Below are 129,513 nucleotides of genomic sequence, written 5' to 3'. Positions count from 1 at the left end.
CTATAATTTATTACACCATCATGTACTCCTTTTCCTATAATTGATACATTAATGTCATATAATTTATATTTCTAATTTCTATAACATCCTCACATGATTTCAAGTACTTTGATATTATACTTCATATCATATAAAAACCTAACAGTTTTAGATCATAGTTTCATTTAACATATCGACATTCCTATATTACTTATCTAACATATTCATATACTCATATCACATAATCATTTCATTTGACTATATCTTATGTTCATTTCATGCTTAAATCATATAATATCTAATTTACCCATATATAGTTTACGCTACATATTCAAATAATCTTATAGGTAATTGCTACTTATCTTATCTCATTTCTCTTTTACAATTTACATGTAACACTAACCTTTACAATAACATATGACTTATATCACTTATCTCACAATTTTAAATACTAGATTATTCTATTTATTTAATTCAGTTCCATATAACTCCTATAATCATTCTCATAGGGATTATATAGTTCTTCATTTTGTAACTCATATATCATAGTGTCTATAGTGCTTATCCTATAGGTTCGTATCACCATTATATAGTCATGCACACATACAAATCATGTAATACATATAATCACAAATAACACATATACTTATCTTACACCCATGATCATGCTCAGGATTTCATGCATACTACCATAGGAAATAGACTCATCGCGAGTCTTGTTTCCATTCATCATACATCACTAAAATGCACTCACCTTAGCCTTGCTTGCTTTGACTCGATCCTAATCTTTCGATTGTTCTGGAACAATATTATATTCTGTATCTACATAGTAATACATTGATACATATAAGTATATTAATTAATATATTCTAAACTATCATTTCTTAGTATAAAAGAAAGGTTATTTTCATCTCTTAATGAAGGTATGTATGGATGCACTACACAATGTATCGATGCATCCCTTAACGTGTGTATCGATGCACTATCTATGCATCGGTACACAAACCCCATTTGATGTTTGTATTTTAGGGGGTGCATCGATGCACTAATTGCATTCAATGTTCATTTATTTGAGAGTGCATCGGTACACATTGAATGTGTATCGATACAAACAACCCAGAAATATTATATTGAGCACGAAAATCCCTTCATAATCCTCTCAATACTTCATATTTCACTTCTTTTTATATCCCTAACTTGCATACACCTTCTTAAACTAATTATTATCCATTGAATACCTCTAAAACTTAAAAATCCAATCTTCCATATAGAATTTAAGAATCTCACTCAAATTCCAACATGTTCTAAATCTAATTCTAACACTTCATATCCCTTAATCAAGTTGGTGACAATTCAAATTCAACTTCTAATTTCATTTAAACCCTTTTATTCAAATTTTCACTTGATCACCCCTTATATTAAATCTTCCATAACTTCCTTATCTTTAGTTTTCTTTCTCCTTTTAAGTTCTCTTAATCTTTCCTAATGCTCTATCAATTAAAACTATTCTTTTAATTACAAGAAAATCAATTGAAAATCAAACTCACCTTAGTCATGAAGAGCTCACGTTGAGAGGAATATGAAACTGAAGAAGACTCTGGAAAATTATCTCATTCCCACGTACTTATTACCCTTTATAAAGGGAAATAAAAATCTTCCCTGAAAAATAACCATAATATCCTTATTACTTTCAAACTTTGTTATTCAATCTATCATCAAAACTTTTCATTTAAGTCCCTAATCATTCCATCTTTTCTGAAATTGGTCACTAAATTTACCAAAATTCTATTTTGGTCATTGTTCCGGATTTCGGGATGTTACATGCCTTATGACACTCGGGAAATGGTCCAGACACCCGAGTTACTCTAGTGTTATGACGATCATTCTTTGTTTGTAAATATTCGAATATTGTTTGTTTGATACACATCCGATGCACGTAAATTTCGGGTTATACCGATACGAATTTTTGATGCACGTAAATTCTGGAATTGTATCCTATGTTTGATTAGGTACGACATGTGAGCTTCCGATGCACGTAAATTTCGGACCTCACCCCAATCTCTCGAGGATCTGAGGTAGACTAAGAGCTATAAGTTCTGGCGCACATAAATTTTGGTTTTTATCCCGATGCTATCCTGTTTTATAATTGTTATAAATATTTTCATATTTTTATTTTCTTATTTTAATATTTTTTTAAAGTCTTAATTTTTTTAAAAATTATATAATTTCTTAAAATTTTAATTAAAATCAATTAAGTGTTTGAATTTATTTTAAAAATCAATTATAACCTTGAGTTTGATTAAAAATTCAACTAATTTTATATGTTATTTCATCATTCGGACATAGATTATCAAATCGACATCATAAATTACCACACTAGCATAATATATATTGCAACGCTAATACTATTAATCGATATATTGATATTATATCGATCAACATCGATCAATGTTCAAAATTAATATAATTAAATAAATTTAAAGATAATATTAATAAAAAAAACTAAGAGTAAATTTATCAATTTGATTTTATTACATAAACAAAATCATCCAATAAATCTACATTGTTTTAATCTTTTTATCAGATAAAGTTAAAATTATTGAGAGGGTGGACAGTAATCCAATAATGGAAACTAAAACAGAAATGTAGTAAAAAAAAAAACAAGGGGGAGGCCAATAGTTGAGAACAAAATCAATAATGAATTTTGTTTCCTAATAAAGGAAGTGAAAATAATAGGATCATGTAGTTGATGGGTGATGGGACGTTATGGGGGAAGACTTGACTAATATGCGGCGGGGCCTCGTAGCATGGGGAGGACACCCTCAGTTGACTCACCCAAACCCTTGTCTCTACTCTATTTCTATACCCAACATCCCTCTACGTTTGTTTTCTACCCATCCATTGTAGGTTATTACTTTGTAGATTAGTTTGAATATTAAAATTTATAAAATAATTATTTGATTATTTATATATTTAAAATATATTTTTATTAAAAAATAATGACAATATAATATAGATGCTAATTTATTAAATGTGATATAATAAAATATAATCTTAAAATTTTATATGAAAACATTCATCAAGCTTTCAACAAAAAACGATGAATTTGAAACATATGAATAATAAATAGTCGAATAATTATTTTGTAACAATTAACAATCGAATAACTCAACAAACCAATGCCCTATAGCCGGGGACTATCTTGTAACGTTTAATAATCAGATGACTAAAAGAATTAGCATCATATAATTAGAGGATCATTTATGTACTTTACCCATATATAATTTATTAATGAATCAATTTAAATTAAATATTATAAATATTTATTACAGACACTAGGATTTTGTCGCATATTTAATTTGTAAAAAAATATATTTTGTTATTAGTGTTTGATCAGAAGTAAAAGAAATTAAGGCTAAAGTATTTATTTGGCCACTTATCTATTATTTAGTTTTTATTTTAGTCAATCAAATATTATTATTTTAAAAATTATATTGAACGCTATGTTTTGGTCTTGCTTTAATTATTTTTTAATATCAATATTGTACTAGCTTATAGAAACATATTTTATTAGTAAAAGAAAATATTAATTATCTTAAAGAATTTAAATTTGAGTAATTATATTTATAAGGAAAATATATTATCGATGGTTTATAAAAAATCTAAAGAAATAGTTTGATATAATTAAACTAAACTAGAAGAAGAAAAATGTTGGGCTTGACAACGGCGGATTCGAAGACGACTATTAAATTGGAATGGAAGTAGTAGGGTTGAGTCCGCCATGATTTTCCGTTAGGGAAGGCACCCATTACGGGAGGAGAAGTGTACTTTATAAAAGAAAATCGGTGGTGGTTGGAATGTGGGTGTGGGGTCTTAATCATTCTCTCTGTTACACTGGTGGAGCCCCTAGAAACTGGATTAGACCAAGTAGCCTCAAATTATTTAAATTTTGACTTCATTTTGTTTTATAAGGTTTTAATTCATGTTTGAAACAGATTAAGACAAATTTTGTTAAAAAAAACAGTTGAGATATGATCAGGTTTAGAATAAATTTTTTAAATCTCACCTGATTAAGAATAATTATTATATTTTTATATATTCAAGTATGTTATTAAATAAACGAAACAAAACATTAATAGAAACTAGAAGAACAAGAGATATAAGAATAAATGGGAGAATTGTATTATTATGTCAATATGGGTAGTCTTCAATGCTTTCTTTTAACTCCATATTTATAAGCATAAGGAGTATATATCATATATAACTCTAAGTGATATTAAAGTCCTAATAATAAAGTGTATAAAAATCCTATCTGATACATAGAGATAAAAGATAGATATAGACATCCATATAAATAAATATTCATAACACTACCCTTGGATGTCTATAAAGACAATGTGTACCGTTAAAACCTTATTAAGATAAAAACTCTGTGGGGGGAAATTCTTATTGAAGGAAAAAAGAGTACACATATCTTTAATACGTATAACATGTTGCCTCATTAAAAACCTTACCAGGAGAACCAGGGGGACAAAATTTTGGTTAAGGGAAAAATAGTGCAACGTGTATTTACTCCCCTCATAATAATATCACATAGGATCCTTGAGTATTACAACTCAATCTTAAAATACAATCTTCAATTGTTCAAGTAAACAATATATCAATGAATACATCTTTTCAAATTACCACTTGAACTGATTCGTCAAATATTTACATTATTCTTCTTTTGGAGATCATGAGGGAGGAAACTTTAGAAAAATGTGTTTCCTTTGATGTATCATCTTTTCAATTATTTAATTTAAGTACTCGATCTAAGGTCGAGACAAAACTTGATTTCAAGATTCTTTATATCAAATATTCTTTAAACAATCAAGATACTTTGAAACTCTTCAAGAATTATATTTGAAAGCCCTTTGGGAGTTTCAATTCGAAGTATACACTATCATACTTTGATCTTGATGTCTTTATAAAACATATGAGTCAGTAGGCTTTCATCTATTTAGATATACCATATAAACTAATAATGATCCATTATATCTAAATATTTAAACAAATATATATGTACAAATGTTCAATAAGTTTTCAAATGCTTCAGGCATTTTAATCCTTTAAGGTAAATATCACTATATAGATCCACGAATCATTAAACGCGTCATAGAGTTTTATCATAACTATCAGAGTAACAAAGTAATTACTTCTACCCGAAGTAGAATATTCATGATTTAAGTCGTATTGTATATGTTACAACTACTCATTTATACTTTACCTGCATTACACCTTTAGGTGTTTGGACTACTTGTCCATGTTTTGGAAGTTGATTTAACTTCACTTGAATAACGTCTTTCCATGTATCTCAAATTATTTTCACATCTATACTTCTGGATAGATATCAATTCAAGATCATCATTTTATTTCTTTACCTTTATGTATTTGTAAAATGTTGTCGACAACTTTTCTTTTCGGTTCCATCCTTTTTTTGTAATGACATAACTTTATCTATATTTCTTCATTATTTTCATTTTCATTTTTCTCGTACCTGAAACTCTTCTAGAGTTGTATTATTAGTTATGTCTTGGGTTTCTTCAGGATTACCCACATCAAGTATATGACCATTTATAATACTTTTCATTTACGAGAATTTTAATCGTCGGAACTATCATGCTTCGGCCATGGTTTATATATTCTTTTGCTCTAACATGTTATCCTTCTGGGATTTCAATTCAAATTAAGAGCATTTTTCGCTGGTATATGAGATTTGATTACTCTCATTAGGTTAGCAAATATTTTTGACAGTTAACTTGTAATGAATTATCTTATGAACTTCTAGTTCACATCACTATGTACAAGGATCTAAATAAAATGACAATTCATTTATATTTTCATCCAGGTGATTCTTCTCTCCCTCTGATGAAAAAATATTTGAATCTCAAAGCATTCAATAAATTGAGACTCATACTCAATATATAATTATTCCCAATCTACTTCAAATAACAATTTTTGTGCATTTGTGGTGGATCAATATAAACACATAATTCACAACTAAAAATTTATAATGGAAAATATTTAGCTTCTGAACATAAGCCAATCATAAGGATGAGTATAACTTACTGACTTGATGCATAGTAGTTTTATATGTGAATTACTATATAGATACTAGAACTTTTGTTCTCATAGTTTAGCTATTAAAAAGAGGCAATAAAACATTTTGCTAAATTGTTTGTTCATAAACTATGAGCTTTGTAACAATTATTTCAACTGAGTATACAATATAATATTTGAAAGTCTGAAATATAAATTCATTAAGTTTAACAAGACAAATAGTCTTAATTGCATAATCTGAAACTTTTCATTTTTTTCTCACAAACTATAGGTTGTGAGTTGGTAATACATGTGATTTGTCTCGTAGATGCATCTACTGAAATCATATCAAAGTTTTCTACTTTATTGAAAAATGGGCCCATATTTCAATTAGATATGCAAGACATTCAGTCTCGACTTTAACTAGTGATGTTCTGAATTCCTTTTGAGAACAAATAACACAAGAATTTCAGGTTCTATAAATCCCAATAATTTTTGCATCGTTATTGATTGGGATGGTCTAACCAATAATGCCAACTAATTAAAATTTAACCTTAAAAACTTCCGGTTTACCATAACATTTGATTCAATCTTATTCATACAAACTTGTAAACTTCTGATTTACTATGAGTTTAATCTTATTCAAAAATTATAAACTTCTATAATAAATTTAATTCAATACTAGGTACATACCTTTATGAAAATAAGAACTTGGAATATACCATTTAACCACATATTCCAACGTATTAGTTATCGACTCTCATTTCCATAAATTTTTCCTTTATCTGAAAAATTACATAATCATTAATAAAGAATTATATATACAAATTAACAATATGTAGTCAAGATACATGTCCGCAGGACAATAAATTTGAATAAAACACATTTAACTCTTCTAGAGCTTTCAATAACTTTTGCAGTATCGATTTACTATAACCTATATGTAGTATAGAGAAAAAGAAGTTAGACAATTTTAAAATACATGTGCTCTTCTGAAGCTTGAAATAAATTTAGACAAATTTTAATATCAATTCGTTACGAGAAATATGACAAATAAATATAAATCATAGTAAGTGTATTTGAAGGTTGTTAACTATGTCATCATCATGAATGTTCTTGCGTAAACTATCATAAACACTAAAACAACCTTTTTTTCATAATAAAATCATAACCACAAATAAGTATTTGTAAAAATATCAAAAGAAGATAAAAGTTTAGGCCACGTCTCTTATCAACCTGTAGTATTCAATGACGACATCAGTGGGCAAAATTTTCGAGATAATGTTCTCGAATTGTTTATTTAACGATATAACGTACTCCCAAGATTAATTGTTCAAATAGGGCGAATTGCACAGTGTTGGCCGTAGGTCGCCATGCCTTCTGGGCGACCTACGGCGTGGCAGCTTCCCAGCATAGGTCGCCATGCACTCCGGGCGACCTTGTAGGTCGCCATGCACTCCTGGCGACCTTGTAGGTCGCCATGCACTCCTCCTGCTCCTCGCGTGATTCCTCTTGCCCTCGGATGCCCTCGCATAGCTCGCTCGGATGCCCTCGGTCGGATGCCCTCGGTCGGATGGCTTCGGATGCCCAACGTGTTGGAACGTGCATGACACATGCAATCTCTCTCATAGCTCGCCGGGAAGACATGGCGACCTAGTAGGTCGCCCGGATGGCATGGCGACCTACGAGCAACACTGTAGATTTCACCCTATTTGAGCAATTAATCTGAGGAGTGCATTATCTCGTGAATTAATTTATTCGAGAACATTATCTCGAGAGTTTAGCCGTTTTAATGACTATATTCAAGGAAATAAAATTATAAAACCAATAAAATAAAAATTAGAATTTATCTTCAAATTGGAGAAATGATCCAATGCACGTTAACCTTGCAATAATTCGCATTAGTTATAATAATAAGCACATTTGGAATTCTATCATCAGAACAAAGTCCTTGTTTATACTACTATATTCCAACGTAATCGAGAGATAAGACTTGCCTTGCAAATTGCACATAAAACATCTATACAAAAGTAAAATTAAAGAATTAAACCATATGAGGTTAACTATCGTTTAAATTCTAAACACAATTTACCTTAACAATTTGCTTTATATGTATGTATTAAGATCAACAACAGATCACACCATGACATTTTAGACATGGCATATACAATTATAACTTCACCTATAAGAGGATCATTAATAAAGTAGAAGATCGACTTGTCTTCCCTTAATCGGTCTTGACAATTACGATTTTTTCCTATCAATTGTCATAAAAATAACAAAGATCGCCAATAAAATTATTTGCAACTCTCAATATTAAATAAGTGAAATAAAGGAAAGAGAATATATTGACGATAAGGGTTCAAAGCAAGCACAGATGATTCGTGTAAAATAACAAGGGCAAAATCATAATGGAAAAATCACAGCAGCATTTAAGGATAGTGAATCTGACAATCTTTATCTCCATGGCAAGCAATTCAATAGAAATCTTGAGAGCTTTCTAAAATTAATATGAAATCAACATATTCATGTCTCATTAAAAATTAGTAGAAAATAGAATACCTCAAAACAATAATCATTAACAAGGATAATGTATATTTTTCTAACATATCGTCATCCTAACATAAAAGCATGCATATGTCCTAAGTACTCATGATAAATTTCTATAATACTTAATTTGATTTAGTCGACTATTTAACTTGATACGATGATTATAAAAAAACACTATTTTTTTCTAATAGCTAATATAATTCGAGTAATCAAAATTAAAATTTATCATTACAACTTATAATAGATAATAATTTATATATGTTAATAATTTAACCAATATAAATAAAAATCTTTTATATATTTGATCTAAATCAATTAATAAGTGAATCAAATATTGATGACTGATAATATTAAAAAATATCGTTTACCCTCAGAAAATTAAGTTTAATATCATTTTAAATTGGTCTCTAAATTTCTTAATGTTTCAATTTCATCCTAAAATATGACTATCATTTTAAATTAGTCCTCAAGCTTTTGAATGTTTTGATTTCATCCTCAAACTATAACCCTCTTTCTAAATTGATCCCCAAACTTTTTGAGCATTCTAATTTCATCCCAAATTATACGTATATACAAATCACATTCCTTGTTAATAAAATCGTTAATCAAGTTATATTGTTTTATGTTTGAAGAAAAACAAAATTTACTTTAAGTTACATATTTGAATGCATTTGGGGATGAAATTAGAACATTCTAAAGTTTAGGGACCAATTTAGAAAGAAGGTCATAGTTTAGGGATGAAAATAGAATGTTCAACATTTTAAGGACTGATTTAGAATGGGAGTCATACTTTATGGATTAAATTGAAACATATATAAGTTTAGAGATTAATTTAAAATGAGAGCCATAGTTTGGGGGCAATGATGCAATCAGCTCATTACTTTTAAATAAAGTACTCAAGTTAAGCCGAGATTGGGCCAAACCCAAGAAGGATTCATATGGGCTTTGATTCAGCAAATGGCAGTCCTTGAACCGATTGCATGATTAGTCGGTTCGATAAACTTTTATAATGATTAAAATATATTTTCAATAAAAGGAACTAAATATTAATTTTATAAAATTTAATCATAAATTGGAAACTCTTAGAAAATAAGACAAACCCTAAAAAGGAAAACGAATCCTTTCACAATTATTACAACAATTTATATTCACAAGTTTTCCTTAAATGGGGACTAAATCTGCTTAAAATCCAAAACACACCTACTATAATACCATTCATATACCTAGAAGGATATAAAAATTAATATTTTTTTGCATAATTTCAAACCTGTCCTAATTTTAAAGAGTGTTTTAGTCATTTCAAATTCATTTCAAATTTTAAAATAAGAATTTCTCTTTATCTCAATTTAGTCGAGTACGGTTTTTTAATTTTTATTTGAAAAGATAAAAGGGTAATTTAAATTATATATATAGTCAAATGACTTAAACAACTTTCATTTTTAATATAAGATGCTGAGTTTAGAACATAATAAATATTTAGATGATCATTTTGTAACTTTTAATTATCGAATAATTTAACAAAATAATATTCTATAATCGAAAGATAATTTTATAACTTTAATAATAATAAAATTTAATAAAAAATATCCTTTTGTTTGTTGGTGTTTTCTAGGTCTGGGTGTCATCACATTCTCTGCAACTTCGCCTCTCTTTTTTTTTTGCTGTATATGGCTGTCTAAGGTAACAACAACTCAACTAACTTGATATTTGTTGATTATTTTCCACGGCTTTTGGTGCCTCAATAGTTCAGTGTATTAAATCTAGGTATGACTGGTGTGATGTGGAAATAAGTAGATAAGTTGTGTTTGAGTTCATCTTCCCAAGCATGTCACTAACGTTTGCATGTTCATTTGTTTTTTGGTGCTATACAGCTATAGTGATTTACATGGCCTTTTTTGTCTGCTTCCATATAGTTCAGATTCACATAATTTTTTGATAATAACGCCGACTGATTTTATAGTGTATTTGCGAAGTTGTCTTGTTACTGTATTTCGTGGCATATGCGATGATTATCTTCAGTCTGCATGCTTTGTTAACATCTTGAAAATATGTACCAACGGTGATTAACAATACGAGTCTTTTGTCTATAAATCTTTTTTCTTACCATTGTCATCTTCTAAGCTTCAACCTATTGGTATATGGTTTACCTAATCATATTATATGCATGTTAGGCTATTGAAAGGCACTGTGGCTTCTTCAGGTAGTAGGAAAGTTTCCAGATCCTCTACATATTACCTTTGAAGTGTTTGTAGTGTAGTGTAGTGTACTTATATTGATTGGTGTAACTTTAACTGCTTCAATTCCGATAAATCTGTTTTTTCTACCGAGTATCATCTGTATCACTCTTTTTTTAACCATCCACTCGTGGTTGATGATTATGGGGGTTCAGCAAACTATTGAATAATAATGCTTCATGGTGGATCTCCTAAGTGAGGCGGGATTTGTTCATCATCTGTTGGAAAGTTTAGTGGTCGCATGAACATTGTTCACTCTGTATGTCTTTGTCAGAACCGGTCCGATCTTGAACCATACCTGATGAAATACTTTGATGATAAGACCATGGTCTTCATCAAATTTTAGTTTCAGATAACATGCCAAGAGTTTTCTAGTTCTGGTTGGCTGATCTATTTCTGCTACTGGAGTTTAGTTGTTAAATCTGAGTTAGGATCCATGGCACTCCAGATGTTGATGCTTTTCACCAGTTACCTTCAGAGTGTCCCTTTCAATCATGAATTTTCCTCACAGGCTTTAGTTCCATGGTGTGCTTTATTACAAAATTTTCTGCTTTTGGTCCACAACTGCCATGAGTGTGTAGAGTCAAGTTCATCATCTGAATTATACCAATCCTACTATCAGCACCATCTTCTCCAAATGACAGTCCCCAGAATGCATCAGCAGAACCATCAAACTTTGCCGAACGCACTGGTCTTCTATGAATGTTGGGCGAAGGTATATTCAATTTTTCATACCTATGGGTCATTTGGACATAGATAAATCTGTTGAATATATCTGGAGGGTTGTCAGAGGATCATATTTCCATATCCATATCTTGATACGAGTCGCTCCGATATGGATAATTCAGCCGGAGCAACATGCCCTGTTCCTTCAAATGAATAGAGAAGTTGGTAAAACACATAATTTTGGATTTGCAGAGTGTTGCAGGCAGATGGTATCGGAAAGTTTAGATTTTGCCATTCAGAGATAATAGCAACATGGAGACCTTGGGTTGAAGAAACATTTCCTGTTTCAATGGAACATAAATTGGTTGCAGATTTTTTGTCATTCAACCAAATATCGTTGACAGTTCAACTGATGTTGCAGGTGAAGAGTTGTTTTAGAAGGCGAGAATATTCAAATATTTTGTATTTTCCTGCTGACTGCCTGAGGAGGAGATAGCGGTCACATACTGATATAAATGACGGTAAAATAACTATAACCAATTCAATTGTGTACAAGTTATAATTAATGCTCATTTGAAACTTTGTTTCCTGTCTTGTTTTGAACAGAAAACCAAATTATTTTGTGGGTAAACTGCATAGTTAGTCACCAAACTTTAATTTCTGTATCAATTTAGTTATTATATTTTAGAAAGTTTCACTGTTACGTTATACTTTTGACATTGGTTGTTGTTACTAGACTGTTAAATCTTCAGTGATGTGATGATGTGAATTTTTTTTTACAAAATTTGTCACTCTGGTCGTCGTTGTTTGTCAATTGCAATTTGTTGTCAGTAGTAATTTCTAGAAAGTTTGATACTAAGATGTGTACATTTCACTCTTCTTATCAAAATATTTTTTTTCTGAAATTCGAAATCAATGAAAACTAATGAAAAGTTTGGTGTTTTAATATTTGGGTTCCATTGAAGATCATACGATGAGTCTAATTTTGAGACATATTATTCTTCTTGAAAAATATTTTTCAATGTTAGAATTTTTGAAAAAAATCCTAAATCTTTAACATAGAAAAATTATTGGTTGCTAGTTGTTTAATTTTATAAATTTTAATGAGATTTTTTTTAGAAAAAATCTAAATTGATAAAGCTGTAGAAGACGATAAGGCATTTTAGAATAGAAATTTCAAGTCCCGACTAGAAAAGGTTAAGAAAACCTATTTTAAAAAAAGATATGAAAAAGAAACGCTTTTTAACTTTCATGTTAGCATTAAACTGTCACACCATTTGATCGTTAATGATTTAATGGTCCAATGATAACAAAAAAAAAATCAATGTTGAAAGTTTAATGGTAAAAATGAAGCTTTTTAAGATTCAACGACCAACTTGAAATATAGATTAAAGTCTAGCGACTAACCTTATAGTTTATAATTAGTTCATTTTCAAGTGGGATAATAGTCCTACACTCATCAATGCGTATGTTCCCAGACCACAATAAATCTTTCCGTCCTTACAAGTATGCAATTATTAGGAAGAAGATACGTGTGGTCGCAGTTACGTTTGCTTTACAATCAACATATGCAGTAATGAATCTTCAAGCATCTTAAAATGCACAAATACAGCATTCAAGGTTGTTTCATGTGCTGTCTCGATTTCACTTCTAATGTTTCTAAATGAGTAGTTGATATCAAACAACTAGACCCCAAATATTTCAGTTTAACAAATTTTGTCTCGTATTTATGGATCGAGTCGAATTCGGGTCTATAAATAAATAGGATACCATTGCAGCTGAAGCAAAAGTAGCCATCATTCCACTTGTACGGATACCAATGGTTATCAAAAGAAGTTGGCAATGGTGCTTCTCCCATTCAATAAAAAATGGAAACGGCGTTGGTGAAGGCCATAACCCACTGAGCAAACACCATTACCATAATATCAGAGCAATGATGTATGATGACATGTATCAGCAATAGGAATCTAACCAAATAGTTTCCACTAAATCTTAACATCACTTTGATCTCCAGAAAGTTTTGAAATATTAACATGGGACAAGAAAATTCTAGATTCCAAGCAAAATGCAGCTGGTTTTAAGTGCTAAATTGTTCATGAACTTGTAACAGTCTTTTTCAGTATTATTGGATCCTTATGATCTAATTACAACACTGGATTTACATATATAAGATCAATGTAATTTAAACAGTACCCTTCTATGAACTCTTTTTCTTCTTCAATATCTGAAATTTCAATGAAAGAATCTGTAAAATGTATTTGCCAACAAAATGGGAACTAGTACAGGTGATTACAGTACTGAAATGGACAGAGGGACGGATACATCGCCGGGTAGACTTGAATTATTCATGGCTGAGTTGTCTGCAAATGCATATCCGACACCCAATCGTCCAAAATGTAGAGATGCATACTCGCACCTCTGGAACACTCTGGCAAGTGATGCAGCCTTCCTTCTTGCTCGCTTTGTACCGGTGAACAACAATGTCTGAAGCAATCCGGCTAAAGCGGGGGCCTTAAGAACTCTTTTAGTTGCAGCAGCCCCACCTGTGCGGCAAAACTCGAGCAATGCCGCGATGGCATTCTCTTTTCCTCTTGGTGTTCCGCATCTCATCATCGATATTAGCCCTGCTACTGCAGTTTCTTCCTTGCCCACCACTTCGGCCCCGATTGGCTGCCTGACGATTAAGGCCAATGCACCTGCTGCTTCCTCTGCCACCCCTTCATCTTCCAAAGCTCTTACCAGCGCTGTAACGGCTCCAGCTTCTATCATTCTCACACAATTTTCAGAGTGAGTCGCCAGATTAAATAAAGCAGTCACGGCATCCTTCTTTCCCCTTGGTGCCCCCACTCTCAACAACTCCGCTAAGGCCTCAACTGCCCCTCCTTGATCAGCTATTCTCTTCTTATAATCATGAACAGCGGAGAGGCTGAACAATGTTGCTGCAGCATTTTGCCTGGCTTCCGTTGTGAGCCCGAGCCTCAATACTTCAATGATCGATCCTAGACAACCATCCTCATCGATAATTCGACTTTTGTTCTTCTCATAAATGGATAAGTTCAGCATTGCAGTAACAGAATTCTCTTGAGCAACGGGGTTTGAGGATGACAGCAACTTTTGTAAGTGCGGTATCGCACCAGCCTCTGCAATAATAGCGCGGTTTTCCTTTCCTGTTTTAGCCAGCAAGCGAACTTCACGAGCAGCTACAGTCTGAGCTCCCTGAGATCCATTTGCTAGTTGTTGAATAAAAAGTGTTGCTGTAGCTCTATTGGCTTCAGTTGCTGCTTTGATCGGCAAAGCCGCAGCAAAAGTCTCAGCAGATGCATCTGTGCTCTCCGTGGGGTTGTAAGGAACACCATGAGCAGTACACCACTGCATGATCAAATTCCTCAAAGCCCGATTAGGAACAAGGCGATTATGGATGAGCGTTTGCCCTGTCTTCGGACAAGTACAATGCCCTTCCTCCATCCACCGAGCAATCGAACTCCGATCATAAGTCTGCCCTGTCGAAATTATCACAGGGTCTCTCATCAATTCCAACGATATAGGACAACAAAAGTCTTTCGGAATAGTTAAAAACGTATCGGCAATCTCCCGAGCAATCAACCCTTTTCTCGGTTTCTTCTTATTCCCAAATGGCAACTGCAACTCATCTTCCTCGAAACCGAATAGCAAAAACCTACAATATCGGGTAATCGCAACAAATCCATTAAGCACAGAAGCCGTAGGTTCGATATCTCCTTCGTGATTAACAATCTGCAACTCCAAAAACTCGATTTCGGACCTGCAACACTTGGCATCCTTAATCCCTAATCTCTCCACAAAGAACAACCTCAACTCGGCATGATTCGGTATCCTCCCATGCTCAAATTCATTGAGAAATGAATAGAACCTAAGCCTTAAATTCTCATCACTTTCATCGACATACAATTTTGCTTTCCTTGCCTGTTTCTGCAACAGCTCAACTTGTTCCCTAACATCATCACTCAAATTGATTTCTTTTATTGGAAAAACATCCAAAATGGTAGAAATCTCTTGGTTCAAGTCATGGAAATGGCCCGAAATCGAATGGTTTTGAAGCAATAGCCATAACTTACTGGATTGAGAGCAATAATCAAGCAGTATCTTGGACCTATAAATCAACAAATAAAGCTCCTTGAAGCACAATACGGCTGCTGATGGCAGATCCGACATGGACCCCGAACCCGAACCCCTCAAATACTCCAAAAGAAGAAGGAAAACTTCAAGCTTTCGAATCAGATATCGAGAATTTCTCCGCTGAAAGAAGAAAACATTGTTGGAATAGCAAGAAACGAGGTCGGACAACAGCGTTGCCAGCGTTTGAATAAGGGCTACTTCGGGTAAGTCAACGGGGGCCAAAAACGCCTCCAGGGACGGCGACCTTCTCCTCCTTAGAGATGAGAAAATAGCTGCCGATGCCATTGCTGATAACCCCAAAGCTGAATTTAAAAACAAATTGGATCTTCAACAAGCAAATGAAATGAAAAACAAAAAATAGCACACAAGATTCTCAGCCTTATCCTAGTCTTTGGGTCGTTGGTAGAATCTTCAAAGGATGTTTGTATATAGATGAAATAGCAAAAGATTTGGTTTTCAACAAACAAAAAAGATAGCTTTTTTATATAAATGAAAAATGGGGATTCTTTTTAAAGAGCGGAATCCGCGTTTCGCTTCTTCTTGTGTTTTTTCCTTCCCTGTGTAAGAATTTCAATGGAGTTGCTGGAAAAAAAAAAGAACGGTGTGGCTTTGACTGATGACAATCAATCTTTATCCACACTTTTGTCCATAGTACAGTATGAGAAAGAAGATAGCAATGGTATTTAAATGTGTAGATCTTTGATTACTTTAACCTTTTCCTGTTTGTTTGTAAAACTGGATATTGTTACAACGTAGAGGACGGCACTTTTTTAGGGTATTTAAGGGAGATGATGTCACTTTGTCTTGTTGGAGTTGTTTTAGATCCTTTGCCTCTTACTAGACTTTGGTTTTTACTGTGGTGTTGTTCGGCGGTATTTAGTAATTTTTCATGGTTTTGTTGAATATTATTTATTTCATAATATTATTTTTATTATTCACAAAATACAAACTGAGATTTTTTTTAAATGATATATCAAACTTCTTGAACATACATGACCTAACGAATGATGATAATGGACGTAAGATTTAATTCAATGCAAGGGTTGACCCTTAGGAAAAGCAAAGATCCAAGCGACTTTTAAGTGCGTGAAGTAGTCTGTAAATGAATTGAATGTTTAACGAATTGTTCATGAATCGTGCGATGAGAAGTTCATTTATGTTCGTTTATTTATTAAATAAACGAACATGAACATGATTTTACGTTCGTTTAATTAAATGAACGAACATGAACAAAAGGCTCGTTCGTTCATTTACGTTTGTGAACGTTCGATTATATGTTCGTTTATGTTCGTTCATTTATGTTCGAACAGAGAGCAAGTTGAATATGTTACGAAGATTATTGAAGTTGTTTGAATTTCATGAAGATTGTTTTGTTGAACAAATTAACTTTAAGACTTTATTATGTTTATATAACTTATTTATGATTTATGTATGTTTTTGTCGTATTCGAACAAATTAACTCTAAAGTTGCAGGTTATATTAATGAATTTTAAGTTGTTATTCTTGTTGTTTACTTTTTTATACATTCGTTTGTTGAATTCAAATAATTTTTTTTGTGTTTGTGTTGTTCGTTTATTGTGTTCGTTCGTGTTTGTTTATATTTGTTTATTATGTAAATGAACGAACATGAACAAACTATATTCCTTAATAAACGAACATGAACAAAAAAAAATTTGTTCGTTTATATTCGTTTATTTATTAAATGAATGAACATGAACATACCTTCGTTTGTGTGCGTTCGGTTCGTTTACAGGCCTAGCGTGAAGTTTACAAGTTAAATATTAGGTATCATTTCTTCAAATATTATCGATCTAGCACCCTAACAGTTAAATATTACTTGTCAGATATCATTTCTTTAAATATTATCGATCTAACACCCTTTATGACAAAGCACATATCATGAGGCACGTCTTCGTAGGGTTTTGTCCTAGTTGACGCCACGGTGGAAAAGCGTGATCATAATCCACGCATTCACGGGATTTTATCCGAGCTGGCGCCACAGTGGTAAAACGCATATCATGAAGCGCACATTTGCTAGGAATTAGACATGTGGCAGAACGCGAGGATCATAATTCGCACCTTGCATTTAAATCCCAACCATCCTGCCTTAAATACCGCCCAACCCCCTATCTCTCTCCCCTATAAATACCCTTCGTCCAACATTCATACCACACAAAAAACACTCTATTTCTTCCTTCTATATATCGTTCTATCTAGTTTTAAGTAAGTATAGTTATCGTTTTTAGAAGCTAATTTTTTTATTATATTATAATAATTTAATAGTTTATTATTTTATTATATTTTATTGTACTAATTTTTATTATTTTTATAGTTATAAAATGACAGGCGGGTTGATGCGTTTAGATGAGAATAATATATCGAGTCATTTTATTGATGTAGTAATAATGTTAAATTATATTATTTTATTTATTATGAATGTTTTATTCATTTATTTTTTAGTATTAATTTATATTTTAATTTGTATATTATTTATTTAATTAGGTGAATGACTAGATATTAGATCCATTTATTCGTAACGTTAAATTAGAGATATCGAGTCGTGTTTGGCTGTATTTAGCTGAGGTTGAATTCGGTTACATAGCGAAATATAAAGGGAACTATAACCTTGAATCCAACTTTATTTTTACACTGATTAAGAGGTGGAGATCAAAGACACACACATTTCATATTTCGTGTGGAAGTGCATTATTATGTTAGAGGATGTTTCCTTATATTTAGGGCTTTCGGTGGATGGAGATGTTATTTCTAGTGTGGCAGATGGTGATTGACATTCCTTGTGTGAGGAGTATCTTGGAGGTATCCCACCTAATTTAAACGGTGGTTGAATATCATTATCATAGTTGGCTAGAAATTTTTTACGGTTGAGCGAAAACTGTTCCGATGAACAGGCTCAAATATTTGTCCGGATTTGCATATTGTAACTTCTAGGAGGGATCTTGATGCCCAATAAATCTCGTAACCAAGTTCATTGTATGTGGTTGCGTCAACTCGTATATTTTCGAGTTGCCGGCTCATTCAGTTGGGGCTCTGTGGTTTTGGCATCTCTGTATAAAGAAATGTATCGAGCAACTGATTATCGAAAAAAATGCTATCGGCGGATGTCTCATTCTTCTGCAATCATGGGCATGGTATCACATGCCTTTTTTATTCTGATTGTGAAAACCCGTTAGTCTTCCATTTATTGTTGAGGTAATTTCAATTATGAGTTTGTATATAAATATTTTTTTAGTATATAATGAAATTTCTTTATACTGAATACGTGGTCATCTATAAGGAAAGATCATTGTGATATATCGAACTAATTTGAAGAAATTCAACTGCTCATTGATCAAAAGACTAATACAAAGGTATGTATTTAAATTTCATTAGTTACCTTTAATTATCGTTATATAATTAGAATATTATTTTGATAAGAATTATATAGGTTTGTTTTAGTTTCAATGAACTCCTTATTCTACTGAAGAAATTAGCTCATTTTTATTATTTAATTATGGATTTTTTATTTATTTTGTTTATTAATATTTTTTTTATTGTTTTTATCATTTAAACTTTTGTATTTAATGTTCGTATTTAATTATTTTTATTATTTAGTTTGTAATGATTTTATTTAATTTTTACTTGAGTAGCACATTAATTAAAAGTAAACGAAAATGAAATAACACAAACTGAGGCTTCATAAACAACAATTACATCGTCACAACATCAATGGTTACGTGATAATAAAAGAGATAGACATTTTTTCCTATTATCGCCTAGGTTTTTACAATGCCCACATCTTTTGTTTTCTTTGGACGTCTCTTGAATATTCATATAGCAATGAATTCGAGTGGATTTTGGACGACATGCCTACCTTAATAAGGACGAATCTGGTACAATCGGAAGCCAATTCTAAACCTCATATGTGTCTTTCTCATTACCTATGAGGAGAACTCAAATTTATATACATTAAATACTTCTGAAAGTCGGTATACATGATCCAAAAAATGGTTATAATCTTTACGGGTATAAGAGCAAGTTGTTATGACATGGGAGCATGAATACTTCAGAGCTTGAAAAAGCACACAGTCACACCACTTGTCTTGTAGATTAACTCTGAACGAGTTAGTTTCAATCCCCTGAAGAGGTCGTGGTATTTCTGTGACACGAAATAATTCATGGGTTCGAGAGAAGCTTATTACAGATATTCCATTTGATGCAACAATTCTTTTTTGTAGATCTGCAACTAATCTTGGGTGATACATATGGTCGTTTTGTATCCAAGTTAGAATTTTTCCCCCGAGCTTTGCAAAAAGCTCCCAAACGAAAATAAGTCATGTGCCCATATCAATATCCACTATCGTATGCATTTGTCCACATTTCTTTGTTGACGAGGTTGATGTAATTATACCCTTTCTCGTTTTTTCCTCGTAAATCTTGAAGTATGGACTCAAACGTTTGGGGTAATAGTTTGTAACCTGAGCGTCAAATGTAATACTTACTGTTAAGTTCCCATAAAAAATGAAAATGATTGAGAAATGAAATTAGACATTGTGACATACCCATGCACACAAGTAATTGACGTTCATTATTCTTCTTGAACTTTCCATGATAATTTGCAACAATGTGTCAGATACAATATTGATGTTTGACATAGGGTGGCTGCCATATTGGACCAAAAGACTTCATTTCTTCTTTGATCCCAATTATGCAATCTGAAATGACAGTTTTTTCCTACATGACAACATATAAGCGTAAGTTTTTGAGGAAAAAAACCCAAGAAACTATATACTCTCATTCAAAAAGGGCAAAAATAACTAGAAGAATGTCGCGATTACCATGTTGGACAACTTCTATAACAAAACTTTCTTGTACTTTCTATACAATAATGTCCCATCAATTTAAACCATGAGTTTGCAGTATTTCACAACATTAATGCATTATGGGTAAGTAAAAAAAACTGATAGAATTGTCATCGATCGCGAAACACTCGATCATTGTGGTATGTATGACAAGTTTCGAAGTCCACTATTGTCCTAGGATTCAGTCTTCGCACTACCCTAAACCAACTTGATAGTTCGTTGTAAGATGAATCTCATTTTCCGTGAAGTTTTTTAATGGCATTCTGCTTTGTCTTCCATGATTTCCTGTAGGATATGGTGTACCTATATTGAGACTGTATAGCTAAAATCAATAACGCAATAGCTATATGTGAGATTGCTTTGACCATGGGCATGATGGCTTAGCAGATAATGTCAAAGTCCAAGTTGGGATGATCTTAATTAATCCCTCTAACAATGTATGTATGAGGACCTTTGTATATTGTTAGTTTATATATGTTGTTTTTCATCTTTCTCTTCGATACATAAATCATCCAGTTGCATTCGTTATCACATTTGACACAATAACATACATACTTTTAGGTGGTGGATCGGTCGACTAGTGAATAGAATTATGAGTGTTGTAATTCTTAATTGCAATCATCGCTTCTTCTTTGGATGAAAACTGTATTTTGATATATAACTCACCATCATTGACTGATGAGTTAAATTCGTAGTCACCACATTAGGCATATATACAAATTATGACTCGTATATTGCACCATAGTCAGTTTTATACGTGTGTGTTGGAGGTTTCGTGTATATCGTATTTGTGGTTACTTCATCTATATCATCATCATCAGAGTCCATGTTGAACTGCGATGATTCTGGCTCAACGAATTGTCCAGTCTCAGCACCATCTACAGTTGGCTCACGAAAAGGATTTTCTGGTAGAGATGAGGGTTCCTCTATGATGCCGATATTTAGGTCGAACAAACTTGTAGTTTAATATCTTCCCCTTGAACTTGAAGGCATCGTGTCGTACGGGTTTTGAACTGAGTGTTGTATCGCAAACATCTCCATATTGAGATCGAAAAAGCTCGTAGTTGAATGCCTCCCCCTGGAACTTGTAGGCATCGTGTCAAATGGGTATTGAATGACTTCCCCTTGAACTGGAAGCGATGTTGTCATACGGATTGTTCATAGAGCCAGCTTAGTGGAGATCGTAACAAGTTATTGATGAATGTCACCCCATTGAACTTGATGGGATGATACCAGGATATGGATTTCCCATTAACGAGTTAAAATCATTACATATTACTTGAGTTGGGATGTCAACTTGATTAGCTTGTTGAGCCAGCCCATAGTGGGAGCATAATGACATACCATGAACCGCATACACTTCAAAAAATATGCATACATTTGTGTTTCAGCGTCTGAATTTTAATTATGAGCATCGACCATCATAGGAACATCGTTATCGTTAGAGAGTTCGAACGTTGTATAAGTTAACGAAAATAGTGCAACTAGAAACCTGTACTGAAGTAAGGACAATCTTCTAGTACTTCCAACATAAACATTCATTGAAATTTTAGTGATCAACTCCTCAAAAGTGATGTTTATCTTGAAGAATATTCTGACTAAATGATTTGATGTGAAGATAATACCGATTTCATATTCCCGAATTTATGCATCATATTAAACAATAGCTGAAATAAACAATAGCTGAAATGCGCCTCATTTTGAAAGTTTGAGAGTTTGAAAGAATGAAAGTCGTATATATGCAAAAACAATAGTTGAAATACACCTAATTAAATAAATAATATATGAATTAAAATAAACTAATGCTAAAAAATACAATAATTTAAATAACATAATTTAATATTGTTACCGTATCGACAAAATATATCGAGATATAATCATGTCTTCCATTTTACAACCGTAAAAAATAATACAAAATAATTAGTACAATAAAATTTGGTCAAATAATTAAAAATAATATAATAAAAAAATAATTTTACCTTCTAAAAACTATAACAAAATCTACTTAGCTTAATAGAGGAAGAATGTGAAAGTATTTTTGGTGTGGTTTGATGTTTGCATTCGGGAGTATTTATAGGGGAAAGTGATGGGTGACCGACAGAGTTTGCTTAGGTAATAATGGAGTGCGCAATAGTTCGTGAATAATGGAAGGCGCGCCTCATGATCCGTGCCTTCCCTACACATGTCAGATTTCCCTACAAAGGCGCGCTTCATGATCTGCGCCTTTGCTACGTGACGCCAGCTCGGACAGAAACTCGCGAATGCGCGCTTCATGATCCGTGCTTTTCCACAGTGACGCCAGCTCGGAGAAAACCTTGCGAAGGCACGCCGTATAATCCGAGCTTTGTCAAAAATGGTGTTAGATCAATAATATTTTTAGAAAAGATCCTGACAGATAATATTTCGTTGTTAAGGGTGTTATTTGGGTAATATTACCAAGTTATTAATCTATTTTTCTTAGAACATGGTAAAAACCACCTTTGGTCCATAAACCCGACTATTTTTTAATTTGGTCCCTAAATCTCTTCAATCTACATTAATCTATTTATTTTGTCATTTTTAATAATGTTACATTTTTATACCGTCTCACATGACATGATCTCATAGTGAGCACCATGTTAACCAAATGTTAAAAAATGAAAAAAAATCATATAATATCGAATAAAAATTTTAAGAATTAAATAAAAAAATCACCAAATTTAGGGACTGAATATCATTTTATCTAATAGAAAACTACTTTAACTAAAAACGTTTCCCCACAAACTATAAGTTGAACTTGTAAACGTATACAGGCTAAATTATAATATATATATATATATATATATATATATTGTTGATGATTAAAAAATTATAACGTGATAAAAATTATTTAGGAAATAGGTTAGACGTTATTATATATAATAATATATTAATAATTGCAAACGAGTGTTGGCACAAGTGGTTCTGATTCATGAATTTGAACTTATAAATTCAAGTTCAAATTTTACGTAACTCTTGATGGGCAATTTGTAAATTTATATGTAAATTCCAATTGAATCTTAGGTATGATATAGTCGTGGACTAGGGGAATCACCTTTGACCTAAACTTTTATGTAAAAAAAATACAATATATTAATAATTGATGATAATTTTAATAAAATTGTTTATGGTTATATATTTTTTTGGACAAATTTATGGTGACTGCGTATAGCTTTGTTTCATATTTTCTTTTTATAATTTTATGATCAAACTGTAAGAAAATAAAAGTTTTGTATAAGTTAAACGTACATATTCATTTTAGTTTATTTAGTTTTCATTTTATTTTTATTTTTTTTCAAAAATTTTATAATACAATTATAGTTCAAACATCAAATTTTCGTTTATTAAAACTACCTTTTTATTTAATGGGATATTTTTAAAAATGTATATTTTAATCATTTCATTTTTATTTTTTATAATTTGATCTTCAAATTATAATAAAAAAATCATCGATAAATATCGCTACGATGGTTAAAATTATCTTTAACTATACATAACTGTATCATATAATATAATCTTTACTGTGTTTCTCTATTTTTTTTATTTATGATATATCCCTATTTTCCCGGTGTTGGTCAAACCAAACGGACAGCTATCCAGAAAAAAAAAAGTCTCGAAATCTGACAAAAAAGCATTGTTTGGAGGGTTCGAGAAAAATCGAGTGGTACGATGGACACAGCTGGCTCAACCCTCTCGTCGGTTTAATCGCACGCTTCCACGTGTATTCTAACACACCGTTCACCCTCAATTGCACGTCGGAGAGCCACGTGTTGCGTTTCCCTTCCGTCAAACCGCAAACTATTGTTATCGGCTACGATTAAGCCACGTACGTAAAGTGGTCAAGATTTATTAGGGAAAAAAGTCAAAGAAATGTTTGGACCGTAAGAAGCCAACGCACAGCGGCTTAGGGGTTGTTAAACTATTTATCAAGCTTTAATATTTTATTATACTTAATCCCCATCAATCATTTAATACACTGATATTTTTCTAAATATCCACATCATAAAATTTTTAATTATAATCCAACTAGAATTGACGTATATAGTCCAACTCTTTAATTTTCATAAACAAAAGGATGAAATTCATAATTAACAAAGAAATGCAATTAGGGCACAGAAATCGCCACATGGCCCAAATCCTTTCCCACGGCTACAAAATGATTTTGATGGGACATTTTGAATCTAATGTGAACAGAAACGGCTTTATGATAAATAAATTGATAGTTTGTGTACAGACGTTTTTATTAAAATAATGTCTAAATTACAATTAACGCAACGGTTTTTAATTATTAAAAATGTTTTTATTTGATTGCTGTGTGAGCTTGAATTATGGAAAATCCGTTCAATGTAACTGACTTTAGACTTGGGCTACGGAACAAGAAGAAAATTTTAATGTATATATCTCAAATAATTAAAATAATATTTAGGGTAAAAAGAGTGCAGAATTCTGGCCAATAACATTGATGATTGCATAAACTAGAAGAGCGACTTTGCTCTAACCTAGTTTCCTGCCTACATTTTTCTCATCGGAAAGGACTTGTAATGATTTATTCAAAGAAAATGAATTTGAAGCCTTGTGAACCGGCAAGAAAATAGCTAATTACAAACGTAGATATGAATTCAATCTAGTTTCCTACCTCGGAGATTTAGACGAGAGACATTTTCCGCATGCGATGAGCTTCAACAACGAGCGCGGTCTTCGTGTCCGGATTTTCAAGCGCGAGAGCTGTCGGACGTGAGGAAGCGTCTTAGAAAAGGGTGGAACAAATAATCATACATTTTCTTCGGGTTAGATGGTAGATAGATTACCTTCCGACGTGTTACTCTAGTTGTTTTCCAGCAAAGCAAGCTTTTCGACCTAGGTTCCAATCTCCTGAAAGTTACCCGATACGATGTTAATTCGTAGTTGAAGATAATAAAACAAGGTATTCAGCATTTAAAGATGTAAACATACAGGTTCTCCTGTTCGAGTCTTTCTGCAATGGAGACTGCTTTCCGTTTTGACCATCCATTTCGTTGTGTGCATCCTTCCGCCTGCTGAATTACATGTGCGAGGGACACCTTACTCCTAACGATGCTCCGGCTATGACTTAGCTCCCCAGGTTTCCGTCTTCCTGACATGGACGCCAATGTTGGTTTCCTATAAGCCGTAGCATCGGCCAGTGTTAAACCTCTTCTGCTTAAGTTATCAGCGCGTTCGTTACCCTTGGCTTCTCTTGGAGAAGCTGGTATTTCAACAATTTCACCCCCTGCATCAAGAGAATCGTGGTGCAACGGTTGAATTTGAGAGCCGACCCCAGCTCTATGCATCCTATTCCCAGAATTAGACTCTGGATCCATAACCATCTGAGATGGACCACCCTCGGAAGCTGGTAAACCGATAAGTCCATGAAATCCAGCTCCAGCATGTTTCTTCGCTTCACATCTAAATTCAATCGTCACGGACGAACCAAGAACAGACTCAAATGCTTGCGAAATATGCCCCATAAATTTCTCTGTCTTAGATTTGGCCATACGTGAACTGAACATCAACTGTACAGTTGGAGCTGGAAGAAAAGAACGCCCGTTTAAAAGAAGAAACAGTCCACCGGTAGAGAGTTGGACTCAGTTCAACGACAAAGATTCAAATCCCAAAAGAGCTCAAGTAACAAAAGAAAAAATATGTATGAAGCATCGAGCAACCATCATGACGAAGCTACAATCTAGATGAGAGAGAACAACTGAAATCTACTTTCGGGATATCTTGTTCTGCCATGATCTTCGATAAATTCCATAAACCATTAAAACATGTGTTATGGCTTCAAGTTTGATAAGGTTTCTTGAATATAGTAATTTAAGAAAGTAACAGGCAACAATTACCATCTAAAAGTATGTTAAAGGCTTAAAGCTGTATGATCAAGGCATGCAAAGATGAGTGCCAAGTAGGATGTACCTGCACCGAAACTGACCGAGATCAGCTTTCCTTCTTTATATAAGTACTCTTTCAGACTACTAACTAGAATCTTCTGGAGCACCTGAAACCAAATTTCTTCGAGTCCCTTAGAGTTTTTGATCAGATTCTGCCTCCCAGTAGGGGCCGTGGAGGTTTGTTGCGGAGCCATCCCAGGAACAGCATGCCTCTTCTTATCAAAATGTATACCATTAACTATGCTAGTTCCAAAATCCCCTGAATTTCCAGCATGTAGATTTTCCGACCTAGAATTTTTTGGCAGGCCTCTAGAACCATTACGGAGCTCATCTCTTCTGTCTGCATCGCTTAGAAGCAAGGGGCTACGATGAGAACTAGTGCCACCGGAAGATGTAGGCAATATATACTGTTGATCAGGAGCAAGCTGAAGCAAAGCGGCGGTTAACCATGTTAGTTTGTCATTTGACATCCTCAGTTGTTTTTCCACCTCGGTTAATGTTTTCAAAGCTTGGCGTAGTTTCTCCATATCTTCTTTGGACACTGCATAGCATACATCGGTTAATGATCGAGAAGCAACACTGGGTAAGATTCAAAGATATGGAACTTTATTGGGAGCATACATACTACAACGAAATGAATTATTTAGTATTATAAAACAGAAGATTAAATTTCCATTTTAAGACTCTCACATGGTTGTCGTCGAAAGAACTTCCTTCTATGCCGTTCTTTAGAGAAATCGTAACTGCCAGCAAGAATGTCTGTAATCACTGTAGCAAGCTGCGACATCAAAGCTAAAGGCTCCACACCAGTTTCCATTATCACTCTCAAACTCTTTACAGTGTTTACGGTGTCCGCAGATAATGCAAGATCAAGAAGGTCCACCAGCTTTTCATCAGAGATAAGCCCAACCTGTGAATCAGATCCATAATATTACAACAGGCTATAAAAAAATACCCACTGCATGGTGTTATCATTATACTGTAGGCTATAAACTAACCAGTTCCTGAACCAGAAGAACAGAGATTTTTTGCCCGAGCAAACCCAGCTGCTCAAGTGTCATTTCTGCATCCCTCAGTGATCCGTCGGATCGAGATGCAATCAATTTAAGTGCATCTTTCTCAATTTCGATGTCCTCTCTGGATGCAATCCACTGCAAGGTATAAATGATATCTGCATCCTTCAGTTTGGGGAAGAAAAATTTCTGACACCTGGACACGATTATATGAGGCAGAATATCAAGACTTGAACTGACAAGAATGAAAACAACACGCCTGGGCACTCGATCAATGACCTTTGATATGGCACTCCAACAGTCGGGAGACAAAGTATCACAGTCATCAAATATGAAAACCCTGTACGGTGAAGGCAGCTGAGAGATGACCATATTATCCAGGAGGTCCATGATACTTTCAAAGTCGAAATTACTTATAGGACCAACTTCCCGAATGTTTCGATTCTTACCCATATCATGTGAAATACAAGAATTGCAAAAGCCACAAGGTTTAGGCTGTTCAGGTGACTGACAATTCAAAGCTCTGGCAAATATCCGAGCACAGGAAGTTTTTCCAGTTCCATGAGGCCCATAAAAGACATAAAGGAATCCAACCTTCCTTTTCATAACGGCATTGGAAAGGGCTTGTGATACCAAGTTTTGTCCAACAAGGTCTCTAAAAGTTCTTGGCATATATTTTTGTGTTATATTTTGGTGCCTGCCACGGAGGTTCCCACCCGGTTTGCGTTGTTCACTGAATCTAGCCTCAGAGGCAAGGTTGGAATCAGCATTTCGGTTCAATAAGTTATCAGCAAATATACCTAACTCCCCAGAATATTCATTCACCCAAAGAGCATTCTCAGGGCTGTCCAGAGATCCAGATGCCTCGATTAGAAGAGGCAGCGCCTCCGCTTCGGATTTTGCAGATAAGCTTGATGGATCAGATTCCACAGGCATTTCAGGACCATTTCTTCCATGGGAACCTGCTCGACCTTTCCTTAATCTAGAATCCGATAAACCACAAGAAAAGCTCCTCCCTGCTATGTCAAGGAATGTTTTACCCCGGTGATGAATTCTTGACCAATTAAAAGGGATCCCACACGCATTTCTAGGCGCCCTAGTTACGTTTCGATCATCATATTCATTTTCTTCATCTTCCATACCATACTTTTGATTCAAAGAACCCTGCGAAAATGAATTAGAAGCCACTGACAACTCATTTTGGCCTCCAACCTCTCCAGAGGAAGGAGCAGCCCGAGCTCTTCTTGTCTCTCGAAACTTGCGCCTTCTCCCCCTGTTTAATCCACTTGACTGACCACGTATGGCAACTTCAGGTTCCCCAAGAGTTTTATCTGGTGTAACACGCCTTCCACAAAGGTTGGCATTTGAAGATGCTACATCAACATTATCCACGGGGACGTCATTCAATTGCTCAGACAGAGTCTTGATCTGAAAACCTGTTGCTTGTTTCCCCTTAGCCTTTTTACTCTTTCTAATTTTAAGTCCGGAATTACCCGATATTGCATCAGGAGGCAAATCATTACCATCTTGCTCCATTACAGGCTCCTTGGTTCCACCCATAAGATCAACCCTACTACTTCTACCAGATTCTTCTCTCCAAATTCTTCTATCTCTAGCTCCACTCTTATTACTACGATTACTAGTTGCCGGTACAGCACTAGCTTCACCCATTGCAACTTTTGAAGCTGCAAAATTATCTAAAGGTGGTGAGCTTGCCGAGAGCCTCCTTCCATCAGTCTGCTTCTTGACGCCCAAAGACCTTCTCGCCTCCCGGACAGCATCCTTATTGCCCTTCTTGTAAAGCAAATCAACAACCGACGGAGAATGCCAAGAGGGAGGACTGGCAGAAGGGTCCCTGAGGGAGCGCGAACGTTGAAGGACTATAAGGTCCCTCATAAGCGATCGGTCGGCCAACATGGGGCTGTGCTTATGCATATGATTCTTCAAGTGGATACAGTTAGTTAAATGAATGTGATTTCGAAGATGATCACTAACGTTACCATTCGCATCCTTGAGTACCCTATCTCCAACACCCCTGGTCATGATCAAAGCATTAACGCGTTCCTCCGTAGAGTCTCTTTTAACCTAAACAAACATAAAAACAAATCGCATTTCCATTACTCTACTTGATTATGCCTATTACAACTACACCAAAATTCTCAAATCCCATCAATTATCCAGCGAAACTGTCCGAAGCACCAAGCTTGAAGCTCTCACAGTCTTTTCGTCGAAAACAAAACATTCATTTTCAAGGGCCAGTGCCCCATTCCAGATAATCAAGCCACAAACATGAAAATTCCCAGTCAAGCACAACAACTCTTTAAGCTAGCCATCGTGTACTCAAAGACATAGACCTACAAGCATCAAACTAAAGTAAGTAAACAGCAATACCTCATAAATCCAAGCGATTCAAGCTTGAAAACTCAGAGAAGCAAGAGCTAACTCCACTGGGAAGCAAGAAGAGCTCTTTGGACCAAAAGTTTCGAACTTTTCAAACATGCAAACAAAAAAGGGCAAAAAGAAACCCACTAGTTCAAATTGTATAGCTTTAGATTCCTCAAAATTGTAGCCTTTTTGGAAAGAAATGGACACTGAGAAAAGAGAGAGAGAGATAGAGCTGGGGACTAAAAACCCATGATTTCAACGTCCATAAAAAAGTGAAAATAAGCAAAGATGATGGAGAAGAAGAAGAAGCAAAAGAGGGTATTTTCAACTGCATTCACCTGATAAATCCCAAAAAGCATAAACGAACCGTTGCCATCATTAAGAACCCATAGATCTCTCACTATTTTTACTATCTCTCTTACTGTTTCGTCACCTCACTTCACATGTTTCACAAAAATGGTCCCTGGGTATATCTTTCAAGAGAAAACGATAGTCAGCCACAAGAAGCAATGAAAATAAATTATTAAATACAAAGCCCAGAGACAGAAACCGGGTTCCTTTTCATTTTCTCCTTTAGACAAATAGAAAGAGATAAGAGACAGTAGTTGAATCGAAACGAAAGAATCTAAATAAATAAAGAAAGGGATGATCCTTTTTTTAAGTGTTTTAGTGTAAAAATTGTATCTTTAGGTTAGATCTGTTAAAGACAGTAAACACAGAAACATCTCTTGAAACAAGCAGAACATGGTACCAATTAGGCGGTTTTGTCCGGTTGGGTTTCCAGCATGCAAACTCACTTTGTGCAGGTTTAAGGATTAATTTCATCATAAGTGTGTTAATTAAATCCTTAAAGCATCATTATTTTGTCAGTCGAATCTTTCTGCCAAATTAGGAACTTTAATTGGTGGAGTATGATGAAACTAAAAAACTGGGGGCTAAAGTTATATTTTTTTGGGTAAAAATAGCTTAAATTTAATTATTAGATTTTAGGAGGGGCCAAAATTGAGGATTTTTTTATTTAATAAAGTGTTAAAATAGATAAAATTGAATTATTTAAATTTATTGGGGACTAAACATTCCATTAGACCAATCAACGAACAAAGTCGTTAAATGAAAACTCAAATAGAAGATGGAGTTAAAATGTAGATTAAATTTTAAATATGTGTATTAATGGCCGAAAGTAGATAGGAGTTGCATGGTAAATTCTTAGTTTAGTCCTTTTTAATTTTGAAGCTTTATAAACTAATGATGAAGTTACATTTTGACTCATCTAGATGGTAAAATTTTAATTTAATCCTTTTAACATTTATAAAGTTATCATCTAAAGAAATGTTAAAATTATTTTAATCCTTGATAATTTAGTAATTTTCTTCTATTCCCCTCAAAATGATTTAGGTCTTTGTCCTTGTGTGTATCTATTACATAGATAATTTATATCTTTTCCAAATAAAGATCCTAAATATTAACCATTCAATTTTTTTAACTAACATTTCTGCCATAAGTACACACATATTTATGATACGACATGGATTTTCATTTAACATTTAATTTGACGATCGATATGATAATGATACTTTCAGTATTTGATTATCATATTTTAAAGTTTAAAGATTGATTTAGAATTTTAATCATAATTTGGAAATGTCTAGTTTAATCAATCTTATATTTACTTTATTTATTTTTAAATTTAAATGGAAATATTAATAATTATGCATTTATTTATTTTTAATTTACCAAAAAAAACCCCATGATTTATATGTATACACATATTGTTGCTTTTTTGGAGGCATTAAATTTACCACATGTTTCCATGTGTTTATAGTTGGTAAAACTATAATTTATGTGCATACTTTTGGAATAAACATATTAATGATAAAAAGGAAATATATATATATATATATATATATATATATGTATGTAGAAAATCACATTGAATATTCTTTTTGTTGTCTTTTTTATTTATAGAAGTTTCCATCAAGCAAGCTTCATCATGATATGCACAAAAGAGTGATTTCTTCATTATTTGAAAGGTATATACCCTTTTAACTTCGAAGGATCAATGATCATAAGTATGACTTCTCAATCTGTTTTTAATATTTTTAATCTAGTTTTTTGAATTTGAAAATTTCAGTTTAAATTTGATTATGAGAAAATAATTTTTTCTTTAAATTTTAGTTTTAACTTGATTTAAAATATCAAATAAAATATATAATAGAAAACTTATATATATTTAATTAAAATATATTTTTAATAAAAAATATAACTAAAGTATGTAAAAAAAAATTAATATTTTCCAAACATGTGACTTTCATCCAATAATGGGTTTAGAAGAAAACCCCAACGGTCGTAGTTATAGTTTTATCATTGTTGCGGTTGAAGAAGTAATGATCAAAGGGGGGCCCTCACGGGGTCCGTATAAATATATCTATTATCTGCCTCCGATTTCATGCCCGCTAGGGGCATTAAAAAGAAGTGGGATTGTGTATTGAATTTATTCTCTTTAGGGTTGGGAGACGGTCCAAAGCTGAACATTGAGCTGGAACCACAAATACAAGACATGACTGTCATTGAAGCATTATGTGGGTTTCCTTTGCAGACCAATATTATTGCAGAGAGTAGTTTTGTCGTTTGGCTTGCCACACCAAAAATGTTGGGACGCTGTTGCATAACGTAACTCAGCATGTGTAATTGTAATCGGTATCTCACCACGTAACTCAACGCATCTAATTCAGTTCCATCCATCCAAATTAGAGTTTCAATTAGAACAAAGGTTTGGGAATGTTGTTGCTCTGCCTCTAATGGGATGGATCTTGTTTCTGATAAAAAGAGAGAAGGCAAGTGATCCCATACGAAAGCAAAGGTATTGGCAGGTCAATGTGTAGTTTTCTTTGGGTTCTCCGACTGGACCACGTGCTTGTTGCCTAGTGCACATCCTTGGGAAATGAATCTCTGCATGTTGTGCCCCATCACTCTCCTCTAGGATTCCACTTTTAATATTCAATTACCATTCGTGTTTTGGATCCATTTATATGAATATACAAGTTCATGTCTAGTTCCCAAGTAACAATGTTCCAAACCCTAAATCTGCCTACTTTTGCGGCGATCATTGAATCTGCTACCGTCTTCTAGGTTTGTTGGGTGTTTGAACGATTGATTGGGGAGGGGGGGGGAGTTGGGTAAATGTCTAATCTTGCACGTTTTCTGTTTAATAATAACCCCCTCTCGTCAATTAAAAATATCGCATACTTGTTTTGTATCCAACAAACTCACAGCTAGAAAGCAATCATAAAGTGGGTGTGAAGAACGGGATCGAGTTAGTTTTGAGTCGACCGAGTCTGAATCGGATCAATTTAAATTTCAGATTTCTCAAGCATTTCTACTTTGAATCAGTTTCGGATTTAGACTAGTCTAGTCATTTGGGGTTTGAGACTCACTTCATGGTCAGATAATTTCGAATTACTTGTTCTTATGATCTCGGGCTTTGGGTTTGAGATCCGGCCATATGTGAAATTTTGAGTTCCGATCAACATCGATAGTGGTTAGGAAAAAAATGTTTGAATCCAAAGTACATCACAAATTTACTGATCATCTTATAGCCTCCTTTAGCAGCATGAACTCTTGACTTCGATCCACAATGTTTTACGGCGCTGAAACTTTTGGTGACGCTAACTATATTGTACACAAATGGGGATTTTATATCAGGAAGGTTATGAGCTTTACATTCTAAAAATGAATGGTTGTGTACCCTTTGGTCCCTGTCGTCAGTTCTCGGGAATCAAGTTGATCGGCTCGCTCAAGACGTACTTCGGTAGTTCATACCTGGCACCTGCGATTTGAAATTTAACCATTGGCGTAAACTATGGAGAAACAAACTCCGTAGGGAGAAAAGGAATTAAGAGTCGGTTACCAATACACACCTCGCTCGTCATAGCAAATTGTTAGATCCACGTTCTGAACAATCACCCCAGCACTATCGATAATTGCTTGCGCGAGGCTTAATTCGGCTTCTGCTGCAGCTCGAAGAGCATCCCATATCTCTAGTGACAAAAACAGTCGTTCTTAAGATATAGCAGAAAATATTATAGAACAAAAACATATAAAAAGGCCTTCAACAGGGGGACAAAATTTCATTTGAAAGATATCAATACAATGAATTGCATCTTATAGAAGAGTAATGAGAAAGAATCTATGATATTGAAACACCACTCTCAGCAGACACTCCCGGAACTCGTTTTAGTTGATACCTATAGGCTTCGGGTAGTAGCTTGTTTCTAGCACCAGATGAGAGAACAGAATGAGCAGATGGAAAGAACTTAAATTTCCGATGAAAGGAAAAAAGTTCGCAAAAAGTAAATAATGGCGGTTAACGTTGGCGACTGACCTCTCCATCAGTTCAAGATCAAAGCCTATAACTGACATTTGTTGACATAAACCTCTAGAAGTTGCCATACCGTGCTCAAACGTGAATAGGAAGATAATTTCATGAAAATTCTCATCAAAGAAGGATGTATTCTACTGATCAGGTAATGGTAGTCCAGCTCCTAAAACCTTTTTACTTTAAAGAGCAAAAGTGGGAAATCTTCCACAAAAATGGTCAAGTTCTCACCTCCCTTTCTAACATTGTAATCAGGTGTTCGTTTAACAAATGGGGCCAACACCCTTGCGACCTTAGCCATTGTTGCCAGAGTGATAAGATCTAGTGGGGGTCTTAAATATCCATTTCATCTCACTTAAGCTCTCATTGAACAAGGCCTTGGGTATCCCCTAGCATGTGAATCGAATTGTCTTATCAACTGTTAAATTGAACAGATTCGTACTCGTATGGCATTTAAAAACTCAAGTCTGTTAGCAACTAAGTTGATAATCAGATGAAACCCATGAATTAGATAGATGAACCAAGCAGTCCGACTCCACCCTCATATTAATTGTTACTCAACTCTAGCGTTGAAAGGCATTTCCTAGTAAAAACTATAAATGTGCAACTAAACAGCATCCAAGAAAACATTGAGCAAAGAACATCACTAATCTAAACATTGCATTGAACAATTGATCTCGAGGATATTATCCAACTTCAACAAATGTCATATTGACAAAGAAAAATCATTTCAAGAAATTGGCTAACAAATCGGCCGTAAATAGGTACCTTTCTGGCCACCATAGTGAGGAGCTGTGTCCCAAAATTCATCGCGCATTTGCATAAGTTGTGTCCTTGTAATAGGTTCAGGATGTCTCCAAGGTTTCGGCTTTCTGATCTTCTTCGAATTACCTGCAAAATCACCAGAAAAATATCAGAACTGATAAAAAGATTTTAGCTTTCAATCTTACTATGCAAGCACAGAATACTCATTACAAGGTATTTATAAGATCAAATTATCAAAAAGATCTATTTTAAATAAAAAAGATTAAGGTTAAAATCTTATGAAGGTTAAATCCAAAATATAAACCCTACCAAATAGAATAACAAAATTAATAAAGACTATGTCAAAATTAGTCAAATTCCAGAAGCAAATCCAGGATTCCAGCATTAACATGAAAAAAAAAACACAGTGGAAATAAAACATCATTGAAACAAATGGGAGATTAAAATGAAGAAAGCAATAAGAATTATTTTACCGCGGCCCCTGCTTCTCTTGGATGCCGCACAACCCATCGCAGATAAAGAGCAGTGATCAAAGAAACAAAAGAATGTGTTTTCTTTTTTGAGGAATTTTGAGTTAAAAAAGATGGTGCAACAGCAGCTGCTTTAGTTTCTTGAGACCTCCTTTTCTCGCAAAGGATAACCGTCTTTCTCCTCTTCGTTATTTCTTTCTACTTTCCTTGATTTGATTTCCAAACAAACTTGCTGTATAGGAGTGGGCTATAACCATCTTTGGATCACCCGGGTAGTTTCTTCTTTTTTAAACTCCCTCTTTCCCCTTTTATTTTTATATAATCATAAATTTAGTCCTTAAAATATTAGATTTTATATCAATTTAGCCCTTTTTCTTTTCAGAATAAGTTTGACCCTTGACCTCTTAAAATTGGTTAAATTTAACTCCTCAAACATAATTAAATCAGAATTAAAATATTAGTTTTTTGATAATAATTATTGGCTTAACTATGTTTTAGACCCCTAACAATTTAAATATTATGCAAATTAAGTTTATTTCAAAATACTCCTTAGATCTTTTGACAATGGACATTTGATCCTAATATTATCTCATGATCTATTTCTCGATAATAACCTGCATAAGAATCCAGATTGTTCTATTAAATAATATTTCTTTTAATTATTTAACAAAATGGTATTCGAAGAATTTTTTTTAATGAAAATAACATAATTTTGTATATTTAATATACTATATAGCAATTGACATCATTTTAAAAAGGTATGTTTAAATGAACATACTTTTTGCTTACGTAACACATTTGACAAATTTGCCGATAAACAAAAGAAAAAACAATTTATGTTGACCTCTAATTCTACCAGAAAACATCAAGGGATTTTCCAGTCGTAGCATAAACCCGCTTTCGCATTCAACACTCAAGCATCCAGATAAATGTAAAAACAAATACAGACTCCTATAAAATTTACAAATTCCAATGGAAAAAACCCATACAAATATGGCATTCGGATATATGTTCATTTCAGCAGGATGACTTCTTTCAACCAGCTGAGACAGACCTGCTAGTGTGCTACCACCACCAGAAACAATGCCTTATATATATATATATATATACACTTACCTGGCTGTGCCGCACACATCATCTATGTTACCTTCATGTGCACACAAAGGAAGAAAATCTTGGTAACATTGCTCCATGCATGTGATGATGATGGTAAGGAGTTCTTCCATGCATTTTCCTTTCAATCCCATGTCTGTCTCCGTGAAAACCAAACCCTGCAAATCCCCCTCTTTAGCCCTTCCCTTCCCTTCTCCGACTCCATTCGAAAAATGTCCTCATCAATGTCTCAATGACCAGGCCACACAAACCACGAAACCATGCAGAAACCGAAACCTATCCGTGGCATTCTGAGGATGTTTCAAATGGAGCCTTATGATCCAGTATCTGATAAGGAATCAGGGTCTGAAGCATCCGCAAGAGCTTCGAGCATGTTTATGACCTCCGCTGGGTCGTCCAAGTAATACTTGGCTTTGCTAGGTTTCTGGCCAACCGTGCAGGCGAAAACAGATGTATTCGGGGAGAGAACACCGCTGGAAATTGCGCTACTGATGATCTCAAACATCTCCTCGTCGGATCTGTCGTCGCCAATGCAGAGAACGAAATCAGCCAGCTTTCCCCTCTCGGCCATGGTTGTGAAGATCTTTTTGGAGACCACACCTTTACTGACTCCCTAAAAGTATCAGGGAAAAAAAGATGATTCAAGATCATGCATAAATGTAAGCAACAAAGCTAAAGTAAGTCATTAGATCATCAATTATAGAAGTATTCCTCCAAGATAAATGAAAATGACCACAAAAGATAAGAAATCCAAGATATTGCAATCATAAAGCCAGAAAATCAAAACCAAGGTCAAATACCTGAGGTTTCACTTCAACAATATACTGGCCTCTTTTCACAGCCACGGGTTCATTTGCTAATACACTCTCGAGATGGTCTAACATCTCCTTCGCCTGGCTAGATCCAAAACCTGGGTCGGTGTCTCGATGGTGCCAGACCAAGGCACTCTCCTTGGTTTCAATATTGGAGCCATCAGTGGACTCTGTATACAATTTCATAACAGGCTCGGCTATTTGCTTCCATCCGAATTCACTATTCTGCCCACAAACTTCCCACACGTCATTAGCAGACCACCTGAAATATCAACTTCAATGTAAGTCCACCTACTTAAGAAGCACTAAACGAGAACAGTGGCAGAAGAAAAAGAACAGAAACGAAAAACAGCATACCTCATGAAATAACCATGCTCAGCTGCAATTCCCAATTTCGTACATGGAGAAAACCACTTGCCTAAACTTTCTCTTCCTCTTCCACTTACAACAAAGACCGTATTCTTGGTATCATTAGAAAGCGCGCTTACGATTGATATAACCTCTGCACTGGGTGTCTTGTTATGTGACGTTTCAGGCATAACCGTTCCATCATAGTCCAATAGTATAGCCCTGTTTTTGGACCTTAGATACACAGATACGATGTGATCAATAGACAACTTTCCGAAGTTGGGATCGAGGGCTACCACTCTGAATCCAAAGCTCAAACCAATTCCCCAACAACGCCTTTTGAAATGATCTTTACATGTCCTTTCCATATCTTGGAAGAAGCTTCTCGACCAGAATGCAACATCATGTGAGCTAACATACCTATAATGCTTCTCATGGCGCAACTGCTTCTCACCATCAGCCATGGAGATTGCTTCGTTCATTGCCTCAGCAGTTGATTCGATGTTCCAAGGATTTACCCGAATTGCACCACTGAGAGAAGGAGAGCAGCCAATGAACTCTGATACAACTAGCATGCTCTTCGTAGGTCCATTTGATTCCGATGAAGATTCGGATTCAGACACTCCCTGCCGGCACACAATGTACTCGTAGGGAGTAAGATTCATTCCATCCCTGACAGCTGTGACTACAACACACTCGGCTATAGTGTAATACGCAAACCTTTCACAAAGGGATACAGATCTATCAATGAAGACAATTGGTTCATAACCAGGCTGACCAAAAGTCTCATTAATTCTCTTGCAGCTTTCCTGTATTTCAATCTGTATCTCCTCAAGATCATTCCCTCCACCCCTAGCAGGGTTTTTAATCTGTACCAGAACAGCTCGTTCTTGCCACTTCGGGTGCTGTTTCAGCATCTGCTCCATCGCTAATATCTTCAAGTTTATACCCTTAAAGACGTCCATGTCATCAACTGCGAGCAATACAGTCTTTCCTTCAAACCGTTGTTTCAGTTCTGCTACTCTCCACTCCTTATCCGCAAGACTCAATACAGACCTAATCTGCCCCATGTGGATCCCAACAGGCATGATCTTTATCCCGATTGTCCTTCCATAATATTCCAATCCAATATAACCCCTCTTTGACTGATACTCTAACCCCAACATTCGACTGCAACAAGACAGAAAATGCCGGGCATAATCAAAAGTATGAAAACCAATGAGGTCAGAATTCAATAGTGCCTTTAGTATCTCTTCCCTCACAGGTAACGTCCTGTATATCTCGGATGAAGGGAATGGAATATGTAGAAAAAACCCCATTCTCAATCTATTGAACCTTCTTCTCAAGAATGTAGGCAGCACCATCAAATGATAGTCATGTATCCAAACATAATCATCTTCAGGGTTTATAACCTCGATCACCCTTTGAGAGAAAATCTTATTCGCTGCAACATATGCCTCCCATAAAGACCTATCAAACCTGCCTCCATGATTGGTGGAAAATGGAAGCATATAATGGAAAAGTGGCCACAAATGATGCTTGCAGAAACCATGATAAAACTTCGTCAAAATGTCTGGCGGCAGAAAGGCCGGGACACACTTGAATTTATCCAGCAAAAGCTGTGAAACATCATCTTGTTCAATGGGATCGACATCAACCTTCAAAGAACCAACATACAAAACCTCCATTTCTTCAGGCAAACCATCTTTCAATTGTAACAACAACGAATCATCATCCCAACTAAAACTCCACCCTTTATGATCAGGTCTCCGCTTAGCTTTAACCGGGAGTTGATTAGCTACAATAATAATCCTATCCTGAATAGCCGATGATGGTGCATCCGAGGTCACACTATTAGCCTGATCATCATCGAGCTCAGAAATAACACCGGGGACAGTCATTACCCGCGGCAATCGCTTCTTTTCACGAGGCTGACCCATTACCGGGAAATTACCGGACGCTAGATCTAAAAGATTGGTATACGATCTCGACATCATCTTTAATCACTTTTTTTAGCTACTAACCTCAACAAGAATCAATCAACAAAGATCCTACAACTATAAACAAATACCCCCACAATATTTTTTGTTCAACTTCCAAAAAAAACTCCTTTAATTTGGCATGATCTGCATTGGGTATCAACAAGGATGTCATTTTTACACGAACAAAACTAACAAGAATCACATAAAACAAAATAAACCCATTAACAAATAAGATAAAAAAAAAGAACACCCAAATTAATATCACAACAGTATTCAATCAAAACTGAACTGAAAATTGAAACTTTGAAACTAAAGCTTACCCTTCATAGCACAAAGTCTGTATTTTTAATGACCCCTTCGATCCAAAAATGAAAATTCGGAGGGGGGGTTTGGATTAGGGTTTGTGCTTGGGATTGTTTATGGTCCTCTCTCTATCTCAAAGTGCCACATTAATCATCCCCCTTTTCTTTGGAATCCTAAACATCCTGACCACTAACGATTCGACACGTAGTAAAATTTCTTACGTGGCCATGGTTCATTCGAAGAGAACTTTGCTGACTCTGTGGTACGCCGTAGTACCTGAACAAAGCTCGTGTTCCCACTTGCCACTTTCACGACATTGCCACGTAATACGACAAGAGTATTTTTTGCTGATGAGGTGGAGTACGTGATGGTGTGGAAATAAATGACGTCATTAGTGAAGTCACTATAATTAGGTGGCGATGTATGGTTGGAGGACTTTTATCGATTTAACGCTGCGTTTGGCTTATTATCTTTGGGCCGGAAACAAGGTTTTTTTTTTTTTTTTTTATCTTCTTCGATATGAAATGTCATGTCAGGAATAGGGGCATGAATCGAAATAATGCCAAAAATGTGGGGTCTATAAAAATTTAAGGGGTAAATTCCCTTTAGCCACTAATCTTATTCATATTTATAAATTTAGCTCGTGAAGAATTTTTGTATCACTTTATTACCCGAACTAACAAATTTTTAACAGTATTAACACAATGGAGCATTGCTTGGTAGAGGTGGGCAGTCTCGATTAACGTACGAAAAACTCTTCAATGACCATTTAATAAGCTTATTAAAGTAGTCGATTGTGCACGACTCTAATAAAACTATCAATAGTTGTTAACGGCTTTTATATTAAAAATCAACTCTTAAATTCGAATCATCACATGATGAGTTTGACAAAATTCTAGCCACACGAAGATGATTGTGTGCTAACAGTGTTAATAATTGGTAAGTTCAATGGGAAACATGAGAAGAAGATTCTTCAAGGTGATAAAGTTGGGTAAGTTCAATGGCCAAATTTGCATTTAACCCAAAATTTAATGTAGGTGTGACCTGACACCAGAACATCTGGTTAGGATCAGACCAGAATAGTTTGTTGACTCATATGATGCCTCTTAGTCTTTTACCTAATCTTCCCCTTTGAAATGTTTGGCGAAAGGAAGCAAAAAGAAAAATAATACCCCAATTAAATAAATTTCGGGTTTAATTATACTCCAAATCCATATGCTTTTTACATAATAGAAATTTAGTAACTCTATTTTCAATTCCAGCAATTTAATCTCCCTATTTTTTTAAATTTAAAAACGAAAGTTGAACTGGTTCTCTGAAACTAACGTCATTGTTGAGGGATTTGATTGACTATTTGACGTACAATACTTCACAGATTTCTCATGAAAGAATCAGAATATCCCTCAACAAATAGTAATTTGAATTTTCTTTTTAACACGTCAAGTTTAAATCCTAAATTTGATAAAATATTCTTAATTATTAATTTCATCCTTCTATTTTATAAACGTCGAAAATTTTAGTCTTTATACTTTTTTTTGTTCGTTTTTGAATGTTTTTTATATCGTAGTTTATAGAAATTAAAAATCTAATCCGGTTGTTAATAAACACACATGTACATAAACCAATTAGTTCTTCCTAAATTGTTATATAGTATGGATTATTTAAATGGCTGGTTTTTTTCAATTGGGTAACACTAATTTTTAGGTCAAAGATTTAAAGGTAAGGTTTAACAGTGTTATCCCATTGGATAAACCTCTCAATTTTCGTAAAATATGATGACCGCATTTTGATAATTAAAATTATAAAACTACCTTTACAATTTCCATAAAGTGCAGGGATGAAATTCATAATTAAACCTATTTTTGCTAACCCAATTTGTTTTAGTTTATATAATTTGATAGTAAGGGGCAGATCCCTTTGGTTAGGACCACCTACCAAATTAATTTGATGTACCCAACATTTTAAAATCCATTATTATTTTTTGCTTAAATGATAATCGAAAAGCAAGTCTTTGAGGTATAGACGTATAGTTAATTTTTAAGTGATTATTAAATTATGTTAAAACGATCATAAAATTTATTGAACTGTAAATAATTATTATATTTATTGAAATTAATTATTGTTTTATAACATACAACTATCATTTTACAACGACTCAATAAATTTAATAGTAAATTTATAATTTTTGAATTTTTAAAAGTACAAAAAATATTTCTACCTAATTTAATTTAGTAATCATTTGCATGTTTTACCCTTGATTATTTTACTACAAACGAGTAAAACCCAACGGGAGATATCTCCGATGGTGCATTTTCGTTCTTTCTAACGTAGGGGGGGGGGGGGAGGTCATTTGAGGCCACACATCTGCATGCAATTGACAAAAACTATGGCTTCAAAGAATGATAAAATTGCAGTTGGATTGGCCACGACGGTTGTTGGGAACTGAAGGAGACTTATCAATGGATTCCGATATTCGGAGCTTTCGCCACTTTTGCTTTGGCATTCTCGGTTGGTGCCAACAATCTTCCAGCTCCCGTTTGTCTCTCACATTCCCCCATTTTCAGCTTAATTGTATAGATAACTTTATTTGCAAGGCATCAATGGATATAACCCATGTTTTTCGTATGAAATATAACTTTTTTGTTCTTTTAATGTCAATTTTCAACATCACTAGGGTCAGGGGTTTAACACTCTTGAAGGCCTCGATCACGGCTTGTGCCATATATATATATATATATATTCATGGAGCGGCTTCTGCAAGCAACAGCACTACAGTTAATGCTTTGTTTTCTGATGTAATGTCATTTTCTAAATTCATTTCTTTGCTTGTCTGTACTTTTACCCTATGTTAGTCAGATTCGAGTGTGAAAATCGGATACAGAGATATATCTGATAGAGTCTGGTTTCGATGCAGTTCCTCAAAGAAAGTCAACCCACTGAAGGTTTCTTCATGTGGAGTATGGTAGTTGTTCTACTCACAGCAAGTACTTATATAACACTTGCTCCCGTTTGATTTCTTTGCCTTGACATTGAAGTTATGTTAGTTTATGGTACTGTGTTTCCTTTTGGAATGGACAGCAATGTGGCTTGCACTTGCAACATACATAGAGTCAGGGTGCTATGTTAGGAACCATGCTGGTTGCACAAGGTTTGGACTACTTACCACAATGGAACAAGGTAAAAGTGAATACTTGACTTAATCGATTTGTTCGCGGAGTGCTTTGGGTCCTTGTTCCAAATGATAGCTTAATGCAGAATGATAATCACAATTTTAATGGTGAGAGGACTGGTCTGGATGTTCCTTGAATGGACTTTGGCCCCATCGATTGCCTGTCTTTGCACGTGGTTCCTCATTTCCGTCTTCAAGAGTTCTATACTTCATGAAAACGCAGAGAGAAGGGTTCTTGTTTTCCTCCCTATTGACTATGGAGTATCTGCAGGATTACTTTGCTTTATCATCATGTCTCAGGTTTCTCATATTACGCTTAATCTAATACGATTACATAAATTGCTTGCTTAATCACTGTCATAGTTTGATGTTTTGGGTGTCAGGTCATAGGAAACTATGTTGATGTTAGTAGATTGACTGTTATAATTGCTGTTGCAGGCTCTACCTTGATCGGTACAGTATTATCTTTGGTAAATAATTCGAATAGTAGTATTTTTTCCGTATTATTACTGCTATTTTAGATTATGTTATTATCCAATGGTTTCTAACAACACCAATTGGTTGTTTTGTCACAGATTGTGGTGGTTTCTTTGGCAATGAAGAAGCTTGCTACTATAAAAAAACTATAGAAATTCAATAGAGAACACATCCATGAAGCAAGAACTCGTAGAAAGTCGAGAAACTCGAGGCCTGGCTAATGGTGCAAAAGTGGATGATGATGATGATGATATTGATGAGATGTTGAAAGGTTTTATGCAGATGAGAGTGCTTGATACGGTCTATGAGGAGGAAGAAAGGAGTTGGGGTTCATCGGATGTGATCCAAGAGTCTGAGCAGGTTCAACCCATTTCTCGGTGCGGTGCTAATACGAGTCCTGATCAATCCACTCCGTTTAAACAGCTTCTTTTGTCTACTCCGAACAGGTTGGTGCAAACGAGGAACTTCCAGAGGATTGAAAAAACAACACCAATCGAAAATGTCATTAAGTTCATCACAGATATGGTGAAGTCCACTTTTTTCCCTTTAAGTTACGGTCAAATATCAACTTTGTCTGGTAAATTCACAGTTTCTTTTCTTCTTCTAACACTGAAATGCATATCCATGTTAATTTGTAATGAATTAGGTCCTTGAGTATGACAGAAGAAGTCTCATTCGTCACGGCTTAGCCGAAAATTTCGATGAGTTTGAAGACTGCTTCAGTTTTCCCCAACTTCTAGCATCCTGCATCTTTGCTTAGGTTTTACTCTTGCACTTTGTTGAAATTTATCAGCATGCCATAGGCTTCGTTGAATGTTACCCTTGATTACTTGTTATGCAGGCTTCTTCAATCCACGATTGATCGCTGCTATTACGAATCCACATGTAGCTATGCGAAGTGTTCGAGCATTGATCAAAATACACCAAAAACGGGGAAGTTGTGGTTACCGCAAGCATTATCGAACCATTCGTTTTTACAGTTCGAACGAAGTACATATAAACATTAATGAGACACTATTATCAGGGGCATTTGCTAGTAAAGTGGTGGTATGATGGCATTGGGGGACTTGTTGCTGCAATGGGTTTGTCCTATGCGAGTTGAGGCTAACTCGATGCCTCGGTGGCAAGCTGACATACATGAGCAACTCCAGAGGCTGGGCATCACAGTCGGCAACGGTTGCAGCAATGATCATAGTGGCTAGTGAGAAGCTACCTGTTTCGAGCGTCCAAGTTTTCGTCGGTTCGTTAGTAGGAGTCGGGAGAGCGGACGATCACCGGAACGTTAACTGGAAGCTGGTATGAAAAATTATGTTGGGGTGGATCATGACCGTAATCTTTTGCTGTTGTATTGCTTACCTGTTCTTCTCTGCTTCCACACACAGGCCAGCCTATGTAGTGCCCTGGCCCGCAACTCTGCATAATTGAACTTGAATTAATTTATCAATAGATCAGATACGGATAATATTATCAGAAAATAGAATTAACAACTAATTACAAGATAAATTAAGGTAAACAGAAACCAAACGTAAGCAAACTATGGTATTGGTATAATCATATGGATAGTATGCGAGATAAATCAAAACTGGCCCTACTCATGAACTTGCATAGAAATTGCATAAAAGGAAAAAGAATTATAGGTACAGATATTGCATATAGCTCTAGATTTTTCACATTTCTTTTTCAGTAGACCATTCACCTTTCCAAAATAATGTATTTACAATATCGTACCCTAACTTCAAAAATTCAACGCTAATCTAATATTTGACTGAACTGATCTGATCCCCACTTTTCTTCAACTTAACTTTTTCAAAAAGAGAGATTATTTTTTAGACATTTTTTAAACTCTTTTTAAGATGTATTTAGAAAGTCATTTTATTATTAAATTTGAATGTAATCGAGTGTAATTATATAACTGTAGTGTGCTTAGACAACAATCATAATTTATGATAGAATAAGATGTTAATGTAAAACTTTTTTTTTTAATTTTATACAGATTTAAGATTGTTGGATAAGTGAAAATATATTACTAAGATTAACTCATTTTTCAATGAATATCTTCTAATTTCCTACTGTTAGTATCAAATATATATTTTCACTCATCTGACGGTCTTAAATCTATATAAAACTAAAAGATTTTACGTAATTTTATACTGTGTAATAGGATACTATCTCATATATATATATATATATATATAATATTTGTTGTGAGTTTTTCTGCATTAACCTATTACACATGTCTTTCTCATTCCAGCACGTCAGCAACGTGCCAGCAGCCATTGATATTTCTTATTCCAGGAGGTGCATGATACATATCTTTCGCTCCACTAAATGATTCAAAAGGGATAATCCCTGTGCATTAATCATGTAAATTAAAATTGGGTAGGTAGCATCGCAATCTAAAGCAGCACTGCCAACTTCTAATTCCCATTATCTCGAGCCTAGCTAGAGATGGATGGAAGGCACAGGTAGAGAGTAGAGACGGTGCTTTTATGAAAATTTTAATTTCTTTTATATATTTTAAATATTTTTAATTATAATTTATTTTTGTTTTCCTAAAAAACACTATAAATTTATTCCGTAAGAAAAAATATTTAGATAATTTTTTAGACCATCCCCACTCATGTATGGTTCCTAGCAGGGCGGATCCACTAAACCCCCTAGGGATCAAGTACATCCTCATTATTTAGGAAAAAAATTAAAATTTAATATAATATGTTAAAGAAAAATAGGAAAAGTAAAAATTTTTGCACCCTATTATTTTTAAGAAAATAAAATTAAAAATTTGGACCCCATTTATAAATTTCTGTATTCGCCACTGGTTCCTAGTAATTACAATCAAAACACTTTGAAGGGATTTCAACAAATTTGTCCTATATATATATAAGTGTGTGTAGATAGGTAGTCAACCTGCCTTGCCCACCCCACGAGCTTAGCAAAAAGGAACCCATCATGGCTGCCTTCAACTATATACTTTTGCTTATCATCTTGATGTTATTATTGCCAACCTTCAAGTTGAGAAGCGTTTCCGCAATTGGAATAACGTCTTCGAACGAAGGGGGCGGTGTGGTCAGTGCGGGTAATCAGGTTGATAATGTTGCACCCCATGGAATTGCTTTTGGTGTTCTCAGGAAACGTCGAATACCGCCTTCTGGTCCGAGCCACAGGGGCAATGCTGTACCCATTTACAGAAAAGTCGACACTTTAAGCTAAATTCAGGTGGCAGGCGGATGGTGGACCTCGGGTTCCTTGTTTCAACTTCATTTTTCTGTACTGTTGTAGAGGTTGTTATGGATTCCATCAGAATCAAAATTCTCAGTATTATGACTTCTTCATTTCAACTAATCCCTCTCGGGGGGATTCATTTAGTACTTTAGTTATTTTGCTGAAGGTTCCTGGAAAGTCTATGTGGAGATAATGTATAAAATGTGTCAGACATGTTATGTTCATGAGAAACAAACCTTCTTTCTCTGTTATTTCATTTTGTTTTTTCCCAAACTCGAATTCGTTTGCTAGCTATCCTGATAACAAATAAATTTCAAATGAAGATCGAATTTAATTTCATTAATTATTCTAAAATTTTAATCCATAAAAATGCCTATTACTGAGAAGTCGTTGGTGAACTTCCCGTGTACGACGTTGCTCGACATTCCATATTCAAAAGTGTTGAAAGGCGGTTGAGAGAGTTGAGGGGTCACACCGATACCGACATCGCAGCCATGTTTGTCGGAGATAAATCCGATCTCCGTCACCTGCGGGTTTTGCTAAACATGTCTCGACAATAAAAAAGGTGCTGTTCTCCGACAATGTTAATCTTTTAGAGATGAAGGATGAAGATCATAACATGATATAGAATGGTGATCGTTATATTTTTAGAGACGATTTTTAAAAGTTATTAATTCTTTATTATTTAAGAGTGCTAAAAAGGCTAAATATATCGAGACTTTCAAGGAACTCATGCTCTTGGAGTATCATAATTCCAAGTAAATTACAGTGCATTGAAAATACTTCTGATAGATTCACGTGATTTATCATGACGAAATTCAAGATCTTACAATTAGATAAAATTAATTTGTTGACCTTAGAGTAGTCATAGTTACACCATTAATTAAGATCATTATGAATGCAAAGGAAATCCTATGGACCATCTCTTCTATATAGACTCCCATTTGTTCTTATGTACTCATTTTTCTCATAAAAAACATTGATCAACATTTGAAATTTCATTGAACTGCGATTTTTTTCTTAAATTTGAAGGAATCAATAGTCAATCGTGGATGAATGAGAGATAAAGGTTATATATGTCTAGAGTAGATGCAATCTGTTATGAACTTACTGCAATTGCTATTAAACTGAAGAAGAAATGGAGAAAGAGAGAGACAAGTAGGAGGAGTATTTGGATAACAATTTTTCAATACTCACTCTCTAACCACCTTTTTCCTTATATGCAAAACGTAAAAAGATCCTTTGGTGCCAAGGTGCCACGTGTTCCCTTGTGGTTTTTGTTATATTTGTTGGCCGTAGGGTCACCTTGTTGATCTAATTTCCTTTTTTGTGTGCCCTTCCCTACCACAATGTAGTTACCGACTGTAATTATCGACTTCCTAACAAAGGTACACGAGGGAATCCAATAGGGGTAGACATGGCTTGATGAACCGCTTTCTCCTCAGCCGCCCTTCCTCCTTTTTTTTTTCCTTCCTTGAAGTCGTTATTTCCTACAGATCATATCATTCTTTTTCTTTGACTTTATTTAGTTAGCGGTGACATTAGTTTTGATATTATTTGTAGATCGTTGATTTTTTTTGCTAATTTTTTTAATTTTTTAATAAGAATAATCCTACTTTTGAAATATGTTTTTCTTTATCTTCGTGGCGTGTTTTCTATCTTTTTTCTCGGTCGTTTGGTAATTCTTTTACTTTTATGTTTTCTTAGGGTTAAATTTGACGATGTCACGATCAATCAAGACTGCGCTTATTTGAAATCATGTTGATCTTCTCTGCTATTAGACCCTCATATTGAATTTGGATACGCGATTTTGCGTTCATGAATATTTTCCTAGACACTTGGCTTTAATTTGTGATTCACGATGGTCTTTCAATAGCTTAATCATCTTTTGTGGTTTGTTTGCTAATGCAATCAGATTTGTTCTTATATCTATTTTTCGTTCGAGTAGTCTTTTGGTTAGGTTTTTAATCTTTTCCATGTATGTCCCTTATATGATATAAAGTTGTTAGTTTCAATGTTATAGAAAAAATCCAAATTATATATTTTGTTTATGATGATAGTTGTAAACTCTTATTATAATTTTGAATACTTTCACTTTTTAATAAAACTAGCGGCTTCTATTAAAAGAAATGTGTAAGCTCTTACGAACAACCGAATTACACCAAGGGGGAGGTGAATTGGCCTTTTAAACATTTTGTGGAAGCAACCGAAAAATATAAAGATTTGCATAACGATTTTAAAGTGGTTTGACTTTATCAACTAAAGTCTACATCTACTATTTTAGCACCCACACTAAGGATTTGTCAAATCCACTAGATTTGCTTACTTTTAAGGACAATGTGTAACCTTACAAACGCTTCAAGGTTTATACCCCAAAACCTTGAATACACACTCTCCTAATGAGTAAATACAAATAAAGCAAACAAATGAGAAAACCTCACAAGGCAAATTTATTTGCACAATTTAAGCACTTACCCAATTCACACTTGAGCAAAATAAATAATGTAGCTCACAAGTGTGTTTACAACAAATAGTTTGACAAATAAGCACAAAAGAATACTTTGATGTTGGTAGGTTGATTCAATATGATTCTTGTTGACCTTGAGATGCTTTGTCTTTCAATTTATACATTCTCTATCTATTCTGCCGTTTAGAACAATTGAGAGTCATTATAGTCATTATCAAAAACCAAAAACAACATTTAATGCAAGAGATCAATCATTTTTCAAATAATTCAACTATTGTAAGAAATGATCAATCCTTTAAGGGAATGGATTGATACTTTTGGTGAAGGGATCGATCATTTCCTCAAGGGATCGATCCAAAACTTACTAGTATCGAAGGGATTGATCCTTTATCAAGGGGATTGATCCTTTGGTCAAAAGGATCGATCTTTTTGTCTAAGGGATCGATCATTTGAACAAAAAATGTTTGGAAACTCGACTTTAAAACGCGAAAACAATTGAGTATATTTTTGAAAATGTTCTACTAAATTGGAAAACATTTAAAACATATTTTTCAAGTTAATCTGGACTAAATTATTTTTAATAAATTTGATTAAGTCCAAAATCAATTTTGCAATTTATAATATTAAAATTTTAATTCAACAAAATGTAATATGTTGTCTAACTATTTAACTTTTTTTTTTAAAAAATAGAAGGTCAAATCCTACTATTAACATTTGTTTAATGTGTAAATTATGGATTTAGCACATATATTTTAATTTAATCAATTTTAGTCTTTTTCAAAATTTGAAATTTTATTCTTGACTAACAATACAATTTTTAAAAGAAACACTAGTATTATTAGAAAGTAAATATCACAAATTACAGTGAAGGTTTAAAATCATAAGCGTAAGTTAAGTATATAATTAAGATATTTTTTAAATCATTGACATAAAAACTAACTATGTGACCATAAAAGGAAATATTAAAACACCTAACCAAAACTTGAAAAATGATAGATGTGAAAAATCGCAAATCAAAGTTGAGTTGTGTAAAAACTATCTACGAATGTAAATCGAGTATCTAAATTCAACCGATAATCCAAAACAAAACCCGCAAATCGACAATGAAAACGGTACGGGATGACGATGGACCAACTGCCCCGCCACTTGCTACTTGATAGTTTTCCACGTGTCAGCAGATCTCAACTTGTGGTCCCACATTCTGTTGATGCCGAAACACAAAAGAGCACTCCGACAACTTGCCGAGATCAGCGAACAATGACTTGTCCTCTTCCCTTATCGGGAAAATCATCGCCGCGTCATCCGCTTCACCATTATCCCTCTCCGCAGACAACGTGCTCTCCAAAACCGTTGACGACGTCGTTTCCATCTTCCCAAACCAAGCGAATTCATCCCCGGTCAAACCAAGGAAGCTATCTTCCATCCCTGATTCCGCCTGCGACGTAGATGGCTCCTTCTTTACAACTGTAATAACCTCTGCCGACCAGTGCAATAACGATAAAAAAACAAAAACCTCGTTATATATAGAACCCTAAGCGACGTACTGGCAATTCTTTAGCTTAAACTGATTATTAATTGAGAAAATAATCTCAGTGACCCAAAATGCCTTTTAATATACGATTTTAACCAACTTTTTTTGGATTTGCCAAAATGACCAACTACATCGCAATGCGATCGATAATTTGCAACGCGATCTCCGGTATCGTAAATCAGTTTCCAGATTCGCAACGCGATTCTAACTATCGCATTGCGATTTCCTAAATTCGCATTGCGATTTTCCTAAATCGCAATGCGATTACGTAAATCGCAATGCGATTACGTAAACCGCAATGCGAATCTGTAAATTGCAACGAGATTCTGACTATCGCAATACTGAATTTCAAATTCGTAACTCGATTTCTGAATTCGCAACAGGTTTTAATTTTGCAACACAAATGTTTTTGGTATATAACTACGCAGCAGCAGCAACTCATAACCTAAATCCCTAAATCGCAACTCATTCCATCTCCATCTATCACTCTCTCCTGCGACACCCGTTCCTATATCCAACGACATCCTTCCCCATCCGGCAACATGTTTTAGTTTCGCACCTCGTTTGTTTAGTAAATTAATTTACAATAATGAAATCATCTAATGTTGATCATGTTTAGATAGATTTGTGTTTTGGAGGGTCATGGGAGAATGTTCATGGTGTTTTACAATATATGCCTTTACCCATGAATCTTCAACTAAAACTGTCATTAAAAAAGTTAACTTATGAAACTCTAATGTTACGTGTTGCAAATAAATTGAATTTAGAGCCCCTAAGTGGATTTAGGCTATCTTATCAGAGAAATGGTAAAGTTTATTTGTTAACCGACAATGAAGATGTTGAACGATTCATTGCTTACATTAGTGTTTCAAGTGATGATGTTACATTGTATGTTGTTGAACTTAGAAGTAGTGAAGTTGGGTCAGTAGCGGGTAGTAATCAACTAAGTTTTTCAAACCCAGTTTATAGTGCTCAAAATTTAATGGTTCCACCACAATTTCATCACCAAGCAAATATTGTTTCACCACATTTCCAATACCAAACACAATCTCAAAACCCACAACCTTTCCCTAATCCAAATCCCAATCAACTTTCAGCACCAAATTCCGGTTTTCGTATTGACCAGTTAGACGATGATGAGCCAACAGAAAAAATTGTGAGTACTAGTTAGTATTCGAAATTTGATCTTGGTCAATACCCGGACTTTGATCTTGGTCAATACTCGGATTTTGATGATTTTTCAGAAGAAGAAACAGACCATGCGTGTAATGATTTTGATATTGGTCAATACCCGAATTTTGATGATGAAACAGCCGTTGCCGAGGAAGATGTTATTGATGATAATGAGGAGGAAGTTACGACTGTAAATGAACATGTTGAACATCCATTATGTAATTCATATAACACTGAAGAAGAAAAAGAAGAAGAAGAAATCCCCAAAGAAAAGTCCCCGAAGAAAATGCCACGGGAGTATAACTTGAATATGCCAGAATTACTTCAGATACCGGAAGAATAGTTGGTAAAGATAGTAGTTGATTGTTACACAAAAATTATTCGTATCAAGATTCGTATCAAGAAAGATGATTATTTTGATACAAAGGAAGACTTGAAGATAGCTTTGTATACGAAATGTGTGGAAGATGGCTATCAACTAAAAGTTAACAAATCAAGCAAAGATCGTTTCGAAACAAGGTGTATGATTGAAAAAAATGTATGTGGCGTATGATTGCAAAGAGGATAAAAGATTGCGAAATGTTTCAAGTTAGGACTTTTATTGATAAACATACATGTTCAAGAACCCAAGTTTTTCCTCACCATAGACAGGCAAACAAAAAGGTGTTGGGTGGTTTTCTGGTTGAGTTAATGTTTTTGAATGGTAGGGTATATCGGGGACATGAAATTATGACTGACATGAATGCTCGGTTCAAGATTAGTATCTCATATTCTTAAGCTTAGAGAGCCAAATGTTATGCCTTGGAATTGTTGAGGGGGTCGCCAGAAGCATCGTTTGCCCAACTGTCGGCTTATTGTCACAATTTAAAGCTGAAAAATCCTGGGTCGGTAACTCATATCAAAACAGATAGAGATGGACTCTTTAAGTTGCTGTTTATCGCCATTGGTGCTGCGGTTAGTAAATCAATATAATTTTGTTGACTCATTTTTGTTAGTTACATGCATTTCACATTTAAATGATTATATTTCTTGTGTATATGCTTTTGTAGATTCGTTCGTTTATTAATTGCATGCGCCCAATTATTATAGTTGACGGAGCACATTTAAAAGGTCGATACCTTGGAGTAAATTTATTAGCAGTAGCCATGGATGCTAACAATGGGATACTGCCAATAGCTTACGGGGTTGGCAAATCTGAAACCTCTGATTCATGGACATGGTTTATGGGCATCTTAGGGATTACATAGGTCCTATTAGCAATCTGACAATCATATCCGATAGGGCAACCTCAATTGACAATGTTGTTAGAAGGTGTTTCCTATATGCTTTTCATGGACTTTGTGGTGTTCATTTGTATAGAAATCTAAAATCAAGGTCTGTTGGTATAAAAAATCACAAATGAACATACTGGAAGGCTGTAAAAGCTTATCGGGAAGTGGATTTTAATAAGCATATAAACTGTTTAAGACATGTTTTGCCTCAGTGTGCTCAAACACTAGAAGATGTCGGGTTTAAAAGATGGTCAAGAGTACATCAACTTGGAGCAAGATATGGTTTCATGACGTCTAATAGTGCAGAATCAATCAACGATCTAAGTCGTCATTCCCGGAAATTACCCATTACTATGTTAATGGAGTTTTTTCGAGCCTCTATTCAACAGTGGTACTACAAGAAAAGAAACCATGCAGGTATTATTTCTTTAAATTCGTAACTTATCATATATTTTACTAAGTATTATTTATTTAAATTTACAGGAACATTGGAACATCATGTTGCACCATGGACTAAAAAAAGATAACGAAACGTGTTGTGAAGTCAACGTCATGGAGAGTTGAACCATGTTCAAACACTTTGTTTGAAGTACTGGATAATAACTTAAATGAGGTTGTCGATCTAAATGCAAAGACGTGTAGTTGTATGAAATGGCAAACATCTGGTTATCCGTGTGGCCATGTTATAAAAGTTTCTCTTCATCTAAACCAAGATGATTCAAGCGCATACGCTATGGATTGCTACACTACAGAAGTATATCGACAGACTTATGGCGAGATTGTCTACCCTATTCCACATCCTTCTTAGTGGGACATACCAGATAACTTACAAACAGTTTTTCCACCAGCCATGGACAGAAGGCTACCTGAGCGACCAAAAAGTCACGATCGTATACCGTCTAAGGGTGAAGAGAAGAAGAGATCGACATGTAGTCGGTGCAAGGAAAGTGGTCATACAAGGTTGACATGTGGATCACCAGTACCATCACAATCATCTTTTCCTCTACCAAAATATGGATCCTCATCAAAATCCCAATCACAACCGGCTTTACCTTTTGGGACTGTTAACTTAGGTGATTTTTAAATGCAAACGTTGTATTATGTGTATATTATGTGTGAACTTTTAACATTTTCAGTTAGGCATGTATTAGTAACTTAAGTTTGAACATTGCTATGATATGTTCAGTTGTTATCACTTATTAGACATTCATTTGACTATCGTAACGCGAAAATCGCAACGCGAATATGACTATCGCAACACGGAAATGACTCTCGCAATGCGGAATTGACTATCGCAACGCGAAAATGACTATCGCAACGAGAGAATCGCAATGCGAAAATGAAAATCGCAACGCGAAATTAGTTTCGCGTTGCGATTTTCATTTTCGCATTGCGATTCACTCGTTGCGATTTTCATTTCGCATTGCGATTCTCTCGTTGCGATAGTCATTTCCGCGTTGCGATAGTCTGTTTTGCATTCAACATAATGCAGATTGAAATCAACAAATCAACTATTACATTTCAATCAATTAAACAAGCACAAATATTATGTACACATCAATTAAACAAATCAAAAATGAAAATTGCAACGCGAAATTAATTTCGCGTTGCGATTTTTATTTTCGCATTGCGATTCACTCGTTGCGATTTTCATTTCACATTGCGATTCTCTCATTGCGATAGTCATTTCCGCGTTGCGATAGTTTGTTTTGCATTCAACATAATGCAGATTGAAATCAACAAATCAAATATTACATTTCAATCAATTAAACAAGCACAAATATTATGTACACATCAATTAAACAAACCAACATTTACAAATCATCTTTTACAAATCAATTAAACAATCAAAAAATAATAATTAAATAAACTTTTGCACCCATACATCCATTTCACGCAGCTCACTTCAGGATTAACCTGCAGAAACCAAACATTGAATCAACAACACTTTCTACACATCTAAAACCTACAAACAACAAATTATTGAATTCTAGCTACTTAACCAAACATTTTCAAACCAAAAAGAGTAAATGTGTTTAACAACACTTACATTTGACTTACAAATTGTTTATGGACACTTTCATAATGCGGATGCAGGTAGGCAGCGTCTCGCATATATCGCTCTAGCCATAAAATGCCAAAACCACAAGCCTACTGCACCTCTATCTCTATCGGAGGGAGGTAGAAACTATGTACTTTCTGTCGTCAAACACTCCAAGCACATGCATACAAGAGGACCACAATCCCCTCTGGATTCCTTCGTTTGTTGTGGCGCGGTCTCGTCTCTGATAACTGTAACATTGAACTTCTTTGGCTTCTTGTTTCCAGACTTAGTCCAATAATCAATTGCATCCAAGAATTTAGCCAAATGAGAGCTCCATCCCTTAATCATATCTCTCAAATCAGACAATGATATGTAATTTATCATGCTGTCATATACTATTGTCTTTAGGGATGGGAGCTGAAGCTTGACGAGAAGCCAATGAGTACGGTCCAAAATAGGGATAAACACCTGCATCGAAATGTAATAATTCAAATTGCGCACTTATTTATGAACACCCTTAAAATATTTAAACAAATATACTAACCTTATCGACCTCCCACCATGCAGGATAAAGTTTAGCTTGTCCCTTAGCCAACACATATGATTCCTGTCGTTGATTCTTCAAGTGAACTACGTGAAAAGACGTCGGCATAATTGTATATCGCATTTTTTTAATATTTTTCTTCAATTTCCTTACAATTAGAAGACGTGTCACCCATGCATCAATATGCTGTTTTACAAAAAAAGACATATATTAGTGAATTACATAAATTTAAAAAAAATTAATCAAACTGAAATATAAGAAATATAAGACTTACCCCCCATCGAAATAGCAGTTATCTTCAACCCCTAATAATACACCCCACCAAGACTGTTCAATCAACAAATGCATATCATCGTTGAGTTTGTATATGTCAGCGTAACACCCTTGGCTCCGCTCATGTAGATAAAAATCAACTGCGGTCTTAGCCCAAAGGGTATTATCCAGAATTGTTTCCGGTAGTTGTTTCCTCTCCACTTCATCTGCCGGAATGGTACTGACCGGTAACTTATACGAAAGCCAATAGTCATCCATCATGTCCGGCACATGAGGGGGCTTCTCAATAATTCGATATATTACGCCGTGTGAATCGGGCTCTAGAATGTTGGGAGGGACCTCTTCAACGATGACAGTGGCCTCTTGAACGGTGGGAGGGGACTCTTGAGGGATGATAGGGGCCTCTTGAACAATAGGGGAGGCCTCTTGAACGATGACATGTGAGTCGGGCTTTTTCTTACGGATTCTTCGCACTATTGGGGTGAACGGAGACGTAATGACACGCGCACGCCGTCTGATGCGTGAATTCCGTCTTGCAAGAAAAACCCGACGTAGAGCATCCACCTTAGCGGGCCGCTAAAAATAAATTAATACATAAATCAGTAAATAAACAGACATGATATTAAATAGTGAGAACAAAGACAAATATATTTCAAACTTGCACGGTATTCACCCAAGTCATTATTATATCATTGTTCACAAAATGCATCAGATAACATTCCAGAAGTAAGCACTTATATAAACATTTAAAAGGACAACATATAGGTTTAGTGCAGGTTCAATGACAACATAAAGAGTAGTAGTTTATTCTTGAAACTTAAATTTTCAACACTGTGAAGTTAATATTTGTCTTTTGGTTGAAGTAATGCAATTCATTCAAGTTTTAATTTGCAGAAGAAGAATAGAATCTGAAACTTAAAATCGCAACGCGAAAATGACTATCGCAATGCAAAAATGACTATCGCAATACGAAAATGACTATCGCAATGCGAAAATGACTATCGCAACGAGAGAATCGCAATGCGATTTTCATTTCGTATTACGATTCTCTCGTTGCGATAGTCAAATTCGCATTGCGATAGTTATTTTTGCATAGTGATAGTCATTTTCGCATTGCGATAGTCATTTTCGCATTGCGATAGTCATTTTCGCATTGCGATTCTCTCGTTGCGATAGTCATTTTCGCATTGCGATAGTAAACTATTCTTCTTCTGCAAATTGAAACTTGAATGGATTGCATTACTTCAACCAAAAGACAACAAAAAACAAATACTAACTTCACAGGGTTAAAGAATAAACAGTTAAACAGTATTGGCAGCAACCGAATGAATTTACTAAGCAATCTAAGTGAAATTACGAGTAAATTTATCATCAAGTTAAATATGAAAAATATTAAACTTACCTCGTTGCGTAGAGTATGAACCTCGTTCTGCAACGATGCTACAATCTCACGTAGAGCTCCTACCTCACCACGTAAAGTAGACACCTCAACACGCCATGCACCATTGTCATTACGTAAAGTACCGACCTCCTCACGCAAGGCATTGACCTCATTACGTAACTCCCCTAACTCATCCCGTGGAGGTGGAGAACATGGAGATAAACGTCGTGGCATCTTTGCCGGTCGCCTATCATGAGGTGATGGTGGAGAAGAGGCTCGATGATGTGACAGAATAGGTGATGACTCTCGTTGTGGAGGTGTATATTCGGGTCGATCAGGTGATGGCTCTGGGTGAGGTGATGGCTCTCGAAGTGGTGGTTGCTCATCATCCGTGCCATAAAAAAAGCTTACTAGCTTGCCACCAATCAGTGGCAAGCTCAGCTTCCGTGGGTGCCAGCCTCTGTAATGGAGTATTGGCCTCCTAACAATATAAAAGCTCAAACAAAGTTAAACGTGTACTAGTAATAACTTGTTTATAAACATATGGTAGTATTTGTGTTAACTTACATTATTTATTGTAGTATACGGTAGTAAATCTTCCCATTGCTGCAAGGACCGTTTTCTCTTCCAGGAAATAGCCCTAGGAATATCATTAGAAGTTTTTAATGCATATGTCCGCATGGCGGGAAAGGCCTCAAATATCCAAATCTACAAACAATATAATAACAAACATTAGTAATTGTTAAAGAATTAATTATAATTTTGGAAACATTATATAAATATTATTACCTTAAAGGCCCAAATAAAACCTGACAAAGTGTATTTGGAACCATCGCCACGCAAACTTTTCCGATCATTAAAGGCAGACGACAACTTATTCCTTGTAGCTCTCCATAGATACGAACCCCACGGAAATAGGTTCCATGCATTTAGGTCCTCTACCAATTTAATTAGATCATTAGGAATAGGTTGTCGGACCTCTCTGCCTAAAAATCCGGCTTGCAAAAGTATTAGAAGGCATACTCGGACAACATCGACGTCATCCATCTGAGTAAAACCATCTTTCTTATTCAATAATCTCGTCAAGTCTTCCACGTGTAAATTCGACTTCTCCGTTGACTGCTCAGGAAAAACCCAGAAAAACCATAATAGGCGGGTAATATGTCTAGTGTACCGATCTACATCATCGTGTCCGAAGCGTAGACCGGTGATTAAGCAAAACTCCTCCCGCTCAAAACATGTATAAGCCGGTGGAAAATCAAACCATATCTCTTCATCACGATGTTGTATAGTCTCTGGTAAATCGCTAGTCATGGTTTGAAGAAACAGATGGGTCAACATAGCATCTCCACCCGGATGTTGTACTTTCAGCCATGGCCCGAAGCAAGTATCCTCAAATATTTTTCTTTGTGCAAGTGAAAGCTTCGACGCAATTGTTTTGGCCAGGCTTACTTTATTTCTTAAGGTCAATTGAGCCGAATAAAAGTTCTGCAAAAACAATAAACATACCAATTTAGATATACAAAAAACTACACTGTGAAGATATGAACAATAAACATAAAGAGTAGTAGTTTATTCTTCAAACTTAAATTTGCAACACTATGAATTTAGTATTTGTTTTTTGGTTGAAGTAATGCAATTCATTAAAGTTTCAATTTGCAGAAGAAGAATAGTTTCTGAAACTTTAAATCGCAATGAGAATCGCATTGCGATTCTCTCGTTGCGATAGTCAAATTCGCATTGCGATAGTCATTTTCGCGTTGCGATTCACTTGTTGCGATAGTCATTCTCGGTTTCAAATACTAAAATTGAAAGAAACTTGAATGGATTGCATTACTTCAACCAAAAGACAAAACAAAGACAAATACTAACTTCACAGGGTTAAAGACTAAACAGTTTAGCAGTATTGGCAGCAATCGAATGAATATAATAAGCAATCTAAGTGAAATGGTTAATCTATTATTGAAAACACCAGTAAACTTATCATCAATTTCAATATGAAAAACCTAATAATAATGCAAAAATTTCAAAATAAAAATAATTAAAAAAACTAACCCTCGGTGGTTGATTTGGTTGATTTTCCATTTCTGACCGTGAATGATTTCGCCGGAGATGGAGACTGTTATCGTCGTGGGGATTGATTTCGTCGGAGATGGGGACGGATGTCGCCTTAGAGAGTGAGAGATGGAGATGAGACTGAGTTGTGATTTAAGGTTTTAGGTTATGAGTTGCGATTACGGGATATACTGTGGACGGTTCAGTGTTCCGATATATTAATATATTCATGTTTAGAATTTGAAAAAAATACGCGTTAATACGAATGGCGCTATGTAAATCGCATTGCGATAGTCAAATTCGCATTGCGATTTACGTATTCGAATTGCGATTTACGTTGGTCATTTTGGCAAATCCAAAAAAAGTTGGTTAAAATCGTATATTATAAGGCATTTTTGGTCACTGAGGTTATTTTTCTCTTATTAATTACCTGGGATAAGGTGAGCCTTTGATTGGTTTTTGGCCGTACTTCCTCCATGCCCAAGAATCCGACGGTGGAGCACTGCTCTCATCTTTAAGGCGGTAACCATCAACGTCCTTAATCGGTACTGACACCTCCCTTTTCTGCATGGATCTTTTAGTACTGCAAACAATTAACAAAACCCCATTATTTCAACACCCTAAAAACAAAAAAGGAAACGAATTTAACAGAGTTTTGTTGCTGTTTTCAGAGGGAGTGGATAAAGATTTACCCTTTCCGAGGGGAAGTGAGTTTCATGTGGTTGAAAGTGGGAGAATAAGGGGATTCAGGCTCAGATGAAACGTTGTCATTCTCTTTTGATTATTTTTGTTCATTCTCAGTAACTAAAGGGTTAACCATGATTTTTAATGATTCAGAAAAAGATGGTTTTATGGTGATTAAGCAAAGAGGGGTGAGAGAGAGAAAGAGAGAAGATGGGGTTAGGTCGAGGAGGAAAAAGAAGAAGAAGAAGAAAAAAAAGTGGTCTGTTCTTTAGAATGAGCTAGAGGGCGGGGCGGCATATTGTTCACACTTCAGAGATCTATTGAAGTTTTAGATTTGTTTGGCTAGTATTTGTTTATAGAGGTTTGTAAGGTATGGCTCATAAATATACCAGTAAAGAGGACAGGGGATGGAGCGGAGTGAACGAAGCGAACATCAACTGTCCTTACAAAGAAAGTCTCGTAGAGGGGGTTACAATTATGTGGGTTGGGGGTGCACCCCGCGGTACGGTACAGGGTTAATTTTGTAATTATGTACCAGGGTTTTCTATTATAAATAGAGATGTAACCTAAACCTATGAGAATTGAATAAAATTTTCTAGCGTCGCCTAGGCACCGAGGACGTAAGCACATTGCCGAACCTCGTTAAAATTCTTGTGTTCTTTCGTTTACTTTGCCCGATTTATCAACAATTGGTATCAGATGTCAGGAGCAAAATTCGAAGTCGCGAAATTCGATGGTCTGGGTAACTTCGGATTATGGCAAACGAGGGTGAAGGATCTGTTGGTGCAGTAGGGGGATCCTGAAGGCTTTGCGACCTACAAAGCCGGCGTCGATGGAGGAGGAAGATTGGGAAGAATTGCAACAACGAGTGGCAGGAACCATACGATTATGCTTGGCGGACGAGGTTATGTATCACATCATGCATCTATCGTCTCCAGACGAAATTTGGAGGAAGTTGGAAAGTCAGTTTATGTCCAAATCCTTAACGACAAAACTGTATCTAAAGCAGCGGCTGTATGGGCTGAAGATGCAGGACGATCATGATTTGGCGCAACACGTGAATGTCTTCAATCAAATCGTTTCTGATTTGGCTCAGCTTGATGTAAAAATTGAGGATGAAGACAGAGCGATGATTTTGTTGTGTTCGTTGCCTCCCTCTTACGAACATATGGTGACTACTCTTACATATGGGAAAGAGACTATCAACGTTGAGGAGATTACTGCAGCCTTGTTGGCTCACAACCAGTGGAAGCAGAATGCAAGGGAAACTCTCAAGCCGATAGCTTATATGTCAAGGGTATTCGAGACCGTGGACGGAAGCCAGAGAAGGCAGGGTCTGGCAAGCGGAGTTCCAGATCCAAATATAGGGATAAGAAGACAATTCACTGTTACAAGTGCAAGAAGGCGGGACATATGAAACGAGACTGTCCGAAGTTGAAAAAACAGACTGATGAGAAACGTGATGTTTCATCCAAGTCTGTGAACGTAGTCGATGATGACAATTCTGATTACAGTGAGGGTGATACGCTTTCTATTTCAATGACTCAATTGACGGATGCATGGATTCTTGAATCTGGATGTTCTTATCACATCACGCCAAATAGGGAATGGTTTTCGACATACAGGTCGGTTAATTCTGGTTCTGTTTATTTGGGTGATGATCGATGTTGCAATATTGTTGGTATTGGTGATGTCAGAATTAAGATGTATGATGGCTCTGTTCGGACATTGAGTGGTGTTCGACATATCCCAGATTTGAAGAAGAATTTGATTTCTTTGAGCACTTTTCACAAGAATGGTTTTATCCCTAAGGCTGATGAGGATAGGGAAACCATTCGGGTTGTTAAAGGTGCTTTGACTGTGTTGAAAGGAAAGATGACTGCAGGAAATATTTATAGATTGTTAGGGAGTACTGTTGTAGGTGGAGTTCATTCTGTTGAGTCCTGTGATGATACTACAAAACTGTGGCATATACGTCTTGCTCATCTTAGTGAACGTGGTATGACATAATTACACAAAAGAAATCTGTTGCATGGTGTCAAAAGCTGTAAGCTCGGATTTTGCAAGTATTGTGTTCTTGGTAAACAGACTAAAGTCCGTTTCAAGACTGCGAGGCACACAACTCAAGGGATTCTTGATTATGTGCATTCTGATGTATGGGGGCCTTCCACGACATCGTCTTTGGGTGGATCTAGGTATTATGTTACTTTTATTGATGATTTTTCACGGAAAGTTTGGGTGTATTTTTTGAAACAGAAATCTGAAGTTTTTGAGAAGTTCAAGCTGTGGAAAGCTGAGGTAGAAAACCAAACAGGACGAAAAATCAAGTGTTTGCGGTCTGACAATGGTACGGAGTACACAGATTCACAGTTCTTACACTTCTGTAAGGAGCACGGGATTAAGAGACATTTTACAGTGCGCAAGACACCACAACAGAATGGTGTTGCGGAACGGATGAACAGGTCATTGAATGAAAGAGCCAGATGTTTGCGGTTGATTGCGGGGCTTCCCAACACTTCTAGGACGAGGCTGTTAACATGGCGTGTTATCTTATCAACAGATCGCCAAGGGCATCATTGGCTGGGAAAGTTGCAGAAGAGGTATGGACTGGTCATGATGTTAGTTTTGATAACTTACGGATTTTTGGTTGTCCTGCTTATGTGCATGTACCTGCTGATGAGAGATCCAAACTTGATGCAAAATCGAAGGAGTGCATTTTTCTGGGTTACAAGAAATGTGTCAAAGGTGCATTTTTCTGGGAAAGGTGCACTTTTCTGCGGATGAACAATCCATGTTGCAACAGAAGAAATACACGACAATTGTGGATTTCAAGCAGTTTCCAGTTGAGAAACCAGAAACTTCTCAACCGACTTCTGGTGGTTCCACTACGGATGATTTGCAGGATTATAGTCTCGCCAGAGATAGGGTGAGACGGACGAATATAAAGCCTCCGAGTAGATTGGATTTTGAAGACTTGGTCTCTTTTGCACTTATTGTTAGCAGTGATGATCCGGTTAATTTTCATGATGCTGTTACTAGTCAGGAAAACGACAAGTGGATGGCAGCCATGGTTGAGGAGATGGAGTCTTTGAATCACAATCGTACATGGGAGTTGGTTTGCCTTCCTGAGGGTAAAAAGCCAATTGGTTGCAAATGGGTGTATACGAGGAAACCAGCAGTAACAGAAAAAGAGGGGGAGAAGTTCAAGTTCAAGGCTCGTTTGGTAGCAAAGGGTTTTTCATAGCAGAAAGGAGTTGATTATGATGAAATTTTTTCTCCTATGGTCAGCCACACTTCAATCCGAGCAGTACTTGCATTGGTGGCCAGTTGGGATTTGCATTTAGAGCAGATGGATGTTAAAACTGCTTTTTTGCATGGTGATTTAGAGGAGCAGATCTACATGCGGCAACCTGAAGGTTTCACTCAACCTGGAAACGAGCATTTAGTTTGTAGATTGAAGAAATCTTTGTATGGGTTGAAACAGTCTCCGAGACTGTGGTATAAACGGTTTGACTCCTATATGATCAAGATTGGCTACAACCGATGTGAGTATGATTGTTGTGTCTATGTTAAGAGCCTTGATGACGGTTCTTTTATTTTTCTATTACTGTATGTTGATGATATGTTGATTGTTGCGAAGAACATGGATGATGTTATCGGTTTGAAAACTTTATTGAGTCAGGAATTTGATATGAAAGATTTAGGTGCCGCAAAGAAAATTCTTATAATAGAAATTTGCAGGGACAGAGACTCAAGGAGACTGTGGCTATCTCAACGGGGTTATGTTGAAAAAATGCTAGAAAGGTTTGCGATGAACAGCGCAAAACCAGTTAGCACTCCATTGGCGAACCACTTTAAGCTCTCATCAGAACAATGCCCTACGACAGATAAGGAAGCTGAAGATATGGCAAAGGTTTCGTATTCTAATGCTGTTGGCTGCTTGATGTATGCAATGATATATACTCGTCCTGATTTAGCTCATGCTGTTAGTCAAGTTTGTAAGTACAAGTCTAAACTTGGTAAGCAACATTGGGAAGCGGTCAAGTGGATCTTTCGATACTTAAAGGGTACTGTGGGACATGGAATTGTTTTTGGTAGTCAACGAGATAATCCTTTGGTTGTAGGATATGTGGATTCAGACTATGCATGTGACTTGGATAATATAAGATCTACGACAGGGTATGTTTTTACTCTTGGTGGAGGACCTATTTGTTGGAAGTCTACTGTTCAATCTGTAGTGGCACTATCTACAACTGAAGCTGAGTACATGGCAGCGGCTGAAGCTGCAAAAGAAGCTTTATGGCTCACTGGTTTAGTGAAGGAGTTGGGTGTTCAGCAAGGTGGAGTTCAGCTGCTTTGCGAAAATTAAATTGCTATTCACTTAGCTAAGAATCAGGTATATCATGCTAGAACTAAGCACATTGATGTACGTTTTCACAAGATCAGAGAGTTGGTTGCATCTGAAGAGATTTTGTTTTAGAAGGTACACACTTATGAGAATGCCGCTGATATGTTCACCAAGCCAGTTACGACAGACAAGTTCAAGCATTGCTTGGACTTGTTGAATGTTTCAAGTTGTTAAAGAACTAAGGTAACCCAACCCACATTGAATGTTTCCTAAGGGGCAGTATATTCGCCAAGGTGGAGATTTGTAAGGTATGGCTCATAAATATACTGGTAAAGAGGACAGGGGATGGAGCGGAGTGAGCGAAGCGAACATCAACTGTCCTTACAAAGAAAGTCTCGTAGAGGGGGTTACGATTATGTGGGTTGGGGGTGCGGGGGGTACGCCCCCGTGGTACAGTACATGGTTAATTTTGTAATTATGTACCAGGGTTTTCTATTATAAATAAAGATGTAACCTAAACCTATGAGAATTGAATAAAATTTTCTAGCGCCGCCTAGGCACCGAGGACGTAAGCACATTGCCGAACCTCGTTAAAATTCTTGTGTTCTTTCGTTTACTTTGCCCGATTTATCAACAAGGTCGTTCAAGCAAATGTGTTATAAAATCTTAGGAAAACTACATCAATAATCACTTGAATACTTATATTTATCACTTAATTATTTAAATAATGTTAATTAAATCCTTTATAGTTAATAGTAAATAGAAAAAAAGTGATGTGTGAATTAAAATATGATTCTTGTTTTAAATTGATCCCTAAATTTCTAAATATTCTAGTTTCATCCTTAACTATGACTGCTATTTTAAATTAGTCCTTAAACTTTTTAACATTTTAGTTTCATCCCTAAACTATAACCTTCATTTTACATTGATCCCTAAACATTTTTGAACATTTCAATTTCATCTCAAATTATATGTATATACTAATCACATTCCATGTTAATAAAATCGTTAGGTCAAGTTATATTATTATATGTTTGGATGAATTTGGGGATGAAATTGGAAGGACGCCCAATTTATTTGGTCAAATCTCTCATTCGGTGTTTGTATTAAAACATTTTAGAAACATTTAAATCACTAAAAATAAATCTAATAATTTATTTATAATTGAACATATTTTATATATATCTTAAAATTATAATTAGTAATGTTTAAATAAAAATGAGTGTAAAATTTTCAAGTACTCTCACTTGTTTATTATAATATGATAAAAGTGTCAACTCCGATACTTTTTTTTTATTTTACAGTAAATTATGAAATCTTTAATTATATGTAATTTTTTAATAGTTTAAGATGATTATAATATAGTATTTATTAGTAATTTTTGAATTATTGATAATTTATACATATCCTAAAAATATAAATGCTCAAACTTAATAATCTAAATAGAATAACATTGTATAAAATAATGCGAACTCCCTCTAAAATGGATTCAGATGATGTAAACTCCCTCTAAAATGGATTCTTAATTATAGTATAATTTAGCAGTTCGGCAGTTGCTGGTTATAGTCTACCCCAAGAAAAACATAATTGTCTTGTATAAAATAATGTGAACTCTTACATATTAAATAATAATTGTAATATTGATTAAAAATATTTAATCTGTAACCCCTCAGATCGATATATGTAACTTAATCTGATTCAAGGTGTCACATCAAGATCACCAGAGCGGTCTACACTAAAAATCTGGGAAAATTTTAAAATTTTACCAACCACAATTTAAAATCGTAAAATAAGTTCTACGTAACTATATTAAATTCAAAAATCGTTCAGACATTAAAACAAAATTCAAAGGTACACATATAACAAATTTCAAACTCGACTATAAAACATGACTTGTTCTACATGGCCCCCTAATTACACATCTACCGTACTCAGAAAGCAACGACGAATAAGTTCCTATAGATGATGTCGATAATTGTACCAAAATATGCTCAAAGCCAAGTAAATATATGGTAAAGAATAAAAGTTTTAGTAATGAATTGAGGTTTTATTAATTAATTCATCATGTAACATTCAAGAAACTTACAATTCAGAGGAAATATTCATAGAGATTGAATTGAGGTGTCTAGTGTGTTCTCACAATATCGAAAATAAGTGTACATATACTTTAAAACAATAGTTGTTTATTTCAGAGAAACAAATTTTAAAATCATAATAATACCCTCCAACTGAACACCAATATGTAGTTCCCTAAAATTGCATCTATAAAGATTTACCCTAGATCCATTGGGCGTAGGAGCTGACCTGAGGTGATACCTCAAGTCCATAAGGAATTACCAGCTTGATCGAAGTTGAACCTACAAAGACTCCATAACATGTCCCAGATAAAACCTCAATATAAATTAAATTAAACAGTAAATAGTAATATCAGAAATCGTACGCCAGTAAAATATCGTAAAAATGACAAGGATGTTTATTTAAATCACATAACTACCCTCCACCCATACACCAAAATGTAATCCCTCATTACTGTATCTATAAGGACTTACCCTAGGCCCATTGGGCGTAGGAGCCAACCTGAGGGATACCTCAGGTCCATAAGGAATTATCAACGTGATTGGAGTCGAACATACAGAACTCTGTGATATATCCCAGAGAATACTCCAATAAAACATTTTTATATAGTATCATTAGAGTCAGAAAAACATAAAATCAAAAATATTTATTTTTTGGTAAAATCGATAACCAGAGAACATGTATCAAGCAATCATAATTTATAATCAGATGATAACAATCATGTTCACATGACATTTCAAACAAGTATTTAATACAATTATAAAGCACACAAAGAACACATTAGAGGATCAAATTATTTTTCAAGGGCACTTGGTAGTTCTTAGAAAGGAAAAACATTAAACTTATATGAATTGATAATATTTCAGAAATGACATCCTTATTAAAAGGGTTCGATTACTAATAGATCTAATCAAACATTTAGATGATGGAACTTGATATTTAATTACGCATAACAATTGTCTCTAATTGAGAAAATATTATACAATGACATTTTTGAAGACTATACTTATCTTAAGGATGTCTCATGTCTTTTGTGTTAGTAAAATGTTTTTGATAAAAACAAATTGATGATGGAATATTTTGAATTTAAAAAGAGAATTCTAAAAGGGGAAAAAACTAATTCAAGGTTGGAGTTCTAGCAAAATTGGTGCCACATGCCCATAAAAGTGGCCTTTATGCTTAGGGTCATGACTCATGAGTTTTAAGTATCGCTAATAACGAACAATTTAATTTTTTTTTCAGCAGGCTCTTCCAATATTCTTAATGGAGCTTATTAAACAAACTTTCAAGGTTAAAATCGAATATATATGTACTAGGAATATATAAGCTTGTAAAGATTGTTGACAAGACATAAAAATTGAATGAGTTGAAATATGGCATTATTTCAACAATCCATTGTCGTCCAGTGGTTAGGATATCTGGCTTTCACCCAGGAGACCCGGGTTCAATTCCCGGCAATGGAATTTTTTCTCCCCATCTAGATATATAGTTAGAAAATAATTCAGTCTCATTTCATATCATTAAAAGGAAAACATTGAGAAGGTAAGGTTATTAGATGCAAAACGTTAACATTTTCCAATCACATGACAACATTAATCAATGAACGCCTCCTGTGTTACAACCATCTCCATTCCCCATCTCCCCACCTTGTTTTTCATCAATGGCCTTAAGAAGAGCCAGCGTAATTTCTCTGATACCAGTTCCTTCTTGTCCTTGAGCTTCAGCAATGGCTTCCATGGAAAACAAATGGCTGCAAGACACACTAGCTCGAACAACATCCAGACCCAGTTCATCAAACGCCGATAGAATCCACACCAATTTGTACCCTCCTTTGTTGCTGCAAACAACTCTAACCACAAACTGTTCTCCAATCTTCTCCACTTTCACCTCCTGCTAAGCTCCACCATCAATATATATATATATATATATATATATACAAACTTTAATGCCAGCATGCGAACTATATTTAAACCAAGTAAAGCAAATTACCTTTGGGATTTGTATATGCTTCAATAGAGTGAAGTACTCGTTTCTCATAACCCTAAGATTTTGGCATTCTCTTTGTAGTTCTTCCAACTTGATTTTCAGCTTGTGGAAATGGAGAACAACATTTTTGTTGAAATATCTCACAGATTTGGGGTTTGTCTGCATAAGGTGAAGGCGCTTTCTGCGTGATACTGCTGTTCTTCTCCTTAGCTTAGTAACCATATTTTCTTTTACCTTATTCTCTTTCCGGTGGCCTAACTTTTATAGGATGGAAGAAAGGGTATGTCTTGGAATTCAACATTTGTTTGCTAATTGTGCTGTTACGTCGGAATGATTGTCAGATATTTAATCAGATAATATGGACATGTGACACAAGCTGTTGGAAAGTAGTTGTTGAGATGGTAGGAGACAAAAAGGGTTTCGTTGGTTTAACAGTAATAATTAAGGGTGTTGCAGATTTAAACCAACCGACAAGGGAGTGTTGTTGATGACGATGTAAGGAAACAGGGCCACTTGGGGGTTGAGGAGAAACACCAAAATGATGAAATGGATTATTAGGTTGTCATAACTCGTATATTCCCTTGTTCACTTAGCATTATTTGCATGGGAAAAGATGTGGGGTCATCTTTTTCAGATGTCAGAATCAGGCAATCAATCAAAACCAGAGGGACTGCCATTCCATGTTGGTTTGAGCCTGCCAGATCTTTAAGGATCTCCATGCTTTTGGTGTAAGACCCTGAAATCTACCCACCACTGTGATTCATATCTAGATTAATATGTTATACGGAAGGTAAGATTATCGGTGGAAATAAAAGAAGGGAATGAGATTATTGAGAATATTGTATTTTGTGTTTGGTTGGTTTAGCAGGAATGTAAGATTATCATGTTTGATTAAAGGAATAAAAGATTATTGAAATGTATATTTGACGAAATTGTCCTTATTATATATTTGTTTTTTTAACAAGTTGAATTTTACTATAATATTACTATAAAATATTTATATATTTTTTTTAAATTTAAATTCATAAAATTTATATAATTCTTTTTACAAAATTAAAAATATAAAAAGATTTAATGAAGTGGTATATTTTTATTTTAATCCATGAACTTCATATAAATTTTAATTATATATTTTTTTTGTAAATCTAAAATAGTTTAAGGACAAATTTTTATTATTCAATGATAAAAGAAGGATATTTTTGTAATTTAACATTCATAGAATTTTTATTATTCAATGACAGAAGAATGATATTTTTGGGAGAAAATTAAGGGCATTTTTATCCAAAACGCTGATAATCCAACAATACCTAAGGGAATGGGGTAATGACATTCCCGGTAATATACCCAAAAAAATCCACTATTGGTAATAAAACATTACCGGGAATGAGATTACCAGCCAACCAAACGGGGGAATGTGGATTCCATTCCCCTGGCAATCTTATATGACTTGAACCAAACAGCCCCTAAAAAATATTATTTATCTTAAAAAAATCTAAGTTTGAGTAGTTAGATTTAGGCCGTTAATAAATTAAAAGAATTTGAATAAATATTATTTTATAATTATTTGAAAAAAAATAAGTTTTTAACTTTTAATTTAAATACAGAATGAAGTAGTATAATTTGGTCATCTCAGACTTTTATCCTATTGATGAACGCTCTTTTCCTTCGCATGCTAGCTAGTCGTGGCCTAGTAGTTCACATGCTCTGACACTATGATTCTTTATGGTTCTTTCCTCTTCCAGGGTTCATAATATCCCCTCTATTTGAAAAACAACCGGCTGTCTAAGGTTTTTTATGGGGGTTTCAATTACCTCCACAACCCACAATAGAGAGATGTTTGACAAAATGAGTGGGAAAAGGGTACAAAGTGAAAGCCTGATTCATACAGTGATAACGTCATACAGATTCCATACACAGTGACACCACCTGGTGGGGTTTATCCATAGCCTACATCTCTGCAAATTCTTCCAAAATTTAATAAGAAAAGAGGATAAAGCCCTCTATTCTTTTAACAATATTAATCTAATCTCCATTGCATTGAGTTTTGTTGGATATCTTTTAAATAAGATTTTAGATTTTGAGCTCATGGAGGAAGAAATGACGTTTAAAAAGCTTCTCTTTCGTTAGAATTCAATATAATTAAAGATCTGATCTTGGGGAGGGAAGAGATTTTTTATCATCTCATTCAATCAGAATAATAGCAAAACCGTTGGAAATGGGCACGAAAACAGGGAACGGTAAGGGATTCGAGTGTCCCATTGAGTACAAAGAAAAGGGCAGATCAAAAACACGGTACAATGCCTTTTATCAATGGCAACACTTTGTCTGGTTCCCAATTTGTCCATTACTCATTCACAAGCATGCAGCAGAAAGAAAAACCATTTACATATTATCTAATTGTCCATGGAATGAGGAATCTCATGAGCTAACCAACCATGGAGCTTGCAAGCACAAATATCAGCAACTGCTTAGCCAAAACAAGGGGCTAAAACCTTGATAGCAAAAGCAAAATAATAAGTCCTTATTTAAGCATGTTCGAAAATTTTAGGCCTTTATTCAACCGTTTTAAAAGGTTAGATCTTTATTTAAGCAAAATTAGAAAATGCTTGACTTTTGGTTGATCATTTTGAAAGAATATATTCTTATATAAAAAAATCTTTAAAATATTATATCCCATCAACGATGAAACATTGTAGTTTCTCTCGGTGAGTCATTCCAACACTTCTAATGAAGTTCAATAGACAAAATTGAATACATACACTCTAGGAATATAACAATAACATATAGAATAATCAAATGATTTTTGGACGGAGTCAATAGTAGGGGTGAGCAAAACTCAACTCGATTCGAAAAATCAAAATTTTTTATTTGATTCGATTTAAAAAAACTAGACTCGAATTGAATTCAAATTACAATTTCATAAACTTGATTCGTCATTAGGGAGAATTTTTACTCTACTATCTCCCGCTAAGAAGAGAAGGGAAATTCATAAACCCTTTAATAATTTAATAATTTACATCAGGATGAATAAACCTAACACCGGCTCTTTCAGTTACATAACCCTTTTTGAACCTGAAATTTAAAATAAAAATACTCTTATAAGATCGGATAGGGTCAAAACTTGCCAGATTCGAGTGTTTTAATCATCCATAATTATCTTTATAACTTTAACTTTTTATTAGTTTTACATCTAAGTGGATTCATTCACATTGTGTAAAATTAATTTAATTTTATACTTTTTAAAGATCCTTAGATAAGTGAAAAATAAACTTACACTAATAGTATGAAATGAGAAAATATAAAAAAGGATAACATGAATCATCGATTCCTATCCAACGATCTTTTAAAGCTTTACGGTAAACAAAGTATAAGAGAATCCTAATCCTGAGAGAGAGAGAGAGGGGGGGGAGTCTTCCTATATACTATTTGTCTTTTTATCCAACCTTTGTTGAAGCGAGGAGCCGGTTTATGCTGCTTCTTCGTTAGCTAGTTTTCGTGGGTGCTTTTGTGAAAGCGATGAAAGATGGCCACGTTATGATCACTGCTCAAGAACCAGAGCATCATACTATTTGAAAATATCGGCATGCATTTATATACATAGATGCTTGCGGCCTGTTGTTTCCTTGGTTATCGTGGCAAATTATACTATCATATACACAAATGCATGCATGCCTCAATCTCTACACGCGATCGCCAAACTATATATATATATATAAGTTTACCCACGTACTTATTCCATATAGATCAGAAAGATTATATATATATACATCCGTATATAATTAAGAATTGATAGCGGATCAGATGTCTACAATTTTTAATAAAACATATGAACGACAGATGTTACTACAAAAAGAATGACATATAATGTCAGATGACCATGGTACACATATAGACTATAATCTATATATTGCTACTAATACTTTAAAATTTTATTAATATAGTCATTATGACCTAATATGATTTTTTTTGTACACAAAAGTTTAGGTCAGGAGTAGCTCCTCTAGTCTAGGGTCAGGACATATCTAAGATCCTATTGGGATTTACATAGTACTTTACAGTGGGATTCGAACTTGGCCTTACAAGCTCAAATTCCTGAATCTCAACCACTTGTGCCAACCCTCATTAGCTACCTAATATGATAACAGAACAACAAATCTCTGGATTCAAAAGGAATAATATATTTTATCACTTATTTGATAGATTATACCTGAAATGACAAAAAGAGTTTCTACCTCGGATATGCGTACGTGAAGCACTACACATGCATGAATATGAGAATAAGAATATATTATGGATATGAAAAGGGTATAAATAAGTGGCATCGTTGGTTCATCACCATATCTGCTAATCTCAGCTGCAGTTGCGATATTACAGGGTAAAATCTTCACTGGCAGGCAGGCAGGTGATCAGCTGAATGATAATTGCAGTGTTGTGCCCTCTGCCAATGGAGATTTGCCCGGCAATTCCAGTACTGCAACACTATTGTCGTTCACAATACACCAGCTACCATGTAGTTTTATTTGACAGGGCAATTATCATTAGTTTGCACTACTTTTATACAAACTGCAATATTTCGGCCAAAAGTGAACCGATAACTCTTCACAAATGAGCTTGTGTTTTGCAAGGTTTGAATTTAATTTTCTCTTATATTTCTGCATTATTCACATACCGATAAGGATATTTGATGGAACCGGATCGGTGTAACCCTAGTTTCATTCCTGACAAAAGCTTTGCTCTTCTCTACTCATCAATCACCATGGTCCCCCATTCTTAAATCTTCATCAGGTTCCTTTACATTTACTTGTTCATTCCACTGAAATAAGGTCTTATAAAAGCAAGGTCCACATTATTGTTGATTAGGTTAAACCAGGCTCCTATCCTGATAAAGTTTGCATTCATAGTCTGTTTTACTGAAAAAAAAGAAGCTTATGTTATGATGATGGGTGGATACTGAAGAAAATTACTGGTTACGAGAATGAGATCATTGAGTGAGTGAATCGCAGGGCAAATCTCCTTTGTCAGAATCAGAATTATGCATGAGCATGTCTGCTAAAGGAAGATTGCTCTGTAATTCCTCAACATCTTGCTTTCAGAACTGATATGATTTCCTTGGCTGGTTGTTGAGAAAGATCAGTATTTATAGTGCTAAAATACCATATGATTTTCTTTCTAACTTAAGATATAAATCACACTTATCAAGTAAAATATTTAGGATATGCTAATGAAGTGACATATGCCAAGTCAAAGCTGTGAAGACCCCCCCTCTGAATCATGGAATAGTGGTCTGTGTATCTAGTTTTTTTTTTCCTGCAAAAGTCATGCCATGCATTTTCCCCTATCTGTGCTGCAAAATGATTATCATTAAAAATCAAGTTTATTATGCGTATTTCAATTATATGGATGTGTATATTGATTTAGGTCATTCCTAGTTATGAACTTGTATATATGCAGATCAAAGATGGATGGATACATGCAAAACATGCAGCCAACGAAGATAGGCAATGTAACATGCCACTGGATCTTCCTTGAAAGGGTGCTTAATAATCATTATTGAGAAAAATGGGAAACAGTTATATTCGATTCTTCGATACCTTTATAGTAAATTGGGTACCCCTTGTGAGTTGTAACCCTTAGAGGAGTGAAGGGGCCTTAAAATGAAGGACACCATTTATCTTTCTTTTTCTTCTTTTTTGATAAGACATTGAGCTATTATTTCTTACATTATTGGCAACTGATATATGCAGGAGAGGCCTTTGAACTCTTGCGCAGCGAATGCATCAGCTGTAACTGATCGACTAGTACTCCCATGCATTAGAGTCTAGAGATGATAAGCTTAAAGATGAAGCTACCCTAAACCGTAGAGCGAGCCTGCTACATGAGGATTAGTAAAGGTAATTGAAAAGCGTCGTACGCAGTCAAATAAAATTCCTTTTTCACAAATGAAATAAATTGAAACGTAGTATAGAAAAAACAAGGTCTATCTATAAGGACTTAGAAATTTCAAACATCGAATTGTGTTGATTCAGATTAAGAGAAATTGTAGTAAAAAGAAAGAGGATTTAGTAATAAGAACTAAGTAAAAAATAAAAAATAAAAAAATAACAAATAGTGAAAATAATAGTTGAAAACAATATGATGAAAAATAGCCTCATGTTTCGCTTTGCCTTAATTCATTTTGATCATCGAAAGATATTTTATTTCGAGATTCATGCCGATTACAGTTACAAGGCTCAACCCTTGTAATTTACTTTTCTCTCCATTAAATCGATATTCCCAAGCCAACCTTTGAAATTTAGTCCTTATTTGGACTAACTACGGCTATCACCGTTAGCACCAAAACATCTTTAAACATTGGAAAACCCCCAATCAGATTATGTTGTCTCAACGAGAATCGAATCCAATCTCAATTTCTCTTAGCGGATCGCCGCTAAGTGTGTTCGTAGGAAGTCGAACTTGTTCCCAGCCGATTTTTCCTCCCAATTTTAAGCCAAAACAACATCTAGACTAAAGTCAACTTTTTAAAATGAAAGTATTAAGATTTTTAAAAGAAATATCGATTGTCAATCCAAGTTTGCAGAAAATTGAGAATGATATACAAAGATATTAAGTGTTTTTCAATTCTCACTAAATAAATTGAGTCATCGCTAAGCCATCATCAACTAATTAAAAGTTTAGCTAAGCATGATTGAAATCATATTTAGCATTTTTAAAAGAAATTAAAAACTTAAAGTAAAAAGAAAGTAAAAGAACATTTGAAAACTCGAGAGAATTTTATAAAAAAACGAAAGAAAAAGTAGTACATCTTCAAGTTTTACCTAAAGGGGTATTTATAGTCTTCTAACACCCTAAAAATGGAACAAATAAATTCAAAATATAATCCAAAAATAAATCACCAAAGTATTTTAAATTCAAACTTAATTCCTAAGATAAATCTCCCTAAGATAGATTGCCTACCCACCTTCTAGATTAATGTTGATTGGATATTCTAGAAATTTTTGTTGATTGGATCTTCTAGAAACTACTAAAGTTGTTGCTGACAGAATATTCTAGAAATTGTCACCTCAGACCGTGTCATGCCCATGATTCCAGCCATGAACTATAGAACTTATCCTTTAAATGTTGTTTTCTGAAAATTAAAATCATGCATTAAGTTAAAAAAAACCAAATCAGTAATATCAAAAATTCAACGAGGAGTAATTAACACAAAATAATAACGGAATAAATCACCCATCAATAATGAAAAAGGAAATGACCATAGGCAATGTTTACCCAGCAGGTGCAAGCTCAAGTTCCTCCTTGAACGATAAAGGAAGCGGTGAAAGGCAATGACCACAAGTGATCAGATAAGAACAAGCATACAGTCTTAAATCTTTTGGAATGTGCTCTTCGTATAAAAACACATGGCAAAGAGAGAGCAAGCATAACCGTACTGGATCTACCGGAATGTGCTGTTCTCCTTTCATTTTCATTTTTACCCTTTTCTTTACCGATTGATATCTTTCGATAGACTTTTGTTGAAGGTTGTATACAGAGAACATTTCCACTAGCTCTTGCATGGTTGTCTTGGAACTTACAGAATCCATGACCACATTGCCTCCAAGCAAAGTTCAAAGCTCAGCATCAAATGCTGAAATATACCCTTATAAAAGAAAGGCTCGCTGTTGGAGCAAATCTAAGGAATATTTTGCATGATATCTCCATCTGATGTTATTGTAAGTATGAAAGTCCATTACAAATAGATGTTGTCTGTGTCTATTAGTAGATTCTAGAATTGATGCTATTTCTTACTTTGCAGAGAAGTTTCTATCTTTTTGATCTTTGCATGTAAAATATATATATTAAATACGAGGATAAATCGAGTATAAGAAATATAGTGACAGGTTAGTCAACTAAATATCATTCCTGTTGTGCATATTACAAGCTATGCATGTCTCCCAACGATTACTAAATACCATTGTCAAGGCAGGGGAAATCCCAGCATAGACATTTCTTCCGAAAGAGAATGGCTCCGTAATTCCTCAACTCCAGGTCTATCTTGCTTCCCGAACTGATATAATTTTCTCAGCTGGTTGTACAGAGATTCAAGGGAAGTATTTATAGTGATGAAATAACATGTGATTTTCTTTCTAATTTAGGATGTAGATGACACTTATTAAGCAAAGCATTTAGGATATGCCAATGAAGGAAGTGGCATATGCCATGTCAAAGCTGTGAAGTTTCTTCCATCTCAATCATGGGATAGTGGTCCTAATTTTCTTATGTATCCAATTTTTCTTTCAAAAGAAAGTGACGACATTTTTCCTTATTTATGTTGCAATACTGATAAAGTTATGAGTATGATTTAGGAAAACAGACGAATGAATTGCCGCTTAAACAAGACAGTACCTTTGTGTTATCAGCGCAATGCTCTAACAAAGTGTGCAGAAAAGCTTCTAGTCATTAATCTAGTCAGATTATTAGCCATGAATATTGTACAAGCAACCAAAACTGGATCAAAGAGAAGATGTTACTTCATCCCCCACAAGACACGCAAAATCATAGTGATCAAAGAGATAAGCGATGAAATTTGCCAATTGGATCTTACTTCTATATGCTCTATTCCTTTTTCCTTTTCTCCTACTCTTTTTCTTTCTCTGAAAGGGTGACTAACAATCATTATTGATACAAAAGGGTAACAGTTATATTCTATGCTTCCCATTATAGTAAATTGGTGTCTCCTGCAAATTCTTATGAGTTGTTAACCCCAAGGGGAGTGAAGGGCCCTTAAAATGAAGGACACCGTATATCTTTATTTTTTCTGTTAAGCCATTGAATGGAAAGGAAAGAGTAGATAATCTTAGATCTTTTGGAATGTGCTGTTCTCCTTTCGTTTTACAGAAAAGATTTGCAATTCCACTAGCTCTTGCATGCACGTGTTTGAACTTATAGTATCCATGACCATGTTCTCTCCAAGGAAAGTTCAAAATCACAACAACTGAAAGCTGATATGCCTTTCTTTTTCTAAAGGACAAGAACATATAGATATGAAGACAGACATATTTTCTGAAATCTGCTGGCTGAATTCAGGCAGTCGTTCAGTTTCTTAGTACACTTGATAAGAAAATACATATACTAAGATACCTTGGATAAGAAAAATACAGTGGCAGCTTATTTTTATTACTACCTATGTAACAACAATCTGCCGGTGATTTCTCAATAGTATTCACCGGCTGCTGAACATAAGTTGCCAAGTAAACCTTCCTCTCCCGGTGAAGCTCTTGTCACATCATCTGTTAAAACCGTTATTTCAATGAATTTTTGTAGGATCTGCATTTTCACTGCTGCTTCTGCAATTTTTTCTCAATGTGCATACATTATCTTTAGTGATATTTCTATGACATGCGAGAAAGGAAAGATTACACAAAAGCTTGATCAATCATGAATTTAAAGATATTTTCATTAAATGAAAACTTGTTACTTAATACACTAAGCTCCCATACTGTATTTTCATAATCCAAGACACTGGTGAAATAAAAAGGAGTTGCATTTGCATTTTGATATGGGAAACAATACAGAATACAGGATCCATTACCTACTTGCATAACTATCTTAGACTCTTAATACTATTAGGCACTTTTGCTGATATATGAGTCACTCCGCGTATTGCTTGATGCGAAACAGAGAGTGTATTTGTTGACCAAAACAGTGAAGCAAGCCTGAAACCAAAGCCTTGCATGTTGTCTTAGTGATAGCTAGCTGCTACATGAAGATGAAGCCTACTGTTATCCATATAAAATCTGGATTTATACGAATGGGATCACTGTGTGAGCGAATGGCAGGGCAAATCTCCTTTGGCAGAATTAAAAGTATGCATGAGAACAAGCATTTCTGCTAAAGGAGAGTTGCTCTGTAATTCCGCAGCTCCACATTTATCTCGCTTCTGAAACTGATATGTGTTGCTTGGATGCACGTAACGATTCAGGAGCAGTTCTATTTATAGTGCTAAAATACCATATGATTTTTCTTTCTAATTTAGGATATGGATGATACTTAACAGGTAAAGTATTTAGGATATGCCAATGAAAGAAGTAGAACATGCCAAGTCAAATCTGTTCAGATTCCCCCATTTCAATCATGGGATGGTGGTCCTAGTTTTCTCAGGTATTTTCTGTTTCTTGCAAAAAGAAGTGATGCCATTTTTCCCTATTTATGTTGCAATGCTTATGTATCTGAAAGGGTAACTACCATTGTTGAGATGAAAGCGTGACAGTTATATTCGATGCTTCCGTTTATAGTATATTGGGGTCTCCTGCAAATTCTTGTGAGTTGTGTCCCTTAGAGAAGGGGCCTTAAAATGAAGGACACCATGTATCTTTTTTTTTTTTGCTAAGGCAATGAAATATTATTTCTTAAAAATTATTAGCAACTGATATATGGAGAGGCGTATGATTGTAACCGATCAACGGGTACTCCCCTGCATTAGAGTCTATAGGTGATAATCCTAATGACAAAGCAACCTAAACCCTATACCATAAGATAAGCCTACTACAAGAAGATCAGTAAAGGTGGACCAAATACACATGTAAGTGATGAAACAGATGAGCATTGGATATATTCATCCTGCATGATGCAAGCTCAAAATATGCCTCGAACGAAAAAAGGAAGCAGCAAAAGGTTGTGATGCATGGGGATCCGAGACAGATGATGCTGAGCTGTCAGATTGCACCTTGATGGCGTTGAGATACCATGAATTGGCAGATCAGCGTAAAGGCGGGAATTGATTGTGACATGTTCCTCATTGGGATCGTTTTGAGTATGTTTCAGTCTTTTGGCCATAACTTTGGCTACAGGTGTCAGAATCGCGCATAAGACCTCAATCCGGAAAGCTCTTTTCGACGTGCACGCTCTCCACATCGAGCTACGCTCCATGTGATCTTTTTTTCAACCTCAAATTCTGTCGTTTTTTCCTCCAAATCACTAGATTTAGATATTTTTTACTATTTATGGTAATATTTCGATTGTCAATTAGAAAATCAATTTAAATCCGATTTAGGCCGGATTTTTTGGAGATTGTTTATTTTATTTCGAATTTCAATTTAGAGTGATTTTCGGGATTTTGCTATTTTTGGCAAAATTCAAATAAAAACGATTTTTGGCTATAACAGTCCGGCTTGTGGACTGATTTTGGGCATTTGTTTGATTTTATAATATTTTATTAAACCCTAGAGACTTTTTTTTTCTCTGGTTTTTTTGGACGAATTTTCTCTTGTGAATCATCTGTTGGAGCGCCTGCATGATAATCATTATTCTGTTCGGCGTCAGGTTGTGACCACAAGTGATTAGATAATCAACAATGGGATGGAAAGGAAAGGGTATATAGTCTTGGATCTTTTGGAATGTGCTCTTCATATGAAAACAAATGGTAAAGAGAGAAGAAGCATAACCGTACTGGATCTCTTGGAATGTGCCGTTCTCCTTTCCTTTTCAATTTTACCCTTCTTTTTATCTGATATATATCTTTTTGATAGACTCTAGTTAAAGGTTTTACAGAAAATCTGAGCCTTCATTACATTTGGAATTCCAATCGCTCTTGCATATGCATGTGTTTGAGACCACATTTTGTACAGAAATTAGTTAAACGAATTGGATCGTACCTCAAATGTACTGTTTATATTGGAAAGTACCAGACCATTCTCGTTTCGATGCTTGCTAGTTCTTCATCAACAATATATATACACCTCGAGACTTGGAACAGTTTCAAGCTAAGGATATAGGGAAATGCATGGATGCATTACTGGGCCAATCTCCTTTGGAGGGCAGCTAAACTTGTCTGGATAGTATGTCAATCCCCGGAGTCATGCGAAGCTCACTGCCAAAGGAGATTTGCCCCGCAATTCAGCCACGTTACGCATTTAATGTACCCTTACCTTGTCCATGGTACCGTCTGCTCAGGGGTTTATATGTGTCACACTCGGATCATCCTCGATATGTATTAACACCGTACATGTTTGTTTAAGTCAGCTTTATGAGTATATGCATGTATAGTTTATGCATATTTCAATAGTATGGCTGCATATATTGATTTGGTATCATTGTTAAGAATATTATATGGGCAGAAACAATATGGATGCATGTAAGCTAATGGAGACACGTGCAAAACATGCAGCACCAGCAGAAAGAACTAATCAGCAAGAAGAAGAAGAATATGCTTATTTGCAGAAAAACATGGACGAATCGGAATAAAAAATATATGTACAATGCGCTTATGTTCATGTCTCCACAAAAGATGGATAGGGACTCAAAGAAACTTTATGATAATTTTTCCCACACACCAAAACTGCCCTTGATTATTCCCCCCAAATCTCCTAATATCACAGTATATTCTATCAAAAAAATTATTTAATTAATGGTATTATAATAATTTATTACTTTTTCATATACTAACCGTTTAAAAATATATTTATTTGAACATGATCTTAAATTCTAACTGTTGATCATATATTTTAAGCTATAATCCCCAATCTTAAAGTCAGTCTCAAAATCTATAATTCTAAACTCCGAATAACATCATTAAAATTATTGAAGGTCATGGTAAGAGTGGATTAGGTTTTTGTTTCACCTAAATTTGACTTAAAATTTTAGCCCATCGTTTCACACCTAATCTGACGGGTTAGGAGGATTCCACTTGACCCGATAACTAATCTATTTTTTTTAGATAAAAACTTTATATTTGACCTGACTTAAATCAAGGATAAATTAACTATCAGTCTTGATAAATTACTCGTGGGGTTTAAATCGAGGATAAATTACGCATTTAGTGTCTAAATTATCAGTTTTGATATATTTTAGTACCTAAACTTTTAAATTTTTTTTAAAAATATGCCTAAGGTTTAGTTTTTGTTTCATTTTAGTACATCACCGTTAAAATTTTTACGGAATTGCATTTGTATGAGTAAACTACATCATTCATCACTCAAATATCTTCTCACTCCTATTTTGGTACTAAACTTTAAAAAATTTCAATTTAACTACTCAATTTTCAAATTGTTCTTATTTTAATCACTCTAATTTATTTTATTGAGGCTTAATACAAAAATAAGTGCATGTACTTAGTCTCAAAAAACATTTTAATGCCTAAAGAATTTTTCGCTAAAAATATATGCCTAAAGTTTCTAAAGTTATACATTTAAGTGTCCGCCGTTAAAAATCATCGTTAAGTGACATGTGTCAAACTTTGGTAATTTTGAGAATTTAATGTCGGTCGTGCCTTCTCCCCTCTCCCACTTCCCCCTTTTATGTCGGCCGACGGTGACCATCACCGCCACTATCATCGACATCGGCGTCGACCCCCAATCAAACCCCCGATGACCTTTCTCAGTAAGTTACTGTCGTTTTCCATGGAGAAGCGTTCGAAGTTTCGTCCACTGTCTCTATTTTTCGTCGATTCCAGCCGATCCCGACGACCATATGCCACGCCGTCACCACCATCCAACTCCGCTCAAAACCCATCCTCGTCATCGCTTCGTCAGTGCTCTTCTGGTGTTCCACCATGATAACGGGGTTGATATGAGATTTTTTATTTTTTTATAATTTCATTAAAAGTTTGGGTTTCTTTTGTAAATAAATTAAGTTTTTTTAATTTTTTGTCTTTTTTCATATAATATTTTTATTATTAAAAAATTAAAAAATATAACGGTGTACACCTAAAATTATAACTGAGAAAACTTTAGGCACTAATTTTTAGGAAAAAAATCTTTAAGCACTAAATCATTTTTCAAGGTAAAGTTTAGACACTTATTTTTGTTTTAAGTCTTTTATTAATATTTTTTGTGACATGAATTTTTTTTATTATTTTATTAATATATAAGTAAAAATAAAAAATAAATTTGAAAGTTAGAGTGATTAAATTAGGAGTAATAAATAAAAATATTAAATTTTAGTGACCAAAATATGAGTGAGAAGATAGTTAAGTGATGAATAATGTAATTTACCCATAAAAAGGTGTCAAGTGCAAATCACCCGTTAAGTTTTTAACGGCTAGGTACTAATATGAAACAAAAACTAAATGTTAGATATAGTTTAAAAAACTGAAAATTTAAGTAATAAAATGGATTAAAACTAATAATTTTAGGTAACTAAATTAAAATATTAAACTTTAGTGACCAAAATATGAGTGGGAAGATAGTTAGTGATGAATAATGTAATTTACCCATAAAAAGGTGTCAAGTGCAAATCACCCGTTAAGTTTTTAACGGCGAGGTACTAATATGAAACAAAAACTAAATGTTAGATATAATTTAAAAAACTGAAAGTTTAAGTAATAAAATGGATTAAAACTAATAATTTTAGGTAACTAAATAATTTACCCTTTCATCGATTACTTATCCTTAATTAGTTTCTTTGTAAAATATTTTTTCCATCCCATATGATTTTTTTTAGAGAAAATCGCCTCAGTGACCAAAAAAAGTTATAATATACGATTTTAACCAACTTTTTTTGGATTTGCCAAAATGACCAACAAAATCGCAACGCGAAATAAAAATCGCAACGCGATCCCCAGAATCGCAAATCAGTTTCCAGAATCGCAAATCAGTTTCCAAAATCGCAACGCGATTCTTGAAAATCGCGATGCGATATTACAAATTCGCATTGCGATTTTCCATAATCGCAACGCGAATATGAAAATCGCAACGCGAACACATAAATCGCAACGCGTATCCGTAAATCGCAACGTGTATCCGTAAATCGCAACGCGTATGGGTAAATCGCAATGCGTATCCGTATATCGCAACGCGTATCCGTAAATCGCAACGATAATACATAAAATCGCAACGCGTATCCGTAAATCGCAACGCGATATTTAAAGCGCCATTATAATCGCTACGCGTATTTTATTTTCAAATTACAAAAAGAATATTAAGACAAAATCCCGTAATCGCAACTCATAACCTAAAACCTAAAATCACAACTCAGTCCCATCTCCATCTCTCACTCTCTACGGCGAAGAAATCCGTCCCCATCTCCGAAGATTTCCGTCCCCATCTCCGGCGAAATCCCTCACAACCATTCACGGTCAGAAATCCCTCACAATATTCAGAAATGGAAAATCAACCTCCGAGGGTTAGTTTTTTTAATTATTTTATTTTGAAATGTTTGCATTATTGTAGGTTTTTCATATTGAAACTGATGATAAGTTTACTGGTCATTTCAATAATAGATTAACCATTTCACTTAGATTTCATTTCGCGTTACGATTCTGTCGTTGCGATTTCATTTCGCGTTGCTATTCTCTCGTTGCGATTTTCAAGTTAGTTTGTCTTTGTCTTTGTTCTGTCTTTTGGTTGAAGTAATGCAATCCATTCAAGTTTCAATTGCAGAAGAGTCGCAACGAGATAAATGAAAATCGCAACGAGAGAATGACTGTCGCAACGAGAGAATCGCAACGCGAAATGAAAATCGCAACGAGAGAATCGCAACGCGAAATGAAAATCGCAATGCGATTTTGGTTTCGCGTTGCGATTCTCTCGTTGCGATTTTCATTTCGCGTTGCGATTCTCTCGTTGCGATTGTCATCTCGCGTTGCGATTCTCTCGTTGCGATTTTCATTTCAACCAAAAGACAAAACAGTGTTGCAAATTTTAGTTTCAAGAATAAACTACTACTTTTTATGTTTATTGTTTTTGGTATATCTTCACAGTGTAGTTTTTGGTATATCTAACTTGGTATGTTTATTGTTTTGTAGAAATTTTTTCGGCTCAATTGACCTTGAGAAATAAAGTCAGCCTGGCCACTACAATTGCAAAGAAGCTTTCACCTGCTCAAAGACAATTGTTTGAGGAAACCTGCTTCGGGCCATGGCTGAGAGTACAGCATCCGGGTGGAGATGCTAATTTGACCCATTTGTGGCTTCAGACCATGACATCAAATCTACCCGACAGTATACAACGTGGTGAGGAAGAGATATGGTTTCATTTTCCACCAGCGTATACTTGCTTTGGGCGGAAGGAGTTCTGCTTAATCACTGGTCTACGATTCGGACACGATGATGTAGGCCGGTACACTCGTCATATCGCCCGCCCATCATGGTTATCCCGGGTTTTTCCGGATGAGTCAATGGAGAAGCCGAACCTACATGTCGACGACCTGAAGAAATTATTTAATAAGAAAGCTGGTTTCACTCGGATGGAAGACGTCGATGTTGTCCGAGTATGCCTTCTACTACTTGTGTATGCCGGCTTTTTAGGCAGAGAGGCCAGACAACCTATTCATCGGGAGCTAATAATATTGGTAGAGGACCTGAATGCATGGAATCTGTTTCCGTGGGGTTCGTATATATGGAAAGCTACCTGGACTAAGTTGTCGTCTGCCTTTGATGACCGCAAAAGTTTGCGGGGCGATGGGTCCAAATACACTTTGTCAGGCTTTGTTTGGGCCTTTAAGGTAAGAATTTCTATATAATGTTTCTAAAATTATAATTAATTATTTAACAATTACTAATTTTGTTATTATATTGTTTGTAGATTTGGATATTCGAGGCTTTCCCCAGCATGCGTACATATGCGTGTGGAGGTGTCAACTTTACGTGGTGAGGTTGCCGCTCTACGTGAGATGATAGTATCGTTGCAGAATGAGGTTCATACTCTACGCAACGAGGTAAGTTTAAGATTTTCCATATTTAACTTAATGATAAATTTACTCGTAATTTCACTTAGATTAGCCATTTCACTTAGATTGCTTAGTAAATTTATTCGGTTGCTGCCAATTCTGCTAAACTGTGTATTCTTTAACACTGTGAAATAGTATTTGTCTTTGTTTTGTCTTTTGGTTGAAAGTAAATTTGTTTGGTTGCTGCCAATTCTGCTAAACTGTGTATTCTTTAACACTGTGAAATATATTTGTCTTTGTTTTGTCTTTTGGTTGAAAGTAAATTTGTTCGGTTGCTGCCAATTCTGCTAAACTGTGTATTCTTTAACACTGTGAAATAGTATTTGTCTTTGTTTTGTCTTTTGGTTGAAAGTAAATTTGTTCGGTTGCTGCCAATTCTGCTAAACTGTGTATTCTTTAACACTGTGAAATAGTATTTGTCTTTGTTTTGTCTTTTGGTTGAAAGTAAATTTGTTCGGTTGCTGCCAATTCTGCTAAACTGTGTATTCTTTAACACTGTGAAATATATTTGTCTTTGTTTTGTCTTTTGGTTGAAAGTAAATTTGTTCGGTTGCTGCCAATTCTGCTAAACTGTGTATTCTTTAACACTGTGAAATAGTATTGTCTTTGTTTTGTCTTTTGGTTGAAAGTAAATTTGTTCGGTTGCTGCCAATTCTGCTAAACTGTGTATTCTTTAACACTGTGAAATAGTATTTGTCTTTGTTTTGTCTTTTGGTTGAAAGTAAATTTGTTCGGTTGCTGCCAATTCTGCTAAACTGTGTATTCTTTAACACTGTGAAATATATTTGTCTTTGTTTTGTCTTTTGGTTGAAAGTAAATTTGTTCGGTTGCTGCCAATTCTGCTAAACTGTGTATTCTTTAACACTGTGAAATAGTATTTGTCTTTGTTTTGTCTTTTGGTTGAAAGTAAATTTATCCATTCAAGTTTCAATTTGCAGAAGAAGAAATAGTTTACTTTCGCACGAAACTTAAAATCGCAACGCGAAACCAAAATCGCAACGCGAAATGAAAATCGCAACGACAGAATCGCAACGCGAAACCAAAATCGCAACGACAAGATCGCAACGCGAAACCAAAATCGCATTGCGATTTTCATTTCGCGTTGCGATTCTTTCGTTGCGATTTTCATTTCGCATTGCGATTCTTTCGTTGCGATTTTCATTTCGCGTTGCGATTTTGGTTTCGCGTTGCGATTTTAAGTTTCGTGTTGCGAAAGTAAACTATTTCTTCTTCTGCAAATTGAAACTTGAATGGATTGCATTACTTCAACCAATAGACAAAACAAAGACAAATACTAACTTCAGGGTATTAGTTTGAAACATATTTTTCTTTGTTATCTGATGCATTTTGTGAACTATGATAGAATAATGACTTGGGTGAATACAATGCAAGTTTGAAACATATTTGTCTTTGTTTTCACTGTTTAAATATCATGTCTGTTTATTTACTGATTTTTGTATTTAATTATTTAGCGGCCCGATAGAGTGGATGCTTTACGTCGGGTTATGCTTGCACGACGGAGTTCACGCATCAGACAGCGTGCACGTGCTATTAAGTCTCCGTACACCCCAATAGTGCGAAGACACCGCAAGAAGAAGCCCGACTCGCCTGTCATCCCTCAAGAGTCCACTCCTATCGTTGAAGAGGCCCCCCATATCATTCCTCGAGAGTCCCCTCCCACCGTTCAAGAGGCCACTGTCATCATTGAAGAGGTCCCTCCCACCATTCAAGAGCCCGATTCACATGGCGTCATATGTAGGCTTCTTGAGAAACCCTCTGTCGTGCCGGACATGATGGATTCAAGTTGGCTCTCGTATGAGTTACCGGCCAGTACCATACCGGTATCTGAAGAGGAGAGGGAACAACTACCGGACACAATTTTGGATAACACCCTTTGGGCTAAGACCGCAGTTGATTTTTATCTACATGAGCGGAGCAAGGGGTGTTTCACTGACATATGCAAGCTCACCGATGATATCTTTTTGTTGCTTGAACGGCCTTGGTGGGGCGTATTATTAGGGGTCGAAGACAATGGCTATTTCGATGGGGGGGTAAGTCTTATATTTTTCTTATATTTCAATTTGATTAATTTTTTTTTAAATTTATGTAAGTCACTAATATATGTCTTTTTTTGTAAAACAGCATATCGATGCGTGGGTGACACGTCTTCTAATAATAAGAAAACTTAAGAAAAATAAAAATATACGATATACAATAATGCCGACGTCTTTTCACGCCGTTCACTTGAAGAATGCACGAGATGAATCATTTGATTTGGGCAATGGACAAGCTAAACTTTATCCTGCATGGTGGGAGGTCGATAAGGTTAGTATTTATTTTAGATTGAGTTTAAAGGTTTTATGAAATAAGTGCGCAAATGAATGAATTATTACTTATGATTGCAGGTGTTTATCCCTGTTTTGGAACGTAAACATTGGATTCTCGTCGAGCTTCAGCTCCCATCCCTTAAGACAATAGTGTATGACAGCATGATAAATTACATATCATTGGCTGATTTAAGAGATGTTATTAAGGGATGGAGCTCTCATTTGGCTAAATTCTTGGATGCGATCAATTATTGGACTCGTTCTGGAAACAAGAAGCCAAAGAAGCTCAATATTACAGTTATTAGAGACGAGACGCGCCACAACAAACGAGCGGAGCCAGAGGAGATTGTGGTCCTCTCGTATGCTTGGCGTTGGAGCGTTTGACGACGGGAAGCATCAAGTATCTACCTCCCACCGATAGAGATAAAGCTGCAGTAGGCTTGTGGTTTCGGCATTATATGGCTAAATCGATATATACGAGACGCTGCCTACCTGCATCCGCGTTATAAAATGTCCATAAACAATTGGTAAGTTTATATACTTATAAATGAAAATGTTTGGTTAATTAACTAGAATTCAATAATTTGCGTAGAAAGTGTTGTTTGAACAAATGTTTGGTTTCTGCAGGTTAATCTCAGAAGTGAACTGCGTGAAAATGATGTCGAGCTGCAAAAGTTGATTCAATAGTTTAATTGATTGTTTTTGATTGTTTAATTGATTTGTAAAAGTTGATTCAATAGTAGATGATCGGAAATAAGAAATTGCTTATTTTTTGATTGTTAATTGATTTGTAAAGATGATTTGTAAAAGTTGATTTGTGTAATTGATGCGAACATAATTCTTATTTGTGCTTGTTTAATTGATTGAAATGTAATGGTTGATTTTGTTGATTTCAATCTGCATTATGTGAAGGCAAAATGAAAATCGCAATGCGAAATGAAAATCGCAATGCGAAATGAAAATCGCAACGAGAGAATCGCAATGCGAAATGAAAATCGCAATGCGGAAATGAAAATCGCAATGCGTTTATAATTTCGCATTGCGATTATCTCGTTGCGATTTTCATTTCGCATTGCGATTTTCATTTCGCATTGCGATTCTTTCGTTGCGATTTTCATTTCGCATTGCGATTTTCATTTCGCATTGCGATTTTCATTTCGCATTGCGATTTTCATTTCGCATTGCGATTTTCATTTCGCATTGCGATTTAATTTCGCATTGCGATTCTGTCGTTGCGATTTTCATTTCGCATTGCGATTTTCATTTCGCATTGCGATTCTCTCGTTGCGATTTTCATTTCCGCATTGCGATTTTCATGTTGGGATTTTCATTTCGCGTTGCGATTGTATTTTCCGTGTTGCGATAGTCAAATGCATGCCTAATAGTGATAACAACTGAATAACAAGAGTTGGTTAAGTCAAAATGGTTGGCCTGAGTCATTAATTCAACTGAAAATGTTAAAAGTTCACACATAAAATCCACATAATACAACGTTTGCATTTAAAAATCACCTAAGTTAACAGTCTCAAAAGGTGAAGCCAATCGTGATTGGGATTTTAAAGATGATTGCCTTTTGCTTGACACCATATGAGCTTTGGATTTTGATGAGGATCCATATTTTGGTAGAGGAAAAGATGATTTTGATGGCACTGGTGATCCACATGTCAACCTTGTATGACCACTTTCCTTGCACCGACTACATGTCGATCTCTTCTTCTCTTCACCCTTAGACGGTATACGATCGTGACTTTTTGGTCGGCCAGGTAGCCTTCTGTCCATGGCTGGTGGCAAAACTGTTTGTAAGTCATCTGGTATGTCCCACTCAGAAGGATGTGGAATAGGGTAGACAATCTCGGCATAAGTCTGTCGATAAACTTCTGTAGTGTAGCAATCCATAGCGTATGCGCTTGAATCATCTTGGTTTAAATGAAGAGCAACTTTTATAACATGGCCACACGGATAACCAGATGTTTGCCATTTCATACAACTACACGTCTTTGCATTTAGATCGACTAGCCCATTTAAGTTATTATCCAGTACTTGAAACAAAGTGTTTGAACATGGTTCAACTCTCCATGACGTTGACTTCACAACACGTTTCGTTATCTTTTTTTCAGTCCATGGTGTAACACGATGTTCCAATGTTCCTGTAAATTTAAATAAACAATACTTAGTAAAATATATAAATATGATAAGTTACGAATTCAAAGAAATAATACCTGCATGGTTCTTTTCTTGTAGTACCACTGTTGAATAGAGGCTCGAAAAAACTCCATTAACATAGTAATGGGTAATTTCCGGGAATGACGACTTAGAGCGTTGATTGATTCTGCACTATTAGACGTCATGAAACCATATCTTGCTCCAAGTTGATGTACTCTTGACCATCTTTCAAACCCGACATCTTCTAGTGTTTGAGCACACTGAGGCAAAACACGTCTTAAACAATTTATATGCTTATTGAAATCCACTTCCCGATAAGCTTTTACAGCCTTCCAGTATGTCCATTTGTGCTTTTTTATACCAGCAGACCTTGATTTTAGATTTCTATACAAATGAACACCACAAAGTCCATGAAAAGCATCTGGGAAAACACCTTCTAACAGCGTTGTCAATTGAGTTTGCCCTATCGGATATGATTGTCAGATTGCTAATAGGACCTATGCAATCCCTAAGATGCCCCATAAACCATGTCCATGAATCAGAGGTTTCAGATTTGCCAACCCCGTAAGCTATTGGCAATATCCCATTGTTAGCATCCATGGCTACTGCTAATAAGTTTACTCCAAGGTATCGACCTTTCAATGTGCTCCGTCAACTATAATAACTGGGCGCATGCAAGTAATAAACGAACGAATCTACAAAATAATATACACAAGAAATATAATCATTTAAATGTGAAATGCATGTAACTAACAAAAATGAGTCAACAAAATTATATTGATTTACTAACCGTAGCACCAATGGCGATAAACAGCAACTCAAAGCGTCCATCTCTATCTGTTTTGATATGAGTTACCGACCCAGGATTTTTCAGCTTTAAATTGTGACAATAAGCCGGCAGTTGGGCAAACGATGCTTCTGGCGACCCCCTCAACAATTCCAAGGCATAACATTTGGCTCTCCAAGCTTGAGAATATGATATACTAATCTTGAACCGAGCATTCATGTCAGTCATAATTTCATGTCCCCGATATACCCTGCCATTCAAAAACATTAACTCAACCAGAAAACCACCCAACACCTTTTTGTTTGCCTGTCTATGGTGAGGAAAAACTTGGGTTCTTGAACATGTATGTTTATCAATAAAAGTCCTAACTTGAAACATTTTGCAATCTTTATTCTCTTTGCAATCATACGCCACGTACAGTTTTTGTCAATCATACACCTTGTTTCGAAACGATCTTTGCTTGATTTGTTAACTTTTAGTTGATAGCCATCTTCCACACATTTCGTATATAAAGCTATCTTCAAGTCTTCCTTTGTATCAAAACAATCATCTTTCTTGATACGAATAACTTTTGTGTAACAATCAACTGCTTTCTTTATCAACTCTTCTTCCGGTATCTGAAGTAATTCTGGCATATTCCAGTTATACGCCCGTGGCATTTTCTTTTCTTCGGGGACTTTTTCTTCTTATTTTTCTTCTTCAGGATTATATGAATTACAGAATGGATGTTCAACATGTTCATTCACAGTCGTAACTTCCTCCTCATTATCATCAACATTACATTCTTCGGCAACGGCTGTTTCATCATCAAAATTCGGGTATTGACCAATATCAATATCATTACACGCATGGTCTGTTTCTTCTTCTGAAACATCATCAAAATCCGTGTATTGACCAATATCAAAGTCCGGATATTGACCAAGACCAAATTTCGAATACTGACTAGTACTCACAATTTTTTCTGTTGGCTCATCATCGTCTAACTGGTCAATACGAAAACCGGAATTTGGTGCTGAAAGTTGATTGGGATTTGGATTAGAGAAAGGTTGTGGGTTTTGAGAAAAACTTAGTTGATTACTACCCGCTACTGACCCAACAATACTACTTCTAGGTTCAACAACATACAATGTAACATCATCTTGTGAAACACTAATGTAAGCAATGAATCGTTCAACATCTTCATTGTCGGTTAACAAATAAACTTTACCATTTCTCTGATAAGATAGCCTAAATCCACTTAGGGGCTCTAAATTCAATTTATTTGAAACACGTAGCATTAGAGTTTCATAAGTTAACTATTGTAAAGACAATTTTAGTTGAAGATTCATGGGTAAAGGCATATATTGTAAAACACCATGAACATTATCCCATGACCCTCCAAAACACAAATCTATCCAAACATGATCAACATTAGATGATTTCATGGTTGTAAATTAATTTACTAAACAGACGAGCTGCGAAACTAAAACCTGTTGCCGGATTGGGAAGGATGTCGTTGGATATAGGAACGGATGTCGCCGGAGAGAGTGATAGATGGAGATGGAATGAGTTGCGATTTAGGGATTTAGTTTATGATTTCAGTGTTATATACCCAAAATTTAAGTGTTGTGATTTACAGATTCTCGTTGCGATTTACGGATTATCGTTGCGATTTACAGATTCTCGTTGCGATTTACGGATTATCGTTGCGATTTACGGATACGCGTTGCGATTTACGGATTATCGTTGCGATTTACGGATACGCGTTGCGATTTACGGATACGCGTTGCGATATACGGATACGCATTGCGATTTACCCATACGCGTTGCGATTTACGGATACACGTTGCGATTTACGGATACGCGTTGCGATTTATGTGTTCGCGTTGCGATTTTCATATTCGCGTTGCGATTATGGAAAATCGCAATGCGAATTTGTACTATCGCATCGCGATTTTCAAGAATCGCGTTGCGATTTTGGAAACTGATTTGCGATTCTGGGGATCGCGTTGCGATTTTTATTTCGCGTTGCGATTTTGTTGGTCATTTTGGCAAATCCAAAAATAGTTGGTTAAAATCGTATATTATAACTTTTTTTTGGTCACTGAGGCGATTCTCTCTTTTTTTTAATCTTAATTACCATTATAATAAATTAAAGGCTAAGAAGCTTGGCATTTAAAGAAACCGGAATTTCCGCATGATAAATATGTAAAGAGAATCAAGCCAAAATGGTTAGCTATAATAGCTAAATAGACAAATATTGGTACTACTATCTTATTCTTAATCTTTACTTATATAATAAAGCTTAGTAGCTCGTGTCTATATATAAAGTCCTCTTCTTCCTTCACTTTCACTTTCCCATGGATGCTTCAAAGAAAGCCATGGAGGATTTCGACTCTCTATGGTTTTTCAACAATGTTCTCACGTTAACAGAGCATTCCCTCGTCGAAGAGGAAGAAAAGAAACCCTCAGGGTCCATGATTCTTCGTGATGTTCTTGCCGGTGCTGATATTTTGGTTCCTAGGTGTCCCAACTGCGGCGAAATCGTCGAGCAGCGGCGGGCGGTTCAGCCAATACAGGCGGCGGAATATGCGAAGCCGGAGAGGAGGAAGAGAGGAGGGAGGAGGAGGAGGAGGAAACGAAGCAAGAGAAAACTCGATTTGGGCTGCTATGGTAGTAACTTGGATTCTGAGTCGTCGTTTTCTGAAGAAACAAATGGGTTATATTACTTGGAAATGCCTCCTTTGAACGATGGTTTCGCCATGAAAGAGCACCTTAAGTCTTGGGCTTATGCTGTCGCCTGCATTGTCAGATAACGGAACTGCACTTAATTTGTTCTACCATTTCTCTCGTCCAGATATATATATATATATATATAATTGCTTCCTACTAATTATAAACCTCTAATCTTTCCCTCTTTTCGGCATGTAATTACATTGTTCATACTTTCCATTTTAGTTCAAGGACAAGATTAGAGTCAAATACGGAGAAACATCAAATTATTTAATTTTAAACAAATAACAATTTATTAAATATTTTATTAAATATTTAAAACCAAAAGTATGAAAACTTAGTCGGACTAATATCCAAACCGACAGAAACCTAGACTAAAAGTTTTAAGAAACCAACACTTCTAATTCTATATTGTTTATTCTATAACTCGATTCGACCCGGCTTCAAATTTAATTAAAACCATTATCACTATCACTCTCTTTAAAAAAATGATATAACTCTCTTGCAATGTGTTAAGCTTCGACGTTGGTACTAACAAATAAGATCAAAATAAAAATCACGTGGCATGATTGTTAAAGTAAGCTCGTGGAACTTTCACGTGAAGTGGAAGATCTGTTTTGTATGGTAATCTATTTTCTGCAATTATGCTATGAGCTCTTACTGTAATGTGAGTTTTACTGATAGTGAAAACAGTGTTTTCTGTATGGTAATTATACATTCTGGAGAAGAAAACAGTGTTTTCACTGTTGATTCCTCGGGCAAATTCTATACAATCTTATTTATATATTTGAATTTTATTATTAAATGATTAAAAGTATTCAAATAAACTATTATTTTAGACTAATAAAAAAATGACGTGAAATTTTTGAATAATTATATCTTATTCGGATACAAATCAAGTAACCCTATGGCTCTCCAAAACGTGAATATAAGAGTGGGAGGAGACTGGGTTATTGTCCAATGGTAAGAAGAAAGACCGGGGGGGTTGTCTTGTTCTGACAATGCTTGGTGAAGAGGCAGAAATGTGAAGAGAATAACATAATTGCAGCCATGCCATGCTAGGGCTACCAAGGGGCCTATCTACATCAAGCTGCTGGTTGGGGGGTAAGAGAGGAGAGGGCATTGGTGGAATCATTCAATAACAGAAACGACATTAGCAAAGGAGACCCTTTTGTTTTAGGGTAGTGCCAACTCATGCTACGGTCAATTTAGGTTCACATGCAATCTCATTTTCCTCTTTTGTGTTGCTACGAAACAAGGGAATGATGACATACACTAACTATATATTAAATTTTTAAATATGTTAATGGAAAATAATAAATAGCTTTTATTGAGTGATGTATTTAAATTACTTATGCGTAATATTATTGTTTTTACTAATTACTAGTTTTGTAAGTATAGATTGAAAATTAAAATTTGATTCATAGGGATAATTCAAAAATAAAATCTTTCTTGAAATGATGATTAAGATCGTCTTTAATTAAAACTAGGCATGGTTAAAATGGTATTCAAGGAAAGAGATATGTCATTAGACATGTAATTAGTGAAATAGTAATTAAGATCATCTTTACTTCAGCAAAACTATTTTCGTACTAATTACATTGATAAGGCTAACTACATGGTAATTACATTAATTCCTATTTCTGTTTTTAGGGACAAATTAAATAAGTCGTGATTAAATTATAAAAATTTAATTTAAAATTTAATTTTATTATATAGTATGAAATCTCAATAATTAAAGTATAATTTGACGTATTAAATCATTTAAATAATTTAAAGTAACTATTTCACATTTTAATGATATTGTTTGACGTTGGACCTAACAAACTTGACGTGAATCCGATTCCTTGAATCGATTTACCCAATCCAATACTCAATACCAACCCGAATATGATGATCAAATTTGATCCGAAATCCAAACAATACCCAATCTAAAATTTAGTTGACCCAATATGAACTCATATCCAATTTAACCCGAATTGAAATTAACCAAAACCGAAATTAATTCAAATTGAAAATAATCCAAACCAAAAACAACACGAATCTAATTTAAACCGAATAGAAAGTAATCCGAGCTGAATTTAACCTGATTTGAAAGTAGCCCGAATTGAAATTAATCTAAACGAAAGCAATCCAAACCAAAAATCTATATATACTTGATTAGAATTATAATCGAATTAAGCCTAAATGATAAGATTAACAAACAAGAAGACATTTTTTACAATAATATATCGATAATTTCATATATACTTGATTAGTCTTCTAACAAATTTAATCTGAATTGATGTGATTTAAAGGTTGGCCCAAACCGAAAAATCAACCAATCCGATATTGATTCGACCCGAAATCTAAACGATCATATATTAACCCAACCTAAAAGTCAACCGATCTGATATTGATCCAAACCGAAAAATAATCGATTCGTTAATCACCAAACCTGAAGACTGACCCACCCGAAAATTGACCCGACTTGATACCCGACCCGACCCAATTTATCATACACCCAAACCATATCCGATTCAGCCCAAGTATAATCTAGACCCAAAATGACCCGACCCAAATCCGATTCGAATGACCCGTTTGCCACCTCTATTTAACGTTAGGTTGGAGAAGGATGTAACTGATATTATATTGATATTTTCAGTACTGGTTTAGAGTACAAGTCATAGTTTAGGAACGTCTGTCGAAATTAACCCTTAGGTGGCGTTTGGTTCGCTAGAATCCCTTGGAATTAGGGGAATTGAAATCCAATTTCACCACTTTCTCATGTTTGGTTCAAGTTTTCAAAGTGAGAATTGGAATCAAATTCCATCAAGGGAGGGAAAGTAAATTTCATCCATAACATGATGGAATTGAAATCCTTTGGAGGAGGGAATGTGAAATTTGATCATACTACCCTCATCAATCTTTTGGTATTCGTGTCGGAATTTTTTTTTAAAATTTCGGGATCGGGTCCGGTTTTTTAAAAACAAATTCGGGATCGGGTCGGATTTTTTAAAAAAAAATTCGGGGTCGGGTCGGGTTTTTCAAGTGTGATATTCGGGTCGGGTTTTTTTAAGTGTGATATTTGGGTCGGTTCGGGTTTAGGGTGAAAAATACCTGACCCAACCCCAAAAAAAAAACCTTATATATTTAGGAATAATTATAATAGTACCCCTCTATATATAATTTTTTTTTCAATTAAGTCACTATTTTTATTGAATAATTTTTTTATTATTTCGGGTCAGGTCGGGTGAAACTTTATTTTGGTCGGGTCTCGGGTGGAGGTTCCCTTCTTCTCGGGTCGGGTCGGGTGGACCAAAAACCCAACCCATGACCATCCCTAATTGGGATGATCTTAACTTATGATGTTTATTAGTATGATTTTTATATTTTATTGAAATGAATAATCAATCAATAAAATGAAAATTTAATATTTTTAAAATTTTTATAATATATTGCTACATGTAATTTATAAAACAAACTAAAATTAAGCAAAAAAACAAGAAGGGAAATTCTATCATTTTACATTACTGAAATCAAATTCATCTGACATGTCTACGAACCAAACATAATATGAAATTGGATTCCAATTCAATTTCCTGCCAACCAAACAAGTTTCAGATTCAGATTCTAATTCCTTCAGATTCTAATTCCTTCAGATTCAGATTCCAATTCCTTCAGATTCTAATTCTTTCACAGATTTTAATTTCCTCATAAACATTCCATCGAGCCAAACGCTACCTTAGTTTTCTCTAAAGCTTGCAATGAACGAACTGTGCTTGATATGGGCTGAAGGCCTAAACCCAACTCAGTTTGACAATGGCCCATTAAGCTACTATTGTCCATGGCCGATCTAACTGCCCTGAAAAACAACCGCCCATTAAAAAAGCAAACAAAAGAGAAAAGAAACCAGCGAGGCAAAGTCGAAGGCGGAGGCGCGTCGCAAATGACGGAGACGAGACGATTGAGAGGTCAAGCGGCCACCGCCACGTACTGTATCGCCTCACGTGACATGCCCGGCCTTGTCGCCACTTCCGCCGAAGTAAAATCCTGCTCTTTTCTTTCTCCCTCAAATTTTAATTTTAACTGAAGCTTATATTTGTTTTTAATGATATTGAAAAATTGAATTTACATTAGGATGGTTGCGTTTTTTGGTTTGATATGCGATGCAAAGATGTGAAATTTGTCATGGATGTTTGCAACGAACCGATTTCATCCCTTTGCTTCAACTCGGGTAAATTTCTATCATTTTTTATTTCTTATTTCATTTTCAAATTAAGTTTTGTATGAATTACTTATGATTATTGAATTTCGGCTTCAAATGCAGGCAATGAGAATATCATCTATGTTTCTGCTGGAAATGAGGTCAAGTGCTTGATATGCATATGGTAATTCATCTTCATTTTGACTGTTTTTGCTTTGGTTGCATTTAAAATTTGCTTAGGTATTGTTCGTTTATAGTTAGCAGATAACTCGTGGAAGGCATTGGAGAGTTATAATTATAATAAAGAAGAGATAAATCAGTAGAGATTCTTTTGGAAATAAACTTTTATAATGCTTTAGTTTATGAATTTTAAAGTTTAGTATTTATGCATATATTTTATTTTTTATATTTATTCTTATGCAGGTTACTTGTAATTCCAGATCATCTTTCCTTTCGGCTGCCGACGATGGTGGTGAGATTAAGGTATTCGATTTTATTTAGTTTAATCATCTACAATATGTTTATAAATACAAATTATCATTCAGATGAAGAATTTATTTGTCAGTTTATGTAATTGATAATGGGATTTTTTTAACATTTTAACCTTGTATGGTAACATGTGTTGCAGATCATAGACATTCGCCAGAAACGTATTTCCAAGACCTTGAGATCTGGACATACAAGCGTATCCTTGCTCTTTAAGCCATTTGCTTTTTCTTATTGTCCTTCAGCATATAATAGCATGAATGTTCCTGTGGTTTATTAACTGAAATTCCTGGCTCTATATCTCGTTTCTTGACATATTTGTTCTCAAAAGCTTTTATCTGTTTCATTTTTTTGTTAAATAATTGTGTATTTGGATTCTAGAACGTTTTATTTTGAGCCCCTTTTTCAGCTAGTCTTCTTTCGTGTCCTCACCTTAATACATCACAGATCTGAAGCAGTGTCCAATTCATTCCTTGGAGACCTTGGGAAGGAATGTCTAACTAAATTTGTGTGTAATATATGTAAACTTGACCGCTAAGTTTACTGGTAGAGAGTTTTTCTTAGCTCTCCATTACAGTTATTCTATTTGAACGTCACTGGTGGTCTTGATTCAAAGCTTATCACATGGGACTTCTCAAAAGGGCGCCCACGCAAAATTGTAGATTTTGGTATGTATGTCTTGAACTCTTAGTTTCGTTGATCTTCAAATATTATGTCATATTCACAACAATTTTGTAATATCATGGACAATAAACTTAAGGTGGTGCATCTTCACATAACGTCGTTGATTTGATCCTCATTATGATTATTCTAATCAAATAAAAGGTCAGTGCATTACTGATTAATTTCTCTGATTTTGCCGCCTTTCCTGCAGGCTTGCCTGACATGAGGAGTGGTAGCAATGCTGGACAATGTTTAAATCCAGCTTTTGTTCACACAATAAAAGTTCCAGATGTTGATATGTTGGACAAATTAGGCAAGATATGTGTTGTGTCTAGGGGTGATGGTGTTATTGATATTATTGATATGGAATCAGAACTTACAGCCATGAAGCCTAAAAGTTCCATGAAATCCCGAAAAGGAACTCAGTCTGTGTCCAAAGGCAGTGATGGTGGCGATCCCAGTGAAAATGGGACTAAATGGTTGCATTTAGATTACTCTTTAGGTGGTCATACTGCCGCGGTGTCTTGTGTGGCATTTTCGTAGTTCGGAGAGAGGGGGAGGTTTCTAGTATCAGGCGGAAATGATAAGTTGATCAAAGTATGGGATTGCTCTAAGTGTCTTGATTCATGGCAGATTGGAGATAACAATGCGCTTCTACATTTTAACATCAATTTAAGCAAAAAGGTGAGGCTTGTTGCTTCTTGTATCAAATACATTTCATTTCTCTTCGAACCTCTCGTCTTTAACATCGTTCTTTGTCAGGTAAATTGGCTATGTACGACTCCTGTAGCATCAGACAACATTGTCATCTGTGACACAACCAAAGTATTGAAGGCCTACACCATTTCCTAAATCAAAGCTGCAGGAGATCATCTTTTATTTCTGGAGAATGTTGTTGTTGCTAAAGGACAACTCGGCATAGGCATCACCGATCGATCAAGATAGGCTTTGCTCCACCAGCGCTAACCTCGATTAAGAGGATATAATCGCAACGATTCAAGCATGGCTTGTAGTGGTTTGTTCTAACTAGTGTATCTTTGTTGAAGAAAATAGAATGAGACAAATATAAGCACTGTACCATGGTAACGAGGTTAAATAACAAAATGAGTTTTAATCATTTTGCTTAGTCTTAAAGGGTTTATTTATTTATTATTTATTTGAGCATGACTTTTCTGAAATAAAAATAACTCTTCAACGAGGCAGAGATCAAATTTGCAAATCTTGGGTGGCAAAATCAATGCCTAAAAGAGAGGGTTTCAGTTTCACCCCATGGCCCCAGCTCTGACTATGTAGTCTGACCTAATTTTGGCACATGTTTGGTTTGGTGTCATACATCTTCCATTTCTGATCTACTGTCTGAAGCCTTTTCTACCTAAACTATATGTCAATTCTAAATTGATCTCTAAACTTTAAAACATTATAAATAAATCCTCAAAACTAAAGTATCAGTCTAGGCATCGGTGTTAACATTATAAATGAACATGTTGACAGCTATATCGACAGAAGGAAACTTTAGATTGAATGTTCAATTAGAATGTTTAAAAGTTCAGGGACCAATTTAGATTTTCATCAATAATTTTAGGATGCCAAGTGCAATTAACCCCTTGTTGATCCTACTTATCTTAATTGGTTAGATTGTAAATCCAGTTGAATATACTTATTTGCCTCTCAACCCAATTCATGATATTTTCTTAAGGTGTTGAATTCTCCAAATCCAGGAGACAATAATGCAAAAAATGCATATTATGTATGGTTGGCAAAAAGCTAGTTAGTTAAGGATGTACATTGCCCAACCGAAAGCTTCCTTCAACTTCCCGCTATATTTCAAACTTCTCTTTACCTTGCAAAAAAAAAAATGTAAGCTTTGCTTGTCAGATTTCTCTGCAAATACATGACACCAACAACTCACCTTCCATATGCCACCAAACGCCTTACTTCAACCTTTCTTCACCATTACAACATTGTCATCTCCCATGCTGGGTTTCTTTCTCTCATATAAAACACAAACAGACCAAAGGATTGAGACCATTGGCTAGCTTATAGTACATTTGGGTTAGATTATAGAGATGATGGAATCTGGGGCTCCGGTTTGCCACACTTGTGGTGAGAATGTTGGGTTGAATGCAAATGGTGAACCCTTTGTGGCTTGCCATGAATGCAACTTCCCCATCTGCAAGACTTGTTTCGAGTATGACCTCAAGGAAGGTCGAAAAGCTTGTCTCCGGTGCGCTAGTCCGTATGACGGTATGTTTCTTTTGATTGTTGATGCTGGTTTCTACATTTTAAGTTCGTTTCCATTTGGTTCTTGATGAATTCTTGTTACATTTTCCCTTAGAGAAGTTGTAAACTGCTTAAACCTGTTTAGTTTTTAACAAGTTTCTTTGTCATGGGTTAATGTTTTGACCTGATTGCTCGACTTCCCACTGTGAACTCCTCAGAGAATCTGTTGGACGAAGCCGAGAAGGCATCCGCCGATCAATCTGCACAACTGAGCAAGTCTCAGGTACTGTTAAAGATAATTTATTGTTAGAATACCAAGAGCTCTCTCATATTCTTGTTGGTTTATGCAGGAAGTTGGGATCCATGCAAGACATATCAGCAGCGTGTCTACATTGGATAGTGGTATGTAATAACAATCTCTTCCATAAAATTTTCCTTCAAGAAATGATACAATTGTAAAGGTCTAATGGTTTTGTCTGATGTTTTCATGAAGAAATGACTGAGGACAACGGGAACCCGATTTGGAAGAACCGGGTGGAAAGTTGGAAAGAAAAGAAGAACAAGAAGAAAAAGCCCGCAAAAACCAAGACTGACACAGAAGCTCAAGTCCCACCTGAGCAACAAATGGAAGATAAACCGTTAGTATTTAACTGAAAAGTAGATTAATGATAAGATTCTATTTAGTGCAGTGTTTGTGTTTATGTTAAGTCTTACTGATATATAACATTTGCATTTGCAGGGCATCGGATGCCTCCCAGCCCCTCTCGACTATAATTCCAATTCCGAAAAGCAGACTTGCACCGTACCGAACTGTGATCGTTATGCGATTGATCATTCTTGGTCTTTTCTTCCATTATCGAGTAACCAATCCTGTCGACAGTGCTTTTCCCCTGTGGTTGACTTCAGTCATATGTGAAATCTGGTTTGCCTTTTCCTGGGTGTTGGATCAGTTCCCTAAGTGGTATCCTATTAACAGGGAAACATACATTGACAGGCTATCTGCAAGGTACAAATCTGTGAATCTCAGACATATCATTGATGATGCTAGTAACATGAGTTATCTTACTTCATCTGATTCATTATCATAACTATGAAATATACGGTTTGTTACTAAGCTAGTTTGTATCAATTACTAGTGAAAAATGTATCTGAGATGGAATTTGTTTTTCGGGGACCATGGCAGATACGAAAGAGAAGGTGAACCTTCTGAACTTGCTGCAGTGGACTTCTTTGTGAGTACTGTGGATCCATTGAAAGAACCTCCATTGATCACTGCCAATACCGTGCTTTCCATCCTTGCCCTGGACTACCCTGTGGATAAGGTCTCTTGTTATGTATCTGACGATGGTGCCGCAATGCTGTCATTTGAATCTCTAGTTGAAACGGCTGACTTTGCAAGAAAGTGGGTTCCATTCTGCAAAAAGTTCTCCATTGAACCACGGGCACCGGAATTTTACTTCTCGCAGAAGATTGATTACTTGAAGGACAAAGTGCAGCCCTCTTTCGTAAAAGAACGTAGAGCAATGAAAGTACGTTCCTCAAGCTTTCTTTTGCTACATTTCTTGAATATCTGGAGCACTGTAATATTAGAAGTTATAGGGCTCAATACCATACGTTATTTAATAATATATCATTTTGATTCGATTGCAGAGAGACTATGAAGAGTTCAAAATCCGGATTAATGCACTAGTTGCCAAGGCTCAGAAAACACCTGAAGAAGGATGGACAATGCAAGACGGAACGCCTTGGCCAGGAAATAACACGCGTGATCACCCTGGCATGATTCAGGTGTTCCTTGGATATAGTGGTGCCCGTGACATGGAAGGAAATGAACTTCCCCGACTGGTTTATGTCTCTAGAGAGAAGAGACCGGGTTACCAACACCACAAAAAAGCTGGTGCTGAAAATGCTTTGGTGAGTAATACTTATCATAATACCTGGATGCATGAAAAATCTTAAATATTCTCTTGCGATTTGCAACTTACATGAATGACTTGTTACAGGTTCGGGTGTCTGCAGTTCTTACAAATGCTCCATACATCCTCAATCTCGATTGTGATCACTATGTTAACAATAGTAAGGCAGTAAGGGAGGCAATGTGCTTCCTGATGGACCCGCAAGTCGGTCGAGATGTATGCTATGTGCAGTTTCCTCAAAGATTTGATGGCATAGATAGGAGTGATCGATATGCCAATCGCAACACGGTTTTCTTCGATGTAAGATATAACCTAAACCATTTTTCTTCTTGATTTAGTTATAAGCATAATGCTCTTGAGCTCTGACAATTCTTCTGAATTCTCAACTTCAGGTTAACATGAAAGGACTTGATGGAATTCAAGGACCAGTTTATGTCGGAACAGGTTGTGTTTTCAATAGGCAAGCACTTTATGGCTATGGACCACCGTCAATGCCCAGCTTGCCCAAGTCCTCTTCCTCATCTTGCTCATGGTGTGGCAGCTGCTCATGCTGCTGCCCGGCCAAGAAGGAACCTAAAGATCCATCAGAGCTTTATAGGGATGCAAAACGAGAAGAACTCATGCTGCTATTTTTAACCTTAGAGAAATCGAAAGTAAGTCTAAAATCTTTCAGAAAATTGAAGTTAGACTTATACTTTACTGAGCCATTGTTGAATTGTTGACATATCTCCGGTTTTGTTCCTGCAGACTATGATGAGTATGAAAGATCAATGCTGATCTCTCAAACAAGCTTCGAGAAAACTTTCGGTTTATCTTCGGTCTTCATTGAATCGACACTAATGGAGAATGGAGGTGTGGCTGAATCTGCCAACCCTTCGACACTAATCAAGGAAGCAATTCATGTCATTAGTTGCAGTTATGAAGAGAAGACTGCATGGGGAAAAGAGGTTGAAATTTTTTAAATGAAACATAAAATGCTCTAAGCTCATTTTAAACTTCATTCTCCTTGCTTATGATCTATATGTTTGTTCAGATCGGATGGATATACGGTTCGGTCACCGAAGATATCTTAACTGGTTTCAAAATGCACTGCCGAGGATGGAGATCGATTTACTGCATGCCCTTAAGGCCAGCATTCAAAGGATCTGCACCAATCAATCTGTCTGATCGGCTGCACCAGGTTCTTCGATGGGCTCTTGGATCGGTCGAAATTTTCCTAAGCGGCATTGTCCTCTATGGTATGGCTTTGGAGGCGGTCGTCTTAAATGGCTTCAAAGGCTAGCATATATCAACACCATTGTCTATCCTTTCACATCCCTTCCTCTCGTTGCCTATTGTTCTCTGCCTGCAATCTGTCTTCTCACTGGAAAATTCATCATACCGACGGTAATGATTGCTAGTAATTCATGCGTTCTTATTTAGTTTTCAATACCATTAGAGCTTACGTTGCTTCACATTGTCTAATATGATGATCAGCTCTCAAACCTGGCAAGCGTTCTCTTTCTTGGCCTTTTCATGTCCATTATTGTGACTGCTGTGCTCGAGCTCCGATGGAGCGGTGTCAGCATCGGGGACTTATGGCGTAACGAGCAGTTTTGGGTCATCGGAGGTGTTTCAGCCCATCTCTTTGCAGTCTTCCAAGGTATACTGAAGATGCTGGCAGGTATTGACACCAACTTCACTGTCACTGCCAAAGCAGCCGATGATGCAGAGTTTGGTGAGCTCTACATTGTGAAATGGACGACACTTTTGATCCCGCCGACGACACTTCTCATCGTCAACATGGTCGGTGTCGTAGCCGGGTTCTCCGACGCACTCAACAAAGGGTACGAAGCTTGGGGGCCACTCTTTGGCAAAGTGTTCTTTTCATTCTGGGTCATCCTACATCTTTATCCATTCCTCAAAGGTCTCATGGGTAGACAAAACAGGACACCAACCATCGTTGTTCTTTGGTCGGTACTGTTGGCTTCCGTGTTCTCCCTTGTTTGGGTCCGGATCAACCCGTTTGTCAACACCGGCAACAGCACCGCCCTGACGTCTAGCTGCATTTCCATTGATTGCTGATGATATGTTATTGTCTTTCTCAAAAGTGAACCATTGCATGTAAGTGGACTGAAAGACGTGTATGTTCTAAGTTTTTAACAAGTTTGCGTGTGACCATTTTGTTCTCAGAAGTGTAAGTGTTTCTAGGCAATGCTATAAGCTATTTTCCATTGAAATTACTTGAAATGAATTGTTTTAGTCTGCATATTATGCCCGTTCTAATTTCAGTTCATATTCATAAGAGTAAACCCCTAGGCACGGATGGTTACAAACATGTTGTAAAATTTGATCTAAAAACTTTCAACCATTTGACAATGAACTCTCTAATGGTTAAACCTAAAACTTTTAAGAATAACGATAATTTATATAACCTTTGAAATAGCTTAATTCGTGTTTTTTTTATATTTTCATTAATAAAATTCATTTACTCTTAAAATTTTATAAAATCTCACTTAATATAAAATGTTTCGTGCGTCCTTTACCTTAAATATTCCATGGGAGACGTAATGACAACGAAAACAAGATCATAAGCCCACACATGATTAAGAATGTGTGGGAAGTTGCATAAAATTCTAGTGTAAATATTAAGAAAAGAATCATGATAACACCTGGATTTCTAAAGTAGCAAAACTAAAGTTTGTAGCCTTAATATTGCTTTGTCCATTTTTATAGTTAATAACTGGTTCTGATGGTAATTATATGGATTTATTAATTATAATTTAAGTCGTTAATACAAAAAAAAAACATTTGTCCCATGAATGAAGTTCCCTTGCAATAAACAAGTTAAAAGCCTTACAAGGTAACCAAGGGTCCATCTTCCTTTTCCTATGTTTTCCTTGTAATTTAGAAAAGGTTGGACCAAATGGAAAAATTACCACTTCGGTAGTGTGCGGATGGAAGAGGAAGCTGGAAACCACGTAAATCCAGCTTACAAATGCATATTGGGATAAAGCAACTTTTGTCCCTGGATTTGACATTCATTTCCAATTTGATCCTTAGTTTCTTTTAATTCATATTAACCCCTAAACTTGAAGACTTTTTAACCCCTTTTTATGATGCAACACTCTGAAATGTAATATTCTTAGAGTACCATATCATCGAAAGGACCAAATATAAGAAATGTTGTTAAATTCAGGGACTAATATGAAAAACGTTTATAGGTCAAATTTAAAAAATGATAGTACTTAGGGACTAAAAACTGATTTACACCAGATATATTATATATGCATTTTTAACCGACAAGCTTTTAGATTTGGTCTTTAAAAATTATTTAATTTACTTTATGAAATTACCTACGTGGAAAAAGTTAAAAAATTATTACTTTGACCCTTGTTGTTTGTTTGTCGTACACCCCAAGAATGAATAACATAAAATCTCGTATTACTTATATATATATAAACATAACTCCTTTGTTGTCTTTTCTCTCCACTAAACTCCCCAAGTTCCAACATCACTGAAAACTCACACACTTCCGACCATGAAACCACCACCTTCGTCACTTAACTCAGCACCATTCTTCCTTCTTCTCCTCCACCTTGCCGTCTCCTCCGTCGCTCCCACCACTGAAACACCTTCTTCCTCCTCCTCCTCCTCTACTCTAGACCCCAAACAAATTGAAGCACTTGCTTCCCTCAACATTCCCACCGCAAGAGACCCTTGCATTCAACCTTCGCCTCACAAAGCCACCGTATGCGACAGGTCCGAACCCTTCCGCCACCTTGTTTCCCTCCACCTCTTCAACTGCTCCGCCGATCTTTCCCTCTCCTTCACAGCTCTTAAATCCCTCTCTTCACTTCATTCACTTTCCTTCACTAACTGTCACACTTCCCCTATCCGTTTCCCTTCCGATCTCGCCCTTTCCCTCACTTATTTCTCTTGCATTCTCTCCTTCCGCCGCCTCACCGGCGTCTGGCTCTCGCGTTTCGTTAACCTCACAGATCTCACAGTTTCTTTCACCCCGGTTAACACCACTGGCCTTTATGTGATCCTTGGGAATATGCACAAGTTGAAGACTTTAACCATTTCTCATGCTAATCTCACCAGTTCACTTCCGAGACACCTGCGTCAGAATCTAACCCATGTTGATTTGTCTGATAACAAGCTCAAAGGAAACATACCACCTTCCATTACCCTTCTTGAAGATCTTGAGTACTTGAACCTTTCTTCAAATGGCCTACATGGGGTGATTCCAACTCAGTTTGGTGACTTGATATCATTAGAGAATCTATCTTTGGCTTCCAATTCATTTTCTGGGTCAATCCCAGATTCAATATCAGCTATAACAGGCTTGGTTCATGTTGATCTGAGTAATAACCAGTTCAATGGCACTGTCCCAAGGTTTTTCTCAGAGTTGAAAGGCTTGAAAGTGTTGAAACTTGAGAACAATGAGCTTCATGGGGTTTTGCCTTTCAATGCTAGTTTCATGAAGAAACTAGATGTTTTCAAGGTTGGTGGGAATAGCAATTTGTGTTACAATCATTCTGTTATATCATCAAAATTGAAGCTTGGGATTGCTCCTTGTGATAGTGATTCTTCAGATTATGATGAGGGTGATAATGCAGATGACACAGGTGAAAAGAAGGATCAACATCATGGGCCAAATAAGGTTGTTCTTGGTGTTGCAATTGGCCTTTCTTCAATAGTTTTCCTTATTGTTTTCTTAATTCTTCTCTCAAAATGGTGTGGTTGAAAACAGTAATTTTGGTTCTTGATTATATTTTTAGACTAGGGGGGAAATTGGTTATTAGAGTTTTCATTTATTTATTATTGAAATTTGATACACTTGATTTATGATAAATGAAGAAGGAAAAAGATAGCTATAGCCAATAGGTGGGGTTTTGAGAGAGGAAATAGTGTGCTATTCTTGTTTTGCTGATATTTTTTGTCATTTAAAGGTTAAAACACAATGATTAATGTGTTATTGTTTTGACCTGAAAAGTCGTGTATTCAACACCATTTTGGTGATTTTATCCTCTCTGGTGTCATTAATTGTGCTTTACTTTGATTCTGTTTGTTGTCCAAACCGTGTATTTAACATTAATCTAAAGTTTACATGATCTCTTATTTAAATCCATTTCGGTTTGGTACTTGTTAGGCGACTAAACATTTTTCAGCCGAATGATCTTCGTACATATAATGAATTATGACGTGCCCCACTGGAGTTTACAGGATTGTTGTTTCCTTCATATCGTGCCGATCGGAAGGATAACGATGCCTTTAGTATGCTGGACTATCTTTCTCAATTGCTATGAACTTGGAGGTAATTATTAAAGCCAAGTTGTTGGTGGTGGTGGTGGTGGTGGATGAAGTTGTAGATGTTAGATTATTGAGATAAAAGTAGTTTTGATGGTTGGACCCATGTTTCTATTTAGCTGTGTAATGGTCTAAGGTACCGGCGAAATTTGAAGTTTCGTAGTTAAGAGTACTTAATATCCGGTATTTCCCGGCTCGAAGACGTTCTGCAACTTTCTCGGCTAATTCAACATCATTTTAAATCCTGCAACCGCAAAGCAGAGATCCCCAGATTGTAGCATCTGGTGCAATAGGCTATCATTCAATGAATTCACATGCCTTGGAAAGATTACCGGTCCGGGAAAGATCTACCATACAGGCATAGCTCTTATACTAGTCGAAATGTACAGATTTAGTCCTCTATTTTTATTTGGTGGCAGTTTTTATCTTCTGCCATTGAAGGATCTGCAAATTACTCTCTGCATTTGATTAGAAGTTTGCAACTGGAAGAGACGAAACATGCAGAGAAAGATATAGAAAACCCAACTTCATTGACATTTCAAAACGGTTACCCTCAAAAAGAGTTCTACAAAAGGGAGAAACTAAAACTTAAGGGTTGAAAGGAAATTCAAGTAAACAGAAACAATTTGACTGATGAAGAGGCAGCTGGGACTAACTCCTCGGTATAGGGTTTTCAGTGTTTCATGTTATGGGGTGTGATTGCGTTCTTTGTTCACGTCCCAGTGTCAAGTTGCTTCCTTTGAGCTTTGGGGCCTATGGTGCTTTGGGCTAAGAAACAAAAGAGAGAATATGAAGGGGAAAGTGGACCATTCTCATGACATAGCTGGGATGATAATGGACCGGGGACGGAATAGAACGGATTTTTAGACGTCCAGATTTTGATCTGAATTTTAAGATTTTTTTTGTTACCCTCCCCGGTTTTGAGGTTTCACCTTGACCAATTCGAATCGACCCGAGTCGTACACCTGACTTTGGTAGGTGAGTCTCCCAACAAGGATTTTCTGCATACACAATGACTCGAACTTGAGATATTACTTAACCGATATTAAGTTGTTTACTACTTGAATCAACATCTGTTGCCATTTAATTTTAATATAATTTAATTTGACTCTGAATCTCACCCCACATAATAAAAATATAATTTAATTCTGATTTGACATTAAAATTTAATAAAAACTTGATCTAATCGAATCGATCTTAAAATATCAATAAATAACCTAAGATATGTTATATAAAAATTATTATAAAAATAAAAGATGATACTTTGTTAAATATATAGGGGAGGAACGCGATTGATTTCACCTACATTTGACCCTAACCAATCCAAAAAAAGTAACAATGAAAATATTTGACTTCTTATCAAAATAAATAATTTCAATATGATCAAATCGAATTAAAATTCATCGAGGTCGGGGAAAATTATATATAACCTAAATTTTGAAAAGTGACTTAGTGACGTAGAAACAAACTTTTAAAAGTTTTGTATAAAGTGTAATTTTAAATTTAACTATTTGAAATTTTTGTAAAAAAATGAGTTTAAAAAGATAAAAATGTCTATTACAGAAATTTAAAATATAACATTTAAATTATATTTATACTTATATATCAATCATATCAATTTAAACTATAATAAAAATATATAAAATATATAATTAAAATAAATATATATTTTATAATAACTCACTATTAATATTTTAATATATAAATTATGAATTTTATTTACTTTTAAGTAATTAAAATAAATTATTAAATAATAAATTATTTTTAAGGATGATATTATTAAATTATTAAAATAAAATGTAAATACATAATTGAGTGGGCTTACTAATAATTATAATTTGCTTTCAAACGTAAAGTTAAAATAAAAAAATAGAAATCTTAACTTTTGTGATTGGTTTGAAATCACCGTTTTCACTGTAATATTTTTTTTCATTTTTTTTCAATTTAACATTGATTTTACGGTTAAAATAGACTTTTTAACCAAACGGGACCTAAGTGTTAAAGCAAACTTTTCTTTTGTTTTAACCTAAATTTGGTTTCCGTTTAAGTGTTAATCAAACTTTTATTTTGTTTTATTTTAGGGTTAATTTCACTAAACATCCTCAAACTATAACCTAAATTATAAATTAGTCATTCCGCTAACTTGTACTTCAAGTTCAATATATGTTCAAATAATCAAATTTGCCTTAAAAGCAAATTATTTTTTTTATTAATCTAAAGTGATTACAAGTGGTAGTATATGTTATAAAGACTATCAACTATTTGACAATGAACACTTAAAAATTGCAGTCGCTGGTGCTCGAATCCAAACTTTCTAAGGACAACAATTATCCATTTATTCACTGAGATCGCTTGATTCGTGCCCTTAGAACATTTTTAAAATAAGTGATCTAGATTAAAAATGTATCTATCATATGAACTATATGGATATGACTAAAAATAATAATCCTCCTAAATTATAATGATATCGTCTATCTGTTAATACATCAAATCCAAGTCACCCGTACACTAATTACACTTGTTTATGATTTGATCACTTCATGTTGAACCGACATTTAACCGCTAAACTAATAACTAGACTAATGAAAGAACCTAATCGATACTGAAACTTAAAGGAGTCAACAGAATGTTTTGAAGTTTATGAACCAATTTTAAATATACATTACAATTTAAGGACGTGTGATGGAATTAACCCTTGTTCTTGGGTGAATATAAACCAAAGTTTGACATAAAAATCAGAATACATGTAGAGCAATTTTTTTTAATAATAATTTGGGATAAATATATAGTAATATTTGTTCAAAGATAACTCTCAACCTTTTGATATTGATCGCTCATACTCCTGACATCTATGGTACTCGAATCAGGGTCCTCAAAGAATAACAATTATTCTTTTACCACGAAAGTCACTTAGTTCATGCCTGTAGAGCAAATTTGTTATTGCAAAAAGTATTGTTCATCGAACTGTGTCAGACCAAATATGTGAATACATTCTGTACATATGGGATTTCCATAATGAATTTGGCAAAACGTTTCCCATTAACACAGCCTAAGCCATCTTGTTCAAGCTTTAACCTTATGCTCAAAGGCCAGATATCAACAACTTAATGCCAACACCTATGGCTTTAAGCATATGCTTATATGTGTGTTGAAAACCCCAAAAAAAAACAAAAACAAAAATAACTTCACCAAGAAGTTATGTCATATCCACTCGAATTCCACAGGAGAAACAGACAAAACATGCAGGCGAACAAAGCTGGTGCAGAGGAAGAACATGCTTTTGCTAAAACATATTCACACGAAAGAACCATGGTAGTACAAAGGTCATTACCAGGCATGCCATCAGGGAGTTACAGAATGGCCGCCCACGCCAACATCCTGCACGTCGTTCTGAGAAGGTCATACCACCACTCGTGGATCCTTGGCCATGCCAATCTTCGATAAATCTGTTATGTCTAATACCGCTGATGTTTTCTGCGGTTTGGCCACAAATTTCGCAAATTCTGCAGAAAAAAAATTAAACATCAGAAGGTATATATAGGTGAATTGCAAAATTTGTTGTGCTTGCAAGTTATTACTCAAGTATCAAATGTTTGGGTACGGTAGAACGGTTGCTTCTTACTTATACGTAGACCAAATAAAAACCATTGTTTCATGCTTATTAAGCAAACAAAATTTGTGAAAACCTTAGAAATGTCTACCCTTGCCTATGTCGGATACACCCAAGCCTGAGTTACGAATCAAATAATAATAATTCCAAACACAACTAGAGCAAAGAAAAAGTAAAACCAGACCAGACCCTACATATATCAATGAACACCTAGCACAAATCGGCAAGGTACTTATTGCAAAGCATTAAGCAGAAAGATTGCATATTTTCCGCAATGAGGGCTTGAGTCAGATCCTACACCTTCATTACCAGAGAAAGAACATTACCTGTTTCCTTTCAGCTTAAACCATGCCTCTGCACAATGACTGTGTGCACCTCCTAGCTCATCTTTGCACCCACAACCAAGTTGAATTAGATCTGTAACAGCTTCTGCAGTTGATGCACTATCAGTAGATTCAAGTAATTGCTCAGAATTCAAATGACAAATTCTACAAACTCTTTCCCCATCACAACTCTCGCTAAACTGTCTTTGGCCACTACCACTTCCCTTTATATCAATCACACAGGATTCCTCTGCTTCAGCAACTTTTGACTTCGGTCCTTCTGCCGATACTTTACTTGAACTGAGTCCATTGTTTTCCACTTCGTATTTCCCATTACCTCCTTCCACACAAGCTGCCTCTTGGGTGTTAATCACAACAGTGTTGTCGAACACAAATCCACCAACTGAATTATTCAAACTCCCACTATCTGCTTGATAAACTCGATCCATTGTTTCAACTCCTATAATTTCGTTCGTCTCCTCGTTAATCAATTCCCTGCTTGCTTCAACCAACCCCTCACTTGATGCCACTACTTTGCTTTTCTCCCCCAAATTCTTTTCCTCATTCTTAAGCACATTTCCATTAACTAAACTACTCGAATTCCCGCCACTCCGAAAATCCATCTCATGATTCTTACAGGACCCAAAGCCATCATTTTGCAATCTAAAATCCGCAATTTCTCCATCAAAACAGATTTTTTCTTCAGAGTTTTTCACAATGACAGTTTCAGACACAACTCCATTAACATCTTCCCCAAGCTTACTCAAATTCTCACTAGTCCCTATGCAATCACCCCTTTTCTCTTGATCCATTAATCTCAGCTAACTACACCCCCTCCAAAATAATCAAAAACAAAGGCAATAAGCATGCATACCAGCAATCATATAATGTAAAAGATCCAACATTTTACCAGCAATCATATAATGTAAAAGATCCAACATTTTCTCCATCTTAAAACCAAATTCAGATACCACAAACAAGGTGATCAAACTACTTTTCATGCTCATACACCCCCAAAGAATCCAAAAAGACATGATCACAAAAGTCGAAATAACAAAAACAAGAGCTTATTAATCAAGTCAAAGTAATAAAAATGGAACCTTTGTTAACTTCCAAAACAACCCAGAATCAGATCCTTACCTACTTTTGATCACTTCGATTCCAAGCAAAATCCAAAACCTAAGAATTGTAATGGAGGAAGATTACAGCAAAACGGGTTCAAATGGTATAAAATAATCAGACACTTTCTCCATTAAAATACAAATAAATTGTGAGAATCTATACATAGATATATTGGCTTAAAGAGGGTGGAAGAGATTAGGTGTAGAAAGGAACTTGAAACGAAAATGGTATAAGAATGAAAATGGGTTGAGTGAAGATTACCTAAATATTGACTAAAATTAGTTAAAAATTAAAATGATAATAATTTGAGGTGAAAAAGGAATGTTTTTTTGGAAGAATTTTCATTTTTGGTTTCAGTGTTATATAAGTAAAACTTATCTTGATGGGTTAGGCAAAAATTTGGGAATGTTCATTTTATATGCAAAAATTACTTTGTGTGATTTTATGATAATATTTTTTGTTTTAATTTTAAATAAATGTGTATTTATTATAAATAATATTATTCGAATTAAGGTCATTTAAAAAAGTACATTTTTCATTCTTTGAATCCAAATTTTTAACTTTTTTAATTAATTATTTTTATAGATATTAGTTTAATTCTTATAAAAAATTAATTCTTACTGGAAAAAGAAAATCTCAAATTCTTATTCTTAGTTAAATGGTCCACTAATAGTAGTTAACAATACATGGTTAGTTTTAAAATAAATTATCTATTTAATCATTAAATTATAAGATTAATTTTGTTATGATTTCTGAATAAAAAATATATAAATTAAATCACCAAACATTAACATTCGGAACACACTGAATTACAAACATTAACCATTTCTAGCGTATACATTAGAAGAAGTATAAAAACGTACAAAGTGGTTTAAGACAGTACACTCCTAACATGGTTTGATTTTGGGGGCATGTTCAGTACCATATAGGAGATTTCCCATGTACAAATTGATGGGGAAAGCTTACAGTTTGTATTTCGGGGGTCCGGAAAGATGGATTGCTTGGATGATCCTTCATGAATGTCGCCGTGATTCGGGGCCAAGTTATATGCTCTGCTCCCGCAATGGTTTGTTCTACCGGACCTTCAAGACTTGAGACATGTTGGGGCGAAGGTGTCGCTGTGATCGAGTCTACGGCAGCGCCAACTCTGCTGCATCAGAGCATCCTTTCAAGTCCCTATCCACTGCCATGTAATGTTATCAACCATGAAGTATATGCAAGGTGTTCTTATAACCAAGGCCAAAGCATACATCGGTTTAAGCAAAGCACCAATGCAATCATAATCTTAAACATACTCTGCAACTATGTTCAGACAGAGAATGCCAAGGGAAGTTGTTTCCTGATATACTACACAATGAAAAACAACACGGAGCTTCAAGTGAAAGAAACTGATTTAACAGCAAGATTGTTCCCAACATTGATGAAGAAACGTCAGACAGCACTCCAGCTAACTTCGATGAGTTAAGAGAGCCTCAAGATTTCGGACTCACTCTGAAAAACCGGTTACCGGAAACACTGAGAATTTGAAGATACGATAGCATCCCTATCTCATCTGGGATGGGACCTGACATCTGAAATACTACGAGGCATCTCAATCAAGCTGAAAAATATTCACAAGAATTTTTCATGTCCTTAGTACGATGACAAGTAAGGTTTACTCCGTGGAATAACCTTGTAATTTCCAAGTGAATTAAAGCGAACATTACTAAAACTAAATTCAGAGAAACAACTCGAGCATCCTTCCAACAAGAACATAAGGAAATCAACTTCTATGACTACATCATCGTAAAAGAACCTACTCTCTCATTGATTGCATGTTACCACCAAATGTTTATCCTTTACAGAATTGCGTCCCAAACTAGATGCTACCAACATTTAGAACCTATGCTATCCGGACTCTTTATTTTTTTTAAATACTCGTATCCAACACTTGTGTCTTAAAACATATATTGGAATATGACCACTGAGGATCCTCCAAATACATCGAAAATTTAAATAAAATCCCGTATTAGATACATATCATATCCTACACTCGAAACCAAGTAACTAAGTTTAGAATACCCCATAAAAATAATCCTACACACTACTAAAACATCAACTAAAGTAGCAAAAACGATCGCATTACATGCTAAAGCAACGACAAAAAGAGAAGCTAAAGTTTTTGACTTTGGCAAACGAAAGTAAGGCCAAAATATACCGACAGGTAAGTTTGAATCAGCTAAAGTACTTTGGGTTTTTATATTGAATTACATCTGTTTGCAGCGCTTTGCTTTTAGATCTTCGGCTCAATAAATTAATATTTTCGAGTACCAACGAAAAGGCCATATATTTCGACTATAAAAATGTTACTCGAAACACGTGAAATGACAGAGATTGTCGTTTTTTTCATAATTTTGATGCTATACTCTTTTCTGTTTGGGTTTCTGTCTGATTTCAGTTAGCTATGGGCCGTTGATATGATTATTGATCAGAAGATCAACGGTCCGTAAATGGTTGAAATGTTTTTTGAGCATACATTATTACTACATAAAATACTTACGCCGTGAGTGCCGAGACTGGTTCGAATTTCGTGTTGCGGGAAGTTTTTGTATTTCTTCAAGGTGGTCCTCGGTTTCAACGGCGCCGTTTCATTTCACTTAACATATTTTTCAGTAATAAACGAGATAACTACAAGAAGCATCCTCAAACCATAACTCAAATCTTGAATTAGTCTCAAAACTTTCAATACATTTCTAATTACCAATCAAGTATTTTTCATTAGTTTTGTGCATGAAATATTAATTCAAACATAACACAAACATACTTAAAACATATCAAATTTTAAACACATTTGTACTTGTTACATAACCTCTAAACTTTAATGATATCTTTTCCTTTAACATATTAAATAATACAATAAGTGTCACGACTCGAAAGAATACTAATCTTGCGTCAAAATAAATAAATAAAAAGAGGAATTACTGCTTAAAAACAATAGAACTGCACGTATTATCATTCATATATTTTAAGCAAAAACTTAGTAACTAAAGAAAGGAGAGTGGTCCCTTAATTTTCCAATTTCACTTCACAATTAATTCCTTTTGGAGTATAATAACATCATCATTCAAAATTTAAATCTATTATTTATTCGGATTAAGATTAATTATACCAAACGTCTTTATGTCTAAATTTTGAAAGACTTCTGCTGCAGTTAACCCTAATCCGAATTAACAAGTGGCATAATTTTTCAATAATAACAGCATTATACTCGAAAGGGGGTGGAAGGTTTGAACAACTTATGTGAATGAGAGAAAATGAAGCAAAGGGGATTAGAAAAATGGTGAAAAAGGAACAAAGAAAAGGGTCTTAATCAGACGATTAGTTGGGAAACATTGAAACAGGGAACCAGCTCAGCTCAGTCTCTTTTTGACGACCAAAAAGAAAACAAACGTATTGGTGATTAACGCACGGGAGGGACCCTTAAGTGCTAAACGATAAAGACTAAGGACCTAAGAGCATCTACTTTTTTGACGAAATATGCAGCAATCATTCACCCTAAAACATCATTACAAGACTTTTCCTACTATGCCTCATAATGACACTCCAACAAACAAAACACCAAACTGCACAGCCACTATGATTGATCAGATTTCATTTCATTTCGATATGTCTGTTACCTTTTTTAACCTTTGGCTGAGTCACACCGAGTCGTGTTTCCACCATGGCAGCTTTTTCTTGAGCTTAGCAGCCATTTTGTGAGTACTAGAAAAAGAGGGTAAATGACATTACTTGGCACAAACAAATAACGATGGTTCTGCAATTTCATGTCTTTAAACGAACCCAAAAACCAACTTGGAATAAACTATCAGAGCTAACAACAGATACACTCAAAACTTTTTCCTTCATAAACAGCTTTTCAGGTTTCGTCCAACCCTAACCTTAAAAGTCTTGTCTTTTACTATCAAGCATGTTTACATGTACATACCAAAGGCGGCATTTTGCCAAAAGAAAGTGAACTCATAAAGGAGCGAGAGAGGGAGAATTCCAAGTAGAAAGATAATAAGAAGGCAGCCATTCAGCGGCCAGAGACTGTACGCGTGGCGGAAGAGTAGAAAATGATGCTCGATGGCTGTTACCAAAGATAGTAATGCCTCTGTGTCACGCATCAACTAGGAGATATCAAATCTTATTTAATCACGTTTGAAGTATTATGTCCCGGCTGGATGCATGATATTTTGTAGCCCCATTCGCCGCTTCACGTGATCTGGAATCAACTTATTTATAAGCTCCGTTGAAGCTCCAGATAACTGAAACAAGCACAAAAATGACTATCAGAGCATTGACTCGAACAAGAAACAAAACCCTAACTAGAAAATAATCCCATCTAAAATACTCAATGAAGATATAACTTTCTATGAATGGAAAGTATATCAAAGTGAAGTTTAGTTGAGAAACATACTTCCTGTTTGAAGTTAAAGAGTGGCGGTAATGGTCGCCCGTTCGGAAGGCGAGCATTAGGTTCTCGAAGCTCATCAAAGAAGGGATGTACACACGCTTCAAGCTGTCAAAGCAAAGAGGAAAAAACATATTAGCCAAATGGACAATTGGGTATATTTTCCATGTCTAAAATGAAAATATCACCCATCAAAAACAGGGAGAACACTAGCAACTCACCGCTGTACAGCGTAGACTTGGCGAGTATTGGAGTAGTCGTGAAGCAAGATCAATTGCTTCAGGAGGCATCCTTTTATGAAAAACCTAAATATGTAAAAGAGTTAATGTAACTCAAAATCAATCAAATAATTTTGCCCCCAAAGACATTGGCAGTGAAACATCTAAGGGGGGAAATCAACAAACAATTCAGAAGCAAAATATCAAGAAGGCATTAATGAAGTTTTGACAAGATGCCAATGAAACAAGTATCAAATTTGCATATCTAGATAAGGGAAATAAAGGGCAAACCTTATGCCATGGATGCGCTTTAATCTGTGGGAACCTAAAATCTGTGTAATTGGGATTCATACAGCGAATTTCTTCCCTAGTGGGTGTACCTAGGACCTGTAGGACAAGATGTAAGAAACAGACTCGATACACAAAAATTGCAAACTTCAACCATCTCCAAGCAAGTCATACCTTAATAATCTCTACAAGCTGGTCCACGGCATTTTCTCCAGGAAACAATGGCTACACATGAGAAAAATAGGCATTAGTGTTATTGCTACATATCAAAATAAGGAAAAAGAAAAGCCAAATGCTAACCTGACCCAGCAAAAGTTCAGCAAGAACACAACCAGCTGACCAAATATCAATTGAGGTTGTGTATTCCGTAGCACCAAAGATGAGCTCTGGTGCACGATAGAAACGTGAACATATGTATGAAATGTTAGCTTCACCTCTGACCTGATAGAAATAAATTAGTAGAACTTGTAAGCATGAAAGTAATTACGGAGAAAAAAGAAAGAAAGAGAGGATCACTAACACGTTAATACTACTATTAGACCTAATCTAACTTCAGGGAGTACAGATATAATTTATTTATTTTTGGTAAAAATCCCACCCAAGTTCCAACCATTCTTTTCAGATAGCTAAATAAAGTGGCAGAGCTATCAAGGGAATACATCAGCATGCGAAACCACTTAAGAGCAATACTTTGCACCCTTAACAAATAGCATATGATATTACATGAAGTGAATCCTTTTAGAACTTACAACTCGAATAAAAAATTCAAATAAAACATAACAAAAATCTTATGTAAGTTTTGGAAACTTACAGACTCAAAAACAATGTTTCACTCGGAGAAAAACTAATTGATTGGCTAGAAAGTCTATCACAAAAAAATAAAAATAAATAACACTTTGGAAATTATAATAGAGTCAACTTACAAGAACTTTTGCACTTCCAAAATCACAAATCTTAACCTGATGAGTCAAAGGATCAACCTGTAGAGAACCAAAAAATTACCTCAAGAGCATTGCCAAAACATTCTACAAAAATCATCGGTAAGAAAAGCATACCAAAAGATTTTGAGGCTTCAAATCACGATGGCAAACTCCAACAACACTATGGAGGTATGCAAGCCCCCTGAATATCTGTAAAACCTCCACTAATTAGCATAAAGCGAGAAAATTACACGAGAAATCAAGCACGGAAAGAAATACTATGCACACCTGGTACGTGTAAAGTTTCACATAGATAAGTGGCATTCTTTGATTCGCACTGCTGTAATGTTTCAAAACCCTATACATGCTCTCTGGTACATATTCCATAACCAAGTTAAGGAAGAGCTCATCCTTGGTTGTTGTGGAAAAGAAACAATGCTTCAAGGAAATCACATTCGGATGATCCAGCACACGCATCAATTGCAGTTCACGATTCTTGTATCTTCTGTCTTGCAAAACCTTCTTTATAGCCACAGTTTCTCCTGTTTCCAAGCATTTTGCCTTGAAAAAAAAATATGCATCGTCATGTGAAACATCAACAAGAAAACATTGACTACTTTTAATACTATGTCTCAGTACCTGGAAAACAATTCCGAACGATCCAGTCCCCACAATGCGCTCCGCCATATAACTAATAGTCTAAAATAAGCAAAACATCAAAAAAAGCATGAACTTCAAAGTAAAATAAGCTGATAATCACTCCCAACAGTCATTTTTAAGCGCTTATTAGTCAATAGCAAAGCAGAATTTGAACACATACGAAACCAGGTATCCTGGAAAGACATATACCTGTTTAGGTTCTCCATTTTTGCCTCCGATTGTAGTGGAAATGATGTGACCAGTGACAGGATCCTTCCCATCCACAACAGGGGCAGACATTTCCTGGTAAATTCATGGCAAGTAAAAAAAGAGAAGTAAGAGTTTAAAGCGACACAAATACCGGAGATCCAAATGAACCATCCCAACTCCAAAAAGTAAAACAAAATCAAACCCATAAATTGGTTTAAGCTGCACATAAAGTATTATAAATCAATCAAATAATTCAAAAATGAAAGTTGCAAAATGCAGAGAGGAGACCACAGATCGAAACAAATACAGACCAAAATTTCATGCTCAATAGACGATACAATAAAAAAGTAAAAATAAAAGATCAGTAAACCAAAACTTGTTTCGTTTGAAACCCATAGGAAAACAACCAGAGAAATAAATAAATAAATAAATAAATAAATAAACCCCATAAATCTCATAAAATCACGAAAGCTGAACCCTTTAGTTTAGGCTAAGCTTAGTCAGGATTTTCAGCTGCAATTGCAGACCCAGGACGAAAAAGAAGAAGGGGAAGCTATGAAAAATCGCATCAAAAGAAAAACCCAAAAGGAAAAGAAAGGAAACCCAAGATTCACTTCCAGATTCCAATATCGGAACAAAAAGGCTGGGTTTACCTTATCATCAGCCATGAAGATCACCCAAGGAAAATAAACACAAAGATCTAATCGGAGAGAGTGTAACAGGAAGATTCACAGAAGGAGAAAAAAGAGAGAAGAAACAGTGAGATGATGAAGAAGAAGAAGAAAAATAAGAAAATTACAAGGCAGAGAAGAAAGGGGGAGAGAGACAAGCAAACTAATGCCCCATGTGATCCCACCACCTCCTTTATTTTAAAATATATATATATTTCTTTTCTTTTCTTTGCTTCTCGGCCCTCTTTTCTTTCTTTCCCTCTGCTTTCCGTTTTCTTCGCTCCCTTTTTTATTCTAGACTTCCGAAATCACTTTTCGATAATTTTCTTTATCTAATTTCTCAATCACTTTATTTATTAAATGGCTTAATGTAAAAGAAACTGGAAATTGTATTTAAAGTTAATTTTTTGTATTTAAAGAATTTTTTTGTTAAAAATATGTGTTTAATAATTTTTAGAATTTTAAGTATTTAACCAAAAAAATTTAATGAAAAAAAATTTAGACATTGAAAAATAACTTTGTATATAATTTGAAAAAAATTTTGTAGTAAGCCTTATTAAATTGTATATTATATTTTTCCAATAAAAATATTTAATAAATATTTTATTACAATTATTTACTTTATTTATTTCATTCATTAAATTAATTTTGATTTAAAATTAAATAATTAAAGGATAATTCTAATATCACTTATTATAAAATTATTATATATTTTTGGTTGAAGATTATTGTATTTTTAAAAATTATATGTTTGATATAATGTATAATATTATAATTTTAAAACTTTAAGATTTTTTCCTGTAGAATTAATATCTCTCATCCAATAAGGTACGAAATTGAAAAGTTCATTGTCGATAAAAGAATAAATCAAAACAGTAGAAATGTAAAAGCTTTCTTCTTTTACTGGTGGTTCAATTTTGAATCTCGTAATCATACCTTAAATATCATTTTTTTAATTAGTTAATTATTGGGTTCAAATATTTAAATGAGATTCAATTAATTAAGGCGAAGGCCAGACATTTGGTGGTCCAATGGCGACCTGCAGAAGACAGCTAACTATTGACTCAGATTCGTGATTCAGCTGTCCAACCTCTCCGGCAATCTCTCCCAGTATTCAATTCCGATTTGGATAAACTAAACTCAATTCTTCATCAACCTTATTAATGCAAAAAATAAGTAGCATAAAATATGCTACTAGTTTATGATTATAGAGTGTTTTTATTGAATCTTCTAATTATAAAAAAAGTATAAAATTATAATCCGATTTAAAAGAAAATATATAAATTGAGTATTTTTCGAAATAAATTTTAACGAAACAATAAAAATGTTTCATAATCACATGACTATTTATGTATTTTACCGATATTATATATAGAAAGGGCACAAGCTCATAGGTGTTTATTTCAATAATCAAATCCTATAGCAATGAAAAAGAGAAGCTTAACAGATTAAAATGCATGGAATTAAGGAGGAAAGATGTCAACAACTTATGATTGATAAAAAGAAACAAAGAATTGAGAAAGACTTGCCGGAAGTCGGTTCTTTAAAATCATTAGCATCCGAGAACGGATGATGATGCCCATCCATATGTTCGTCTGGCATATGCTTCATATGGCTATTAGCTTCCCTAAAATTTTCATAGGCGACTAGATAAGACTTCTCGAAATCATCAACGCTTGTTTCAATGAAATCTTCCATCTTCGCATCTGGCAAGCGTGCAATGTCTTTTTGCAATCGTTGAGTGACAGTCTTTGTCTGTTGAACCGAGGCCACTCATTTGGCCCAAGAATTATTGTATTTCTTGATTTCCTCTTGGAAGGGGAGGAGCGTGGCTTTCCCCATCTGCCATATCTAATAAATTCAAATTCTAGAAAATAAAGATTTATTTTAATTGACAGACGAGTAGGTCATTTATTATTTATAGCAAAGTATATTTGGTATCGAAATTTACGCTCTGATATTCTAGAGGTTCAACATTTGAGTCTGGATGTACAACAATTGTAAAGCCTTTGCTTTCAAATTCCATCTTAACCGTTGGTTGCTACTTTGGCTGTTGATCTGATCTTAAATATTAAAGACAAGCTCACTTGTGCTTTGTTTTCTTGTCCAACTTTTCTGTACAGTGATTCGTGTTTTAAACTAAACTCCCTCTAATGCATCCTTCCAACCCTTTAAGTGACACGTAGGCTGAAAGTATTCCATTCCAACCCTTCCAATGCCCATGCTGGACTCGGGTGCTTTGGCAGGCAGGCTCACTTTTTGCATTTGGATAGCTGGACTCGAGTGTCAAATGTAGAAGGATCTGAACCCGACACTGAAATGCATGCAGGAACACTATACGATTCTCCACCCTCTCTAATCTGATGTCAATGACACAAGACGACCACACCACATATTGTCATTTCTACTCTGCATTTTGGTAGGCAGCAAATTTCATGCATATTTAAAAACACCTCCACATGGATGCTGTGCTGCCTCATATTATAATAGAGAATTGGAAAAAAAAATCTACTATGTATATATTTACTGTAAACAGTACAAAAGTGCTAGAAAAAAAACGCTAAGGACCGGTTCTCAAACTCGACAGTTTTTTGGAACATTCTACCAAACCTAAAAGATATCACCTCACTATCTAACCTCTTTTCACTGTATTTTTCTCTTCTGTTTCTCACCGTTCCTGCTGCCTGCCATTTTACAATAAAATGTAATCACTGCCGGTTTCTAAGTAGTAAGCACTAGCTCTTAGGTGTTCATTTCAATAAGCAAATCATATAGCAATGAAAAAGAGAAACTTATCAAGATTAAAATGCATGGAATTACAGAGGGAAGATATCGACTTTCCATCAAGTTATAGGACTTACGCAAAAGCTGTGTACCCACTTCCAGCATTAGTGGCTGATAAAATAACTGTATGTCCTACTGCAGCAGATAGAGAATTATGTGTCAGGTAGTGGATTTCTTCTATCACTATCCACCTGAAAGTTAAATGAAACACCAAGAAAGTTTGGGTTCATGATATCACAAATAACTTATTCGGTACAGAGATGCACTGACAAGTAAAAACCTTATCCCATTTAGATTTCTTGTTTTGTCTACCATCTCGCACAATGTTATCCACTGCAGTTGGAGCTCAAGGCAATCCACCAGCACCCACAACTGAAAATCCTCAACATCACTTATAAGAATACCGTTGCACAATCCCAGAATACATACACTGATAAGAAAATATCTTAGGAAAAAAAAGAACACCTGCTGTAGGCATGCTAACTTTTGAGGCAGTAAAAACTGCTCCAGAGTGACTTCCACCAGATACAAAATCGACCTTTTGATTCTTCTTGCCCGTTCACATTGGTCGTACAGAAATGGAAAGTGACATCAAATCCGAAGATGATCACTGAAGTTCGGTAAATATAACAAGAGATAACAAAATTAGGAATATATTGTGGGAGAATCTTACTATATCCGGTGTGAATATCTATCTAAAGAAATAATCCTACTAATAGATGTAATTAGGTAGAATTATGATGTAATTCCTTGATTTAGGGGATTTATAATTAATTGAGTAAATCTTAGCCGTTGATGTAAAATGATTTGAGCCATTGATTGAGAGGGAGATCAACTTTAAATAGAGAGACTATCGTCCTCATTTGTATCATCCATTCTTTCATTCACTTTTTCATTCTCTTGGGAGAGAGTAATAAAGCTCTGAGCATTTACTCAATTTTCAGTGTTCTTTGTTCTCTTTGTGTTGTTGTCTATCTTGGTAGTCAGGAGTAACCACACTTTTGTTTTCACTTCCACACCATAGTCTAATCTTGACGGCTTGGAGTAATTACGTTGGTGTTAAAGCTTCCAAAAGCCGGAGATCCAAGCACCTATGTGATCCCGAAAAAGGCCACCAACTGATCCTATACCTGTCGTTGAAGAGATAGCAACATCAACATTCAAGCAAAGCCATCCTAAATTCGGTCTCATCCGTTTGGCGGGTTGTTGAAGTGCAAAGCCATCTTGGTTTGATTATCTCCAATCAGCAAAGGGAATAAAGGCTTTAGCCGGCGAACAATAATTTTGGATATCAGTTTGTAAAGAACCGTACACAAACTGATAGGTCAAAAGTTAGCGAAATATTCGGGATGATCCCTCTTTGGAATAAGGACAATAATAATGTTATTCAAAACTCACTCTAAAGGACTGCCACTGAATATTCGTTGGATCATTCTACAAATAGGCGGACCCACAATCCCCCATTGCTTCTGAAAGAACTCCATATGTAACCCGTCCCAACTGAGGGATTTTAGAGGAGTCATGTCCTTAAGAGCATCATGAATCTCTTGAGGAGAAGGGACCGAATCCAGGGTCAGAAGAAGGGCAGGATCAAGAGAGAAAAAGCACCCAAAATCGGAAACGGTCCAGCATTGTTGGAGTCGCTAGTGAACAGATTGGTAAAGAAATTTACTGCATCCTCTTTAAGGGTCGTATCATCGTTGCATCAATCACCATCATTGATTTTTAGGGATAAAATTATATTTCTTTGTTTTCTGTCAATAGCTCGCCGATGAAAATATTTGGTGTTGCGGTCACCAAGCAAAACCCAATCCGATCGGGACTTCTTCCTCCAAATAAGCTCTTCTTGGTCAAGTAAATTTTTAAGCTCGAAAATAAGAACATATTACAACTTGGGGAGACACGCTGAAGAACGAGCTTGAGTGGCCTTCTGAATACCACGGATACGAGACGTGAGGGTGCGCTTTTTAACTCAAATAAAACCAAAAACGCATTTGTTCCAATTGTCCGCTTCCGAAATGAAATTGGATAAGGTATCCGCCATGCAAGAAGAGAAGTTCCAATTTTCCGAGACCATCATACTGAAATCTTCATAAGAAAGCCACACAGAGATGTAGCAGAAAGGGCTATGGTTATTTCTCCTAGGAGAGTGACACACTTGCAAAAGCATTGGCCTATGGTCAGAACGAAGACGGAAAAGATGTTGAATAATAGATTCTGGATAGTCTTCATTCCAATAAGAATTACATATGAATCGATCCAAATGAGCGTGGGCGAGACCTCTTGACCAAGTAAAATCTGGTCCAGAATAACCCATATCTCTCAAACCATAGTTAAAGATTAAATTGTGGAATGCGAGACTTGGAATAGTAGAGGGAGCACAGCCCTTTCTGTTAGAAGCAATGATTTTAGCGTTAAAGTCCCTGAAGATGACCCAAGGCGGTCGCATGAAAGTAACTATATTTCTCAAATGAGGCCATAAAATCTTACGACTCGATCCTCAATGGACGGCAGTAACATAGAAAGAATTTCCACTCTACTTGGAGATGATACGAGAATGGATAAATTGTGTGATTAAAAATTATTTCCACCCGAAATCGTATCATACCAAGCTAACCAAATACCACTGGAAAACTCAAAACATTTATTAATTAGCTAAAAAGATTATATCGTAAGCATTTATTATTAAAAAAAAGAATAATATAATAATATCATACTGTCGGAACCGTCTTTTGGTTGGGCCCGAAATTGGGCTTCGACTTGGATTAAACGAATTGGAGTCGCCACCGACCACTTTAGAGCGAATTTAGGCGGGTCGGACACCATCTTACCTGATCTGCATTGTACCAGAAACGTGTCGAGTTCGGGAGTCGGTTACGGTCAAGGAAGGATTAGCACCCTTGAACCGCCCTTTCGGTACCAATTAATTTGTCAGTTGTCTTTATAGCGAAAATTAGAAAATTTAAATTACTCGATTCGAATTACTCACCTTTGATCAATTGGAATTTCTCTTTCCAGCGACCTTTCCGCTTCTGTTCTCGCCGTGCCTGCTCTCGGTTTCCCTTGGCTTCGGCCTTTTTATGTATTTCTTTACTTGTGTTTGGGGTTTGGCTTCAGTGATGTTATTTTGGCTCTGTTTTCGTGTGTTTTAGTATTGTTGATGATGTGTTGATGTTGTGATGTTCTATGTTTTTGTTGTGTTGATGTTCGACGATGGTCTCGTGATGGCGTCGTGTTGGTCGTGTTTTGACTGTGTGGTACTCGATGATGGTTTCTGGTCTTGGTTTCTTTGTTCTCTCGGTGTACTGTGCCCGATTCTTGGGTTTTCTGTGGATGTTTGTGACCGATCCCCCTGTCCCGTTCTGTCTGGGGGTATTTATACTCTCTCGGCCGGTGATCGTTACCGAACTTCACGGGATGGGTCAGTCCCGCGTGGTGGCGCGATTTTCGGCCTGTGGGAGACTGGGCTGTTGTGACTCGATTCTTGCGAGATTTGCGTTCTGTTATGGAACGTGTTTGTTGCATGTTTGACCGGTTTCATTTCCGGTGACGGCTGATGTTTCTGGCCGTTGAAATTGCTTCTGGCCGTTGGATTGGGTCAGATCCAACGGTCCAGATCTGGCTGCGCATTTGATGAAATATTTAGTGATTCAGAACCCTAATTATCATGTGATTTGAGCCGTTGATCACTGCTTGATCTAACGGCTGTGCGGCGATGGGACTAAGTTTAGAAACCCTAGCTTGGCAATTGGGTTGGGTCAGGCCCACCTGATATGCTTGGACCTCGTTCTGGACCCTGAACAGAAAAACAAAAACAAAATAATTAAATAAGAAATAATAATAAATAAAATAATTACAATAATAATAAATGATAATAATAAATAATAAATAATATAATAATATAATATATTATATATATATAAATATTTTAAAAAACATAATTTCCAAAATGTTTTTTTTAATTATATAACATATATATTTTAAAAAATGTTTTAAAAAAATTATATATTATATATTTTTAAAATATTTTAAAAACTATATAATATAAATGTTTTCAAAAGTTTTCAAAACTATATTAAATTTTAAAATGTTTCAAAACTATATATATATACGTTTCAAAAATGCTTTTAATATATATATATATATATATATATATATATATTATACATTTTCAAAATGTTTTCAAAGACTATATATATATATTTTAAAATGTTTTAGAAAAAAACATATATATATATCATATAATATATACTTTCAAAAAGTTATTCTCAAAATTATATATATTATTTTAAAACATTTATAAACTATAATATATAGATGTATAAATAAAAATCAGACGAAAATAGGTGTCTACAGCTGCCCCTCTTTGTTCTTTTTCGTGGAACGAAAAATAGGACAAAGATAGAAAAGACACCAATTTTCGTTCGGTGGAGTTGAAGAATAACTCCTTGTCGAATTGGGTTGCGGATGGCTCCCCCGTCGCGAAGTCGAGTTCATCTTGAAATGATATGGAATTGAAACGTAGTTTAAAATTTGAATCCGGATGCGGCTTCTTGTTGCCCAATTGTGGTCAACCTCGGTCTTCTTCTCGGTTTAAAGACATTGGTTAAAATTCGACTGTAAGCAGTTCCTTGACTCCACCATGTGATGATAGACCTTGAGCTGAATAAAGCCGAACTCGAAAGGTCCTCGTCGACAGATGACTTTTCTCGACTTAAGTTATGCTTTCGGAAAGCGGTTTTTTTGTCACTAAGGCACGGTTAACCCATGTGTTCTTCTCGACTTGAAAACCTTGATTGCAGCCGGACAATAGTGTGATTGAGGTGTCATCGAGCTGATTGGAATCGAACTCGACAATTTTATTGACAGATAACCCTTCTTGCCTTGAGCTATTCTGTAAGCTTGATTTGCCTCTAAGTTGAATATAATCGAACTCAAAGGTCTTTAGCATATAACCCTTCTTGACTTAAGCTATGCTGCAAATGATGTGCCCTCGAAGCTGAGTGTAATCGAACTCGGGGGTCTTTGGCAGATAGCCCTTCTCGACTTAAGCTATGCTGCAAATGATGTGCCGTTGAGCTGATCGTAGTCGAACTCAAAGGTCTTTTGGTCACAGATAACCCTTCTAGCCTTGAGTTATGCTGTAAATGATGTGTCGTTGAGCTGAGCGAAGTCGAACTCAAAGGTCTTTTGGTCACAGATAACCCTTCTAGCCTTGAGTTATGCTGTAAATGATGTGCCGTTGAGCTGAGCATAGTCGAACTCAAAGGTCTTTTGTTGGCAGAACCTTCTAGACTTAAGTTGTGCTGCAAATGATATGCCTTGGAGCTGAGCGTAGTCGAACTCGAAGGTCTTTGGTTGGCAGATAACCCTTCTCGACTTAAGTTATGCTGCAAATGATGTGCCCTCGAAGCTGAGTGTAATCGAACTCGGGGGTCTTTGGCAGATAGCCCTTCTTGACTTAAGCTATGCTGCAAATAGTTTGTTTGAAAAAAATGGCTTCCCTTAACGAGTCGAAGCCGGTCATGATTCTTCAGGTGATTTCTCTGAGCGAGAACTAAGTAAGACAATCTTTGGATAACTCCCATTTTATGGGAAAGCCCGTGATGAATTCTGACAACCAATATCTTCCGTTGTGGAATTGAAATCTGGCTTGAAGACATAAACTGGAAACATGTTGCTCATTGTTGAGTTGAGCTGAACTGAATTGATCTGAATGGTTCTTGAACCCATCTGAAATTGGTTTGAGATCTGTAGATATGTAAAGTCGGTTGAGGTGTAGCTTCTTGCTGCTGACTTACACCATCGTTCTTTAAAGGTGCTTGCAAGTCGAGTAGCCTTCATCCTGAAGTTGAAGCTTGACTCTGAAAGCTGCAAAATTATGCATGCTAAAATGATGGATGTGATGCACCTAAGTATGTCTAAGATGCATGCAACATGAATAAATTATGTGTTATTTCTTGGATGGAGTCTCGTGCTTTGTCTGCCAATCTGATCCATGGAATCGATCGTGCCCCATTTGCTTCTCGAGCTTGGGCTTTTAAGACATTCATATCCGAGATTGTTCTGTTTGAAATGTTTTTCTCATTTTTCTTGTTTCAGGAGAGAAATGATAAAAATGCTGTAAATATTATTCGCAATTGAATCAAATTATAAACGTGAGTTCAAAGAATATCAAAGGAATC

At 35.3% G+C, this 129,513-nt stretch overlaps 10 protein-coding genes, 1 long non-coding RNA gene, 1 other non-coding gene and 2 pseudogenes across 14 annotated transcripts; 5 read left to right on the top strand and 9 right to left on the bottom strand.

Moving 5' to 3' along the window:
• Positions 1-13,702: 13,702 nt before the first annotated feature.
• LOC120137412 (U-box domain-containing protein 17-like) lies at positions 13,703-16,138 on the bottom strand. The gene is made up of 2 exons (XM_039153163.1): positions 15,985-16,138; positions 13,703-15,949 (listed from the first exon to the last, which is right to left on the bottom strand). The coding sequence occupies exon 2, from the start codon at positions 15,945-15,947 to the stop codon at positions 13,797-13,799; it is 2,151 nt and encodes a 716-aa protein (XP_039009094.1). The 5' UTR covers positions 15,948-15,949; positions 15,985-16,138; the 3' UTR covers positions 13,703-13,796.
• Positions 16,139-24,986: 8,848 nt separating this feature from the next.
• Positions 24,987-30,528, bottom strand: LOC120137410 (protein STICHEL-like 3). 2 transcript variants are annotated; one of them, XM_039153162.1, is made up of 9 exons: positions 30,182-30,528; positions 29,988-30,049; positions 29,850-29,945; positions 27,444-29,543; positions 27,136-27,355; positions 26,471-26,986; positions 25,493-26,084; positions 25,348-25,411; positions 24,987-25,264 (listed from the first exon to the last, which is right to left on the bottom strand). In XM_039153162.1, the coding sequence occupies exons 4-9, from the start codon at positions 29,499-29,501 to the stop codon at positions 25,172-25,174; spliced, it is 3,543 nt and encodes a 1,180-aa protein (XP_039009093.1). In that variant the 5' UTR covers positions 29,502-29,543; positions 29,850-29,945; positions 29,988-30,049; positions 30,182-30,528; the 3' UTR covers positions 24,987-25,171. The 2 variants fall into 2 exon arrangements, with proteins under 2 accessions (XP_039009093.1, XP_039009092.1); XM_039153161.1 differs by lacking the exons at positions 29,850-29,945; positions 29,988-30,049 and having other exon boundaries at positions 27,444-29,812.
• A 2,832-nt stretch (positions 30,529-33,360) lies between these two features.
• On the bottom strand, positions 33,361-35,562 carry LOC120137393 (ubiquitin domain-containing protein 1-like). The gene is made up of 4 exons (XM_039153146.1): positions 35,457-35,562; positions 34,987-35,109; positions 33,761-33,880; positions 33,361-33,669 (listed from the first exon to the last, which is right to left on the bottom strand). Exons 1-4 carry the CDS (start codon positions 35,491-35,493, stop codon positions 33,605-33,607), a joined length of 345 nt encoding a protein of 114 aa, XP_039009077.1. The 5' UTR covers positions 35,494-35,562; the 3' UTR covers positions 33,361-33,604.
• A 1,126-nt stretch (positions 35,563-36,688) lies between these two features.
• LOC120137397 (probable alpha,alpha-trehalose-phosphate synthase [UDP-forming] 7) lies at positions 36,689-40,146 on the bottom strand. Its single transcript, XM_039153151.1, has 4 exons — positions 40,029-40,146; positions 37,736-39,852; positions 37,367-37,640; positions 36,689-37,179 (listed from the first exon to the last, which is right to left on the bottom strand). Exons 2-4 carry the CDS (start codon positions 39,721-39,723, stop codon positions 36,880-36,882), a joined length of 2,562 nt encoding a protein of 853 aa, XP_039009082.1. The 5' UTR covers positions 39,724-39,852; positions 40,029-40,146; the 3' UTR covers positions 36,689-36,879.
• Positions 40,147-42,397: 2,251 nt separating this feature from the next.
• LOC120137406 lies at positions 42,398-45,082 on the top strand (annotated as a pseudogene).
• Positions 45,083-50,517: 5,435 nt separating this feature from the next.
• LOC120137405 (probable WRKY transcription factor 65) lies at positions 50,518-51,401 on the bottom strand. Its single transcript, XM_039153158.1, has 2 exons — positions 51,365-51,401; positions 50,518-50,822 (listed from the first exon to the last, which is right to left on the bottom strand). Exons 1-2 carry the CDS (start codon positions 51,399-51,401, stop codon positions 50,518-50,520), a joined length of 342 nt encoding a protein of 113 aa, XP_039009089.1.
• Positions 51,402-68,117: 16,716 nt separating this feature from the next.
• On the top strand, positions 68,118-68,189 carry TRNAE-UUC. Its single transcript has one exon. It is a non-coding gene; the product is annotated as a tRNA-Glu (tRNA).
• A 123-nt stretch (positions 68,190-68,312) lies between these two features.
• Positions 68,313-68,934, bottom strand: LOC120137404. Its single transcript, XM_039153157.1, has 2 exons — positions 68,716-68,934; positions 68,313-68,616 (listed from the first exon to the last, which is right to left on the bottom strand). Exons 1-2 carry the CDS (start codon positions 68,932-68,934, stop codon positions 68,323-68,325), a joined length of 513 nt encoding a protein of 170 aa, XP_039009088.1. The 3' UTR covers positions 68,313-68,322.
• Positions 68,935-97,205: 28,271 nt separating this feature from the next.
• LOC120137403 lies at positions 97,206-99,771 on the top strand (annotated as a pseudogene).
• A 975-nt stretch (positions 99,772-100,746) lies between these two features.
• Positions 100,747-104,880, top strand: LOC120137413 (cellulose synthase A catalytic subunit 8 [UDP-forming]-like). Its single transcript, XM_039153164.1, is given in 14 exon segments — positions 100,747-100,924; positions 101,119-101,183; positions 101,251-101,302; positions 101,394-101,538; positions 101,640-101,906; positions 102,084-102,429; positions 102,551-102,814; positions 102,904-103,116; positions 103,209-103,434; positions 103,437-103,469; positions 103,564-103,763; positions 103,850-104,033; positions 104,036-104,202; positions 104,293-104,880. Coding segments are annotated over 14 exon segments (2,928 nt in total).
• Positions 104,881-106,281: 1,401 nt separating this feature from the next.
• On the top strand, positions 106,282-107,676 carry LOC120137399 (receptor-like protein 51). Its single transcript, XM_039153154.1, has one exon. It carries the CDS (start codon positions 106,337-106,339, stop codon positions 107,546-107,548), a length of 1,212 nt encoding a protein of 403 aa, XP_039009085.1. The 5' UTR covers positions 106,282-106,336; the 3' UTR covers positions 107,549-107,676.
• A 3,471-nt stretch (positions 107,677-111,147) lies between these two features.
• On the bottom strand, positions 111,148-113,420 carry LOC120137401. 2 transcript variants are annotated; one of them, XM_039153156.1, is made up of 3 exons: positions 112,970-113,420; positions 112,048-112,933; positions 111,148-111,614 (listed from the first exon to the last, which is right to left on the bottom strand). In XM_039153156.1, the coding sequence occupies exons 2-3, from the start codon at positions 112,854-112,856 to the stop codon at positions 111,395-111,397; spliced, it is 1,029 nt and encodes a 342-aa protein (XP_039009087.1). In that variant the 5' UTR covers positions 112,857-112,933; positions 112,970-113,420; the 3' UTR covers positions 111,148-111,394. The 2 variants fall into 2 exon arrangements, with proteins under 2 accessions (XP_039009087.1, XP_039009086.1); XM_039153155.1 differs by having other exon boundaries at positions 112,048-113,420.
• A 3,624-nt stretch (positions 113,421-117,044) lies between these two features.
• LOC120137390 (shaggy-related protein kinase eta-like) lies at positions 117,045-120,829 on the bottom strand. Its single transcript, XM_039153144.1, has 12 exons — positions 120,527-120,829; positions 119,874-119,966; positions 119,664-119,723; positions 119,313-119,585; positions 119,160-119,234; positions 119,028-119,084; positions 118,405-118,545; positions 118,279-118,329; positions 118,108-118,203; positions 117,820-117,903; positions 117,605-117,706; positions 117,045-117,452 (listed from the first exon to the last, which is right to left on the bottom strand). The coding sequence occupies exons 1-12, from the start codon at positions 120,539-120,541 to the stop codon at positions 117,354-117,356; spliced, it is 1,146 nt and encodes a 381-aa protein (XP_039009075.1). The 5' UTR covers positions 120,542-120,829; the 3' UTR covers positions 117,045-117,353.
• A 2,628-nt stretch (positions 120,830-123,457) lies between these two features.
• On the bottom strand, positions 123,458-123,896 carry LOC120137400. Its single transcript, XR_005517430.1, has 3 exons — positions 123,794-123,896; positions 123,609-123,700; positions 123,458-123,519 (listed from the first exon to the last, which is right to left on the bottom strand). It is a non-coding gene; the product is annotated as an uncharacterized LOC120137400 (long non-coding RNA).
• Between the last annotated feature and the right edge of the window lie 5,617 nt (positions 123,897-129,513).

Source organism: Hibiscus syriacus, unplaced genomic scaffold (genome assembly GCF_006381635.1).
Source record: "Hibiscus syriacus cultivar Baekdansim isolate YM2019G1 unplaced genomic scaffold, ASM638163v2 tig00110657_pilon, whole genome shotgun sequence".
Lineage (NCBI taxonomy): Eukaryota > Viridiplantae > Streptophyta > Magnoliopsida > Malvales > Malvaceae > Hibiscus > Hibiscus syriacus.
This window is presented reverse-complemented; position numbering and strand designations above follow the sequence as displayed.

Bases quoted from the DNA above. Each gene is read 5' to 3' on its own strand.
- LOC120137412 (XM_039153163.1), bottom strand. From the start codon at position 15,947: ATGGCATCGGCAGCTATTTTCTCATCTCTAAGGAGGAGAAGGTCGCCG.
- LOC120137410 (XM_039153162.1), bottom strand. From the start codon at position 29,501: ATGACCAGGGGTGTTGGAGATAGGGTACTCAAGGATGCGAATGGTAAC. The intron at 26,987-27,135 runs GTGAGAGTCTTA...TATGCTATGCAG, and splicing joins GTTCTTTCGACGACAACCAT to TGTCCAAAGAAGATATGGAG. The intron at 26,085-26,470 runs GTACATCCTACT...CTTTTCTTCCAG, and splicing joins CTCGGTCAGTTTCGGTGCAG to CTCCAACTGTACAGTTGATG.
- LOC120137399 (XM_039153154.1), top strand. From the start codon at position 106,337: ATGAAACCACCACCTTCGTCACTTAACTCAGCACCATTCTTCCTTCTT.
- LOC120137405 (XM_039153158.1), bottom strand. From the start codon at position 51,401: ATGTCGTTGGATATAGGAACGGGTGTCGCAGGAGAGA. The intron at 50,823-51,364 runs GTGATAGATGGA...ACTGGTCGGCAG, and splicing joins AACGGGTGTCGCAGGAGAGA to AGGTTATTACAGTTGTAAAG.
- LOC120137393 (XM_039153146.1), bottom strand. From the start codon at position 35,493: ATGGGTTGTGCGGCATCCAAGAGAAGCAGGGGCCGCG. The intron at 33,881-34,986 runs GTACCTATTTAC...TTTTGTCACTAG, and splicing joins TCACTATGGTGGCCAGAAAG to AGATATGGGATGCTCTTCGA. The intron at 33,670-33,760 runs GTGTGTATTGGT...TTCAAATCGCAG, and splicing joins AATTTGCTATGACGAGCGAG to GTGCCAGGTATGAACTACCG.
- LOC120137404 (XM_039153157.1), bottom strand. From the start codon at position 68,934: ATGGTTACTAAGCTAAGGAGAAGAACAGCAGTATCACGCAGAAAGCGC. The intron at 68,617-68,715 runs GTAATTTGCTTT...GGAGCTTAGCAG, and splicing joins AGCATATACAAATCCCAAAG to GAGGTGAAAGTGGAGAAGAT.
- LOC120137390 (XM_039153144.1), bottom strand. The intron at 118,204-118,278 runs GTATGACTTGCT...CTTGTCCTACAG, and splicing joins AGCTTGTAGAGATTATTAAG to GTCCTAGGTACACCCACTAG. The intron at 117,707-117,819 runs GTGAGTTGCTAG...TTGCTTTGACAG, and splicing joins CAAGTCTACGCTGTACAGCG to CTTGAAGCGTGTGTACATCC.
- LOC120137397 (XM_039153151.1), bottom strand. From the start codon at position 39,723: ATGATGTCGAGATCGTATACCAATCTTTTAGATCTAGCGTCCGGTAAT. The intron at 37,641-37,735 runs GTATGCTGTTTT...TTGATATTTCAG, and splicing joins GAGCATGGTTATTTCATGAG to GTGGTCTGCTAATGACGTGT. The intron at 37,180-37,366 runs GTATTTGACCTT...TGATACTTTTAG, and splicing joins TTGTTGAAGTGAAACCTCAG to GGAGTCAGTAAAGGTGTGGT.
- LOC120137401 (XM_039153155.1), bottom strand. From the start codon at position 112,856: ATGGATCAAGAGAAAAGGGGTGATTGCATAGGGACTAGTGAGAATTTG. The intron at 111,615-112,047 runs GTAATGTTCTTT...TTTTTTCTGCAG, and splicing joins TTTAAGCTGAAAGGAAACAG to AATTTGCGAAATTTGTGGCC.